The sequence below is a fragment of the Sinohyriopsis cumingii genome, chromosome 2 (assembly GCF_028554795.1).
Source record: "Sinohyriopsis cumingii isolate HCF-2022 chromosome 2, ASM2855479v2, whole genome shotgun sequence".
Classification (NCBI taxonomy): Eukaryota; Metazoa; Mollusca; class Bivalvia; order Unionida; family Unionidae; genus Sinohyriopsis; species Sinohyriopsis cumingii.
Genome location: NC_142962.1, coordinates 36,282,364 through 36,426,542, shown reverse-complemented (window position 1 = coordinate 36,426,542; position 144,179 = coordinate 36,282,364). Strand labels below are relative to the sequence as shown.

Sequence of the window (144,179 nt, the reverse complement as noted above, 5' to 3'; positions counted from 1 at the left end):
GTTGCCATTTTCTGCAGAGAATCATTAATATGTCATGTAAAAACAATCAGTTTATACAATCTGTATTAAATAAAATGTAAAATACAAAATTTGACGTAAATCACATCAGTAAATGCAGATAGGACCAGTGTTATCGACACAGAACTTAATCACATGCTCTAAGTCAGTTATCTGGGAATTTAACTTCATCATCGGAAATCAACGTAACCGTAAAGGAACCACAGTAATGAAACCCATTTTCAGCCAACCCCATTGTTATCAGAAACAATTTCAGTGTCACATATCTGCTCTTTTGTACAGTACTAAATTATTTTCTTTCCTTTTCCCTAAGACGTTTCCTCTAGTTCCTTACATTAATGTGGAAAAGTTCGGAATGTTTTAAACACATGATAATGAAAGTTACAATAAACACACGTGAATACAATGCTTCAACAGAAAACTGTAAAAGTCAAACGACCTCTTCAAGTCGTGGAAATCCGTAAAATCTGTATAAAATAGGTTAACAGAATTGTGGAAAATAAATATACCGAAAACAAAACGAGATAAACAAACTAAGGCAAAAGAGAAAAGGTAAACAAATATGAGACTTCAAATAATAACTAAGGGTCTTACCTTTAATTCTGTTACTCTTCAGCACTTTAGGATGGAAGTTTCAGAACCAATATTTATTATGATGCGTAATAGAGACAATAACTGTGCCACTTAAATTAATTCAGTTATACGCAGTTTATTATTATTATACCCATTGTTCAGACCGAAAGATAACACCACTGATAACGAAAAATTTAGACAAAGCCTTGCCTTAACATGAAATTACAGTTTTCGAACTATTATAATGAACCATTGAAAAAAGCTATTGATTTGCGCGGGTATTTCTTTGTGTCAAACAGTTTATTCATCCTTGCTTCAGGAACCTTTGCCGTTGATAGTATCAGTTTTACAGATTCTAATCAATGCATACAATAATCATCGACCTGTATTATCGGGTCAGATTTAATGTGCTCAGTATTTCGTGGCTTTACAGACAGATTTTGTTCAGGCCGCAGGAGATATCAGACATCAAGGTTCTGGGTAGCTGAATATCTTGGCACAAAATGCTGCTCTGTAATTTGCCTACCGGTACATGCATATATATGTAATGACCACAGTACTTGTTCTACCAGACCCTAAATTTAGTTGATACTCTGAGGCTTATTATATGACTTGATGTTCAGGCTGGCATATTTTATAGTTATACTGACCAGTGTCTATCTCTTTCTCTTTTTTATACAGATGTAGAAGGTTGAAGTGAAAAAGGGAGATTCATTTGTGTTTATATAACCTTTATCCACCATAATAGTTAAAAGAATGTTCTTACGGACTGGGATTGAACCGTGAACATTTTTACTCATTCCTGGTCAGTACATAGGTACTATTTATAACTATTTCAGTTAATTTTAATAAGTTTATAAAAGTTAAAATTAAATAAATGTACACTATATTTTAATTACATAGATCTCTCTCTCTCTCTCTCTCTCTCTCTCTCTCTCTCTCCACAAATACATTTAGATACTAATAATTAAGGAAAAAAGCTTGTTTTGGAGGCTAACGCTCGACTCCAGATATTTTATTAACTCTACTGGTCATAGCCCAAAAGAGCTTATGAGATGGTCCGAATCGTCCGTCCGTCCATTAGCAGATGTTTGTTGGAGGATTACTTGGATGATTGCCGTGAAACACTTTACACACACATTCATCCCATGATCTTGCTGGTCTTACGGGAAAATTGTGCCGCTCAGACATCCAATATGGCCGCCATGGTGGCTATGTTGAAAATCTTGTTATTGCTACTCATCTTCAACTGAAAGTCATATGGACATGAGGTTCTCACCAACAGACTTCTTATAATGTCTAGTTTGACCCTAAATGAAAATGATACCGTTCGGACATCCAATATGGCCACCATAGTGGACATCTTGAATTTTGTTATAACTATTTTTTCCTGAATATATGGTTATATCATCATCCGGTTTTCACTAAAGACTTGTTATGCTGTCAAGCTGGTCTTCATTGAAAATGGGACCGATTTGATTTCCAATATGGCCGTCACAGAGGCCATCTTCAAAATCTTGTAATCGCTCCTCCTCTTGAACGGAAAGTGATATTGCCATAGGGTTTTCACAGGAAGACTTAGTAGGATGTTTAGTTAATTCTAAATGAAAACGGTGTTGGTGTGGTGGCCAAACCTAATGACGGTATTTTTCCGGACTGGATGGTCAAATTAATGTGAGGTTTTTACTTAAAGACTTCTTATAATGTCAAGCTGGTCCTAAATTGAAATTGGTGCCACCCTGATATTCAATGTATCTGTCATAACGGCCATCTCGCAAATGTAAACGGTGCTGATCCGAATTCTAATATGATTGCGACAATGGCCATCTTGAAAATCTTGTTTTCACTATTATTATGATATCTAGATGGCACTAAATAGAAATGGTACCAATCTGGTATCGAATATGACCACTGTATTGCTATGGTTACTCCTCAAAAACGGAAAGTCATATGAGCTAGAAATGTCAACAAGAAGACTTCCTTTTATGCCTTGTTGGTCCTATATGAAAATGGTGCCAAGCAGATACCACATCAATTAATGTGACAATCTTCTTATTTACGCTGAAGAATATCAAAGATGGTTTCAACACTCAGCAGTAAAAAGGAAGAAACGGTCGTATAATAAATTCCTGGAAATTATTTTGAACCGGTAGAGTATCATTCCCTTCGAAGGACTTTTGTTATTTAGATTGTTTTGGAACTGAGCCACATAGTTTTTTCCAGGCCTTTGCATTGTCTATGCTTTGAAATGTACTATAGATAATTTGGACAATGAGGACTGCATCACTAGTTTACTTATATAGGCCATCTGTTCAAAACCTCAGGGTCACGAAAGGTCATCAGAAGAAATCACTTAATAAGCTTGAGGGTCGGGAGGTCCTGTTGGTGGCCAATTAAGGGTCGCAGGAACCAAAATTTTGGAAACCACTGCTTTAATCATTAGGACAATTTATTTCAACATCTGAAATTAAAGATTTAGAGCTGTCTTGATATATATACCTATTGCAACAATGGGCCATAGTCTCCAGATAAGCGACTCTGCTATCTGGCTATTTACCATACAATTTTGGATATTATATCTTCGACGACCAGCTCCGAGGACACGTCTATGTGTTAATAGTAACAAAATAGTTCCAAACACTTGGACCGACTGCTTTGTTTATTTTCATGCCTTAAAATGGAGAATGGCATATAGGGAAACTGAACATTGAGAATAGCACTCAAGGGACGTTAGGGAAAGATGATGTTAAAATGTCCATACGTTTAACATTGCATGATAGTATAGGGCGCTATGCGAATTTAATGTTAAAAACGTCAGCAATGGTGAAAGTATGGGGCCTTATGGGATTTCAACATGGCGGATGGCACTTTTGATGGCACATTGGTGAACTTAATAGGAAAGATGTCATAAAAGGTGCCACATGGGAATGTAATAAGCTTAATATTGTAGGTCATTGTGGGATATAACGTAATTAATGATAATTCAACCTGGACTTTCCCTTACTGACCAATATACATACTGACTAGCACGCTTCCTTAATAAAGAAGATCAACCTTTACGGGCAAACACCAACACCTACACGTACAAACAGAGGTTACAAGGATGGGATTATCGAAGGGAGGGAGGTTAGAGTGATGAGAACTAACATATATGGATGATATAAGGCTACAATAGCTTTAATTTACTTAGCATTGAAAATCCCCCCCCCCCATTTTTAAAATACTAGATTGCGGCCATAATGAGATAATATAGTGGAGGAAGAGTGCTTTTTGTCATTGTGCTTTCAATGTCTATTAAAAAAACGGAAAAGACGGCACATCATTTAAAGGGGCAAGGTCCAGTTTTGTAAATTGGCCCCTGACAAATTTCTTAACTTAAGGCTATAGTGTGACTTTTTCAGCTATTATTGTTTACTATTTAAAGATATGGATATATTTGTGAACTAGGTGTTTTAGGCTTGTGTTGTTCTTGAAATTGATACCAGGCGTGTACACCTTCCATAGTTACTCTGCAGTATGTTGATAGTGAAATACCAATAGTCGGCTAGCCTCCCATAGCAGTAAACACATGGAGCTGGAGCAAGTAGAATATCTCAAAACGTCTTGGACGACAACTATTTTCATTTGAATCAGCCTGTTTAGTACACACTGTTTTGCACAACTGTCATCTAGGAAAAGGGCTTGTGTTTGCACTGTGAGCATCACATTGTGTCAAAAATGACGTTCGGACATGAAAATTGCAGGTAGAAATTTGGGGGTGGGTGCATAAACTTCTTCTGCTATGAACTGCCATTGACTTCTTTGGTCAAGTGGATAATATTCGTATGCTTTGTTTTAATATAGGTATCCAAGAATATGGACCTTTTTGACCTCTCTTGTGTATTTGATTTTTTATGATTTTTTTTTACTAGGACGCTGATTGCGGCATTAAATTTGTACATAAAAACTGGCCCCTGCCCCCTTAGGATATCCAACGGACGTACATGGTCTAGACTAAAACTGACACTGAAAAGTGGAAACCGAAACTGAATTTAGCGCAGACTAAAACAAAATATTTAAAAGAATATCTAAGACAAAATGTGAAGCTAAAATTCTTCAAGTCAAATGGAAGTTAGCAAAACCTCTACTGAAACCGTGAAAGAAAGAAAAGAAATTTAATAATTAAATAAAATAAAAGATTAAGAGAAATGAAAACAAATTAACAAAATTTTAAAATATTTACATATTAGCTTTAAAAGATCATTATTTGAAAACTGTACAAGTGCATAAAGTATTTAAAAATGTTGACGAATTTTAACAACAAAGCAATAAATAAAATCAAGAACACAGTAATAAATGTTATGCAAAAGTTAAAAAGCAAAAATATTAAAAAAAAATAAATTAAAGACGCATTATCTGACTGATCTTGTAGCAGACGACATACGCGAGGAAACTACTGGTGGAGCATACCTGTAATTCAGTGGGTTATGCGTCGTGAACTCCGGGAACATTTCGTAAACTGCCCGTCTGCTATATTTTTGTCGAAAAAAACTGCGTAACGCCTTACACTCCCTTTACTTTTTAAACTTTATATGAAACATTTACGTTTTCATGAACAACATTCTTGATTTTATCTGTATATTTTTCAAACTATAAATCAGCAATATACAGAAATGGCACAAGTATTTTGTTTATCCAGGAAAAAGTTAAACGATTCCATTTGATTCTGAATGGTTAATATAGCAATGAATGGAGAAAAAATACTATTTTCTTCGGACTCGAGACTTATGGCAGATACATTAGTCATCTTACCAACCGAGCTAAATTAATTTTACTATATAAGTCTTGGTGACTTTGTTATAACTGTAAGCATTATAAGTATGAAAATTGCATTTTCGAATATATTAACATAGCATATTTTCCGTATTCAGCGGTGTTGAGTACTTTTATATTAAAATGGCAACGTTTTCTTGGTTTACGGGGGTACTCCCTTCCGCCCTAATGTAAATATCGTCTTTAAGTACTGAAAACCCTTACCAAATCACATAGCTAGACCTAATATCTCTTCTAATTCTTTAACTCAATAGTTTAATTTGGAGAATTTTCAAGAAATTTGGACTTGATTTTTGAAAAATATACTGCTTTCTTGAAATTTAGGTTTTTGGTTTTGAAACCGGCTTCTGAAGGAACCTAATTCTATCAAAATCGACCTTGTCCTTTGCTTGCATTATTTATCCTTTACACTCTGTCAGGAACATTCACAACAGTGGGGAAACAAGATACGATGATCCTCAAAATTATACTTTCGATCGATTGTTTGTACAAAAATAACCTGCGGTTGATTTTTAATTAATGTGCAAGAAAGATTGAGATAAATGAAAAGTGTGTTTTCTTGTTTAGTATCTAACAGAAACGTATATGGTAGGCTCGTCATGGAAAGGACGTTTTCTTCTTTAGTGTCTGGTGTCAGAGTACATGGCAGACTTGTCCTGGAAAGGAACATTTCGTATATAGTCAATGATGGCAGAGTACATGGTAGACTCGTCGTGGAAAGGAACGTTTTGTATTTAGACACTGATGGCAGAGTACATGGTAATCTCGTCATGGAAAGGACATTTTCTGCAACAATGAATGTTCACTGATGACCTTTGCTATGATAACATCTTTCGGATAACTTTGAATATCTTGTATTGATCCATATGGTTTCATAGCCGTCGTTATCTTCTTTCTTTTATACAGACTAAAGCGATGAGAATAAGTGTGTTGCCAATACCTATCAATACTTATATATTAGTTTTTATTCGTGTGATACTTTACTGGAATTGTCCTTGTTTTTGATTATGTCCAATAATTAGCTACAATCTTCATATTTTCTAATAGAGGCTGATGTTACTCTTGTTCTTAAAAGGGGACACAAATCTTGTTTCAAAGTACAGACCGATTTTCACTACTAACACATTAACCCCTGGAGCTTTTTGTCATTTTTGCCTGAAAATCGAGTAGGAAACACATTTTGAAAGCTATTTCTGAAGAGACTCGAAAACACCAAATCCCCGGTCATCTTTCAATAACATACTGCCTAGGTGTGTTAGAAACATTGTTTTTCGTTGGCTATTTGACACACGCATGAGCAGAAGGGTAAGTTGGACTTTTTTTATTTTTTTTTATTTTTTGCTAAACGGAGCTATTATTTTTGTATGGAGACTACTATTTATTCCAAATGCCCATCTTATCCTACTTTTTGCAAAGGTTCATCTGTCTGTTTGCAGTTCATACCGGTTTGCCTTAGATCTGAGACCAAAAAGTCTAAATATCCGAACACAAAATCGGATTCCGACCACGGGCGAATTTTGGGTTAAAAAAAGTCGGGTCCAAAAAATTAGGTTTTTCTATCTGTATTTTGTAGTGCAACTAGATATTCCAGATTATTTGGTATCATTGTAGAGCTACATCTGTCTACCTTTCTATAATGCCACCCACTTTAGTGTATCATGCATGACCATGACGCTACAGAGCTCGGCAGTAGGCTACTGCCTCCTGCCCCGTAAAGTCGTCGCTAGGGGTTAATGTAATAAGCTGCTTTGGCTAAACATTTGAAAAATGTGTCTTCCAATACTGGTACAGTTATCTTACTGCCAATAACCTAATTAGTTATCTTCAATCTGGTTTTAATTCAAAAGACTCGGCTCCTTTACAACGCTGTCATACGTACAATACTTTCTGTAAGGCGATTGACGAAGGGAAAGAAATTAGAGTATTATTTTATGATATCAGTAGGGCCTTTGGCAAAGTCTGCCACAAAGATTTAATGGCACAAATAATGGAGACAAGACTTCGATTCGGCTGTAGTTTATTATTTATTTAACGACGATCTTTTCAAAATCCATTTGTCACATAGCAATGGATGTTCATGCAGTGAACCTGGGACCGCAAAGCATTTTTTCATAATTGAAATGCTATAGTTTGTAAAGGTAATGAAGATTTTCATTGGTCAGAACGTAACCTGTGATCAAGCCAAGCTGCATTTTTTTCTGTATAAACTATACGGAGTACTATTATATACCAGCTTCTATAACTAGAATCACGTGCAATAGAAACTAATGTAAACACTGAAACAGGAAGCATACACACTGCATGCCATTAAAACGAAATAAAAAAGAACACTGAAACAGGAAGCATACACACCGCATGCCATTAAAACGAAATAAAAAAGGTGGTTGACATTTAATTTTAAATTTGAATAAAAAGACTTTTGCAGAATCAAATAACAAATCTTTGTATATTTTCTGAAAATAAATAATTCTTTCTTTGACAAGATTTGAACGGGAAAAAAAGCTGGTAAACCCAAAATGTACCAATAACATTAGAGCTAAAACGATTTCACTGCTGCTCGTTACAAATTAAGTTAAAACTAAGGGTAAATGGATGTAGAGACTGGGAGGAAGGAAGGGGTCAAAGACTGACATTATAACAATTGTACCCATAGTCATACAAAGTACATCTTCACCAACCAAGGTTCCGATATATTAACCTATCTACACTGTTGCGATTCGACCAGATATTTCTGTGAATTTTACTGAGTGCGGCGGCAGGTCACCGCATCCCATTAAAATTGTTCAAATTCGAAAACTGCTCCCATTTGATCGAGGCAAGGGGAGCATACAACTGAAATTTACCCATGAATAAGTAAATTTCCACTGCCTATCCGTGTTTGCAAAAGTACATCCTTTCCCTCAACTACACCTGTAATGGGTTCTCTGTTACTTTGTCAAACTTTCTATGTTAAACTTACAAAGTATCCTTTTGAAGTTCATTGCCTGCTCCATTCTCAGTTGATGTACAATGCGCCGCTGTTACACGCTGTGATTGGGCATTTCATTCTAAGGGAGGCAACTCATGAAATCAAAAAGATGTCGCTAGGACAAAGCACTGACATATCTGATCGATCCGCGAAGGCGTAGATAGGTTAACATATTGCAACCATGGTTAGCGAGGATGTTCAATGTAAGACACAGACCCTTATAGTTATGATGTGGGGGTGAGTGGTAGACAGATCCCATGCTTCCTCATCGTACCTGTCAGAGTCGATGTTTTGCATTGTTTGACTATTGGACCCTCATCACTATTACCGTTTACTAATAGCCTTAATTTGATTTGTAAATAGCCCGTGTAGGTAGCCTAACCTGTTCATGAACACGAAAATAGAGTTAAGAAATGAAAATTAGTTGCTAATGAGCTAATGAGTCGGTCTAGTCACAATGAGGTCATGAAAGCATCAAATCCAAGAGTCATTGGAAAATCCAACAAAACAACGCATCCTTTCGTTTGAATACTGAGCTTCTATTCAGAACACATGTGACAATTAAAAAAAATATTAAGACCATACTGTGTAATGTTCAAAACCTTAGATCGGCTCCTATTGGTGGAAATACTTGTTTGATGTTGACGTAGCGTTTTCTTTATCAGAGAATCCCTGTTCTATAAATAGCTAAGTAGCAGAAGCTCTCAACAAGAATTCATACATTTAAATAATACTCTAACACTAAAAGCAAATGAATTTTAAAAAGTAAAATTAAAAATGAAAGAATTGATGAAATCATAAAGAATTGCAATGATTGGGGTATAAACTGTCAGGTGCCTGTGTGAATCGGCAACTGACAGTGTATACCATGATAAACTCAGAAAAAAACAAAACAAGAGTAAACTCTTAATTAGGCATGTTACTCTCAAAAAGCGAGCAATAGGAACATTGCCGCAAATCACAGACACATCGTCGTTATTAACAGGCAACTCCTGCCATCGGTTGACATCAAACAAGAGATGTTCAAGGCGGTTCACAAGTACATAATTACGTCTAAAAAAAATTGCCTGATCATTATTGATGTCTTCATGTTAAGCTATAATATCTCCGGTATAAACATACACCACCCGAGCTAACCTCTCACACTCCATAAGTGGAAATGTTGTTATAATTTATTTTCTTGTTTTTCTTCTTTTTGTTGATTTGCAAGTATACAGTAACAAGTGAACACTACTTATTAGTTACTTTCTGATATTATTATAATATTGTATCTGCAATTTTGTTACTTTAATATCTCAGTAACATGTTGCAATATCTGCAATAATATGCCTTTCATTATTCAAATCATTATCACAATTAATATTACAACTAAGAAGAAGCTTGAAATACGCTTATGTTTGTTGCTCACTCCTCCATATATTTTGTTCAACATGATGTACATTCTACGATAACATTTTTGATAAATAAATAAATATCATATGAACCAAAGTACCTCACAATATCTATATATTAGTTTATACTGTGTAAAGCTGTACTGGAATTGCCATTGTGTTTGATTTGGCATCAATTACAGTGTTTTTATTTACTTGGGTCGCGGGATTAGCTATACATCCTCCATTCATTCTTTATAACATATAGATTCAAATAAGCGACAAGTCATCTGGAAGAATTACATACGTTATCTGTAGTACGAGGTCCAAAATATTTGCCATTATTCTTCATGGATTTTGTTTGCTAAAACCGTTTAGCATTTTATATTTGTAATTTGATATCCATTCTTTTATTTTGTTGCATTGTTCCGAATTTCTTAACATCCCTTAAATAAATTAAAATTAGGATTATGTCTTAACTATTTATTTATATGTCATTCTTCAACCTTTCCCGCCATTTTAGAAGTATCAATACTAATTTTGAACGTAAAATAAGACAGATCTCAGTCAATCTAGTGACAGGATAATTTTTTTCCAATTACAATATGCCCTTTACAGTCTAAACGTAGACATACATACATACATACATATATGGACGAGCGACAGAGGCGCGTGTGTGTTTGTGTGTATTAATGGCGAGAGCAAATGGAAATAATTCATAAATGTGTGTGTGTGTGTGTGTGTGTGTGTGTGTGTGCTAGAACCATTTTTAGAAGTCTTTGGTATGACTCGGCCGAGGTTCGAATCAGCGACCTGTCACATCCCAGGCGGACGTTCTAATCACTTGGGCCACCGGAGCGGTAGTCAAAAGAGTGAATCGGTTGATAAACAGCACGGTTACTAAACATATAAAAAAATGAAGGCTTGCACAGCTTAATTCCATTTTTAAAATAATTTTTCAACGTAGAAAAATGTTTGTAATATGCATTTGTAACAATAACATAAGTTCAAATTATTTTCACAGAATCATATTTACAATAATGACTGTGACAACAAAATATTCTTTTGGTAAAATAAAAACACATAGTAAAACAAAGAAAATACATACTTTATTTTAAGAAAGAAATATAGACATTAAAACAAACATTGGGAAATAAACAAGAAAAGGTTGCCAAGTCGATAAAACATCTTGCACAGCAAAAAGACCATACAGACGGAGTCCAGTAAACTAGACCAAAAATTATGGTTTGTAAGAATTTAATTACATAAAAGTTATGCCGAACTTTTTATTTTTAATTTTGCCTGAATGGTCATGGAAGCCCATCATTAATTACAGTAAGAGAACCATTACATTTACTAAATTATATAATTTGTTGGGTTTTTTTAAAGAATGTTGATAGTGATATTTACTTTGACGCTTCAGAGTCCAAATAAAACTCAACAAATGTGACAAAAGAGTTTTCCATATTGATACAAATATTGCAAAGAGATCGAATCTCAATTATCTTATAAAAAAGTTACATACGTTGCTTATAATCTTTATATTATGCATGTATTGTAATGTACGCTGTTTTGACGATGCTGCTGCTGCTGCTAATAATAATAATAATAATAAACAATATCATCATTAGAGCTAATGCAAAGATTCACGATTGCAAATTCCAAGATTTCCACTGCACATTCCATCGTTACGTACCCCCGACCCTCCCGCGACAACTGACAGTGACAGTGGGGTCATAAAGTATATTCCGTCAAGTTTTGATTGGTCTTCCTGCTATATATATATATATATATATATATATATATATATATATATATATATATATATATATATATATATATATATATATATATATATATATATATTTGGTTACTAAATATTCATATATGTCACTGTAATTACAAAGTTTGTATATTAAATCAATGACCTAATACCATGAACCCCGGAGATGGTCATATGGTCATAACAGTAGCAACATAATAACTTTCATGAAGCTTCAACCAGCGGTTTAGTAGATGTGGTAACGGACGGACGGACGAACTGATCAACGGAGAGACAGGCGGTATCACAATATCCTCAGCGCTTCTGTAAACAACAACAACAGCAGCAGCAAAAACAATACTACTACTACTACTACTACTACTGCTACTACTACTAATAATAATAATGAGGAGGAGGAAGGTGATAACAACAACAACAACAACAATAATAATAATAATAATAATAATAATAACAAAAATAGTTTAGATAATAATGAAAGCAGCAAACGAAATAAGGAAAAGAGAATGAAAGCGCCAGCTTGGGTAAGCTTATTTACATGCATGATATTACTCTGGTCACTATGTGACCAATCATAACACAAGTGTAACAGTATTAAAGAGTAATGTAAATAAGTATATAATATTTGTGCATATCTGTATAGTCAAATACCATGCAGCGGTTAAGCTTTACAGGCTGATAATTGTACTAATTTTTACGTCCAGTCCTTTAGTAAAAATGAACACGTAAACATTTGCATGCGTGATCTTCCATTATTACTTAATCCCCTAACCTGTAAAACTTAATGTGCAGATTTTCAAATCGTATACTTATTGAGATAATTATTCCGTAAACCTTTACAGCTGTTATAAATAATCCATGGTATTTTTTCACATGCAAGTCAATTAGCTCAGTTGAGTAGTTCAAGCGCATTTAATTCAAATTAGGAATTCTGTTGTGCAAAGTTTCTTTTTAGTTTATTCTGTTAGAGATTTGACACACGGGTTATTCACTCATGCAAAGACATATCTTTTATAAACGTAAACATTAGTTTAGAAACTGAACACGTGCATGAAAACATATACAGATAAGTATTTACATAAGGAAATAAGACCTAAATGATTATACATTTCCTCAAACTGTATTTAAAAATAGTTAACAATCTTCATCTTCTCGTGGATTTTTTATCTATATCCAACCATGACCCATAAGATGTCACATATTTCAATAATTAGTCTCAGTAATCTTTAGAAAAGTATCTCTTTCTAACATGAATCGAAATAAAATAGCTTAATAATCGCAATAAAAAAAAAACAATGAAAAATAGCTTACTTCGTGTTTATATCAAACTCGCGTACAAATAAGTTTTAAAAAGTTACATTTCTATTTGTACATGGATATTTGCCTGAACCTTCATATTGTTATGTGTTTATAAGCGACAACAGTTTCCCTTGGGCTAGAATAACCCAGGTCTCAACTCCAGCTTCTAACATTAGAACATATCTACTGTCAAAGATGTTTAAAATGGAAGAAGAAAAAAAAACATCTTGGAAAGAAAGAAACAATATCCATGCAAACTGATATGTAGCTATATCTGGTAGTATTTAAGTAGAAAGTACGACAAATTTCACATTAAAGAATACACGATTGTTTGAACATAGATGTCACTAAATTACTAATGTCGTGATTGGTTTGGGAAATGTTCATCTGTTCGGAAGGTACAGTCCTGGATCAAACAATCCTGTAATGAAATAAAAGCGGCTATAATTGACGTGGGTAGACATAATTGAGAATTTCATCGATAAGTGGGTACGTATTGACATCTAGATTATCACCCAAAGGGAACGTAGAATGCAACAGTAATATTTTAACAAGAAACACGATGTACTATAGCATGACTTATGAATTTGCAAAGAGGTTTATTTGTAATGTACCGAAAAATAGTCCTAAATGCTTTTGAAATTGTTAGTCAAAAGAAATTCGACATAACTAGTATGTTAACTAGAGTGCAACGCAACAAATAAAATCAATAATTCGTTTCTAACCATTGAAACAATATATGTGTTAAATATTCTACTAATCGAGCAAAAGTGTTATATATATATATATATATATATATATATATATATATATATATATATATATATATATACATTCTTTCAACTGCAGGCCTATAGACCAATGATGAATTTCTACTCATTCTTTAATCATAAATGACAAATGAAAATAACGGTAAAAAGTATTAATAGTGCTCATTTTCTAAATGAAATTAAAATGGTACACAATTTCATCGGAATATTTTCTTTCTTTTTTTTCATTCCTCTCTCCTTGTCGTGCGTAAGGGACGAAAAAAGCAAAAATCTGGAGTGAGGGAGAAAAACATATGGCGCTGGACGAAAACATTAAAACTGAACTTGTACCAAAGTAACCTACAGTAAGGGGCCATCAATTTAGTACGTACGCAAAGCTTGACCCCTACCCCCCTCCCTGTATAAAGGCGTACTTTTTTACACACCCCCAACTGCGTACGTACGCTTGACGCACGCCCCCCCCCCCCATTATATAGAATGTCCCATATTTAATCCACGCAGAAACGATCAGGGATTAATAATATTAACATGTTCAATAAAACAGACAGTCAACCAACGTTGAATGTCTGGCTGCATCAAAGAAATAAGCTGCGTAACTTTAAAAAGTTTCTCTAATGTCCGCTAAAATGTAAACGCCGACTGAATCCAGTCGAACAGGTTACGTATTAGATATATTATTATCGAGGTTTCACCCCACCCACCCCGTTTCATATGCGTACGCACATTATCAGTCTCCCCCCTCCCCCATACTACGCAAGCGTATGCATTTGGGTTACCCCTCCCCCCTCCATTGCGTACGTACTAAATGGACGGCCCTTAATCTAGTTCCTTGTAACGGTATGTTTACGCATTCCTTGGGATCTATCAACAGTGTTCATAATATCAATGATACATAGTTGCAATCGCCAGTCGACACTAGGCCAATGTGTTAAATTTGTCGGTTACGAGGCACACATACTGTAGCGTATTTAATGCTTTGTCTTTGTTTATTAAACCTATTATAATGTTCTAAAATTCAATTATTAATTATTAAATACAAAAATGTACAAATGGTCGCCCCCACTCTCTCTCTCTCTCTCTCTCTCTCTCTAGATTATCGCGGCTAGATATGGGCGAAAATTCATGAAAATACGATCGTTAGTGATTTTCGTGCTTGTGACATAAGACGATGTCTCTGGACCTATGAATGATGGTAAAGTTGAGAGAGAGAGAGAGAGAGAGAGAGAGAGAGAGAGAGAGAGAGAGAGAGTTTTTTTTATATAATCTTTAGAAATGTTAATTAAAGCAGAATGGTGACTTAGATGAACTGTCAATATATTAAAATATTTTAATTACCTCTTGTTGGTTCGTCATTTCGCTTAGTTTCTATTCCACACTAATTTCCATACGCAAGTATGTGAATGCCTGACAGTTCAGGTTCAGTGTACAAGAGGCTCACCGTGTTTGTACAATCAACTTATCAATTTGCATATGTGATTGTGAACAACAAGAAATATCGTAGAACTACATTTTGTAGCGGACACACTCGCAGGGATGTGAGGAGTTCTTTCACTCGGTCAATACACAGTTACTCGGAGCATGTCGTAACTCCATTCAAAGTGCAAATATGTGTATTTGTATGTGATATAAATAAAATATATGTATAGTACGTACGCTGCATCAAAGATATACCACTAGCTATATAAATTTTTCATTAAATGTAAACTCGGCAAGCCTCGTTTCCTTTTAATGAAAAATGTATACATCTCGTGGTATATCACTGATACAGCGTACATACTATACATATATTCTCTCTGTCTGTCTGTCTGTCTGTCTGTCTGTCTCTCTCTCTCTCTCTCTCTCTCTCTCTCTCTCTCTATATATATATATATATATATATATATATATATATATATATATATATATTGTGTTTGTGTGTGTTCATTAAAATAGTTCGTCTAACACTGAACTTTACCCTATTGGTGTTATAACTATTGAAGCCCTTAGTTAAATAACACAGTACACTATATTTATCTTTGAAAATGTATTTAAATATCGCCTTTATCTGTACAAATTCACGAAAATTCATGAACCATAAAAAATGAACATGTCTGAAGGCTTTAGTTGTCAGGCAAAAGTTATATAAATATAATAAATTTCATACAAAGCAACAAAATCATGCGGTGTCAGTCGGTCAGGAAAAATGCATGATAATTATTTTTAAAAAAGCAGAAAGACAATTTCATGCAACTAATGAAGACATTCATGGGACAGTAAACATGTGTCATGAGATACCAAAATATGCTGGCCACTTAACTAATAGTGAATCTCAATAAATGTAACTATTCAGACTGCGTCGATGAATAATTTTAATTTTAGGACATTAATAAAGAAAAAATTTCGTACAATTAATGAATATGTTTCTTACTGCTTTAAAATACATGTACGGTGTATAAAGTGGGTCACTTGGAATCAACATTAGTGCTGATGTTATACAGACGACTGAACATCAAGCAAATCAATTTTTATCGTAACCATATAAACAAAACAGTATTAATTTCTCCAACTTCTTTTACACCAACTGTATTTCTCGTCTTAGTTTTTATTTTGTGCTTTCAACTTTCTACGAGTAACTTTATATCTGCCGATAATAGAACTATTTCCATTCTTTGATCATTCACTAAATGAACCATTCAGAGGTCTAGATACTCAAAGTGGATGATCATCCTTGGGCAGGATAACACCATTTCCTCGACGCCATGTGTTGTAATAAGACTCCACGTGAAGAAACGCGTACAATTTGATAACTGCATCTCACTTAGATTGCATTTCCTGAGACCCAATATCAGCAATCGCTTCATGGTGATATTTTGTCAAATATTTAGAACTAAAAATTAGGTAATTCTTTATCAGCTTTGATGTAGCAAAGGGCAAATGATGCTACAAGGCAACACGCACCATAGGTCACAATATACTGATGACGTCACAATAAAGCGCACCAAAGCCGCTATACAAAGTCTGGTGTTTATATCCTCGTGTTTGATTGGATTTCATTCTGTGATAAGAGCTTCAAGGTGGGGCCCCAGTCAGTGACCTCGTGTAGCGATGCGCATAAATGATGTATTAAGTCTTAGATGACCTTGGAGGTCAAAAGTACCTTAAGGCAGTAACATATTTTGAAAGAGTATGAACTGACAGCAGCCTGCAGTCAATATTACTGGACGAGGTGGCTACTCGCGGTAACCATCAATATAACCATCAACATTATGATCGAGATAACTATACCTGAACAGTTTATTTTATGTTCGGAGAAGTTATTCTCGTGAAAATCATTACAATGGTTTTTCTCCGCTTCCTATACTTTATTTTTTTTTTAAATCGCTAATAACTGAGCTTAGAATCATAGTGCACGAGTTTAGATAAGGTATGAAAATAAGTAACGTTTTCACATGCGGGAAACAGGGTTCTTAACCGAGTGTTACAATTATGGATATTTCTACAAGGAAAAGTCGAACTCTCGAGACATGATCCTAAACCAATGTGCAAATAAGTCAAACCTATAGAAGTATATTGCAATTAATGCATGAATTCTGGTTACTCAGTTTCCACAAATAAAATTTAACAATAAAAAAAAAAAATACATACCAGATGAAGTTCATGAAAAATCACCAGTCGTCTGAAATAAGGACTGCAATTTAAGTTACGTTGTTTGGGCCAAAACTTCACAATATGATAGTCTGACGTGAATGTGCATGATTAACGATGAGGAATATTTATGTAAAACTGTTGGAGAAACCAATGCTGTTCTGCAAAAATGTTATGAATACAACACAACTTAACCAACTTTCCTTGACAAAGACACACTCAGTTTTCTATCTTTGAAACTGCAATATTGCGGCACAAAATATATCGTTTTCTACAAACGAAACTGCAAAAATACTGCACACAAAATATACACTAATAAAAGAAGGAAACACACTTTTTTCTTTCACCTGCGTTTTATCTATGATTGTTTGCTTTAGAAAAAGTACCCTGAAAAGTATTTTAAAAATAAGAATGTTTCAATCTTAATTATGAAGTACAACTTTATATTAAATACAGCAAAAAATACATTGAAATCTTAACATGTCTACTGTATTCAAAGCAAAAATACCTATAAAGATGTTAAGTAAATATTTTCATAACGGTTTTAACTCGCGCCTCAGTCAGATCCAACCGCACGATGTATATATCCCGAGCTGCCGTCGCATAATGCGCCGGCAGATTTGGGTATATGCAGTTTTCTTAGGTGCATTCATAAGAACAAACAGCACAGACCATGTCCTGCGGCGCATAATGCGACGGCAGTACAGGGTCTAAGTTACTTGCAGTTGAACCCAACTAATAAGCGAGTATATACGGTGTATACATCACTATTTTCAGGAAACATAAAAGGTATATCAATTCATCAGCACAGAGCAACAATCTTTATGCCCTGCATGTATCTTAATATCCATGTGTCATTGTCAGACCTGGTTCCAAACAAATACGTAAGTACAAAACTTTAAGAAGCATTAAATGTATGGCAACCAAAGAGTGATAAATGAACTTAGCATTTGGCAACGTTGAAAAATATAACCTCAAAGCAATCAACGAGGCATATCGCCTCTGCATTCGTGTCAAGACAGTGATAAAAGACATCCGTCTATTATAACAATCAGAACAGGCACCTCACATGGAGCTATGACAAATTAAATTCTACGCAGGAGTTAGTAAAACGATATCTCAAGATAACCAACCCTTTTTGCTGGAGCCTGGATTGAATTTGACAGCGGTATGGTGTGACCGTTCCATTACTCCGTTCATCCAAGGGTTTCTGGAAAGGGAAGACATGTTCTGCCGGCGTTTGCTCCTTTGTGTTCCAGTCTCGAGTTGGCGAAGCCGTTCTTCCAGTCTCCAAAGACGTTCATCGCCCTGCTTCTGTTTATCTTCCAGCTGATCTATTTGGTTCCGTTGACGGTTTCTTTCCGTCATTAGATCGCTGATCTGCTCTTGTTGAAAATCTCTTTCTATAACACCCTCTTCATAAAGGGTTTCAAGATTGCTCAGTTTTTTCCTTTGTTCAATATTCTCTTTCTCGATTTCTTTCAGTCTGGCCAATTGGGCATTTAATTCCTCTTCCTTTGCCTCTAGAACTCTTTTCTGCTCCTCTAAACGTTTCTGTAAACCCTCCAATTCTTTCGATTTTTCATCCAATTCATCCTTAGCAATCTTTTCACTATCACCGTATTGTCTTAATTTCTTATTTTCCAACTGCAGTGCAATAATTTTTTGTTGGAACGAGTTAAGCTTTTCTATTAGCGATTTGTTTGTTTTCCTCAAACGCTCATTTTCATCTTTTATTCTTCTCAGTTCCTCCTCGGTAGTTGCCGTTACATTATTGGTTTGTTTTGTAATTTTCTGGAAAAGTTCAGCAATGGTCGGAGCAATACGGACAAGTTCTTGCTCTAGAGCCTGCATATCAACCTCTCCTCCGCTTGCAACTTTGGCTCTGGCTTTTTCTAGATTCTGAGCTACGCTGGACATGCCGTTTGCTTTGGCCTTCTCAAGATTACTGGCAATGCTTAAACCATCTTCACGCACAAACTCTCCACTGCTGGATGATCTGCTGTACTGGCCGTATGTCCCCTCCGCACCGTCTGGCTGGTAGTTCTGGCGGACAGAAGTGTTGTTGTTGTTGTTGTGGCCCGTAGTTTGATTGTTATAGGTCGAATTGCAGTTGTCAGTGTAGGTGTTCCTATTGTCGCTGTTGTTGCTACTATTGTTGGTAGAGCTCACGGTGTTGCTGAATTCGGACACATCGCTAGCCGAGCTTTCTGGTCTCCATGCACGTCTTGCTGAATGCCCCACCCTAATATTCCTCTCTCCAGTCTCCCCGTCTCTGCTGGGAATACTCCTTGTACTGCTACTGGTCTGAATTTGAATGACATAAATTCATGAGAATAATGTAATAGATTAGGAGCATACATACTTGTTTCAAAAAGTTACACATTTAGATCTGACAAAAGATCCACATCTATAAACAATTTTTGCATGAAAACTAATATTAGGTTAATTCTTTCAATATTCTCTCTCTCTCTCTCTCTCTCTCTCTCTCTCTCTCTCTATATATATATATATATATATATATATGCATGTATGTATGTATGTATGTATGTGTGTGTGTGAGCGAAATGGTCGTGCATTACCAGTGCTATCAAGTGGTGCTTCAAATTACTGTTCCAGAAGGTAATAAAGTACGCAAAACAGCCCTGCGGACAGAATTCGTAACGATCCCTCAACAAATTTTCTTCTTCTTCTGCTATTATTATTATTATTATTATTAGTAGTAGTAGTAGTAGTAGTAGTAGTAGTAGTAGTAGTATTTGCAATTTTTTTCTTCTCCTTAACGACTTACGTTGGATGTATTCGAGGACGGCCTTCCCGATTCTGGTCTATTGTCTGGAATGAACAATACTTCATTTTATCTCAGTATCAACACTCAGAGAAAATCATTTCGCATCATAGCTTTTGTAAGCAATGATTCAAAAGTGCGTACAAATATTTTTGGCCAGAATATTAAAGAATGAAGCAAAGAATGCCGATATATTTTCATGTTTTTTTTTTTTTTGTTTTTTTTTTGCTTGAACCGAATGCTATAGTATACACAGTGTAAAATAAGTTCGAAAAACAACAGATGTCTCCTTGTTACTGAGACGGACATTGAAGTGATCATGACTTTGACATTTGAGAAGAGAGTATGGCTTTGAGATAAACGATTAAGGGCTTTGACATGTAAAATGAGAGTATGGCTTTGACATAAACGATCAAGGGCTTTGGCATACTAAATGAGAGTATGGCTTTGACATAAATGATCAAGGGCTTTGACATACGAAATGAGAGTATGGCTTTGACATAAAAGATCAAGGGCTTTGACATACTAAATCAGAGTATGGCTTTGACATACATGATCAAGGGCTTTGACATACGAAATGATAGTAAGCCCTTTGACATAAATGATCAAGGGCTTGACATGAAATTACTATGGCTTTGACATATGAATTGAGTATGGCTTTGGCATCAACTGACTACGACTTTGAAATATGAAATAATTATGGGTTTGACATATAAACGATTAAGGGCTTGGACATAAAATGATCATGGTTTTGACATTAAATGATTAAGGCTTTGAGATATGAAATAATTATGGCTTTGACATGAAATGATTGTGGATTTGATATATGAAATGATTATCGCTTCCACGTATGAAATGATTAACGTTTTTACGTATGAAATGATTAACGTTTTGACGTATGAAATGATTACGGTTGTGGAGTATGAAATTAACATTTTGACGTATGAAATGATTATCGCTTCCACGTATGAAATGATTAACGTTTTGACGTATGAAATGATTAACGTTTTGACGTATGAAATGATTAAGGTTGTGGAGTATGAAATTAAGGTTTTGACGTATGCAATGTTATGGTTTTGAGATACGAAATGATTATAACTTCGCCATATGACATAACTAAGGCTTTGACATATGCATGAAAAGATGAATGTTATGTCAGCTAAAAGCAAAACTTTTGTTTTGTTATATAACAAGGAGTACAAAAAGAATATTTTCCCGATTAATTATACTGTAAATGTAACATGAAAGTTTCAGGTAGTAAGCGTACTGACAAAGTTACGAATGGGAAACTAATTAATTAATTAATTAGCTTAATAAACATCAAATGATTTAAGATTTTTCATGGGATCTTCAGAGCGGTCTAATCGCTTTTATTCTGGATCGAAACTATCTTTCTGCTTTTTATTCTGAGTAACATCCTAAATGAAGCTGTGGAAAAAAAGTTCTGATGTAATTAATGTGAAGGTTTCAGAATTGGAAATTTTCAAAAAATAAAATGCGACGAGATGCATTTTCATGCATTACATGTTCAAGTACTGAATAAAAAAAAATATCATGCAGTTCCTTTTTTCCTACATAAAGAACAGAACATCACTTTCCAAATACGGTTTAAATCTGCATAGTCAAGGAAGTGAATTGCAGCAATAGCGTAGATTGTTCACAAATTTCCTTATACGGTATGAATATCAATTTATGATACACTTTAAAGGGCATACCGAACATTTACAACTTTTCAAGAATATAATATTATTGACAATTTTGCAAAGAACTTGTTTTCGCATAAATGTTAATATTAACGTGGTATATAATATACTCATTACAAATGTGCAATTTTAAAACTGGCATTATGACATCATAATGACACTATTGTCAAGAAAATGTGATTAGTAACAATATAATATCATGATCTACAGTAATCAGTTATGTGTGGAGCTGTGCGAAAAGGTGACGTTTTTCATTCTGTCAAGCAGAAAATGAATAATGTATATGCGGTAACATTAACAATTAAAGTGAAACTGAAAGAAAAATATACCCATTGTGTCATGGTTGATAATGACCGTGGTAATTCCTAGTTTATCAATGACATGGCTGTAGCGATTGTCTGTATTTTCACGAAGAATATTGCAAAGAGTCTGATATCCTCGGTCACCACATTGCACAACAGCTTCCAGAAACTTTTCCGCTTTCATCGACTGTGTTTTGGGCTGTACGTTGTTTATTTCGTCCCCTTGCTGAGGAGTGAACACACCAAGTTCCACAAAGCGGTTGACAAAATCATTGACGTTAAGCTCTTGTTTTAAAAAGCTCCAATTGCATCTTAATTTCCTATCATCTTCATCGTTCATCTTTTGAATCTCCATTTTAAATAAACAGTACACTATACTTCGAAGCTGCGAACAAGAAGTCGTCTGGCTTCCTTTGTTTAAATATGATGTATCAGGTAAAATATTTTATAAAATACAGATCCGTCTATATCTTGTTAATGTGTTTTACTAAACAATTCATGTTTTGAAAAGTAACTTTACGTTTTCTGATGGAAATACATGCCACTACTGTCAAGACGCCATTGCTCTTTGCAAATGGCTGCCTTCAACCAGTTGTATTTTTTAAGCCTATGTTGGCGACGCACACCAATGTTGCCGTAATCCAGATTCAAGTTCAAACTGTTGTCTTTTCAAGGTATGCAACGTGATATTTATTGATTGTAAATAACATATATGGTGCTATAATAATAGCCAAACTGAGCTTTTGTGTCTGAATACAAAAGAAGGTGAGGCAACGGTGGGTTGATTGGAATTTAAACTTCAATATTCCCGAGTTTCAAACCCAAACAAAGTTCTGTTTTCCTGCGTCAAGCGATTACTTTGACAAGTATGTGCTCGGTGAGTGATAATCACATGATAAAATTTAAGTTAAAGACATCTTCTTGATTCGGTCTGCATACCACACTAGAGATGTTGAGACAAAGCCGACGGTATCTGCACGGAATGAATTGAATGAAATCATGTATACAGTCTAAACCAAGTTTTGACAATTGAACATATATATACGATAAAAGATATTAAAACAAGATAACAGAGCCATCTTCGGATGATATAATCCAGCTATATTGTTCTGTCATTCCAAGATGATTTAGAAATCTGAGCATTAATATCAAAGCCATCTTACCCTAAGGTCATTACCGATTACAATATATGAATAGTTCAACACAATTATTATAGTTAGCATTTGTCGAAACAAACGATCGTACGTCATAAACGATATTTTATCCGGTACAGGTGGATTTTGGGTTTAACGCGATGTCCATTTTTCAGGCCATCTTTTTTTTTAGCATAGTAAGCTGCTTTAAGTTGTTGAAGAATCAGAGAAGGCATTCGGCAAGATGTATGCCAATTTGTTACTTTTTTAATGTCATTTTAGTAGTTAAAATAAGACCGGACTTGGGTTGGCTAAATCCCTCAATTCCTTTATTTAAACACAAAATGTTTACTTGACTAACTCTGTGGGGGAAAAAACTTTAGCATGTATACACATTTTGCTTTGAAAATAAAATAATTGGATTTTAAACTTTGACATACATACATACATACATACATACATACAATAATATATGTTGAATGTAAAAGATGCTCCATGCTATTATGGGTGCCAAAATAACTGCATGGTTCTACTCATTTCTGCATATATTATTATTATGAATTTAAAAAAATTTAATGGACAGGATGCAGACAATGTCCATACATATTTATAGTGAGAAGATGGCATTCCTTTCTCAGAATAAGGTCGAAGTGTTTTAAAATTACATCTGATGCTGACAAAGGTGAATGGTTAACCGGCATGTTTTTTTGCAAACAAAGTTAATGAATATTTGTTGTGTCATTTTGTTTGCCCCTGGCCTACATGGCTAGACTCAATAATAATTGTTGCAATCATTGTGCAACTTGCGTTCGCTTGCCACACTAACAACAATCTCAAAAGCAAATAAGCAAGTCGTAGACCATCGACAATGTTAACACTGAAGTTTATCTAAATGAGCGCAGGTGTTTCAAGTCTATAAAATCATTAATGAGAAAAACATCGACACAACGCAAGAAAAGATATGTCTTTTTGGTTCATTTTTTTTTAGATCAACTCCAGCGTTGTTAAATAATATGTGAATCCTAAATTTCTCAAGATCAAGACCTCTTAAAATAGCTGAATGATCCAATACGATCATCTTATTTACTTTTTGTCCCTCTGATTCCGCATGAGTTCGAGTCTCAGCTCCGTCAACGTATATGATGAGTAGCTTCTTGTGGGTCGATGATTCTTCCCAGGTTCTTCCACCACCAATATACTGTCCGCCATCTATGGTCTATCGTGAGCTGAATAATGGAGTCAACACTCACAAAACCATCCCCACTCCCCCACACACACGAAAATAAAAAACCTAGAGCTAATTTATATTTTTGGCAATATTTCACACACAGTGTCGAACTGGCCCATAAGGAATCTGCCTTAAGACAAATGGGCTGCGATGTTTTTAGGTCATATTATAAATGGAGAGCCGCCATGTGTTGAAGCTGCCTTAATGTATGGACAAATCCAAAAATGTTGGCCTAGTCCAACACAGCACTCGGACAGTTGATGTAACAGCAGTGATAACAATATTTTGTTTTCCCCTCCAAGTAAATAAATAAATAAATAATAAAATAAAGAAAGCAACACTTTGAAACGAAACTGGAGACGGCTTTAATCAGAAGTGGACCAATATTTTGGTGTGACACCTGCACAAACATATGGTTTGATAAGAAGATGGTGACAACTAATGTAATAAAACAAAGCGGCAGCAATTCTGCTTGACGTCAACCTCCATAGAGGAATCATACCGTTTGCTGCGTGCAAACAATTGTTTGAGCAAGAGGCAGTTCGAGTCAAAAAATAGTTTCTTTGCAACGAAACGGCATAGAGAATATATTACAAAAAGCTAGTTAAAGACAAAAAGGAAATACGTCCTCAAAAAGCACGTGCGATTCCTATGTTTGAGAACGGCTGGCGTAACAAATCACACGAATTCAAGCTTCTAAAATCAGCTCGATGATTATAGAAAAATAATTATATCGTTCATGTTGTACCAACAAAATAAATACTTGCTAGTACTTCAGTCTGACTCAGAATTTATTATGACTCTCTTCCGAAGTAAAAAAATAAATAAATCTATGACTGTATATAGACTTTGTAGAATGTGTTTGTCGTGAGCTTTGCAACTATGAACATTAAACTTGTGAGATATTGTGACAACAGAAATTCAAGCATTCTACAACTTCTGCGAATTCAGCGCATTTGGCATAAGTTCTAACCCACACAGTGTGCGTGATTAACATTCTTATCTGCATTTGCTCACTGCTGAACTCAAACGGTGTCCGGTAGCTATGGCCTCAGAAGATCCATTTGCATACAATATTTTTGTGTGTATCTAACCTAAGTCAGATACACTGATTAATCTAGAAGCAGACTTTTCGGCACGCTTTCTTAAATATGTTTTCAAAAGGTATATAAAACAAAGGAATATTTCAGAACAAGTAGGGCTGAAGCTATGTAAATAAGATCAGAAACGAAGTTTTTTTTAAATAAAAAAAACTCTGTGTGTGTGTGTGTGTATGATTTGGATTTTTAACGTAGCTTTAACAATTTTCAGTCATGTCGCTACGATGTCTGCAGTGTGGCAGTTTATAGTGATGTCTAGCACTGGAGAATCATGCCGCAGACATGTAGCATGATGTCACACCCAGTCACATTATTCTGACACCAGGCCAACCAGTCCTAACACTAACCTCTTAATGCTGTGCATCTATAAAGGCAGCTGCTGTACCAGTTTTATAAGTCTTTAATATGACTCGGCCGGGTTCGAACCCACGCTCTGACCACCACGCCACAGAAGCGGTTAAAATATAATAAAAACTATGTAAATCAGACCAGAAACGAAAACCGTATAAAGAAAGCTATGTAAATAATACCAGAAACGAAAACAGTATAAAACAAAGCTATGTAAATCAGACCAGAAAAAACAGTTTAAAGAAAGCTACATGACGTAAAGCTGTTAAGTTTGGTTGACGCTGGTCATGTACTTTTTGAGAAGTTGACAACAGTTTTTAATGAACGATGGACGACGTATGAAGAACGATACACAACGGACGCAGGTCCATACGGTGAGATCACGTGGCCTATGGCCAGGTGAGCTAAAATTTTAGTTTTAAATACTAGGAGGTGTATGACTATTTTTTAAATATATTTTTGTTACAATGAGGGATGGAAAATAGGAATTTAATAAATAAATAAGAACAAAACAAGGCATCTAAGACGACTTTAGAAACGTACTGAACCATACAAAATTACATGATCTACCCACACAGTCAAATGTGAAGGAAGGCTTTACACTAAACCATACTTTTGAAGACACAATGCTAGTCAACGAAAACTTTACAAATGTCATTAACTTGATTTGTCTCCAAAAAAATCTATTTCAGAGATACATGTATTTTGTGCCGAACACGGATGCCGTGCAGACAAATTTGACAGACAGTAATACAGAACGATGGAAAAAAGTATATGAAAAGCGGTAACTTTTATTTTTACCTTTGTACAATGCGATAGTATAATCCAGTCTATCAAAGCAATGACAAAATATAAAGCGTTGAATTTTATCTGGCTGCATTCAATGCGACGGTAGAACCGTATATATGTTGTTTTCAATTTTATGCGGTTTATAGGTGAGAAAATAATAATACAACATCTTAAATCCCCATCAACATTTGCAGATTGTAACTCTTAATGGGCACTGAATGGCCACTTTTGTACTGACATGCCGTTAAACCGCACACACACACAACCGCACGGACACGTAATACAAGTTTCGTTACGACTCGGAAAGTTTTCATCAGTGACATGGTACGATTCTAGATTCAATGTAGTGGCGGCGTTACTGGAGTATTCGAATATAATTTGCTTCATAATGCAACTGATTATCTTGCATAATCCATTTCTTTTTGACATGACTTCTGTTTCTGATCCTCAGTAAGTATGTTTTATTGAATAAAACAGTATAGACTGTTTCTTCGGAGTTAACTAAACAATTTGTTTTGAAGCAATACTTAACGGCATCCCCCTTACATTTAGCAACAAATAATTCGGCATGTTTCAGTACTCTTCAAAACGAATTTTGTACCAAACTAATAATTTATTTTTAAGAAACTTAACACCAATCTCAAAAACTACATCGACACTAAAAGAAAAGCCTGACACAAGTCAATCAAATCGATGGAAAGTAAGAAAAAATAAATTACAATCTTATTCACCTATTAAAAAGGAAAACGAAAGTATGTGTGAGATTTGGATTTTTAACGTAGCTTTAACAATTTTTCAGTCATACTGCTATGATTTCTCCAGTGTGGCAGTTTATAGTGATGTCTAGCACTGGGGCATCATGCCGCAGACATGCAGCATGATGTCCCACCCAGTCACATTATCCTGACACCAGGCCGACCAGTCCTAACACTAATCTCTCAATGCTGAGCGCCAAGCGAGGCAGCTGTTAGTACCATTTTAAAAAAAAGTCTTTGGTATGACACGTACGGGGATCGAACCCACGACCTTCCGCATCCGAGGCGGACGCTCTAACCACTATGCCACAATTAGTCTTCTTGTTTTCAGTGGCTTGCCATGAAACTGTACAGGTTATGGTCATATTCTGAAGATGCACATACAAACAACTCAAGCAACAAATAATTTTTAGAAGTACTGTAATGAGCAAAACTTGTGAACACAAGTTGTCTTGCATTGTTTTAATGGATGGCTATGAAACTTGGAACGTATTATGATGATCATCCAAACATGTGCACACTGATAAATATTTGTACTCTCAGCATTTTTTAAGAGTTACTGCTATTCTTACAGCTAGAAGCAATCTTACAGCTGGATGCATTGTATAACATAATTTTGTGAACGCAACAACTCTTGTAACTTTCAGTGGATTGATGGGAATATTAGTACTTATTATAGTCATCGTTAAAAAATATGCATATTAAGAGTCCATGTACAAACGTGTGCAGTTTTGGCTATAGACTGAATTCTATCATAAGGGAAGTGGGTAGAATGCAGTAGATGTGGAGGTATATTTACATGATGGAATTGCTCACCATTTCTCTACTTTGCCAATGAATCATCTTTTGATTTCTTTGTTAATGTCTCCACAATACATGCCTTTAATAAATCATTTGCTAGGGCGCAAAATGAATTTCTCAGAAATCCAAGATTAGCCTGTTCTTCTGTCCTTTTGTTAATTTAACCACTGAGAAGATTCTATATATCAACTTTGGTAACAAGACTATTGTCTCGTGTTTGAATTAACGTGTTCACAAGATACCTCTTTATGTGCAGTACAAAGTCATGGCCTTCTACCTTTAATCTGACATAATACACAGGAGAGATCATTTAACTTGTCTCAGATAATATTAAGACATACTTGTATGTTGAGTAATAATTATTTTTTCGAGAAAATAAGATATTTTAAAAGTGGCATCAAAACAATGTATTTTTCTGATATATCCCAAAAAAATGAGCTTGATAAAAAAAAAGTGCTCCTTAGCTACTACTGGGGAAAACCCCAAGTCCTTTGATCTTAAAATCAGTGTAAGGGGCTGACTATCAAACTGTTCACTGAAATGCAGCTATATACAAAGTTTGGTCCAAACCGATTTGAATATGTACAAGTCAACAATGACCAGTGGATAGGAAAGTGGTCAGATCTATACAATTTTCACTCAGATATAGTTAAATATTGAAAGAAATATTGTAGTGATAACCCAATGTAAATAACAACCTTTATCTAAGATGAACAGCAATAACAAAATTGTTACATAAGCCACTGTGGTGCCATGGATGACATCAGATAAAGCACTATTTTGCTTCAGAACCTGCTAAATATTGCTCTTGAGCTTTAGTTAAAATCCTGTCAATATGACCATCCATTCAGGAGAAGCAGCCTTATAAAGATTTTTAGCAAGTCCCTCAGGCTGCCATTCTGAAAGTTGGATCAGCATCATTTTAATACAGAAAGTACTATATATTGCAACAAAAAAAAAAGAAGTGGGATTCTTTTGGTTTTTATTGTTTAAAATTGTTGGCTGACCATCCCTTCAAAAGAAATAGTTTTTACAAGATTTGTAATATTTTTGGATCAGCATCATTTTGTTTAATACCAACTATATATAATGAGAAGTGTTGGGTGAACACCCCATACTGATACAGCCATCCCTTCAAAAGCAGTAATGACAACAACATGACTTTGATATTGGAGTTCATTTTTATATTGGATTTCAAAAGATGTCTTTCAGCGAGAATTGTAGGTCTATGTGACCAGCTGTTCAGAACTAGCTATAGCAAGATTTTTAAAATGGCTACCACGGTGACTCTACTGCAAGTGTAATCTGCGCCATTCTCATTTAGGATCAACTACAGATGAGAAGTTTTTTTGTGTGGAGAAAACCTCCATGTCACTACATCTATCCACTCTGCAGAAGTGGTGATAAAGTTTTGTGTGCACGTGTTTTTCTTTATATTTTTAACATAGCTTTATCAATCTGAATTATATTGCTATGATGTCTGCAGTGTGGCAGTTTATAGTGATGCCTAGCACTGGGACATCATGCTGCAGACATGTGGCATCATATCCCACCCAGTGTTATTATCCTGACAATAGGCTGACCAGTCTTAAAACTAACCTCTTAATGCTGAGCACCAAGCAAGGCAGCTGCTGGTAGCATTTTTATAAGTCTTTGGCATCATCCAGCTGGGGCTTGAACTTGCAATCTCCCACATCCATGGCAGAGGCTCTAACCACTTAAGCCACCAGAGCTGTGTAACAAAGTTTTAAAGATGGATACAACACCATTAATTTGGAGGTCTGATTAGAACTATTTTAATTTAGTAGACACAAAATATCATGAAAAGTCTTTAAGTAAATAGCTAATGTCTATATGACCATCTTTCAAAGAGAAATATCAAAAACATGAATTTCAAGATGCTACAATGATGTTAGATCCGGCACTAATTTCATTTAGTTCCTGCTACATATCCTAACAAGTACTGCAGTGAAAATCTCATGTCAATGATAACCGTACTAGATGTCAGATCAGGCACCAATTTCATTTAGGACCAGCTACTTATCCTAACAAGCACTGCAGTAAAAATCTCACGTCAATATGACTATCCATTTAACAAACACTAAATTCAAGACATCTACCATGATGGCCATGTTTGAAGTCCGATCAACACCATTTTCATAAATGATCAACTATGTATCATAAGAAATCTTTATGCAAACAACATAAGACCATATACGTCAACATACTGAACATAAGAGTGGCATGGTTTTGCTTCAGGATGAAAAAGAACTCATTAGAAGTCCTTCAATAAAATTCCATGTTGATATGATTATCCTGTTCAGGTGGAATAGTGAAAGCAAATTTTCTACATGGCTGACATGGCAACTATATTGGATGGCCAAGGGCACTAGTTTCATTTAGGACTAACTAGACATCATAATAAGTCCTTCTGGGAAAACCCCATGTCAATAAAGCTATCCATTTAGGAGTAATGATAAAAATGTTCAAGATAGTCACTGTGGCAGCCATACTGGGCACCCAAGTGGCAGCTTTTTCATTTATGAACGACTAACATCATGAAAAATCTTTTAGTGAAAACCCCCAAGTCAATATTATTAATAATAGTGGGGGGAAAAAAGTTATTTCAAGATGGCCACCATTGCAGCCACATTGGATATCAGGCTGGCACCATTTTCATTTAGGATCAACTAGGATCAACTTAACATCACAGAAAGTAACAGTGAAAATCCCACATTGATTTAATCATCAATGTTCAGGATAAGTAGCAATAAAAAATATTGCTACATTGTTGTCTGTGGGGCACCATTTTCATATTGGACAACTAGATACCATAAAAAGTACTGCATTGAAAACCTCATGGCAATATGACCATCTGTTCTGGAAGATTAGTCATAAAAAGATTTTCTATACAGCCCCATATCAGATGTCAAAGGAATGTACATCTTGTAGGATTATGACTCAGCCAGGTACCCTGAGTTTGTCTTATACAGTGCTCATGAAATACTCAATCACAATGTAAAAACAAGCAGACCAAGTGGGCCTGAAATCACTAACCTGACTGAAATCTTCAAAGGGCCAAATAAAAAACCGTTAACAACTATATCAGGATCAGTAGGATGCTTTCTGTAAATATATTCTTCCAATGCTGTTGATTGCACAATTTTTTTCTAGTAAAATGTATTTCTACAATAATACTTACCCAAACATAATACCTAAGAAGAACTACTACCTCACATATCCAGCCCTCCCAGATTAAATGTTATAGCTGGGAGGGTCTATGTGTATTATGATCAGATAAGCATTATCAAACAAAATAATTTGCTAGAAAAAAAAACGGTTTCTTCTTCCAATACATTATCCAATCATACTAACTTAGGAGAATAGGTCAGAGGTGGAGGGAGATACATCCCCTTACCCTGGAGAGACCATCTCTGGCCCCCAAAGATGAGACAGCTTCTAGATCACATGACTGCATTTGTCAGGGAGTGGCTTCTAAAAGGAAAATTTGTCCTTCCCACAAATCCAGTGGACGTCGTTAAGCCATGTTGTTATGAAGCAGTCAAATGACCTAGGAAGGAAACCTATTGTGTTATGTATATAGGTCACACTAGACTCATTTGAGCCTTTTAGGATGAAAGATCTCGGAGATCCATAGCATGGATAATAACAGAACTGTTTTGCTCATGCAATGTTTGTGGTGACTGTCCTAACTTTGTGAGCTGTGATACAAGACAAATTCATTGGTATGGGGTTATTTCTGATACACAGAATGAATAACCTACTTTATCCAGGACAAAAGTGTCTGTGTTGATATATCATGCTTTCCCTCTGTGGGGGCAAGATGAGGTGTGGTCTCCCTTGACACAATGGTGCAGTCTTCCTTAAGAACCACTTAAGAGCTAGCTAAGAAGTTAGTTACTGAGGTATGGATACCTACAGTGGTATAAAGTGCTCTTGTGTGCACCACTATGAAAATATATATTCCATTTCCTTTGCACAACTTTAAGGTGGAGAGGTCATCTGAATTGATGAACTACTTCACCACTGTGAAAACTTTGTTCTGGAAGATGTATTTTACTAAGATGCCAAAATGCAGGTCCCAAACTCTGTGCCAGGATGAAACACCTGCCATGGTTGCTTAAAGCAGATGAAGGAATATCTTAATTTCCTGGTGATTCTGCTGCAAGACTGATGAGATTGATCCAAGATTTCCCATTTAAGTGGAGTACATGTAATCAGGATAACGAGGCACTTCAATTCTTTTGCTTCTTTTATCACTTTCAAAACCTGAGGTGAAGAAGCTATGGAAAGAGTATCAATTATCCAAGGCCTTTTGCTCTGGGACTAGTGAGACAAAGTTTGGGATTTTGGTATTCCACCTTTGTTGCCAATAGGTCCATCATATGTCAATAATTTCCATCAAGCACCTGTTAGGTAAAAACCAAGAGATGAAGAGATCATTCTTTCTTCCATTACACGTAGTTAGTTTATGAGGGCCAATGAGTCTGCCAACACATCAGCCAGCCCAGGATATATCGAACTTGGATGTGCATTTATTTTTGAGGACCCCACTAGAGAATCTTTCAAGGATACAAAGGTCTGGGAACTTGGTTCCACCTTGCAATTTAAATTAAGTCACCAAAGTGGAGTTTTTGGACAGAATGAGAACATCATTTGCATGTGGGTTCTCCAGCCACCAATGAAACATTTTCAGAATGGTTTTCATCACGAGAATGTTAATAATGATTCTGAATGGGTCACACTCTACTGGCATCCCAAACTGATATACTTGCCCCCACCCCCAGTCCTGTGATTGCATCCATACGGATCATGATTGCAGGTTGTATTTGCAGAGGTATCCCTGATGCGAGTTCAGTCAGGTTTGCCTACCTTCAAGATGGAGCCTAACATTGTGCACTTTATGAAAGTTGGTTCAATGGTCAAAGGTTCAGATTCAATTTGAACTATAAAATCATTGTAATGGGGGCCCAAGAAGGTGACCTTGTTGCAAATTCTGTCAACCTGATCATTAAAGAGGTTAGATGATTGGATAGCTTGGCCTAAGAAGGTCAAGGTAGAGAGCACTGCATCTCATTCCACCTGTTTTAAGTTCATAGCTGCTGTTAATTAGGACTTGTAATTGATGATATACGCAGACCAATATGTCAGTAACTTTTCTGTCGGATTACTGAAGCAATTGAAAATAGATTCTTCCTTAGTCAATGGTACTTGATGTCAGAACTGTATAATCTAGGAAGGTCAAAATTTCTCCAATCCAAGCGTGCAAAGCGGAGTTTCACTCATCACTGTAAGATCTAATAATGATGAGTGGACTTGAAGGCCACTTTTTCATCATTTTTTTATTAAGTTAGTGAAGCTGCTGTTTCCTGTGCTGCTTGCAAAGTACCTGAAGAAGAATTTCAAAGGTGGCTGCTCAATACACTTATGAGTTAGATCCTGTTATTTCAAAGGTGTCGGTAAACAGATGCTCCCTTTAGCTGACAAAGACTCGAAGATGACTGAAGAGACAAATTTTGGAAAATGAGGTACCAAGTTGGACATCATACTTTGGAAGTGTCTAGAGGTGCTATGCAGATTAGATTGATCCATAAGAGTGCCTGATGACTGGATGTCATCTGCATGAAGTTCCTAGTAGCACTATGCAGGTCAGACTGCTGTATAACTGGGTTTATGGACTTGGTTCTTGGGTTTTGAGGCACTAAACTAGGCATCTTAAACAGGAAGTGCTTGAGGGGTCAATACAAGTGGTGGAACTGGACAAGTTCATTTTTTATGGTTATCAAGTCAAGTCCAGTAGTGAAGTAAAATTGCCATCTTGGCTGCCATGAATCCAGTTCTGAGGATGGGACAGGGTATGGGTTACTGATCTACTTAGTAGATAATTCTGATATGTGAGATGGTAACTTCAGTTGTTGTTGCTCTCTATCTCACTCCCCAGTTATCCTTTGTGTGCAAGCTCATGATGTCTTCATTCCTCAAGGTATGTTTCTGTGAATTCTCTTTACTATCCATAAAACCGCTGATCATTGACCTTTGTCCATAATATGAAGTCTGACATGTATTCATGGAATGACAACCAGAGAGAACTACACATGTAGAGTGTTTTCAGTCTGGTCTTGCCATAGTCTAAATATGTAAGACAAAATATAGCAGACAATATATACATGTGAAGTCCATGATGAGTTGACACTGACAAATACCTGTCAAAGGGTACATATGGCATGTACAAGAAGAGGAATTAGAGAATTGTTGTTAACATTTATAAAGTGGATGCTAAATAATCAACTAAAGTAACAAGTTACCTCTAGAAAGGTCAATTTTTTACTGCCCATACAGGTAAAATCACTGAAGCATCAATTACATTAACTATGAAGTGGATTCTACGAGTAAACATTTATAGAAAACTTACCTGTAAGTACTTGACGACAACAGTAATATAAATTAGTTTTCTATAGTACACATCGTACCTGTACCAAAAAAGGCATTGAAGCATCAACTGATACTTACGAAGTGGATGCTACAATATCCACTGTGTGGCAATGGTACCTGTAGGAAAGGCCCAATGACATTCAATACTGGTAGGTAAAATTAGTCAAGTGTTACACAATTAACTAAGCAGATGCTAAAACTAGGTAACATAGAAAATGTACCTGCATGTATCTGGATGCAGTGGAAATGATGCAGCAATAGTAAGACCTGGACTTATTGCTACACTTTCACAGCAATGTGAGACAATTCTGTTGCATACAGGTATGTACCACAGGCACTTATGCATGTGAAGATGGCCACTGATCATACTGAAAAGTCAGAAAATTTGTTGTTGATGAAAGAAAGAACAGAAAAGTTGGGAATATATAGAAAGAGCATACTTCCCTTCAATGATGACACTCCAGCAAAACATTTTTAAGTAGAAAATTTCCAAACTGCTTGTCTGGATTTTGTGAGATCTATCTTGCAGACAGTGTACTATCTGGCACATTTTGAAGTATTAACTGATGATTTGATGGGATTTGTCACCAATCTCGGTATCGAGGGGAGATCACTCTAACTGCCAACTAAGTGGGCAGATAATTTTTAGCTTTTTAGCTAAAACGTTTTACCCTTGGAAGGCTGGATTTGTGAGGCAGTAGTGAATCTCCAAAGGTATTATGATCCGGTAATGGTTTTTGCAAGGTTTTTTTTTTTTTAATCTTCACCCATATTTTTAAAATACATAAGCATTATTTATCCAATACTGAAATATCTTTGGTTTCTATTCAAGTTGCTCCAAAAGTTTGTTAAGCTTTTCTTGTGATAAAGCTGGTTAAATGGTTTTTTAATTTTTAGTAATGGATGATCAGCATCATTTATACAAACCTGAACACCTTCCTAACCATGATGCTTTTTAACAACTTTGGTTGAATTCAATGAAAAGTTTATGTAAAGTAACTTCAAGGTTCTTTTTGTTTCTTAGTAACACTGGCCATATTTGATGGCAAATCAGCATCACTTGTACAAACTTGATAACACTTCATGCCCAGATGCTTTCTGTCCAATACTGTTGAGCTGTTTCAGTAATGGTGGACATATTTTGATGGTAAATATTTTAAGGCCTTTATGCCAGGATTATATCCTTCAAATTTGGTCCATGAGAAGAATTTCTCCAAAGGTTTTTCTATTTTTGGTAATGGTGATCATCTTTGATGGTAAATTGACATCACCTGTACAAAATGGACTTGCCTCATGCCAGGATGCTGTCAAATATAGTCAAAATCTTTTACGAAGTCATTCTAAGAATTTATAATTTCTAGTAGTAGTGGCCATGATGCTGTCTGCCATGCTTGGTTAAAGCTGACAGTGGTTTTTATGAGGTTTGAAAATAGTAATTATTTATGGAGATAAGACAGACAAAGCACAATGGATGACAGATACTGCACTTGCTTTTCTTTATGCTGCAAACCCAGAAGCAAAATACCCAATCATAACATTTTTATTTAAATCTCTTCTTTCCTTTCCTCCTTCCTTTCTGCTTCTGTCCAAATGGGTATAATGGACACACAGACAGACAGATATCCAGGCCAGACAGACAATGGATGGATAGAAAAAACAGCAGAAATTTCTTTTCAATAAAAAATAAGAAAAACATTGTATAGAAACATTTAATTACAAATATTCTCTCTAATATTTACACTGATCAAAGCTGCATCTTCAGGTACTTCTGCTGATCCTGAAAAGTATAAAATTAAGTGATAAACACTGAATTACACATGTGGAAGAAAAAAAGAATACTGCATAAAAATTACATCTACAAACTTTACTGTAAGACATGTGCAAGTAATAATCCAAATTAACATTACAAACTTTACTGTAGACATGTGCATTTAACAGACACAAATTAAAATTACAAACTTTACTGTAGACATGTGCATGTAATGGACCAAATTAACATTACAAACTTTACTGTAAACAGGTGCATATGTACATTTAACAGATACAAATTAACATTACAAACTTTAATGTAGACATGTGCATTTAACAGACACAAATTAACATTACAAACTTTAACGTAGACATGCGCATTTAACAGACACAAATTAACATTACAAACTTTACTGTAGACATGTGCATGTAACATACAAATTAACATTACAAACTTTAATGTAGACATGTGCATTTAACAGACACAAATTAACATTACAAACTTTACTGTAGACATGTGCATGTAACAGACACAAATTAACATTACAAACTTTAATGTAGACAGGTGCATACGTGCATTTAACAGATACAAATTAACATTACAAACTTTAATGTAGACATGTGCATTTAACAGACACAAATTAACATTACAAACTTTAACATAAACATGTGCATTTAACAGACACAAATTAACATTACAAACTTTGCTGTAGACATGTGCATGTAACAGACACAAATTAACATTACAAACTTTAATGTAGACAGGTGCATGTAACAGATACAAATTAACATTACAAACTTTAATGTAGACATGTGCATTTAATAGACACAAATTAAAATTACAAACTTTACTGTGCATGTATTGGACCAAATTAACATTACAAACTTTACTGTAGACAGGTGCATATGTGCATTTAACAGATACAAATTAACATTACAAACTTTAATGTAGACATGTGCATTTAACAGACACAAATTAATATTACAAATTTTACTGTATACATGTGCATGTAACAGACACAAATTAACATTACAAACCTTAATGTACACAGGTACATATGTGCATTTAACAGATACAAATTAACATTACAAACTTTAATGTAGACATGTGCATTTAACAGACACAAATTAAAATTATAAACTTTACTGTAGACATGTGCATGTAATGGACCAAATTAACATTTTTGTTGTTGTTGTAGGGTTTAACGCCATTTTTCAGCACACGATAGGCTATACATGGCGGCCAGTATTAATGGTGGAGGACGAACCCGGGAAAACCCCGGAAAGAACCACCGACCCACGAGAAGCTACTGGCAAGCTTTCTCACATACCAACATTGGCCGAATCCGAGACTCGAACCCATGCAGACAGAGGTGAGATGGCAGTGATCCGTAATGGAGAGCCCAAATTAACATTACAAACTTTACTGTAGACATGTGCATGTAATGGACCAAATTAACAATACAAACTTTAATGTAGACATGTGCATGTAATGGACCAAATTAACATTACAAACTTTACTGTAGACATGTGCATGTAATGGACCAAATTAACATTACAAACTTTAATGTAGACATGTGCATGTAACAGACGCAAATTAACATTACAAACTTTACTGTTGACATGTGCATGTAATGGACCAAATTAACATTACAAACTTTACATTTTTGTTAACAGTATGTTACCAATGCAGTTAACGTTTTGACTGCTGAGGACAGATTTATCTGTCATATTGTACTGGTAATATTTTCTTAACATGATAAGATAAACTTAAATTTAAAATTACATAATCATACAAACCTTTTCTGAGACAGATGGTTTAATCCTGCTAAAAGCAGTATCAAAATGTTGATTTCTGACATGGATGCCCACTTTCAATGACACTAAATTGCCATGGGAAATAACTTCTTTCAATGCCAACACTGAAGCTTCTCTAACTAATGCTGCTATATCAGCACCCCTGTCAAATAAAACAAGTTATCTAGAAATGAAATATCCACTGGTTACCCAATTATGGAATGGTTCCTTCCTTAAGTATCCTACTGGAAATTAAAGTGATGAATGGATGGAGGGATGGACAAATGCACACCCTAAATCAGTGTACTTATATTCATGAAGTCTTGGAGTTGTGCTCCAGAAGGAAATGTGAGAATGATGGAAGCATGGATGGATGGATCAATGACCATAACAATGAATGCAATGTGAAAAAATACTGGAACTGAGGAACTGTGAATAGCAAAAAGCACATCAAGACCACAAATCCAATAAGTGTACCAAGTTGCACAGAGATGTCTTAAATGGGTTTGGAGTTTTGCTCTTGAAACTACAGTATGGCTAAGTAATGATGGACAAAAGAATGGACAAAAACAAAAAATATTTTAACTAACAAATAGTATTAGCAAAAACAAGGTGAATCTAGCCCACTTATCAAATGCTTGTAGCAAAGTTTATAGAGATATCTTAAACAGTTGCAGCTAAGCTGCATAAATTAATGTGAAAAATGTATGGATGGATGGAAAGAAAAATGAAAACACAGAAAAATTATTGAAACTCATAAATTGTGAAAAGGAAAAGGCATGTCTGGAAAACTTGTCTAAAACCTATCTAGTTTCACTGATACCTTGAAAAGTTTAAGAACTGGGCAATGGAAATAAAAAGGATCACAGAAAAATGGACAAAAACATAAACAAGATATCCAGGTAACCATGGTATCATTCACAGGCTTACAATACTTAAAAACTGACCAATTCATTAAGATTGCTTATAAGGTATTGTAAAATCTAGGTAAACTATCTCACAAACTTTATACCATGTTATTTTAGCCATTTTACTATATCCTGATAAAACATTTGTTCTTAAAATAATGGCACAAAGCCCATTCTCCTGTTCATGATGGGAGTCATTCCATCTGCCAAGTTTTACAGAAAATGGATGAGAAATAAAGTCTATAGTTCTGTTCAGGTAACAAGCTCAGCCAATCAGATGAAATATATCCAATTAATATAACCTAGTTTTGAAGCTTCATCAGAATCAGATAAAAAGTATGGCTCCTTGAATGGCAACAAACTCGGCCATTCCGATGAAAGATAATCTCTTTAATCAGCATGGATCATGTTTACTTTGGATATTTTTGTCTAATATCTTGATTGTGCAAGCCCTTATTCTAATTTGTATAGAAACCTGATCAGAATTGTGGCTTTTAGATGGTAATAAGACCAGATACTCAGATGCAAAATCAACTCATTAATATGCATGGATCTAGCTCATTATCAAAATTGTCCAAGAACATGGCATTAGCCCATACTGAACATATTAGCCCATATTGAACATATTAGCCCATATTGAACATGATCATATTAGCCCATATTGAACATATTAGCCCATACTGAACATGTTATTAGCCCATATTGAACATGATATTAGCCCATATTGAACATGATATTAGCCCATATTGAACATGATGATATTAGCCCATACTGAACATATTAGCCCATATTGAACATATTAGCCCATACTGAACATGATATTAACCCATATTGAACATGATGATATTAGCCCATATTGAACATGATATTAGCCCTTATTGAACATGATATTAGCCCATATTGAACATATTAGCCCATATTCAACATGATGACATTAGCCCATATTGAACATATTAGCCCATATTGAACATATTATCCCATATTGAACATGATATTAGCCCATATTGAACATGATGATATTAGCCCATACTGAACATGATATTAGCCATACTGAACATGATATTAGCCCATATTGAACATATTAGCTGATACTGAACATGATATTAGCCCATGTTGAACATGATGATATTAGCCCATACTGAACATGATATTAGCCCATATTGAACATATTAGCCCATACTGAACATGACATTAGCCCATGCTGAACATGATGATATTAGCCCATATTGAACATTAGCCCATACTGAACATGATGACATTAGCCCATACTGAACATGATATTAGCCCATATTGAACATGATATTAGCCCATACTGAACATGATATTAGCCCATACTGAACATGATATTAGCCCATATTGAACATGATATTAGCCCATATTGAACATGATGATATTAGCCCATACTGAACATGATATTAGCCCATATTGAACATGATATTAGCCCATACTGAACATGATGATATTAGCCCATATTGAACATGATATTAGCGCATATTGAACATGATATTAGCCCATACTGAACATGATATTAGCCCACACTGAACATGATGATATTAGCCCATATTGAACATGATGATATTAACCCATATTGAACATATTAGCCCATACTGAACATGATGATATTAGCCCATACTGAACATGATATTAGCCCATATTGAGCATGATATTAGCCCATGTTGAACATGATGATATTAGCCCATACTGAACATGATATTAGCCCATATTCCAAGTCTTATCAAAACGAAATCAGAAATACAACATCCAAAGTGGTCACAAACATAGTCAATCATATATGAGATTACCTCATTGTTGCAAGTTGCCCATCAAACCCAGACATTACAACTGACAACTGGCCACACATGAACAACATCTATGCTAGAAACATGAACTGTTAAAATTCTTTCATAATAGCATTTCAACACCTTCCCTTTAAGAAAATGACTACTATATTTTTCAACATGTTAAAAAATGTCTGCCTTAGGGAAACAAAGATTTAAGTCCCTTGTGCAACCTAAGTCAAGAGAGTTACTTCTTTCTACATTATTAAAATTCACTTACATCCACATAAAGTCAGGATTTATCTAGCTCCACAATGACTCAGAGTTTCACTAAATTTACTCTGATCTTTCATTGATATGAATAAAAACAACTATATAATTATATGATCAAAAACACATGAGCATGCAAACTTTCAAAGACCGCACCAAACCCTGGAGATCCGACTTTATTATTCCAAGTGAATTATATTCTTGAAAGTTGGTTTGCGTTGATGTTGTCTTTTCCCTTCTGGTAATAAATCTTAAAATTGTATGACTGGAAAGCAAGAGACCAGTGTAAAAGCCTTTAGTTTTTCCCGTGACATGCTAAAGCCATGTGAGTGGGTTGTGGTCTGTTTCTATGTTGACTGTAACTCCCTTCAAGTTGTAGGTCAGGGACTTCATAGTCCTGACCATGGAAAGACATTCTGTTTCTACAGCTGATTAAATGCATTCACTGTCGCTTGATTCCATTGCAAATTTGTTGGTCAAGCCCTTCTGACTATCTCTGTCAAATGTGCTGTTACTTCTGGAAAATTCCAGACAAATTTTCAGTCATAGCTTGTGATACCTAAAATGCTTTCACACTATTTTGCATAACTGACATTGGGAATTCTATCATTGCTTTCATTTTATTTATTTATTCAGGGTTTGATGGTATCATCTGGAATGACATGACCCAGGCAGTATACTTCATTTGCTCCAAGTTGACACTTGCTTGGTCTCACTTTTAGGTTAATCTGCTTTAGCTTCTTAAATAATGCCTCAGATGTGGTTAGAGTGTCCACCTAAGATGTGGGAGGTTGAAGGTTCAAATACAAATATAGGTTGTTTGGATTTGCACAAAAATGGAAGCAGTATACTTGCTGGTGAACACCAAACATTGATGGACACTTAACTTTGTAGTGAGTAATATTCAATTTATCCATTATATTTAAAATCCAAATAACTGTAGATACATGCATTGTGTATTGATTTTTTTTGTTGTTGTGGGGTTTAACGCCATTTTTCAGCACGATAGGCTATACATGGCGGCCAGTATTAATGGTGGAGGAAGAACCCGGAAAACCCCGGAAAGAACCACCGACCCACGAGAAGCTACTGGCAGGCTTTCTCACATGCCCACATTGGCTGAATCTTAGACTCGAACCGCCGCAGACAGAGGTGAGATGGCAGTGATCCGTAACGAAGAGCGCTTTAGACCACTCGGCCACTCGGGGCCCCCGCATTGTGTATTGAATACCATCATGAAATGGATAAATACAGTGCATACCTTATACGCATTTCTGAATGGGAATAGTGGCATAAAAATGTAGAAATATCTGAATTCACAATATTTGTGTGTACTAGAAATATCTAGTGTTTCCAACATTACCCCTAGATTTACTGAATTTTTTTGTATGTCATACTTAAAAGATGACCCCTATTCTGCAGGAATCAAATTTTCAGCTTAAATGGTTCACATATAGGTGAGTATATATGGGTATTTGCTTCCTGGTAGATTGTTGCTTTATCATTTATGAATTTGCTTCCCTGTTTTATCATTGGCAGAGGACCAACAATAGCCATCTTGCAGAATGGTACACTTACTATAGGAACAACACATGTGGGTGATTGTTCCTTTCCCGTTTTAGACACCCTCTAGCATGTGTCACAGATAAAGCAGTATTCCTTAACATTACAGAAGATACCAAGCCAATAAAATGGATCCAAGAATCTTTCCTTATTTTTGGTGTCCATCCCAAAATAACCCACTAAGGATCTGTGAGCTATTGTGATCATTGCTGTTCTCAAGCATTGTGGGAGTATCACCTGTACACCTGACCTGCTTTTCCATCAAGCATGATCCATTTACTTTGGAAAATTCTATTTTCCCAGTAGAATACATTGCCACCCTCTATTTCCTGTTCTGAAATGAAAATATTTGATGAAACATTTGATGAAACATTCTCTAGCATTAACTGAGGAAATATCTCTCAGTTTAATTACCAATTATGGATTCTAAAGTGTCATTTCCTTCCAAAACTCTGTGGTTTCACATCATAAACTTTGATATCTTTATCTCTGGATTCCTCAAATCATTCATGGTACTTTGCTGGGCTCATGTCACTGCAAAAACATTATCACAATTATAAGTAAGGATATCTATCCCTAACAACCACTGCAAAGGCTGGTACCAGTCCCACCTGAATTAAGGCTGCTGAAATAGGACATTCTAACTTCAACAACTCAAGTTCAACTTTAAATGGCTGTCCTGTGGTGGTATACAGGGTAACTTTCTGTCTCTTAAGCCTGCAGTTATTATCAACCAAGTCTGATCAAAGTCATATTTGCTACACTGCCTTTGACAAACTTTTTTTTTTTCATTTAGATTACTAACTGGCTGGTATATTGATGCCTTTACCCAAACCTATGTATCAGGACCATTCATGACTCAACAGAGCTCTTGCTTGTTGTACTACCTCTCTTGATTCTCCTGTTAGGATAGTTCTATGTTGCAGGGTTTTAACTCCTTCATCTCTACAGTCTCAAATTGAGCAAGAAATGCTAAAATATCCTCCTCTGCAAGATAATTGTGAGTCTGCGACTTGACTTTGAATGGGATGCTGTCATTCTTTGTATCTGTCTTTCTGATGTCTCACTTTTTCTATTTCTAATTCTAGTTATTTCAGTTTAAACTCTTCTCCATTTGTAGTTTCTCTCTGACAAGTTCTAAGTTTTGTCTTTAATATATCAAAATCTCTCCTTTTCTGTCATCCTCTTTGCATTTTCAGTTTGACATTGCCTTCTATTAGGAGGGGGCCATTACTTCCTCCTCTTCCTCTGGATTGACATCAACATCTGTGAATGTTATCAGATTAGCTTATAGTGCATCATCCCATTTTGGTCTCTCGTAAGCTTCTTCAAAATCAACTTCAAATTCTTCCACCATAGTCACTGCTTGCCTCAAGAAGTCACAGTTACAATTCCAACTTTACTCTAGGTCTGTCCCAATGATGATTCCACCAAAACCCATGACAAAAGTTCATAAAAACTGAAGCCATAGTTTTTAAGATCCACTAAAATTCCACCGCAAAACACAGCAATGGTACAGAAGAACTGAATTTAGTTTTTTTTTAAATAGGCTTAAAATAATGATGATATAAGAATGTGCTGCCTGGAAGGATGTGGAGGCATTCTCTCCCATCTGCTAGAGTGGTCTAGTCACCCCCCCACATCCCATCATCCCCCATCCCTGACTGGTTTTATTATCTTTGTAACTCATCAGAGGGAATTTATCTTGATTCATTTTTTCAACTGATCACCATGTATTGTCAGTGCAAAGTTTATATACCCCTAGCTGACAGTTATGATATAAACACACATTTAATGTCTTATCAAAATTTGATCTGAAATGTGGCTTCATGATGGGTAACAGTAACAAGTTCAGCCAGTCAGATGTAAGAGCACCAATTAGCATGTGTGGATCTCACTCATTACTGATCTCATCTGAGGTCTTAATTATATTGTAATAAAGTTGGAGTATGTGCATTTGGTTATAGCATCCTGTTTATAGAAATTCTTAGATTTGTGTGATTACTTGTGTGATTATCGGAATTTGGTGCATTGGAAATATCCCTAGCCTGAAATAACACTGGACAACAAATTTTTACAAAAGTCATGTTACTGAAATAAAATTAGTCAATTCTTATCAATTTTTATGTGCTGAACACGAATATGACAGTCAAATTGCAAAATTGGCTCTAGTTTTTTTGTAATCTGCAAGAAATTAATGTTTACATAACGAAATGCATTCCAATAGTAAAAGGTCAACTGTAATAGCCTACCTATAAAAAATCAAGTCATTGACTACATCTTAGATTTCTTCGCCTGTCTCTTGTACAGCTGTTCGGGAGCATCTCTGAGGAGTGTCTGGCAGTAGTCAGCCAGCATTGTAGTGGACCATTTTCCCTGGTATCTTTGTTCCATTGTTGCGATATCTTGATGAAAACGTTCGCCGTGTTCATCACTAACAATACCACAGTTGCTAGGAAAGAAATCCAAATGGGAATGAAGGAAGTGAATCTTTAGAGACATATTGCAGCCAAGTTTCTTATACTTCATCAACATGTCTTCTACTAGTTCCTTATAGTTTTCTGCCCTAACATTTCCGAGGAAGTTTGTAGAAACTAGGCGAAAAGCATTCCATGCTTGTTTCGCGTCACCTTCCAGCAAGTTGTTGAACCGGTCATCTTTGAAAAGCTCTCGAATCTGAGGACCCACAAAAACTCCCTCTTTAATCTTTGCTTCGCTGAGTCGAGGGAATTTTTCATGCAGGTATCGGAATGCTGGCAAAGTCCGGTCAATGGCTTTCACGAAGTTCTTCATCAAACCTAGTTTGATGTGAAGGGGTGGTAGCAAGATTTTCTGAGCCTCAACCAGAGCTGGGTGTTGGATATTCTTCTCTCCAATGGCTACATTCTGCCTGTGAGTCCATTCCTTCCTCATGTAGTGCATTTCCTTTGCTCGGCTATCCCACTCGCATAAGAAACACATGTATTTTGTAGATCCTTGCTGCAGTCCCATTAAAAGGGCAACTACCTTCAAATCACCACAGAGGTGCCAGCTGTACTTGTTATACTCAATGGAATTCAGTAGCTGCCTTAAGTTATCGTATGTCTCTTTCATGTGGACAGCATACGCTACTGGAATAGATGGAAGAATGTTTCCATTGTGCAAAAGCACAGCCTTGAGACTCAGTTTCGAAGAGTCCACAAATAGTCTCCATTCTTGTGGGTCATGAGTGATTTTTAAAGCATTCATGAGGCCCTCAATATCGGAACAGAATATCAGATTACTTTCCTTTCTGAAGAAAGGCTCCAATTGCTGGTGGCGCTTTCGATATGCAGTAATTGTGACATCTTCTTCTAGAAGATTCCATTGTTGGAGTCTTGATCCTAGCAATTCTGCCTTGTTCTTTGATAAGTCCAAATCACGAATCAGGTCATTTAGTTCTTCCTGTGTTATTCTGTGTGGGGTTGATGTTGCACCACAGTGAAAATCTGGATCACTGCATGCTGATGGACCAGGAGAAGAACAGGTCGACTCACCTTTGTCTTCGTCAGATGAATCAAGAGAATATTCTGCTGGAGGTTCTGGAATAGGAAGTCCCTCACCATGTGGAACTGGTTTCAATGCAGACGGAATGTTTGGGTAGACTATTCTCGACTTCTTTCGCTTCGTTATTCCGCCGGAAAGAGGAGGAACCAAGCAGAAGTAACAGTCATTTAGGTGGTTGCTTGGCTCTCTCCACACCATTGGGACTGCAAACGGCATTGATGACCTTTTGCAATTCAACCACTGTGAAAGCTGTGTTGTACATGTAGCACAGCATATATGCGGAGCCCAAGGCTTGTCTTGGTCACCAACCTTGCATCCGAAGTAAAGATGATATGCCTTCTTCACTTGAGAATTGATACTTTTCTTCTGGTTGGCAAATGTCACTTCCCCACAAATATAGCAAAAATTGTCCGCGGTATTAACACACTTTCGAGGCATTACTGTTCTTTATTGTACGTAAATGGATAAAATAATAAGTTTTATGTAACAGTAGCTTGAACTGTCTCGCACAACGTCTAAAATATTTTAAATGCTGAACCTATCTGATTGGGCTTGATATAGTACACTGCTTACGTCAGCTTCAGCAGCCGCCTGGCATTAGTATAATAGGCCTACACATGTATAGTACACTGCTGACGTCAACTTACTTCAGCAGCCGCATGGCATTAGTATTGCATTGCATCAGAAAATGATGCAATCAACTGTGGATGATGTGAGCATGATGGTATTATGCAATGTTACATCATTATTCCGGATGTTGCTGCAGTCCTACTGGAGAAATTTACACAGTGAAACATAGAAAATGAGGTATATGAATATCTTCAAAACGAGAGCCAATACAAATTTTTCACGGTTATATTCGTGTTCGGCACACCAAAATACTACAGATTAGGGCCTTTTCAAGTCAGTAATGATTTCACTGTTGACCAGTGTAATTAGCCAATTACTAGGAGCAAATGTCATGGAGTGAAGTGTTAGTGAGTTTCCATGATGCCATGGTTCACTAGTAGTGAATTCAGGTCAAAACTGAATGAATGTCTCTGGAGTAAGATAGTCCATATTAAAATCTAGTGGTGTACATTGGTAGTGTGACTGCAGTGGCAGTAATTATGGTAGGAAACTGGTAAATTACACAAAGGAATAAATAAGAAGGGACTTGGCAGATACCGTTTATGTCGCCATGGTGGCAGATGTTGTGCATTTATATTGGTAAAATGTGCCTGGGAAGCATACATTGACTGGCCTAAGGTGGCGGAGTTAAAATAGTTTGCAGTGTTAGAGGATACTCATATAGTTTCTACGGCATGAACAGTTGGCGTTATAGCAACTTGATGAAGAGAAACCATGCAGATGTGCAGTTGATAGATATTTGGCAGATTGTTTTATCTGTGGTCTTGCAATGATTAGAGTAAAATTGAAGGATAGAATGGACAAGTCGAGCTTTCTAATTTACAACTGAAGTTGTATGGAAGTCTTTGGAAAGTTGGAGTAAGCTTATAACTTCTAATGGGAATCGCGCCAGGGTTTGACAACCGCTCTGTCAAGTAAAGACCCCTGGCTTGTCACAATATAAAATTATGTTCCAAGTTTGATCACAACTGAATCACAAATACAACTTAAAGAAAGATAACAAGCTCAAATGCAAGGTCACCTCATTAGTATCCATGGATCTTGCTCATGAATCAGACACAATTTTGGCTGAAAATTTGAAAGGGAGATTTGGCGGTCCTCCCCCAATGGGGTCTTGAGGGGCAGCGCCCCTGATCTGGGAGTCCAGGGGGGGTCAAAGGCCCCCGGCCAAACATGCATTTTACAATCTTAAAAAACTGCTGCTGGTGCAACTAATGATCATAATATATAACAAAATAATCATTTGAAAAACTAATAAACTTACCAAAAATTTTCAACTTGACTTGAATAATTTCACAATATATATTATCACATGAATTTGTTCTCCAATACTATTGGTGCATAAGTTATTTCATGTGCATATCTGTGTTCACATTGTAATTAAGTCACAATAATTTCTCAATTTTTGCAGCAAAAATATTATACATCTCTCTTTTCATAAAAAATCTGTAAAATAAACACCCAAGAACATTGACTATATACAAATAATCCCATAGATTCGCTTGTCTTTTTCTCCAATGGACACAACCTGTTGATATGTCAGTCAAGCTCTTTTTGCAGCTTTGGCAAAGATTTCTTTAGCCTTTCTTTCTGACTGACTTTTTTGGCTCAATGTGCAATCGATTCTTTTCCTTCTCAAAGAGAGCCTTTTTCTTTTCAAGCTGGTGCTTGTATTGGTAACACGCAGTGCACATATTCTGATAGAGAGCTACATCTGCTCTCTCATGCAAGAAATCCTTCTTCTTATAGTAATTAACTGCACTTTTTCCCGATGCCTTCTGAGCTTGAATTTTTCTGTATGCAGGTTCTTTTGTAGATGCTGTTCCAAACACTTCCAACTGCATTTACCGTAGAACAGAGGTCTCAAAATGCCAGTCGTCTAGCGTTCAGTTTTCTTATAAACTGAGCAACTAAACTTCTGTCGACTTTTCACTGCTGCCATTCCAATTTCCACATGTTTTTTAAATCTTTATCTAAACTTCTCGTGTCATGGTCTCTCTCAACAACTCGGGATGCCATTTTTGCAAGCATGCTTCTTCTTTCCATTGCCATCAGTTTCCATTACATGAAGATTCACTGGATGAATTTAAACGTTTGACCAGTCAGAATACTCTTTACGAGAGTCATGGGCTAACTAATATATGGAATAAATATGTTACAAGATTCGTTGCGGAATGGAACCAAACAGACCGTTTTTTAAAAACCGGATTAGAGATGATAAAAAAATGGACTATATCAAGAAAAATCGAATTCAAGTCAGAAGAAAAGCTGAATTCTGCTTTAAAACACAGAAAAATCATGTCTGATGAATGAGACCAGTCCATTGGCATAAGTGACTACAGCATCTGCCTCAGATGTGGGAGGTCGTGGGTTCGAAGCCTGGCCAAATCATACCAAAGACTTATAAAACTGGTTCTAGCAGCTGCCTTGCTTGGCATTCAACATTAAGTGCTGAAATAGATGGAATGTAAATAGCAAAAGAGAATTTGAGTCACTAGTGCAATATCTGTACCAAATTTCACAGAGATATTGGGAACGCTTTGAGAGTTATGCTCTTGAAACGAAAAGTGTGGATGAATGGATAGAAAACTGGACAAAAACAAAACAAATTGAAGAGCCATGAATAAAAAAGGCATATCTGAAATTCTACTTCAATATATACCAAGTTTCAAAGAGACACCTTGAATGGTTTGAAAGTTATACACCAGAAGCAAAAATGTTTATGGACTGATAGACAGAACTGACCTATACATCTCTCCATATTATTTACTTAGGGGAAGGGGGAGGGTAAAGAAATGGAAATGAAAAAGAAAGTTCAGCTGAAAAGTTAAGCCACAAATGAATCACATGAATATTCTACATGTTCTAGTAAATGACAAAGATATGATGTGGACCTAAAATTGTGTTCACCTACAAGGTCTAAACTGGACAATGGAATATCACTATAGAACTCATCAAACTGGCTTATAAGTCCATATTAAACAGATTCTTTAAGTTCTATGATTCTAATTTTATTTGAATGAAGGTTACAGAATATCAACATTTTAAGTATATGAACAAATGCATGAAATGTATTTAAGATGTCACGTCAAATCAAAAAGATAACTGAATGTTTGCTTCACTGTCTGATGTTTTAGTCAAGTAAAAATGATTGTTTGCTTCACTGTCTGATGTTTTAATCAAGCAAAAATGATAACTAAATGTTTGCTTCACTGTCTGATGTTTTAGTCAAGTAAAAATGATAACTAAATGTTTGCTTCTCTGTCTGATGTTGTAGTCAAGTAAAAATGATAACTAAATGTTTGCTTCACTGTCTGATGTTATAGTCAAGTAAAAATGATAACTAAATGTTTGCTTCACTGTCCGACGTTTTAGTCAAGTAAAAATGATAACTGAATGTTTTCTTCACTGTCAGATGTTTTAGTCAATTGAAAATGATAACTGAATGTTTGCTTCACTGTCTGATGTTTTAGTCAATTGAAAATGATAACTGAATGTTTGCTTCACTGTCTGATGTTTTAGTCAAGTAAAAATGATAACTGAATGTTTGTTTCACTGTCAGATGTTTTAGTCAATTGAAAATGATAACTGAATGTTTGCTTCACTGTCAGATGTTTTAGTCAATTGAAAATGATAACTGAATGTTTGCTTCACTGTCTGATGTTTTAGTCAACTGAAAATGATAACTAAATGTTTGCTTCACTGTCTTATGTTTTAGTCAAGTAAAAAAGATAACTGAATGTTTGCTTGACTGTCTGATGTTTTAGTCAAGTAAAAAAGATAACTAAATGTTTGCTTCACTGTCTGATGTTTTAGTCAAGTAAAAAAGATAACTAAATGTTTGCTTCACTGTCTCATGTTTTAGTCAAGTGAAAATGACTCGAGAGAAGCTCATTCATTAAAGGTTGTTAATCTAAAATACACCAAGGTAAATCTCCTTACCTGGGATCATTCTGATTCAAAACTACCAACCCTATTTTAGTTATGTGTACTCATCACATCTCACATCATTAGCTGGGGTTTTAATTATGTGTAGCCTTTATATCTCATTTTATTAACTATGCCAGCTAGCATCACGCCGTCCAGCTGGGGTTTTACTTACGTATACCCATCACATATCTCATTATTAACTATGCCAGCTAGCATCATGCCATCTAGCTGGGGTTTTAATTATGTGTAGCCTTTATATCTCATTATTAACTATGCCAGCTAGCATCACACCATCTAGCTGGGGTTTTACTTACGTGTAGCCTTTACATCTCTCATCATTTGCTATGACAGCTAACTCCACGCCATCTAGCTGGGGTTTTGTGCCATTCTGCAAATAAAACCAATTCTTTACAATTTCCAATGTAAGTATTTATCACTCCAAGCAATATGCATTATTTTCTCAAGAAATCGGATGGAAAATAAAAATTACATAGGGGGATAGGCCAAGGAGTTGCTTTCAGCCAAATGTAATTCTAGGAAAACACGTGCATTTTGATTTTGGCACATAAGAACATGACAGATGCTGCAATGTTCACTTTTGAAAAATATGTATGAAATACATGCATAGCGATGCATAGCGATATTCTAAAAACAGGTGTTGCAAGAATACAAGGCCAGAAAAAAATAATACCCCTCTAGTATTAACCAATTAAGAAGTCAATTAAGATGTTGATCATCAAGACTGTGAGACAACTTTTGTCTGGAAAACTGAGCATCCAGATAATTGTAACAATATGCCATCTAAACTTGTAGTTGATGATTAAATTTTAAACAGCATTGATGTCCCGATTATCAATATCCGTATACTGCATGAGGTTATGTTGGTTGGTAGGTTTGTATTTCCGGTAAGCCCATGAGGTTTTTATTTTCATTGGTGGGTTTGTTTATCTTGTAAGACAATGAGGTTTTTATTTTGGTTGGTGGTTTGTATTTCCTGTAAGACCATGAGGTCTTTATTTTTGTTGGTGGGTTTGTATTTCTGTATGACCATGTGGTTTTTATTTTGGTTGGTGGGTTTGTATATCCTGTAAGACCATGAGGATTTTATTTTGGTACAGGAGCTTGTATATCCTGTAAGACCATGAGGTTTTTATTTTGGTACATGGGTTTGTATATCCTGTAAGACCATGAGGATTTTATTTTGGTTGGTGGGTTTGTATTTCCTGCAAGACCATGAGGTTTTTATTTTAGTACATGGGTTTGTATATCCTGTAAGACCATGAGGATTTTATTTTGGTACATGGGTTTGTATATCATTTAAGACCATGAGGATTTTATTTTGGTTGGTGGGTTTGTATATCCTGTAAGTCTATGTGGTTTTGATTTTGGTTAGTGGGTTTGTATTTCCTGTAAGACCATGAGGATTTTATTTCGGTACATGGGTTTGTATATCCTGTAAGATCAAGAGGTTTTTATTTTGGTTGGTGGGTTTGTATTTCCTGTAAGTCTATGTGGTTTTGATTTTGGTTGGTGGGTTTGTATTTCCTGCAAGACCATGATGTTTTTAGTTCGGTACATGGGTTTGTATATCCTGTAATACCATGAGGTTTTGATTTTGGTTGGTGGGTTTGTATTTCCTGTAAGACCATGAGGTTTTTATTTTGGTACATGGGTTTGTATATCCTGTAAGACCATGAGGATTTTATTTCGGTACATGGGGTTTGTACATCCTGTAAGACCATGATGTTTTTATTTTTGTTGGTGGGTTTGTATTTCCTGTAAGACCATGAGGTTTTTATTTTGGTACATGGGTTTGTATATCCTGTAAGACCATGAGGATTTTATTTTGGTACATGGGATTGTATATCCTGTAAAACCATGAGGATTTTATTTTGGTACATGAGTTTATATATCCTGTAAGACCATGAGGTTTTTATTTTGGTACATGGGTTTGTATTTCCTGTAAGACCATCAGAATTTTATTTTGGTACATGGGTTTGTATATCCTGTAAGACCATGAGGTTTTTATTTCAGTACATGGGTTTGTATATCCTGTAAGACCATGAGGATTTTATTTTGGTACATGGGTTTGTATATCCTGTAAGACCATGAGGATTTGATTTTGGTACATGGGTTTGTATTTCCTGTAGGACCATGCGGTTTTTATTTTGGTTGGTGGGTTTGTATATCATGTAAGTCTATCTGGTTTTCATTTTGGTTGGTGGGTTTGTATATCCTGTAAGACCATGAGGTTTTTATTTTGGTGCATGGGTTTGTATATCATTTAAGACCATGAGGTTTTTATTTTGGTACATGGGATTGTGTATCCTGCAAGACCATGAGGATTTTGTTTCAGTACATGGGTTTGTATATCCTGTAAGACCATGAGGTTTTATTTTGGTACATGGGTTTGTATATCCTGTAAGACCATGAGGTTTTTATTTTGGTACATGGTTTGTATTTCCTGTAAGTATATCTGGTTTTTATTTTGGTTGGTGGGTTTGTATTTCATGTAAGTATATGGGGTTTTTATGTTGTTGGTTGGGTTTGTATTACTGCTAACTCTAAGTCAATAAGTTCTTATTTTGGTGGATGGGGTTTTTCTTTATTGTAAGTAAGTCTATGGGGCTTTCATTTAGGTGGGTGGCTTTGTATTTCTTGTAAGTCTATAGGATTTTTATTCTGGTGGGTGGCTTTGTATTTCCTGTAAGTCTATAGGATTTTTATTCTGGTGGGTGGCTTTGTACTTATTCTAGGTCTGTATGGTGTTTATTTTGGTGGATGGGTTTTGTATTTAGTTTAGGTCACTTTGCACTTCTTTCTGAAATTCAAAAAATAATTTCTGGCATCTTACCTTGGTGATTGTTTTTAGAATGTCCAGCCTATCTTCAGCTGATGGCAGACCTACATACAGCGTCTTGTCAAGTCTGCCAGGTCTTAATACAGCAGGGTCAATAATGTCTAGACAAAAGATGTGATGTAAATAATTATTACAGAACTTGGACATCTCAAAACATGAAACAACTATACTTTCCTTTAAAAACAGGATATCAGAATCTCAGCTTTATGTGAGTTTGCCTCAAATTTGTATAAAAAGGCCACTGGTTCACAAGAAAAACAGAAGCATGAGGGAACTGATACTTTAATGCCAAAATAATATTTTCCAAGAATCCAAGATAAGACCATTTCTTCTTTTCAAATGATGAGTACAGTGCAGTAAAAAAGTTCTTTATTAGGCCCTCCACCTGTGAACCTGATTAATGATCCTCTTTTAGACAATGTTAAACCTGGTAGTGCTCTTTTGTTTTGGCATAATCTTGTTACTGATGATAATTTGTTTCTAACTGTCACAACCTGCATATGTTGAATTGTTTCATAATGCAGACATTTTTGAGCCAAATCCATATAACTGCTTCAAAACTAGTATTATTATATTCAGAATGGGGTGTTGTTGTTGTAGGGTTTAACGCCATTTTTCAGCACACGATAGGCTATGCATGGCAGCCAGTATTAATGGTGGAGGAAGAACCCGGGAAAACCCTGGAAAGAACCACCGACTCACAAGAAGCTACTGGCAAGCTTTCTCACATACCCACATTAGCCGAATCCGAGACTTGAACCCATGCAGACAGAGGTGAGATGGCAGTGATCTGTAATGGAGAGCGCTTTACACCACTCGGCCACTCGGGGCCCCCAGAATGGGGTGAAAGCTGTACAAAATTATGCATATATGCATGCTAATTGCTAACACTAAAATAATAGTGAAGTTGATGCCTGTTTATTGTTACCAGACCCAGCCCTAGGAAGTGCAGGGCCCAAGGCAGCTAGCAATGAGCACAGGGCCCCAAGAAAGAAAAAAAAGCATTGTGGAGTTGATTTCCTGAAAGCGCGGGGCTCAAGGAGGTTGCCACGTTTGTCTTGCCCAAGGGCCAGGCCTGATTGTTACCAATGCAACCAAATAAAGAGCTGCAAAAGTATTTTTAACGAAAAAAAATCAAATCTAATGTATAAATTTCCATCAAATATAGTTATTCAAAATGTTTACATAGTTAAATTTGTGTTTATATATTACTTGTATTCTCAGTTCATTAATTTATGGAATATGCTAGATAATTATAAATTTTACTTTCAAAAACATCAGCACAATACTGTATACATTTCAGTATGTTATAATATGTAGAAGATGCAATATTTCTGTAATTATTAATAACAAATGATCACCAAATAAAATATGATTCTATTCACTTATATAGTTCACAGATAAAAAAACCAGTACTAATCATACAGAAAATGATAAATATTTATAGATTTACTTTCGTTACCAGGGTTAAGATATAACCACATTATAAATTTGCTTAAATCTTGAAGCAATATTTTTTTAATGATGTTTTCTTATTGGTATCATTCAGGGTATTCTTCAGATATATCCATAACTGAGTTAATGATAAAAATTCATTCATCAGATAATCCATAACTGAGTTAATGATAAAAATTCATTCATCAGATAATCCATAACTGAGTTAATGATAAAAAATCATTCATATTTGTCTGTGTTATCATTTTTACAAGCCAGTACTACCATACAACTACATCAAGACCACTGAACTTAAAATCAGTGTTAGAGTGCTGACTATCAACTTGTTCACCAGAAAGCAACTAAATATAAATTGTGGTCAAAATGTTCTTATTATGTACAAGAATATGTGTTATAAAATGCAATGCAGCATATCAATGCAAGTGATGACCTTTGAGGAGAACCAAAAAAGACAATTAATATTCAAGACTCCATCATAAAATCTCTAGTGGCCATACTGAGTGTCTGATCAGTACCTGGATATCAATGAAAGTCTTTTAGTCAAATCATTCATCCATGAAAGAGAAGTAGCCATAACAAGATTTTCAAGGTGGCAACATGAATATCTTTAAAATGGCTACAATACTTGTGTGTCAAATCAGCATCATTGTATTTAGTAGTAGCCAGAGATAATAAGAAGTTTTGGTGAGAACTTCATACAGGTATGGCATTTAGGAAAAGTAGTGATAAAACGAATTAGTGACCATGTTGTAGGTCTGATTGGTGCCATTTTTGTTTAGTATCATGCCATACATCATAAGCCTTTAGTTAACAAACACATGTACATATGTCAGCCCATTCAGGAATAAAAGTGAAAACAATATTTTCAAGATGGCCACCATGGCAGCAATATTGGATGTCTGATCTGCACCATTTCCACTGAGGCCTAACTATGCATTGTAAAATTCTTTTAGTGAAAATCCTATATCAATTTGAATATGAATACAAGGAACTATTCAGGAGGATAGCAAGAGATTTAAGATTTTCAAGATGGCCACCATAACCATCATTTGGTTGCCATATTTGATATTGGATTGGCAACTTTTTCATATAGAAACAACTAAATATTAATTATAAGCCTCTTATTTAGTGAAAACCTGATATCAATATGATCATTTGTTCAGGAGGAGTTTTGATAACAATTGTTTTGCTGCTCCAATACTCTATATCAAATGAGCACCATTTTTATTTCAGACCATTAGACAGCATAAGAAGTATTAACCCCATCTCAATATGACCATCTATTCTATGTCTACCATGGTGTCCAAAGTGAATGTCAGAGTGGCATCATTTTCATTCAGGACCAACCAGATATCATAAGAAGTCTTTTAGTGAAAACCCCATTTCACTACAACCATATATCCAAAAGTTGAGAAAAGATTTGCCAAGTGGTCATCACAACAGCCATATTGGATGTCCGATTGGCACAATTTTCATTTATATCCATCTAGACATCATAAGAAGTCTTCTGGTGACAACCCATGTTGGTATGACCATCTGCTTAGCAGTAGTAGCTTCAACAAGATTTTCAAAACTGGCTGCCATGGTGACAATACTGGATGCCACAGGGCATGCATTTTCATTTAGGGTCAGATAGATATTGGGATGAATGGGTCTAAAGTTTAGTAGCATTCCTTCCAGTGATTTAGAAGAAGAAGTGATAACACATCTGTGTTAATAGATACCAGATGAAAGGCCATTACATAAACTCATTTAATCTATGACCATTAGAGCTTAAAACTAAGATGGATCAAGGATGTACTGCCAGAATACCTCTAAAGTGACCTAAATGCAAACCTTTGACAAGGTGTGAAAGGCGGAGGGCAGACAATGGTAATATTATATGCACTGCCACTATCATTAAGGGGCATAACAACTGAAACGTTAGTATCTTTACTCACTTAAAAGTTGAAGCCAACTAAAAACTGCAAAGACAAAGATCTTAGCACATAATGTGTCAACAGATCTGGGTCTATGCAGTTTGTTAGGAATTATCAGTAGAATAAAATGATAGACCCTGATGTACCAGCATATTATGTGATGACACATCACAGCTATTTCATTTGGATTTGCACTCAAGTTTATACAGTAACTGAAGAAAACCAGAAAATGTTATGGCCAAAGAGAAATTGGCTTGAAAAGTCCATGTGCCAAATAATCCTGACAAGTGATAGGTTGGTAAGGAAAAGAAACATTTACTAGTACGTATACAAAAATATACTGATTAATAACACATCAGCACAATACTAGCTATGATGTTTATTAAAAGGTATGTTTTAAAAAATGATAACAAAATTGCAAAGTAATTTAGGAAGATAAACCCTTCAAAATAAATATAAACATGTACTACTGCAAGATAAAAGACAAAATGTAAAAATTCTGTTAAAAATAAATGAAAGATAATGGTATGAAATATAACACTCTTAAAATAAAGGGTCAAAAAGTGTTATTTAACTGCATTCTCTCAAGAAGTCTGAATTAGTTTCTGATGATATTTCAGCATAAAAATTCTGAGTTCACATAAAAAGAATTCTAACACACAGCATGGAAGTTGAATAACTCAACATGAATGTGTTTCATTGTCAGTGGGCATTAACTGGGTATGTACCATGGTTGAGGTTCACCCTCCTGGAGGTAACGCATGAATCAGTTCTGCCTCTTCTAGTCTATCATGAAAAAAGTCAGTCAACTGTCACAGCACATCCATGAAGACCATATTAAGTACTTACTAAGAGGCAAAGCTGGCTTCAATTAAATAACCACTGATATACTAATTCTGCATTGATGTGACTGTCCCAATTCTATGTCTACTCTGCATTTTTTTCTTTATTAGGGTTGCTAATCTCCATTGATGGGTTTAATATGTGGAAGAAAAGCATGTTGTGGAGCTTTTGTTTGACATATTTACCAAGTATAGAAAACATTCAGATTTATATATCTGAATCACTTTAAGGAATCTTCCATTTAGACATGGTTAAGTTACAGGGCAGTTCTGACTGTTTTATCTTCCCTTTCATTACCCTTAATAACCTAGTGACTAAGCACCAACAGGGCAGAATACTTTTTCCACAATGTCATCAAATCATGTTTTCTTTTGTCTTATATTTTTAATTTAAAAAATTTTCAGTAAAGATCACAGGAAATTTTTTTGATCAATGTAGAAGATGGTTTAAAAAAAAATACAGGTGGTAACATGGTAAAAAATAAATACCAATAAAAAAAGTCTTATCAAGTGAAATTCATGGTTGAATTTTATTTTTCAGTCAATTTCAATGTAATCATAAATTTGATCTGCCTCTTCTATTCTATCATGAAAAAAGTTAATCAACTGTCACAGCACATCCATGAAGACCATATTAAGTACTTACTCAGAGGCAAAGCTGGCTTCAATTAAATAACCACTGAGACACTAATTCTGCATTGATGTGATAAATTAACATAATGTCTCCAGCAGGTTACGTTACACAAAAGGTGCAGACATCAAAGTAAAAGTTAAAAACACCATAGATTTTTCTTTTCACCTTTCAGCATCTCTAAAGATTCTTCTTTAAATTTTGCAGAGCATATAAAAATAACTTGCAAATTCTAATCAAAGAATATATATTGGTCTTACTCTTTCTTTTTGGTTCATATTTTTTCCAGTTCTGGATGTAGTGTTCTGGAACACTGCAAATGCTGTGTGCCAACTGAGTTTATTAGTACCAATGGCATGGTGTGTACTGGATAGCAACAATTACTGTTTTTTTTTTAAAAAGAGGGTAATTTTGAGACCTGTTTATCTAAAGGAATCTTGTTTATTGTGAAGAAAAAAAGATTACCTACTGCATGCTGAGAAATACTGAGAGTTATTAGCATGGCATGGATCCATACAGCTCACCAAACACATCCAACTTGGACTAATGGCAATTCTGAGTAACAGAATACATTTACTTACAGTAGCTGAATACAATAGGGACTAATCAGGGACAAATGCAGACTATAACATGCGTCATTGATGCTCTATCAGAATAAAACGATTTGGTTAATAATCAAGTTTATTAATTTTGGAAAATAAACATTTCTTTACTTGAAAATTTTACTAAGCTCCATCATGTGACCAAGTTTTATTTAGGATCTTGTTTTAATAAAGGGCACTGTAACAAATAAGACCTGTTTTATCTTACAACTGACACTAAAGGGCACTGTAACAAATAAGACCCGTTTTATCTTACAACTATCTGGCAATAAAGGGCACTGTAACAAATAAGACCTGTTTTATCTTACAACTATCTGACAATAAAGGAAATATAATGAAATCTATAATCCATAATACATATAAATGTGTACCAGGTCTGTTAGTGGCAGCCATGATGAAAACCTGTTTCCTCTCCTCCAAACCATCCATCTCTGTAAGTAGTTGGTTCACCACTCTAACACTGGATCCTCCCTGAACAGATAAATGTAAAATACACATCATTCATGTCTGTAGTCCCATGTGCAATTGCTTGTTCTTACATGTGCATATTGTCATCTATTCGAGGCTGGTAGTTAGTTTCCTCTCAGATCTGAAAAATTCCACTTTCATCATATGTAACATATAAAGAAATAAAACTCTTACCCCTTGCACTGCCCCTTCCCCCAAGCATGTGTATACTGGATCTTTAATAGTATAAGCTTGAGAAAAACAAACAATAGGATGCTTGCATTTGCATGGATGGGTCAGAGAACTTAACAGCAATGTGATCAGGTAAGAATTCTCAAAGAAACAAAATTTACTACAAATTTCCTTCTCCATTAAATACTTTTTAGCCAACATATTAACATTATTAAAACTGGCAAATAGAGGAGGTAAATGCAGAAGCAAGTTTACCTTCAAGAGGCAATATAAATATGCCCTCAAGAGGCAATATAAATGTGCCCTTCAAGAGGCAATATAAATGTGCCCACTCAAATGGATGAACTTTCTCCTAACATGGAGGTACCACAACCATAAAAGTATGAACTCACTTTAACATAAAAGTTAACCTCTGTGGAGTCCTGCATGATGGTGTTGGCTTAGTGAGAGAAAAAAATCCTGGACCAATCAGCAAAAACTATAAACCCAATATTGTCATGTGTGCAGACATGAATGAGGCCTGGTGATCATCTAAGGAGCCACAAAGGCCCAATAAGGTTTAACACTTGTCTTTGTGACACCATATCAGTAGACTGTGTATGCCAATCAAATGACTCCATGATGTCTAAAATGGAACCTTTGTGTTCATATGAAAGATCTGTCATAATCACTTGAATATCAATTAGCTGAGATTCTCACGAGGCATACTTATCCAATGAGAGTTCAGAATATCCCAATCAAATAACCAACTTGAACCAATAAGAGAGATTAGGTCTTACACTCCTGCCTTAACAGCCTTTTTTATGTTAATGTTTTTCAAGTCCACTCAGGAATTTTAATAACTGAGATTCCACAGTATCTTAAATATATATTGTTTCCATTATTGTAGCATCCTATCAAAATCAATCAAAATCTACAAAATCATACAAATCACCTACCTCCCCAGCATCTGACCTTCTAGGACAGAGGGCATCCAATTCATCAAAGAAAATTACACAGGGTGCAGAGTTTCTTGCTCTTTGAAAAACCTGCCTGACTGCTCGCTCACTCTCTCCTACATACTGAAAATAAAACATCTTATTTGTCAACAGTACACTGGTAAATTATTATTTTCAGGGCATCAAGCATCTTTCAATGATAAAAATAAAGGAATGGTGTTGAAAATATAGGCATTTAATCTGACAATATAGGAATAAATGGACTAGTAAATGAGAAGACAGTAAATTTACCCTTCCACCACTCATCAGCTCCATTCATTTATTAAGTATTATAAACATTTCAAAATCAACATTCAAAATTCTGCTTAATAAAAAATGAAACAGTGGCTATGACAGTAAGTAAACCAATCTGTAATTTAGATCATATTGTTGGTTTGAGGTTACTATGACCACAATGAATGCATATGGTTAAGCTGTCTAATTACAAAACAGATAGTCAACACTTGTCAACATTCATATTATTAAAGTACGACAAAAAAAAACGTCTCACCATATTCAGCAGTTCAGGGCCTTTTACAGATATAAAGTTTATCCCTGATTCATTGGCTACAGCCTGCAAAAAAAAACATTTAAAGATATAAAGTTTATCCCTGATTCATTGGCTACAGCCTGCAAAAAAAACATTTAAAGATATAAAGTTTATCCCCCATTCATTGGCTACAGCCTGCAAAAAAAACATTTAAAGATATAAAGTTTATCCCTGATTCATTGGCTACAGCCTGCAAAAAAAACATTTAAAGATATAAAGTTTATCCCTGATTCATTGGCTACAGCCTGCAAAAAAAACATTTAAAGATATAAAGTTTATCCCCGATTCATTGGCTACAGCCTGCAAAAAAAACATTTAAAGATATAAAGTTTATCCCTGATTCATTGGCTACAGCCTGCAAAAAAAACATTTAAAGATATAAAGTTTATCCCTGATTCATTGGCTACAGCCTGCAAAAAAAACATTTAAAGATATAAAGTTTATCCCTGATTCATTGGCTACAGCCTGCAAATAAACATATAAAGATAAATTAAATGCAGAACTCACAAACCTACAGGAAATCTAATTTAACATTCTGGAAAAAGATCAAATGTGTTCTACAAGTGGGAAAGATTGGTATGATTAAAAAAAAGGCAGAGCTACTTTTGTGCAATACACCTTCATCCCAAAATACTCTTAAACTGTACATAGTTATATAGCAATATGAGTTAAATCTTAAGCTGTATAGTTATATTGCAATAAGAGTGTGTGTGTGTGTGTGTGTGATCTGGATTTTGAACGTAGCTTTAACAATTTTTCAGTCATGTCTGCAGTGTGACAGTTTATAGTGATGCCTAGCACTGGGGCATCATGCCACAGTCATGTAGCATATGTCCCACCCAGTCACATTATCCTGACACTAGGCCAACCACTCCTAACACTAACTCTTAATGCTGAGCGCCAAGCGAGGCAGCTGTTAGTACCATTTTTGTAAGTCTTTGGTATGACTCAGCCAGGAATCAAACCCATGACCTCATGCATCCGAGGTGGATGCTCTAACCACTAGGTGACCGGAGCAGTATATTGCAATAAGAGTTAAAACTTAAACTGAATAGAGTTATATAACAATAAGAGTTAAAGCTTAAACTTTATATAGTTATACTGAAATAAGAGGTAAAACATAATCTGTATATAGTTATATTGCAATAAGAGTTAAATCTTAAACGGTATATAGATATATAAGCAATAAGAGTTAAAACTTATAATGTATAGTTATATAGCAATAAGAGTTAAAACTTACACTGGATATAGTTATACTGTAATAAGTTAAAACTGAAACTCTATATAGTTATATTGCAATAAGAGTTCAAACTTAAAATGTATATAGTTATATAGCAGTAAGAGTTAAAATGGACGGATGGATGCAATTCAAGCATACAGACAAAAGTGAATCTGAGGATATAAAAAAAAACTTGAGCAAAATGAAAATGTCATACAAACACAAAACACTAGTTGGATACAGGTTCAATGCAAGACTTGATTTGTGTTTTCAAATGCCCCAATGATGACTAAAGTGTTTAAGCCCAAAAAGTTTTTACAATTTAGTCAAATCTGAATGCCCACCTATTTCTAATAATCCTCTCAAAAAGTAACAGAAACTTTTGCACAGAAACTATTTGGAGAACTCCAATTATGGTTTAAAAAAACATTTTTCTTCTTTCAGTTACCTGACCTTCACCTTTGAACCCAAAATCAAAACAGTTCTTCTATAACCCAAGTGCAAGCCATGCATAAACTTTGGAAACTGTGTATGATGGAGAACTTAAGTTATTATGCTGGGAATTTTCCTTTTTAAAGTCACAGTGACATTAAACTTTGAGCTTTTAAGTCCCAAATCAACATGGTTCTTCTTGACCGCAAGGAAAAGACATCCACAAAAGTTTGTTAAATATAGATGATGGCAAAGAAAAGTTATTTGTGTGCGTGTTTGTGTGTGATTTGGATTTTTAACGTAGCTTTAACAATGTTTCAGTCATATTGCTAAGATGTCTGCAGTGTGACAGTTTATAGTGATGTCTAGCACTGTGGCATCATGACACAGTCATGTAGCATGATGTCCCACCCAGGCACATTATCCTGACACCAGGCCAACCAGTCCTAACACTAACCTCTTAATGCTGAACACCAAATAAGGCAGCTGTTAGTACCATTTTTGTAAGTCTTTGGTATGACTCAGCCACCGATTGAACCCATGACCTCCCGCATCCAAGGCAGATGCTCTAACCACTAGACTGCCAGAGCAGTCAAAAGTTATCTGTAGAAAAGAACCAAGTAACAGATATGTGGATGGGCAGATATCATAGCATAATATGTTCCACCTAATTGCAGGTGCATTAAAATTACTATAATGGCATGAAAATCTCCATACGCATACAAACATGCATACTAAATTTAATTGGTCTTCCTCGAGCTGTTTTTGCTTAATGATGCTGGAAATTTAAATAAATGTGAAAAGTAAATGAAAACTGGCTATAACGACCTAAAATCTATTCAGCTCATCTTCATTTAAATGCAAACATGCCTACTGAATTCCAATTGTTAACCACAAGTGGTTTTTGCTAAATCAGACTAACAAGGATTTTGTAAAAAGTATCCAAGTGCAGAAAGTTTTAAAAATATGTGGGAAAAAACTGAACAAGAATACCATGAACAACACATTATATGTCTGTCTTATGTTTAAAAGTCCTCAAGGCAGCACTACAAAAAGGTTATTAAGTGCCAAGGCAATCAGAGTAAGATGCCTTACCCTAGAAAACACTAAGGTAGCTGACTCAGATCATCTGATGGTAGGATTCAAACCCACCCATTTTGTGAGTCTAGCATGCTAACCACTGAACACTAGACCTCCTGTTAGGATGAAGTAGACATAATAAGAAATCTTTTAGTGAAAACCTCATGTCAATGACTTTCCACTCAGTGATAACAAAATTTTCAAGATGGTCTTTTAATTGTCATATTGGATGTCCAAGTGCCACAATTTCAGGAGCAATTAGACCATGGGATGAATATGTGCATAATGTTACATGGAACTCCTCTGAATAGTTGAGTAACAATAACAAAGGCTAAAGGACAGATGAATGACAGACAGATGGATGACAGACAGATGATGGATGAGGGACAAAAGGCTCTTCTCTTCTATGACATATAGACCAAAAATTAATGACAATATAACCACTTTGTCCTGTCTTGCACCAAACTCACTGAATTTCTTCAAAGAGGCTACGGGATGTAAAACCCTACAATGTACAAACTAAATCAAACCATACTTACTTTAGCCAGAAGTGTCTTGCCACAGCCTGGAGGGCCTGCAAGCAAAATTCCCTGAGCTCTTTGTATCCCCAGACTCTCAAACTCTTCCCTGTGTCGCACTGGGGCCTAGAAAATATGTACTTATCTGTAGAAATGACAGTGGTGTTAGCTGTAGCAATAAGAACTGTTGCATCTGTGAAATCCTTGTCATTTTTCTTTTTAAACAACAGAGCTATGAACAAGATATTAAGATAAAAAGGAACATGTAAATTTAATTGTTTTAGTTCTGTCAGAGTACATGTATGCTAGCTATAACATTAATTAATCAGAAAAATTGGCACGAATAAATAATAAACTGAAATTCTATTGCTCATTTGAATTAGCTGTGGGGTTGTGGCAGTTTTGTAAGTGCTAGAACTGGGTTGCTGAAAAGCTTCAGGTTCATCACTGAACAGTTTCAATAGTTTGTCAATGCTGTAGTTGGAGCATTTCTGTTTTGAAACTGTAACATGTCTGGTTGATTGGATATGATCTTCAAGTGCTAATGAATCACAGCTACTATGATTAATTTGCTTTGTGCAACAAATCATGTCAAGAAATGTGTCAATGAGTTTAACTGTCACAGATTTATTTTCACCAGTCTTCAACTCAAAGTAATGATCTAGCCATTTGAACAAGAATTTATTTTTCAAGGCCTTCACTCTCATTTCCTCATTTTTGGAAAAATTTACAATTTGCTCCTATGACTTTGCTTCTGTTTGTTTCCCACCATAATTTCTTTTTTACGGACAGAGCAAGTGTTTGGAAAGCATAATTTGATTGGCTCAAGCTTTACCTTCCTGCATGTTGATTGGTTAATCACACAAATGGGATAGTTCAGTCTTCTTTGCAAGGAAAAGTTTGCAGAACATGGCTAATTTATTGATGAACTTTGCCTCTCTACATAACTATCTACCTGTAAAAAGTTTCTTGTAATTACTGCTGATCTAAAAAATGACCATGGAGGCAATTAAATCAAGCATGATTATAGTTAGATGACTGCCAAAGGTGGCATACTGGATGTCAGATAATTTTTATTTAAGATCACCTAGACATCATAAGAAGTAATTTAATGAAAACCCCATGCTGATAAACCATCCATTCAGAAGGAGTAGCAATAACAAGATTTTCAAGATATCTACATACTGGATGTCATATCAGCACCATTTTCATTTAGGTCCAACTACATATAAGAAGTCATTAGTGAAAACCCTCTGTTGATATGACCATCCATTCAGGAGTAGCATTAACAAGATTTTCAAGATGGCCATATTGGATATCAGATCTGCACCATTTTCAATTAGGGCTGTTCCAGTAAAACATATATGGAATCCAAGGAAGGCACTTTTAATCTGGGGTACTCACATATTTACCCTGGCATAAATTTGCAAAAACTGCCATCCCTGGGTACCGAGTATATTTAAATGGAACAGCCCTTAGGTACATCTAGACATGAGAAGAAGGTTTATTAAAAGCCCCATGTTGGTACGACAATCAATTCAGGAGAAGTAGTGATAAAAAAATATTCAAGATGGTGACTGAGATATTAATTGCCTTAATTCTAACCAGTTCTTAAGCTATGCTGGTAAAAATGTTTTGATGTAGTAAAGATTTAATATGTGAAAAACAACTCCATTAAAACCAAAGCTAAAATGATGAAACCTTAAAAATGCATATCTAAATGTAACAGGCAAATGATCTACTGAATGACATCGTGTTAGGGTTGCAGAGATATGCTGGTTACAAAATGTGTGAATGGAAAGACTGACATACAGACAGAAAAAGTGCTTACTATATGTCTCAACCATCTCAATGCAGGGCCATAACAGTGTACTTCTAATACAAATTCATTTCTCAGAATATATAATTACCAAAATAGCAAGCTGTAGTTCCTCTCGAACATTATGCAGGGCTCCCACATCATCCCATGTGACATCAGGAATAGTAGCAAAACCTTCCCTTTTGGCTGATGGCTGGACATGTTTCAGGGCCTCCTGCATTGCAATAAATACTATATATTAATGAATTTGTATCTGAGAATTTCCTGCCAGTACAAGGTTTTAAAAAAAGACAGCAAAAAAAGCTTGTTCATAAGAAATTTGTTAATTACACTAGGACCAGGCCCTGTGTTCACAGGAAAAACCTTATTATTTGTAGCAAACCTTGAAAAGTTCAAATTTATCAAAACAAAATGTAATGGTAACTTTGGGAAATTTACTCATGAAAAGCTGAAAAATAGTTTTTCAATTGGCACAAAATTTGAGTTTTCTTTTGCTTGTGCACTCAAGTGAAGGCGATTTTGTGAATACAGGACAAGACAGTGAAGCTGACTTTAGTCTGTATGGAGAAGTACGCATTATAATGCACTGTTATCTCAAGTAAGATAACTTGGCAGGTAATCCTGTTTAAGAACAAAGCTCACTGCAGATGTTAAATAATATGCCATGTACTTGCTCTTGTTTATCTTCAGTCAGCACTAAGAACAAGAAACTGATATTCATCTCGCATTTTTCTCCCAGGCAAAGGAAGACATGATATGATAGAGCATTGGACTCAATATTCAAGGGATATGGGTTCAATACATGACCAAGCCTGGCTGGTTGACTGCCTCACTGTATCTTTGGGAAAGGCACTTAACTCCCATTTCCTTTGCATGATAGAGTCAATAATGTGTTCAAAGTACCATTAAAAGCAAAGAGTAACACAAAACAAAAAAAATATGTGGCAGGTTATGGTAACAGATCTCATTCAAACTTATGTTCTATTATTGCAACATAATTTTTTCACCAGTCAGTTTTTAGCTGTCATGAGCTAAATATAATATGGTCTCACATAAATACCTAATTTTATGTTTCATACAATATTTTGACATATGATTGTTAAAATATACCTCAGTATAAGGTGACAGCATTTACAGCAAGGGTTACTGTAATGGCTTTCATAAACAGCTTTATAATGAGGTAGCTCTGTCTTGTAGCAATCATGTACTTGTTCTTGTTGTTATTTTGGGTTTAATGCCATTTCTTGGTGCAAGACCGGCTATAAATGGCTGCCAATATAACTGGTGGAGGAAGAACCCAGGAAAACCCTAGTAAGAACAAGTGACTCACAGAAAGCTACTGGAAAGCTTTCACACATACCCACAATAAACAGGCCCAAGACTCTAATGCACACTGATAGAGGTGAGATGACAGTGATCATTAATGGCTAGCAATTTAGAACACTTGTTACCTGGGGTCACGAATCAGCTACCTGAACAAATTTGCAAGATCACTGGCCCCTTATAAAATAAGTAGTCCAAACTTTAACAAAGTGGTCAACTTAAAAGAGATTTTTCCATTGGCTAGCAAGGCCAATTCATATGAAAATCAAGTGGCCCTGTAGATAATCAGCTGATCATGTCAGTATTAACTAACCCTCCTCAAAACCCACAGACCATGGGTCAGCATCTAAATCAAGCCCTGCAAAATATTCCAGTAGAAGATAACATTACAGAAATGGCTGTACTACAGGTTTCCAATTACATGAGACATCTACATAAACGGCAATAACCTCTAATGTCTATTAAGTTTCACAATGTCCACAAGAATCTGTCAAGAAAATAAAGAAAAACTGAAATGTTGGCCAAAGACTTGCCTTAAAGTCCTCTAGAAGTATGAACAAATCCTTCAACTGATCATCTGTGAGAGGAGGTTGTTCTTTTAACCAGGTGAGAACTGAAAAGACAAATATGATGGATAAAAAAACCAAAATTTACAATTCAGGAAATATAACCCATTACAAAATGCGTAGTTTAAATAAGCAAGTACTTTGTGAAGTACTTTAGTACTTTTTCTAAATAGAAATGTCTAGTTAGTGCTGTATAATATTAGTAAATACAATCAACGTTACAAATCTATCAAAACATAAGACAGTAACACATGAAAATGATGCAATACTGTAGGCACTCAATGGTTAGTTGTTGTTGTTGTTGTTGTTGTAGGGTTTAATGCCATTTTTCGGCACAAGATAGGCTATATATGGATGTCAATATAACTGGTGGCAGAATAACCCTGGAAAACCCCGGGAAGAACCACCGACCCATGAGACACTAAACTTAAAATTAGCTGACTGTAAATTCAAGTCCCAGTTTCACTGCTCTCCTTCAATTCTTAAACAAAGCACACAGTAGGTTATGACATGTGTTTATCTCCCAACTGTCACATTTAAACATCTATGAAAATACAGTGGTCACCCTCTTATACGTTTGTACTCACCATGTGGCTACCTCATCTACACAGTTTTCTTGGAACTAACAAGTTTGTGTATAAATGTACCCTTTGTGGGCAGCTGCATCTCTTATGCAGCATGCGGCCAGCATGTTAGTCCATAATTGTCACATTTGTCCATAAATGTCACATTTACCTCTCACAAGTGACCAAATTTTATCTAATACATGTGCAAAATCAATATTTAACTCATATGGTAAGGTAAGAAATCCAATTATCTTTTGCAAGGTCTGTTTCATTTATTTGTTACTCTAATTACTGCTGGCTAAAGATTTTCCAAGACCATTTTCGCTAACATTTTGTATACAGGTTATATGAAAAAACAACGAATGCAAAATACTACAATATTGTTTAATGATGTAATTCAAACTAGAATTAATTTTCTAATATTGCTTTATAATGATCTGGAAGATAGGTTAATATTCATTGTTATTTCAGGAATATGTAAATTAGGCATCAGATTTAATACAAAATAAATTGTTTTCTTAACAGACATCAGCAATGCTTTAAATGCATTATTATAGCTGCTGTTTTTTCTCTTCAATCATTTTGGAAAGAGAAGCCACCACTATCATCTTTTCCTCTTCTCTTCGAAGAGCATTTGACTCTGTGACAAGCATAATGGTACTTTTAACGTTGCTTCTTCTGCCTTCTGAACAGGGGATGCATGTAGGCTGGCAATGTCAGCTTCAAGATGCAGCTTTTTGGATTTAAGTTCTTCCACTTCATCCATTGCTAACTCCCGTTTCTTTCCTTTTCTGATTTTCTCGTCATGCTCCTCCTCTGCTTTCTTCTTATCCAGATAGGCATGGTACTTACGTCTTGCAGAGGAGGCATATGTCATCATTTCATTGCTAATGATGATTTTCAGAGGTCCACCTGCTTTTCTCATTGTGTCAATGATTAGCCTTTGAGCTCTGAGGCTTTCTCTGCTGAGGTTCTCAACAGATACATGTTTGTTGACAGAAAATCCTCTCCAACAACAACATTTTCTGGAAACATTCAAAGTTCAAAATATTCCTTTCTTTTGGAAAGGATGGAAAAAAACACTTCATCAAGGTTGTCATCTGTTCTATTGAAGCATTTCAAGGGATGATTGTTCGATTGGATAACTTCATCCACTAACTTTCCATACTGAGTCAATATTAAATCACATCGAACTTTACTTCTCTTCCTGCCTCACACATAATTCTGAGGACTCTACAGAGTTTTGATTCTCCCTTTTCCTTATCTGACAATGTAAAAAAACGCCTTTTGTTTTGATGTTTTATCCTTTTTCAGTCATTTCTTGTATTTCTTTTGCTCAAGCCAGATACCGTTGAAAGAGCAAAGACCTGGTATTTTTAAACACAAGGTGAAACAAAACTGAAGATGTAAATCAACTGAACACATTTTGAATCCTCGAGCGTGTGTTACTTTCGCGCACTTTCTACATAGAATGAGCGCTTGTTCAATGCAACCAAAATTCAATTGGCTGAACAGTCTTGTTAAAAATAAAATGTGAATTAGTGTAATGAACATTTTGATTGGCCAAAGCTGATGGACTCGTCCAATCAAGCTGAATGATTCATCAAAAGAAAGAAGCCAGGAAAACCGACTACATCTGAATCTAACGACCTTAGGCAATTTTATTTGTGATTATAATAATAATAATAATGAGGACTTTGTATAGCTCCTAATCTTTAGAAGTTCTAAGCGCTTTACAACATTAGATAACACCTAAAAACACATATAATGATAAGATTACAAAAAACAAACACCACGAAATTAGAAAACAAAAAAAGTGCTGAAAATAGTTATGCTGCTGACTTGCTTTGATGAAGGGTGTAGCCAGCTTGCTTCGATGAAGAGCGCATGTGTTATTGAAGTCGCCGCCAAGGCCATCTTTGGATGACCAAACAAATGCTTGTTTATTGCAGTGGCAATGAAACTGAACGGGTCATCAAAAAAAGAGAAACCAGGAAAACTCGACTATAGTCTGACCATACATCCCTGTTTGTTTGTACCCCCCTACCAATTTCAATAAGGCAAATGTTTAATGTGATATAAAGTGCATAGAAATAAGTCAACTGAATCATTGATTTATAATTTATAATCTGACTGTGACCAGAATGGCACTAATACTGGCATCCCCTGCATCTTTCCATACTAACATGGTGCCATATTGTGTACACTATGGGATACTTTATTTCAATCAGACAACATAATGAAGTAGTTCATTCTATTCAGTAATTGCCGGATAATTTCGTAAATTACCATAATGTTGAGAGTTTGGAATTATATCCCTTAGCACACACGAACACAGAAATTAAACAGCTTGCTAGATCCATGTGAAAGGAAAATTTGTTGTTGTCATTCTTTTCCTTTGCTTGATTAGACACCGTAAGTTTCAAAAGCATACGACATATGTATATACATCTGTAGTTGTGCACACACCCCTTTGCTGAAAATGGACTTGCCCAGAAACTGGACACGGATCTCGAGCATGTCCATCTATTATATTGAAAACTTCCATTAGGCATGAAACACAAAGATGATGATGGTGTTAGGGCCACTCTACTCACAGTCAGGTTAGAAATGATAAATCAATGAATGAATTCACTAAGTTCCTTGCACTTTTTATCACATTAAAGGTTCTCATTATTGAAATCGGTGGGGGATATAAACAAATGGGATGGTATGGTCAGACAATACATCTGAATCTAACAACCATGGACAACTGTATTTGTGATTATGGAAAGAAATTAAAAAATTTGGGTTTATTTCAATTTTCAAGACTTTTAATGACCTCAGGGTAATCTGCTCAAGTTTCCCAAACTTTCAAGGCCTTTAAAATGCAACCTCATTTTTCCCAAACTCTCAAAGACCTTCAAAGATTGTACAAACCCTTAAGGAGAATATTTTGCAGCAGCGGGAAAATGGAGTAAATATGCAGTGAATGATTCTGAATGCCAAGTGATGTATGTTCCAAGATTTAAAAGACAAGGTTTTTGAATGGTTTCATTGCAGATAATAAAACACAAACAAAACTGGATAAATGTTTCATTTTTAAGAATTTGGAACTACTAATGTATGATGATTTGAAATAAGACTATTCTTAAAACAAGAAAAACCATTTGATAGTATGTTACTTTTAAATGAAGCTATTAAATCTTTTGAAGCAAAATGTACCTTTCTTACTTATTACACGTACATATACTTCTCACAAATACAGCCCCCCCTCTGGAAAGGCCACCCCTCTTCTAAAGCCACCTTCCTGGTGCAGAATGGTGGTCTTATAGTAGAGGAACCTATGTAAAGAGTTAAAAACTTAAACAAAAATAAATAGCCACTATTTAAATTTAAATTCATGTGAATCCTCTAGACCAACTTAAACTTAACAATACCTAACCTGATTCAAGTTCAAACTCGTCTTGGCTGAGTTTAGTCTTCTTTTCAGTTGGTTCTCTGTCCTTTGACAATTTCTCTGAATAAAATGACAAAAGTAAACAATGTGAAAATTCACTCTCTCCAGTAAAAATTGGGAGTACAATGAATTATTAATATACCCATGTATAAATTGGATCCAACTGCAATAATGCAACTGCAGATCTGGGTCTATGAAGTCTGTTAGGACTAATCAGTAGAACAAACAATACTGATCCTAATCTGCCAGCACATTATGCAACATAGATCTGGGTCTATGATGTCAGCAGGTGGACAAGAACTATACACAATTATACATGGTATTTACTAAACTAGAAATCTGGCCAAAATAAAACATTTTAAAATGCAATAGAGCAGATTTTGTACTAAATTATATTTCTCCGATATTACTTACCACATTAATATCAGACTTATCTATGAATCCAGTACTGTCTGAAAAATGCAAAATGCCTTTATGTCTATCTAGCATACAGACCAAAATGCCTTTCTGTTTATCTATCATACAGACCAAGAGAAGCAACTCTTACAGGTTAACTCTCCTTTATTCCTGCTAGGTGGCTATCACTATCCAGAATGTAACCAGTTTTAACTTTACTAAAACCTTAAACAGGATGCACTGCCAGGGAAGGGTGGAAGGGAATTTCAGTAATGTGATCAGGTACTTATTATCAAAGAAACATAATTTACAAAATAAAATTTGCTTTCTTCATCAAATATATTACCCAATCACATTAAGATTATGAGAATATGTACAAGGCAGAGGAAATGCTGAGCACCCAACCTCTGTGTCATCATGTAGGAACATTATTGTGTCATCATTTAGGAACATGATTGTGTCATCATGTAGGAACATGATTGTGTCATCATTTAGGAACATGACTGCATCATCATGTAGGAACATGATTGTGTCATCATTTAGGAACATGACTGTGTCATCATGTAGGAACATGATTGTGTCATCATGTAGGAACATGATTGTGTCATCATGTAGGAACATGATTGTGTCATCATTTAGGAACATGATTGCATCATCATGTAGGAACATGATTGTGTCATCATGTAGGAACATGATTGTGTCATCATTTAGGAACATGACTGTGTCATCATTTAGGAACATGATTGTGTCATCATGTAGGAACATGATTGTGTCATCATGTAGGAACATGACTGCATCATCATGTAGGAACATGATTGTGTCATCATTTAGGAACACAACTGTGTCATCCTTTAGGAACATGACTGTGTCATCATTTAGGAACATGATTGTGTCATCGTGTAGGAACATGAGTGTGTAATCATGTAGGAACATGATTGTGTCATCATTTAGGAACATGATTGTGTCATCAGTTAGGATGCTGAAAGGATCAACTTCTTCTGATATTAATTTAGCATAACCTACCATATAAGATATATCCCTGTGGGATCTCACATCTGATTATTATTTTACATTCTAGCATAACCTTCACATATAAGATATATCCCTGTGGGATCTCACATCTGATTATTATTTTACATTCTAACATAACCTACCATATAAGATATATCCCTGTGGGATCTCACATCTGATTATTATTTTACATTCTAGCATAACCTACACATATAAGATATATCCCTGTGGGATCTCACATCTGATTATTATTTTACATTCTAGCATAACCTACCATATAAAATATATCCCTGTGGGATCTCACATCTGATTATTATTTTACATTCTAGCATAACCTACCATATAAGATATATCCCTGTGGGATCTCACATCTGATTATTATTTTACATTCTAGCATAACCTAACATATATGATATATCCCTGTGGGATCTCACATCTGATTATTATTTTACATTCTAGCATAGCTTAACATATAAGATATATCCCTGTGGGATCTCACATCTGATTATTATTTTACATTCTAGCATAACCTACACATATAAGATATATCCCTGTGGGATCTCACATCTGATTATTATTTTACATTCAAATGTTTCCCAAGGGAATCCAGCATAAGAAGTAAGGTCTTGTCCTGGTCTAAGGTTGTGCTTTCAAGAATGTAGTGCATAATTATCATGGCAGTTACCCGACAAGATACAGCTCTCTCTTTTGCATTATCATGTCATGCTAATGGAAGATGGAGAATGTAGACTGGGTGTGTCAGTCAATTAACTGCAATTTGTCTTAAGTTAAAAGATTACATTCAAAGGCCAGACTCGTGGAAATCAACTGTATATTGTAAGCTAAAGTCCTGTGAAAATTCAGAGTATACTGATTTATTAACTCCCTATAGTCAAGCACCTGTTTATGTCTTACTTTCTTGCCTTAAACAGTTGGAATAATCTTTTATGGTTGCTGCAAATATTCTCTGCGTGTAGCTCTTTCACCTGGCTGCTAAATGTAGTTTTATCAAGATGCAAGTATTGTATGATAGCTGCTTGAGTGAGTGAAAGACAGAGGCTTGAGCTTTGACAAGTTCAGCCAAGTCAACACCCAGAAAAAGTTCCAGTTTCAGAACAAGGTGAGCGAGCTTGGTTTGGATTTGCTGAAATCGGACAACAAGTTGGAAAAGTTCTTGCTGCAGCCAATATCATCTATTCCATGATGTCTGAACATGTCAGAGATAATGGAATGGTATCCCTTCATTGTGGTACAGACTAACTTCTTGTCCTAGAAGAAAAGGAAAACAAAATTAGCTAATTGGGGTTTGGAGACTGAGTGGTATGATGTTACTGATGTGACACCAGTCATTAAAAACTTGCCATTGCCCCTTGTTCAACCTGTTGTGATCTTAAATTGACTGAAGTTCTGAACTCCTTTTCATGCAGGGCATCCCTGACAAGAGCCAGGCATAAAGAAGGAGTTCCTCTCAGCATGGAGGCAAAATCCTCCATCTCATCCACCTGGTGGCTAGGAGAACTGTTCTTCTCCTGTACACTGAGTCCTGGGATAAAAGATACCATGGGCAAATGATGTTCCCTGACAAGTATGCTATCAGTGGCAGTTGCATTATGTCGAGCACTGAACATGGTGTGCCTACGGAATGCTAGTTTGGCTAAATCAGACAACTCCAAATATAATACAGAGATCATCAGTCCAGTTTGATAGACTGCCAATCAGCCATGCAGTCTGCTAGATATTCGACACCAATGACATAATTGCTACTGAAAGACATGTTCAGATGGTTAGCTCACCAGTCTGAGATAACAGAAGAATGTTGACTAAAACTGTACGTGGATAGTCTAAACAGCTGGACTGAATGGTCAGCAGCTTCGACAGCATATGGTGGATGACAAATGACTTGCAGCCAGTCTGGTCAGCACAGTCAAATGGTCAACCTGCAAGCTCAATATTTCCAAACTGTGAAGAGGCAAAGGTCTTGTACCCAGTGGGATGCCAATTTATATATTTGCCAAATTCACTTGTCAACATCTTAGACAATAATGCCTACTGCAAAACATGAATTGTGCACAGTTTCAGTACATGACTGGAATCAGTGTGAATTGGGTCTGCAGTCACAGTCGCAGTTCCACCTGGTGCTGTATCTGATATCTTTGGTAGGGGCATGGCACAAATGGTGGCAAAAGAAGACCCTGTTGAGCTTGACTATTGGTGATGATCCCCCATACAACTTATTAAAGATTCTCAGGTGAAGGCATTCAATTTCAATGCTCCAATGATTTTAAGCCTGCTCTATATCTTAGCCCTTGAGCATCCTTTGTGATATGATGTAGCAGATGTCTTCTGTCCACAATTAATACATTACATGCGTGTTAATATGAGCACCTGGTGCAGAACAAATAGACCTCATGATTGCCCTCTATAATCTTAAATCATCTTCTGCACTTCATGCATTTTATTACCATTTTTAAATAAAAAAAGCAAAGACGTGCATAAAACAAATTGTTGAAACTAGGTGTATTCCCCTATATTTTACTGAGACAACTTGAACAGTGCAATAATTTGAAATAAAACAGCATGCAGCAATTTCACTAGTGAAATTTGCATTTTACTGATGAAAAAACAGAGAAAATAACAAACAGTAAATAAAATGCTAAAACCAAAGAAATTTATTGCAAATTATGAAAATGTTTTGTGCATAATATATGTTTTAACTTACTAAACCAATAAAAAGAAATGGTGGATGGTCAAAATCAAGTCAGTAGTAAAAAACTGAAACTTTTTTAATCTGGGATAATGGTAGTCACCTAGAAGAAATAAAGAGGTAACATTTAAGAGTTATTTCCCTTTCATCTATATCTTGTGTAGGCAGAAAGACAATTTTTTTTATCTGTCTGAGAGGATTGATTCAAAGATAGAGGAGAATCATCCTAATGTTAATGCGTATTTGACGGAGAAAGTAAAAGTTTGCAACCAACAGGTCTGAATAGATGGAACACATGATAAGAATTATTTCTAACATCAGCACATGATTCTTCAGACATTGGTTTTATTACAAAGTTTCCATGGTTACTTAAGACTTTTCATGTTTACTACAACTGTATGTTTATCCTGATTATGAAAACATTTTATCATAAAATTTCAGGTTAAATAAAGAATTCTATATTAAACAGATACGCTATATAACTATATTTCTTTCCTATGATACAAATATTGAAAAAATATATTTTTCTAGTAAAATAAGCTTCTTCAATAATACTTACCTGATCAATAATACCTTAGGAGAACTACTATTAGCTTGAAAACTGAGTCTCCCAAGCTAAAACATTTTATCTAAGAAGCTAAACATTACCTAGTTAAACAGTGATCTCCCTTCGATACAGGGATTAGAACCAAATCCCGTGAATACTTCAGTTACTACTGAAACAGAGTACATACTATCTATATGGATGTACTGGATGGTGTCTGTGACTTTGCTCTGACAAATATTATTGAAGGAACATATTTAACTAGGAAAATAATTGGTTTCTTCTTTAGATATGTTATCTGATTGTAATACTGTAGGAGAACAGATATGAGGTGGAGGGAGTTACATCCTCTTACCCCATAAAGACCATCTCTGGTCTCCTGAGGTATATCAGACAGCATCATAATGGATAACCTGGCTGAAGCATCAACTCCATATGCCCCTGGCAGTTTTGAAAGTGAAAACTTTTCCTCCCACAAACCTAGTGTAAGTCTGAACAAGCTTGGAAGGTAACCTGTTGTGCCACAGAGACAGGCCCCACCAGGTCTAGTTGAGCCTATTGGAATGCAAGAGCTATGAGGTGAAAGCTAGAGAAAGTTGACTGACTTCATCCCATGGCTTGTATAATGACAGTATGGGAACAATTTTGCTCAAATACAGTGCTTGTTTCGATGACCTAACTTAACATGAAAAGATGTGTAGCAATAGATCTTGGGTTAAATGAGATAACACAATGGTTTGCAATGGTTTAATAAAAAGGATGATGAGGTTAACTGTGACATTGAGCAAACCCAATGGACTAAGTAATTCTGAGGCTGAGACTATCCTGTGTAAGAACTTAAGTCTACAACGAACTGATTTTGATGACTGTTCCTAAAGGATACATACTCTTTTACTTGTGTTCTGAATTCCATACCTAAGTGAATAAAATGCTGAGCTCATATTTTCCCTTCTTGCCAAGGAATCCAAATCTGAGGAAGAGAGTAACAATGACTATCACATCTTGTTCCAAGACACAACTCACCAGATGTTTTTGAAAAATATCATCCAGGTAGTCAGATGTTGCAACTGTAGTGGTGGTCCTGAAATTTGCCATGACCATATCCATAAGACATGTGAAGAACCAGAGAATGATGTCAAGTCTGAAAGGGAGTGCCCTGAACCGGTAAGCCGACATCCTGAAACAGAACTGCCTGGATGATGACAAATTAAGGCATGCAGACATACATCTTGTAGTCTATACTGGTAGTGAAGTCTCCCTCCTGAACAGCATTTGAAACCCTACTTGGTGTACCATGGAGTATGAATGAAACGAATGAGGATGACTGGGTCTGTAACTGGTTGAAGAGTATTGTTGACGTTTGGAACCAGGAAAAGAGATTTTATATTGCAAACAATATCTACTGCCCTGTCTAGAGAAGGTTGTCAATTGCTTGTTACAGAACATCTGCCTTGAATGGCCATTGGGAAAGTCTGTGGCTGAAGGGATGCTGGAAAATGGAGAGGCGTGAACATGATCTGAGGCCCACTTGCCAGGTCCACTGATTATCATGGTCAATATTTTCCATTAGACAGTAAAGAATAGGAACCTTCCCCCTGACAAGGGAGGTGTGAAAATCATGTAATTTTTTTATCATATGGAAGATGGCATGGAGAGGTAATAGGGCATAAATGATAACTTTCTCTCTGCCTCTTATCCACTTTTGTTCTTGAGAACTGTGGTTTGGTATGGACAGATATTTGGTAGGACTAATTCCTTGTCTGCTGTGTCCTATGGGCATCCTTTTCATCCATTTGTTTATTTATCTGGAATCCCTCCTAGATGCCCGAGTCTGTGATTGAGGGAAAACTGTCTCTTTGGTGACTTGTTTATTTTTATATACTCAATCTGGTCATGGAAGACGAGTTTTGATGAGTATGGATGTGATTATAGCTTGACTTGTGATGGTCTTTCAGAAAAGTGGCGGTGGAGAGCATGGCATCTCTTTCTGCTACTTGTCTGTTTGTTGCTGCTGTTAAGGCACTGGCCTGGGTGTGTCAATCAACTCTATTTAGGACTCAAGCCAAGAAACATACTCCTTCCTATGTATATCTTTTGGGATTGAAACTGGGTGATGATAGTGTTTTCTGCTTGTTGACAGATCATCAATATCATGCCCAACATAGAATCCATTGCCATGACATTTGTACTAAGTAGTGTTTTGACATCCCTATGGATGCAATATCTCTGTCAACTGCAGGTATCCAAGTGAAAAAATGGAGTGTGGGTCTAACATAACCTTTGAACTAAAATTTGATGGAAGGTGTCACTGGGAAATGATGTGTTTGTTGACAGCAGGGTCTTGTAATTGTCTGTGTAAACAGACTGTGGTAGGAGTTTGAATATCATTTCAACATTACTGATTTGTAAATCAACTGATGCCAGAACTTTGGACCAGGCTGTTGATGGAAGAGGATACAACTCTAGTGGAAACAAGCAAGACATCCTTGATTGATGCTCAGAAGGCAGTCTTTTTTTTGTCATAGTGAGATTTGATTCTAAGCATCAATGAAGGAAGTCTTTTACCATGTGAGCACACTTCATCATCTCAAGGTGAATGGGACAATGCCTCCAGTAAAATATGTAGGTAAGATGATTGTCTAAAGATTGTCACAATGCTAACAGATTGTCCTGACTGGGCTACAGTTACCTCTGAACAATCACAAAGTAAGTGCTCCCTTTGAGTGGCAAAGGCATTAGGAATGCAGTAAATCCATATCCCATAGATACTGGGGCACTAAAACTGGTAAGTCAACTGGACAAAGACCTTCTGTTTTGGCATATATGGTAAGATCAACTGTGGTGATGACCAGCTGTGATCTGTGAAGTACGGCATAGTCAAGTCATGCTAGAACAGTGCCATTTTATCTTGCATGATGTTGTCCAATTCTTTGAGTTGGGCCAGCTATGGGGATATTTGATCCACAAAACTGGTCTGTAATGCAGATGTGCAAGATATCTGAGTAGGTTTGCTTTGATCAGTCAGTACAGACTAATGAATGTTGAACCCATGTGGTATCAGGTGTATTGGTTCTGCTGAAAAAGGTTTGTCAAGTTGAGGCATTGAGGATGGAGCCAGAGCTATCGCTGTCATTGACCAGCATAACTTTGACAGCTTCATGACTTTTAAGCCTTCTAGAGTGGATCACCTTTCAAAACAACAAATAATTCACCACAGTGATGTCAGCATGTATAATTGTGGCATCCTTGTCCCTCAAGAAACACTTCTGCACCTTCTCGTTATGTGCTGCCAGTACTTAAGCCCATTGACAATCAGTCAAGCAGTGCACATCTGTCACGTATTCCTAATTGGCAACCAGAACAAGGTGGACATTTAGAATGGTTGACATTTCCATGTTCACACAGCTATATTTTATCCTACCCATGGTCTAAATATGTAAGACAAAAATAGAGCAGACAATATATATATATAGGTGTAGCCAGGCATGCATACTGCTTTATGGATGTACCACACTACACACTATATGAAAATTTACCTTAAGAAGAGTTCACATTGTAGAGTTTACAGGAAAAGTATTTAAGTGTCACTATTAATACTTACAAAGCGGATACTATAATATCAATTCTAAAAAAAACTTGCCTGTAGGAAAGGCCAAGTGACTGCTTATACAGGTAAAATCATGAAAGTATTGCTTACAATAAGTACAAAGTGGATGCTATGATTGGACTATGTGCAGAAAACTTACCTGTATGTATCCAACAAAGTGTGCTTACATCTGTATGATAAATTTATCATTCTACAATGACAGAAAACTAAGTCATCAAAAGAAAAAAGCATGAAAAAAGTTCAAGTAAGTCTGAAGTGAAAGGCCTAAGGCCTCTTTTCAGAAAACTACTTGGAATGAGCAGAAGTTTTAATCAAAATATTCACGTGATTCCATGCCAATTCTTCTATCAAGGGGGTATAACTCATTCTAAATGCCACCTATGTGGGCTGGTAACAAACTTCTTAGCCAAAATGTTTTAGCCTGGAGGGTTGGATTTATAAGGTGGTAATTCTACTAAGGTTTCTACTAAGGTATTGATCAGGTAAATTAAATGTATATTTGAAAAATAAAGCTGAAAAAGAAAAATCCACACCAGTGATTTACATTCCCTATGTGACTGTTCTATGGACAATGACTAGACTCCTTCTCCAACATAAACACATATATACATATATGAAAAATCTTCTCATTTTGACTCCTTTGCAGCATAAAAGAATTCATACAGCAGTATCAATAGTACGGTCATTTCTTCAAAAAACTTCAGTCATGGCTTGCTGGTAACCTAAATATGAATCAGTTTCAGAGTGGGCATTGGTCAACTGTTTGGATTCCTATCCTGCAGTAATGCGATGTCACCATTCTGCCCAAACTGTAACCAATGTTTACACTCAGTCTGACAGAAGCATGATAGCAGACACAGAGGCACCATCATATTTGCTCATGAAGAAAAGCAAGATTATGGAGAGGAGATTGCTAAATTCCCACTCTTATTTTTACAAAAGTAAGCTTTTGGTGAACCAGCTGTAAGACAGAATCAAAACAAACAAATTTGGTCAGAGCACAATACACATCTGTGGACAAAAATCAAATGTCAGATCTGATGTCTACAGTGATGAAACTGTACTGTCACTCAGGTATGTCTTACCTATGGACATGGGACTTTGTTCTTCATTGCATGTTCTCATCTGGACTGCCTCAGGTCCTGAATTCTTCAGGTTTGTTTTAAGTTCATTGAAAACCCTTAAAAAAAGTATATACAGTCTACTCTTATTTATGACATGATGTCTTCTGCATCTAAATTTGTCTGATAATCTCAAATGTCAGACAAATAAATATAATCCAAGGATTCTCTTACTGAGATTGATGTAAAAATGTGTGTACTACTGATCTGAATAAATAAGTTTTATTGCTATCATATATGACCATACATTTTCATGATCATTGGGAATAAGATAACAAGCCATTAAGCATCATGTGTATTTCTAGCTGCTTTGCATCAAAATGTAGGTTTTAGTTCATACCATTTCATGATACATGGTTGCATAAGCACTATAGTTTAGTCAAACTAAAGTTGGATAGGTTCAGCAGACTGTACATGACACATCCGTGTGTGTGTGTGTGTGTGTGTATGCATGTATGAATGCATGCGTGCGTGCGTGCATGCGTGCGTGTGTGTGTGTGTATGTATGTATGTATGTAAGACTGCCCAGCTGGTACATCCGAATGGGATGCATTCCATTAATAACCTATTAGCACCTTCTAGAGGACATATAAATTGTATTCAGAATCTCCTAACCTGGTGGGATGTTACATATAGTCCATCTTTTTAAAATAATTTATATAGTAATTGTACATAAGCTTGCATTATGTGAATGCTTATGTTGTGTTTCACTAAGGAAACAAATATCAATGTGCATTTCTTTGTTGTCTTTATTATCACCAACTGGAAACTGTATAGTCCCAAATTAAAGGTGCACATATAAAAGCCAATATCAATCTCGGCTTGACTGCACATTGGAAAGGTGGTTTTTAGAAAACATCTTTTTTTATGTAAAGTAAATGTTTAAACACTAATGAAATTTGCAACAACTGGAATCTCTGGAACAGCAGCAGGGATTACACTTCAGTTACAAGAACTCTGCAGAATAATAAATCTTGCCTTCTTTGTCAGTGCATGATCTAAAATATGATATTTAAGCAAGAAAATTAGGTCAATGTGACCTACTTTTTGTGGGTATAAATATCAGTCCTAAAATAAATACACTTAATAAGTTATGTGACTGTAAAAGTTATGGTGTCAAAGAAAAGGAGGAAAATAATTAAACAAAATACTGCATGATCACCAGAGCAGGAAAAATAGGAGGTGGTGACCTGCATTTATTAGCAGAGAGTAGTGCTCATTTGCATGAATGCAACTATGACTTGTAATACTATAATTGAAATGTTTCAGAAAAAGGGAGATAAATGCAATAACTTAATTATGACTTCTACATAAATTATGATGAAAACACAACCTCACAATGACTGGAAAGTCACACCCATATGTCACCTATACTCTGCATGTATAATTTGCAGAATAAAACAAAACAATATTTACCTGTTGACAGCAGTCATTGCTGCTTCTCGGGCCAATGCCATTAAATCAGCTCCAACAAATCCAGGTGTGTTCTTGGCCAGGTACATGAAATCAAACTCTGCCTCCAGACGTAAGTTTCTACATAGGACCTTCAGTATCCTATCAATAGAAAATACAATTATCCCTGAAATGCTACAGGATCCTAACAAAAGCAAATACAAATATCCCTAAAATACTACAGTACCCAATCATTAGCAAATACAAATATCCCTGAAATATGACAATATCCTATCAATAGCAAATACAAATATCTCTGAAATACTACAATATCCTATCCACAGCAAATACAAATATCCCTGAAATACTACAGTATCCTATCAATAGCAACTAACACTATCCATGAAATATTACAATATCCTAACAACAGCAAATACAAATGTCCCTGAAATACTACTGTATCCTATCAATAGCAACTACAAATATCCCTGAAATACATTATCCTATCAACAGCACATACAAATATCCCTGAAATACTACAGTACCCAATCAATAGCAAACACAAATATCCCTGAAATAGTGCAGCAATGGGAAAGAAATCTACAACACAATTGGTCTAGTCTATCTTCTGTGTCAACAGGAAACATGTCGACTTTAAACAAACCAATAAAATGAGTTTCATATTATAACTGAGAACTTTATTCTCACTGTAGAGTAGTGATTGAAGTGGATAGGTGAAGTGTCTCAAGTCTAACATCCACAAATAATAAATAACTTTATTCTCACTGTAGATTAGTGACTGAAGTGGATAGGTGACGTGTCTTAAGCCTTACATCTACAAACAATAAATAACTTTATTCTTACTGTAGAATAGTGATTGAAGTGGGTAAGTGAACTGCCTCAAGTCTAACATCCACAAATAATAAATAACTTTATTCTCGCTGTGTGTGATTTGGATATTTAACATAGCTTTAACAATTTTTCATTCATATTGCTACAATGTCTGCAGTGTGGCCATTTATAGTGATGTCTAGCACTGGGGCATCATGCTGCAGACATGTAGCATGATGTCCCACCCAGTCACATTATCCTGACACCAGGCCGACCAGTCCTAACACTAACCTCTCAATGCTGAGTGCCAAGCGAGGCAGCTGTTAGTACCATTTTTTAGAAGTCTTTTGTATAATTTGGCTGGAGAATGAACTCACAACCTCTCGCATCCAAGGCAGATGCTCTAACCACTAGGCCACCGGAGTGGTCAAAAACAAAAGTAAGGAATAAGTATGTATAAAAGCAAATTTTATTTTTTTACTTCAATGTATACGGTCCACGCAGCAAGAATTTAGTGAAAGATAACATGGTTGTATGACTGTGGTTAATAATATACAGAATATTCTAGTATCAATTCAAATGGAATACTTCTACAGGTTATAAAGCCGTACACTGAGTACTGATACAGAAGCATGACCTCTAACCTTTCGTCAATAATGTCATAAGCATATCTGAATGCATACCAAGATTAAGAACTATCGCGATATCTAAATCAAAAGCATTTATTCACACAAAGTGATTCATAATCAGAAAGAGGACATAGAGTTCAAATGTTATAAATCTTTTAAATTCCAAGAGCTAAGCACCACCACCACCACCACCACCATTACCACCACCACCAACAACAACAATAACAACAACAATAATAATAATAATCATCATCAACTTAACCATGGTAACAGCAATAACTTCTTAATGCTGAGCGCCAAGCGAGACAGCTGTTAGTACCATTTTTATAAGTCTTTGGTATATCTCGGCTGGGGATCGAACCCACGACCTCCTGCATTCGAGGCAGACACTCTAACCACTAAGCCACTGGAGCAGTCTATTCTCGCTTTAGAGTAGTGATTGAAGTTGGTAAGTGAAATGCCTCAAGGCTTACATCTAAAAATAATAACTTTATTCTTACTGTAGAGTAGTGACTGAAGTGGGTAAGTGAACTGCCTCAAGTCTTACATCTACAAATAATAAATAACTATTCTCACTGTAGAGTAGTGACTGAAGTGGGTAGGTGAAGTTTCTCAAGTCTTACATCAACAAATAATAACTAACTTATTCTCACTGTAGAGTAGTGATTGATGAAAGCAAATTTTTAAGTACATTGTCTTTCTCTGACAATACTTAAACGATCACATTAACATTCAGATATAAGACTGCCACTTCCTAAATCTAGCCCTACTAAAAATATGAAATTTTTCTTTCCCATCTCACATAGACAAAGGGCAGTAGCTTGTGTCCATTACCTCCCCTTGCCACCACCAGCTGCTGCTGCTTTTTAAGCTGAGCAATATACTAACAAGGATGCTTGCATGGTGGGGTGGTCTGGAAGGTTTTTAAGTAATGTGATCATGTGATAGGAGAAACATAATTTCCTCAAAAATGTGCTTTCTCCTTCAAATACATTTCGGGATGTCTAACATCAATACAGTAGCAAGGATGGATCAGCTTGATCCATTAAAAATCACGTGCCTAAACTTGCAGGCCTGAAGGCCATGCTCGGCCATGCAGTTGGACTTACACCACCTAAAAATGAAGGTACACTCCATCACTGATCATAATTACTTGTAGAAAAATTTAAAGTTTTGTCAACATCACCCTCCTAGTCCTTCTTTGCCTTGGATGATTTTTATAAAACTGTAGTCTATACAATCTCTGACTATATGGCACACACATTACATATAACAAAATCTTTTTGCCTGGGAGGGCTGGCAAACACATTGCATATAACAAAATCTTTTTGCCTGGGAGGGCTGGCAAACACATTGCATATAACAAAATCGTTTTGCCTGGGAGGGCTGGCACACACGTTGCATATAACAAAATCTTTTTGCCTGGGAGGGCTGGCACACACATTGCATATAACAAAATCTTTTTGCCTGGGAGGGCTGAACTTGCACAGTCTGAATCATATTCCTATGGTATTATGATCAGATAATGAATCAAACAAATTAGCAATTACAGAGCAAACAAGTTGTCTGACATCTGGTAGTTTTACAGAAACTATGTTACCATTAATGTTAAAAGTATTGTAACAATTTTGCTTGTCACCCTAAACGCTTAAATTTTTTACTCTACAGTACCTTAAACTCCCTTCTTACAGGAATTCAAGTTTTCCATACAGCTTATAAAGCATTAGATTATTCTGTGCTTAAAATTTATTAGGATGCATGAACATTTTTTAAATAGATTATATGCTACTTGATACTATTAATTTTTATTATCCAATTGTAAAGCACATGCTGTATATGTATCACTGAATTGTACAGCCCATGCCATGTATGTATCACTGAATTGTAAAGCACATGCCATGTATGTATCACTGAATTGTAAAGCACATTCCATGCATGTATCACTGAACTGTAAGGAACATGCCATGTATGTATCACTGAATTGTAAAGCACATGCCATGCATGTATCACTGAACTGTAAAGCACATGCCATGCATGTATCACTGAACTGTAAAGCACATGCCATGTATGTATCACTGAATTGTAAGGAATATGCCATGTATGTATCACTGAATTGTAAAGCACATGCCATGCATGTATCACTAAACTGTAAAGCACATGCCATGCATGTATCACTGAACTGTAAGGAACATGCCATGTATGTATCACTGAATTGTAAAGCACATGCCATGCATGTATCACTGAACTGTAAAGCACATGCCATGCATGTATCACTGAACTGTAAGGAACATGCCATGTATGTATCACTGAATTGTAAAGCACATGCCATGCATGTATCACTGAACTGTAAAGCACATGCCATGCATGTATCACTGAACTGTAAAGCACATGCCATGTATGTATCACTGAATTGTAAGGAATATGCCATGTATGTATCACTGAATTGTAAAGCACATGCCATGCATGTATCACTGAACTGTAAAGCACATGCCATGCATGTATCACTGAACTGTAAGGAACATGCCATGTATGTATCACTGAATTGTAAAGCACATGCCATGCATGTATCACTGAACTGTAAAGCACATGCCATGCATGTATCACTGAACTGTAAAGCACATGCCATGCATGTATCACTGAACTGTAAAGCACATGCCATGTATGTATCACTGAATTGTAAGGAATATGACATGTATGCATCACTAAATTGTAAGGCAAATGCTATGTACGTATCACTGAGTAAGTGTCTGCTTCCATACCTCAGTCTGGCACTCTCATCTGGAATCCCCAAGGAAATCTCCCTATCAAACCTTCCTGCCCTCCTGAGTGCTGGGTCTAGAGAATCAGGGCGATTTGTTGCTCCTATCACAAGAACATGTGCACTGGCACTGGAGCTAAGATCTGAAAACATCCATAAAATACACTCCATCAAGTCGTAAGTCATGTCTGAAGCATTACACTCATACACTGAAATAACCATATATAATTTCTAGTATTCTTTTGTTGACAGACATGAAAACCCAAAAATGTGGATGTCCCAACTATAGTAAAAAATCATGTGAGTCATGTATGCACATTTACTCATTTTAAATGAAATATAAATTGTTCTTTTAAAATTTTACACTAATTTTCTTTAACCAATGTCTATTCAATCCTGATTATTGAATGCTCTGCAGCTTACATGTCATCAAGAAACTTCCAGTCGAAAATTATTGACCTCTATGGTCTTTTACAATGGTAGCCATGTACTAAACTTGTGTCAAGTAAAGAGCACATCAAATGGAATTGTCACAATATAGGATAGTATGAATTTGTTTATCAACATGCGTAGCTTTCATTGTGACATCACAGCATGCAACATTTAATCCAAATTGTACTAGATCACACCTTTAGGTTCGTTCTGTCAAAAATTGTCTACGTACTTTAACATCGATTTTGCTGTATGCATTTCTCAGGGCATCTAAATAATGACCTTCCAAGGGAATGTGGATTTATTAGAATCCAAATGAAGTGAATAGTTGCCACTTAAAGGTATGTAGAATCAAATTCTAAATATTGACGCCCATTACTGAAATAGTCAGTGTTGAATGCCTAAATGACCCATGTGACTTTTGCTATAAAATGATATGTCTGAATGGCAAATTTCTAAATCAAACAGGAGCCATAACTCCCTAAAAGTCTGCTGGAAAACAAAATCAAACATTACCTTAAAATAATAACTTATCCGAAAATAATGTTTCATTCTATATAATCATTCAAAAGTTATTGAGTGGAAATTGAAGGGCAAGGTTCTAAGTCAAACAGGGTCATAATTCTATGAAAGTTTCTCAGAAAATGGTGAAAATCTAACTTGTTCTAAGTCATCTTAATGAAAAGCTTCACATCAAATTTTATTTCAGTCTGTGAAATTCTTCAAAAGCAACTGAAAGGAAACTGATGGTCAAAGTTATGTCAAACTAAATAGTTTCAATCCATGAAGTCCTTCAAAAAGTATTCAGAAGAAACTGAAGGGCATAGTTCTACATCAAACATTTCTCCAAATAATGTTGCCAGCAAACAGTGAAAACTGAACTAGTTTTTCCTCACATAAAGCCTCATGCCAAATCGGATTCAATCACAAAATCCTTAAAAAGTAAATGAGTCAAAATGAAATTAGTGACAGACATCATAGGACAGGGCAGGATGTGATGAGATGGAATGGACATGGTTAGCACTATGTGCCCAATCCATAGATATGGTCAGGCATCAAAATTAAGTTGATGATATGCAAACAGTAATGAGTGTCATGCTCAGATATAACTCAACAGCCTGTTATTCTATGTAACTTTAATGCTGAAATGCAGTCATGATAAAATAAACATTATCATCAGTATTCAGCAATGAAAGAGACTGATTTCTTAAAACAGTTTTCAATTCTGTTAAGATATGCATGAATCACTTACAGAACTAATACAAATTCTTCTAAATTTTCTTTAAGCTACAGGCTAAAAGTTGGAAATGCCTAACTCAAATTCTTTAATTTTCTGAGTAATAAAGCAAATTTTTTTAGTAAATTATTTTTCTCTGATAATGCTTGCCTGATCATATTACATTAGAATTATATCCTTTGCTACCTCCGAATACATCCTTCCCAGAATGACAGAAAATATGTTTATATTTTATTTAGATACAGTAGATAAAGAAAAGCTGAGCATCCTACCTCTTTAAATGTCACCCTGTAAAAGCATAACTGCTCCACTAAAGAATCTCATAATGTTAGTTTAGCACAACATGAGACAATTTGTTTATTTATGTGTGTGGGAGATCTCCAGTTTTGCACTACATTATTGTCTCAATTTCAAATGTTTCCCAGGCAAATCCAGTGAAAGTGGCAAATTCATGTCAGGTTTAAATGGTGTGCAATCATGAATGGGGAGTGGTCACTGTCTGTACAGCTACCACTAACCCAATGAGATTCAGCTTTCGCTTTAGCAAGGCCATGTCATGCAAATGGAAACCAGAGAAGGCATGCCAGTCAGCTGACTCCACTATGTCCAGAACTGAGACATTATGTTGAAGGCCAAGGTGCAGAGGAAGCTGAAATCTTCATTAGATCCTTCAAGACCTCAGAGCACACTGATTTAATAACTCCCTTTAGCCATGCAGCTGTTGCAGTCTTTCAGTTGATGCACACATTATCCATGCATCTCGGGTGATATTTGAGGGTATATTCAGCGTCCTGCATCTTTACTACTCTTTACAGATCTATCAAGGAGAAGGAACAAACAGTTATTGATGGTTCACTAGTGACAGCAAGCTGTTCTCAGCAAGGGTTCAGGTTATGTCATTTGAACTCCTGAACCATCAGAATGGAACTGCATGTAGTTTGAATCTACAGATATCGTATGTAGCTCACTCACCCTTCATACTGAAGTTAACATTATCATTAACTGTAAGTCATGCATGATAGCTGCTTCAGTGTGTATGTGGGGAGATGAATGTTCAAACTTAAATGAGTTTGGCCATGTCAAGCCCCTGGGGAAATTCTGTTGCAAATAATGTGAGTGATTATGTCTGGATATGTCAGAATGGGATCATGTCTAGATATGTCAGAATGGGATCATGTCTGGATATGTCAGAATGGGATCACATGTCAGATGTGAGTGATATGTCTGGATATGTCAGAATGGGATCACAAGTCAGAGATTACCTTGTGTTATATTGACTTTTGTCAATGACATATTATTGTGGATGGAGTTTTGCATACCTGATTTTTCTCCACGATTGTTAGCTGTAAACAAATAGGCTTAATAACACATCATGTTATATGGCCATTCTTGGGATTCAGTCTAAATGGAGTCTATATCGATATAAATATTGTGCATATTTGAATTTTGAAACTGAAGTAGCATGGTACATATTTTTAAAGTTTCCATTTATTATTTATTACTGTTCTCTCTTTGACAAAAGCTTCAGCTAAATGGGCAGTAAGGTACAAAACAGCACAAAAAGGGGCATACTTTATTTTGATTATGAGGCGCAAGAAAAAAATGCAATGGAATATATACTTCTTTCTCTCTCTCTCTCTCTCTTCAAAACAAAACTGTAGAAAATGCATTTTAGCATCAGTAATGCAATTTCCTATTGCCGGCAATCTAGAATAGAATGCTGTGATAACCATTCATATTCATGAGCCCAAAAGTTACTGGTGCAAAAGATGAAGCCATGGTATTGATATGGCCTCATACTCAAAATCAACTTATATATGGATGAAGGATGGGAAATTTACAAAATTAGCAAATCAGATTTTATTTTCCGCATTGACTTAGAGGCCGGCAAATACAGTATTTATTACATACTCTTTATGCTTTTAAGATATTTATAGAGTGAATGAAATTAAAAATCATAATGGGATTTATACAAAATGCTTTTCGATCAGCTAAGAATACGTCAACATGCAGGCACATTGGAAAACACAATGTTCTAATCTAGATGTGATCTGGAAATACAGATTGAACCCAAGATCAACCATGTAAAAATTAAATGGTATGTAATAACTGTATTATATTTACCATATTTTTTGACAGAATACATGATGTTTGCTTAAAATAATTATATTGCAGATAAATTTCAAAGCTCATCACAATAAACATAAAAACAGTCATAAACAATTTTTTACCAAGTGTCTGTACAAATAAAAGATTAACTCCCTTCATCTCTGTTTGGGAATTATCCACTCTGCAGGTTCATTTTCTTTCCCAACATGGTAATGCCCAATACATACATACAAGATCAGTTTTAGTGTCTGATTTAACAAAGAAACATCAAGTGGTAGCAATATACCAGGCATATATGGTGGTAAGTTTATGAGAAAATCCTTTTCAGACAAAATTTAGCTGCCTTGTTCCTCTCATTAAGCATACACAATCGAGATGTGTGTAGTGAGAAGTGGCTATTTTTATTTATGTTTAAAACAAATAGTGGGATGTGTGCTTATTAGTGCCTACTCAAGTGTTACATCAAATATGTCATGTAACTGAAAATTGCAGACAATTAAAACAATTAAGGTGGGGGGGGATCTCAAAAGTTCCAGCATTCTAATTACATTATGTACAAAGTTGTAGAATGAGAGAATTTACACCCTTTCAACTCGAGAATGCTTTGAGGAAATGGAGCCTACATACTACAGTTGCTATCTTACCATCCATGCACGTCAGAAGTTGAGCTACTATTCTCCTTTCCATGTCTTTTGAAGCTGTCTCTCTTTTAGGGGTGATGGCATCTATTTCATCAATGAAAACAATGCAAGGAGCACAGGCCTGTAAAAACACATACACTGATCAGAATTATACGAAAAAGTTCTTAGAATTCTAACTAATTTTTTGCCAAGTGGTGTATGTATTATACTGCCATTTTCATAAAGGCAACTCAATGTTTAATCAAACAGCAAAATATAATTTTCTGTGTGGCAGAAATTGAGAATAATAATTTTTCAAGGTTTCTAGCCAGGATTTCACCAACAAAATTTATGTCTGTACTTAAACCTTAGTCTTAAATCCAGGTTTTAAATTAGTCAAGACTTGAGCTATCTGACTGGTCAGTCAAAATAATCAGATCCCAGGATTTGAGACCTGAGACATCTGATTGGTCAATTTTACATCAGACCTGGAACTGTGGATTCAAGACTTGAGACATCTAATTGGTCAATTTTATGTCAGACCTGGAACTGTGGATTCAAGATTTGAGACATCTGATTGGTCAATTTTACGTCAGACCTGGAACTGTGGATTCAAGACTTGAGACATCTAATTGGTCAATTTTATGTCAGACCTGGAACTGTGGATTCAAGACTTGAGACACCTAATTGGTCAATTTTATGTCAGACCTGGAACTGTGTATTCAAGACTTGAGACATCTAACTGGTCAGTTTTATGTCAGACCTGGAACTGTGGATTCAAGACCTGAGACATCTAACTGGTCAATTTTACGTCAGACCTGGAACTGTGGATTCAAGACTTGAGACATATAATTGGTCAATTTTACATCAGACCTGGAACTGTGGATTCAAGACTTGAGACATCTAATTGGTCAATTTTAAGTTGACTTAAAGATCCAGATCACTGGATTGAAGACTTAAATTTAAATCAAGCATGAAGTTTTGTTGCTGAAATTCAGACCATACTGGATATAGTATAAGCCTGGCTTAAGTAAAATAAACAATCAAATTTCTTATGTCAAGATTTAATCATTAAGATATGTTGTTGAAAATAGGGTTTAAACTTATTTCTGGTCTTGCCTTACTGGAAATTTTTGCCAAAAAAATACTTTAGGCCAGAATTTATTTTGATATTTCTTGTTTGAAAGAGATATGGAATATTGTTTTGTTGTCAAATGACATTTACCCTTATTAATATCATGATGTCATACAAACTGGATGTGACACTGATATCACACTTAGTCACTTCATATATAGGCAACCAGGTCATTATACAATGCACCTGGCATATGTGATAAACAGAATAACTCCTATTCACCTGATATTAAATCATGACATTCATTCAATAACACAGTATGAGACTTACGTCTATAATTTTATTCTACTCACTACAACAATTTCATTCATATCAAATTAACACTCGTGAAAGAGTCTCTGTAAATGAATTAATGTATTATATGAAAACATAACTTACCAAAGCCTTCTCAAAGAGTTCTCTGATCTTTTCCTCTGATTCCCCAGATACACCTGACACCAGTTCTGGTCCTGCCACCTTCAGAAAGGGTAAGTCAAGTTCCTGTAGTAAAATGTAATATTAATAATTACCAAGCTCAGATAACTCAAAAATCAGTTACTCAAATAGTCTACATCACCCAGGCAACTCAAATAGTCTACATCACCCAGGCAACTTAAATGGTCCTGCAATAAAGTCCTTTTTTTAGCCTGCAATTGAAAAAGCTTGAAACCATTGAAAACTTCAGAAGAATTTATGGGCTCAGCACATTCAGGGCTTTGAGATTTTCCTGAAAATTGACTTGCCCATGAACAAATAATTATTTTGCCTGTTTCACTTGTAGCCATATTAAGTAAATGGCAAAACATGTCCTATCATGATTGTGACATTCATGTTATCTCACAAAAAAGTATCTCTGCATAAAGTCACTATATATTTCATGCACTTCATGTATAATGGAAAATAAAGGATACTACCTATTTCCTGATAAAAATTCGTAAACATGGTATTTGCTTGCCCATGTGAAAATTCACTTGCCCCTGGCAAAAGGCAATGTGAATTCTAATGACCTGACATTAAATTTTAAAATTTTCTAAGGTAATTATATTCAAGTTGATATACCAATCTTCTGTAACCATGTTAATATATAATCGTTTTCCTTTGTGAAGTCAAAAATGAGGTGTGATTTCCCTTGATGCAATGGCTTGGTCTTGCTGATCCCACAGTCACAATGTTAGGAATCAACTCATGGGTTTCTGAATGGGAAAAAGAGAAGGATTTTCCTAGGAAAAACATCTGTAGATGCTTGGAACTTATAATTGACAAAGTAAGCAGACTCAAAATATTAGTAACCTGTCAGATTGTGGAAGCAATTGAAAGTAGATTCCTCCATAGACTTTGATCACCCAATGTTGGAACTGTGGACCTGCCAGGTGATATAGAAGAAAGAGGTCAGAACTGTAATGGGAGTGGGTGGAAAACTTGTCCAGTCCAAGCCTGCAAGGTGGAATTTCACTCATCATAATAAGATCTAATAACGATGAGTGGACTTGAGGACCAGTTTTCATCGTTTTTGGATTAAATTAGTGAAGCCTATGTCCTCAAGCAAATTGCGAAGTAGTTCAAGATGAATGTAGAGGCTTTAAGCTCACTACACTTCTACCACCAAGGAGTTATATCTCATTACTTCTAAGGTGTTGATAAGTAGAGTCTCAATTTGGGTTGCAGAGACCTGTGGGCAAGTGAACAGACTCTTGGACTCTGAGGTAACAAGATGGACATCATATACTTGACATTTTTCAAGGTACTATGTGGGTAAGATTGATCCATGATGTTGTTGTTGTTGTTGTGGGGTTTAACGTCATTTTTCAGCACACGATAGACTATACATGGCAGCCAGTATTAATGGTGGAGGAAGAACCTGAGAAAACCCCAGAAAGAACCACTGACCCACGAGAACCTACTGGTTGATCCATGAGGGTACCAACAAAACTGGTCATCCAGTAGAAGTGACTTGCAGCACTATGCATTTTAGACTGCTCCATGAGTTACCTGTAGAGTTTAGGCATCGTCCAGAGAAGTGCATAGCAGCAATATGTGTGTTATTCTGTTGCATAACTAATTTCATTAGGTGGGTTCTTAGGTACTGTTGCTCTCAACAATGAATTGTACACAGCAAATGTCTACCAACACTATGCAAGTCATGGAATTGGATAGGTTCATTTTCTGGTGGCTGAAACTGTATGATTGATTGTGGTTATGGACCATTATGATCAAAGTTATATGAACAAGTCCAGACATGAAGGAGTATGGCCAACAGGGTCCCAAAACATTGACCACACTATAAGAGAGGGCACGAGATACCAAGGACCTCAGAAAAATAAGAAGTTATGCTATCCCTGGTCGACAAAACCACAAGGGGTGGTGGCCAGAAACTGCATTGTTTTTATCACTGAATACTCGTTTTATAATCGCTTTCAGAATAACTGTCAATAATGCAAAGTTCATTGTTCTGTATATGTTACATTTATTTTCAGGATACTGAATATTATTCCAACTGTTTCAACAACCTTCATTTGTACACAAAATCATTTGTGCATTACATCACTGAATTTTGTTGTTGCTGATTAGTCTGGTTCCCTGCATATTATGTTATAGTGGAGTTCATAGCAGGGAGTCTGCAAAGCAGGAAAGCAGGCTACCTGTTCATACACCACAAAACAAGATTTTTTTTCAAAAACTAGTGACATTTATTTTGTGTAACAATCATTTTTATCAAAATCTGTAACAATCATCAATGTTGAAATTCAATACCTGTATATTTCAGTTAGTAAAATACTGATGACATGATTTCATTGAAAGCATAGTGAAACTTCTTTTCATCCTTGAGGTTATCTCTTAATTACCAAGAATTTTCAGAAACTCGCTTCTCTACAATGATCTATATGTGTGAAACAACGCTCTTTATTTAAAAATGCATTCATTTTGTTTGGTTGCCTTGCTATCTTTGATCACACTTATGATTCAGTAGCTTAATTTAAGGTATTCTAATTATATTAAGGATACAATAATATTTATGGGTCGGTAGTTCTTTCCTGGGTTTTCCCGGGTTCTTCCTCCGGCATTAATACTGGCCGCCATGTATAGCCTATCGTGTGCGGAAAAATGGCATTAAACCCTACAACAACAACAACAACAACATGGATTTTGTGAGGCCTCTGTCCGTGGACAGCATGCTACTCAGCACGAGCAAAGTAGTAACTAATGATTTCAAAGCATCTTGTACTATGAAGTTTAGAAAACAATTTTGCTCCTGCAAATGCAGCAGAAATAGAATAAACATTGCTGATGCTAGTGAATGACCTGGGAAGGTAGCCCATTATACCAAAATATGTGGATCTGATTGTCTCTGACCTCCATGCCACAGCTTGAGCAATGCTGGTTTAAAAACAGTTGTGCTCAATTCCTATGCTAGTGGCAACTGCTCAAAACTTGAAAATCAAAGTATTTAACAAATTCATGTGATTTTGGCTTATTTCCTTGCTGGCTGAGATGATACTGCAAAGGTACTGGACAACACCTGTAAAAACAAGCAAGAACTCTCTTCTGGTCTGCTAAGTCCATCTCAGGTACCATTTCAGTACCCTAACAAATTCATACCTCTGGAAAGAAAAGCATAAAGGCAGCAGCTTTTTCAAGGCAAACAGCTAACTGTCTATAAGTTTTAGACTATTCTTGGAAAACAAAAGCAGAGCCATCAAGTGAGAAACCAAACCATTGTGACAAAATTTGGGGTTGACAAATAAGGTGTGAATCTCAATGGCTGTGCCTGCTGAAGCTATAGTGGACTAGGAAGCAGGTCTTGCACAAGAGGAGAAAAAAAGGATGTTCTGTTCAGTTATGTCTGAATATCTTAACCCAAGGAAAATTTCATTTGGGTAAAGGGCCAAGGCTTTCCCTCAAGACAAAATGACATTGGCTAGAAGGTCTATGAAGTTCTGTTCTTGCATATTTCTTCCTTTCCATCATGTCAAATCTTGTCTGAAACATGGAATATGAATGGAGTTAACATAATGAAAAGACATAGAAGCCAAGCTAATTGTGAAATGAAAACATTTAAGGGAGAAAAACATCTCTGCTCCTATCACTGGGAGAAACTTTTCATTTCCTTTCATAGATTTTAAACATGGTGGCTTTTCTTGACCAAACATTTCTGACCACCATTTTTAGAAAAAAAAAATTTCTTTCTGTGAACTCATTTGATTTGGGCTAGATGTGCAGTTTTAATAATTCTGTTTTAAAAGAAAAGCCTGCATATGGCTGTTCTGGTTGACAAAACAAGGCAGAACTTAACTGGAAACCTCCATAGCTACAAAGAGATAATGATCCATGATTTTATTTCGTAGAGGAAAGTAAATCAGGATCAGCTGACATTTTGACTCCATTGCTTTCAACAATACTTTGGGATTTGGAGCCATAAAAGAAAAGACATGTTTATCAAGATTGTTCCGATTCAGGAAAAATGTCTGCTATCAAGATATTTCAGGCCTGTGGCTAGAGACATGAGGGTCAGGAGCTAGGCACTCGACCTCATCACAAGGAGGTCAACATGGGCCAAGTACAGAGGATACAGAACTAAATGAAGATCAAGGAGAGCACTGTGTGCAACATCTGATTCCTGTCTGAACTGCTAGATCACTAGGAACAGGCGACTGCCTGGGGTGTGAAGGACCTGAATATAGATTTGATGCTTAGGATACCACATGAGAAAATATGAGCAATGAAGAAATAACTAATGATATGCAGTGTGCATATACGGTATGACCACGCAGAAACATGATGGTTGGGGTCCGTAGAACCTGACCATTTTATGTACTGAACTTTACTATGACCAAGTCAGTTAGCTGAACAAAATGTGGCATGTACTGTCCGGTGGAGGGGTGTGTGATAAAAGCAGGTGCAAAGATTCATGCTTCATTTGGCACAGTTACCATCTTAAAGCATATTAAATGAGAAATACACATGTAGTGTGTTGACAACTTTCATTTTTTGATGATGTATAAATCGATGCCAAATAAACTGAACAAGTTCTAGTTCTGCAATTGACATTGATTATTGGCAATGTCCTTAAATTAACAGATTTATAAGTTCTGGTGAGAATCCTTTATCAACCACCATACTGCTTTGTGCTTGGTTGAGTATGCAGTTTAAAGAACAAACATATGTCAGATATTTTCTTGACATCAAGCTACAAGAAACTGGTGAAATTGTAAAATTGCCAAAATGACAATAAACATTTTACACATTATCTTTTGTACCTTTAAGAAAAATATATATTTCTCAGTATACAGGAAACAACATATGCATATATATTTTCAGGAGACATTCCACATTTATCATATTCAATCTATTCCCCAAAATGATATTAAACTTATGACACAATTTCTTTGATTCTTTAGAAGAAAAAAACTTTCGTGCACAAAAAAATACATATAAAATTTCAGAAGCCATACAAAATAATGTCTTACCAGAACCTGTGTTATAACAGAGCAGTCACACTGTACATTTCTACAAGTGGATACTGACAGCAATACATTTCTACAAGTGGATACTGACAGCAATACATTTCTACATGTGGATACTAATAGCAATACATTTCTACAAGTGGATACTGATAGCAATACATTTTTACGTGTGGATACTAATAGCAATACATTTCTACAAGTGGATACTGATAGCAATACCAGGTGTAGCACAATAGTTCTCCAACTTGTTGAGACAAACAAAAGTATGAATTAGGGCCAAGGTCTGGAAAGATGCCTGAGCCACCTTGTCAGTGGGAAGCCAAAGGGGGCAGAAAACAATCTGAATATATATATTATTGGAAGCATCTCCTGCACTTTTTTACATATATTTTTCTCCCTGGATTTTCACCAGTCTCAAAAATGGCCACGACAGCAACCAAAACAGAGGACAACATCCAACTGATGGAAAATTCTCATCCTTGATTATATTCCTGGAATTACAAGACTGGAAAACAGGGCCTGATCCAACCAATAAATGTGTTACTTGCATTAGTTTGGGATGCTGATTTTCACTTTTCATTCATTATCAAATTACTATGAAATCTAGTTAATAGTGTAAAAGATTCTTCATTATTATTAAATTAACAGGTCTGCCAACACAGATAGGCACAAAAATGAATGGATGCATACTTTTTTTCCATTCTCTTGCAGCATGGGTTAAATAACTAGGAATTGTCTAAACAAAACTTGTAGAGTCTAGATTGAGACCAAATTTTTTAAAATAAAAAAACAAACTGTCCATCACTAATAAATACTGATGTACTTACATATAATCGGATCAAGAAAAACAAACAAATGGTCATTGTTATGAAGGAAGAAGTCTCCTTTTTTCACAAAGTAATCCTATCTAACAGGGGTTTCAGAAATGAGTCATCTTTTCTACAAATGTGCCCCCTAGATTTCTGGATGAAGGCCAAAATGTTCACTTAACCTAACTCAAACATAATGATTATACTTTTTGGTGAATGAACATAAAGAATGTTGAATTTTAGATTGAATATTGTGCCAAAAGGGTTTCAATATATTGAATCCCAATGGATCTTCATTCTTTTTATATTCAAATGTAATTATCCAACAAAACACACAGACCAAATTCCAGACTTACCCCAGCTATTGCATGGGCCAGGAGTGTCTTGCCACAGCCAGGGGGTCCATGCAACAGGAAGCCTCGAGGTGGTGTTACACCTAGCTGACTGTACACTTCTGGGTGGCGAAGGTGAACCAGCAACTTGCACACCTCCTGTAATATATGCATTGATCACTAAGTAAAATCTTTATTGACTAAAAAAGCATTAAATAAATTCCTTACTGGACACCATGAAACGTTGCAAGGCATCATTATTAACATTTAATGTTACTATTACAATACATGCAAGCTTAATCAATTTCTCTTGTACATCATTTAATAAGCAATCTTTATGTGAGAACACGCTCATGGGAAATGTACCTTTCATGTAGGTCTAGCACAGATACATTAAAAGGCAATACAATTCAGATAAAAAACAGCTGACACAAAAAATTACAACTCTTTTGCTTATATTATTAAAGGAGAGACTACAGTAGACAGATTAAAAATAACTTTTAAAAATTACCTTTAGACCAACTTCATTACCCCCAAAATCAGCAAATGTAACTGTGGATTTTTGAGCTTGCACACCTGCAGAAAACAAAAATACAAAATCATTCATACATACATACATACATACATACATAGATACATACACATGCATGCACATACACACATACATATGTACATACATACACACACACACACACACACACACAGGATAATATCTTTAGCCTGAATATATGCAGAAAACAAAAACACAAAATCATACATACATAAACACAAATGTAACATGCTTCTAAACCTGAACGTCCATCCATCATTCATCTACTGGACAGTAGTCTTTACTTATGAGGTTTAGCTGTATATGTATTTAATTAGATGATTATTCAAATAAAATTCAACAAAAGTAAAATATTAGATTTTAAAGATCAGTAGAAAAACAAAACAGTATTCATTCCTTCTTCCCTGCAAAGTATTCTAATTAAGGTGATATGTAGCATAAACTATGTACATGTATTTAAGGTTTCAATCTGTTCTTGCAAATATTGTTTGTAAAGTCCAAGACAATTGTTTCCAATGGGTTTTCAAGGATTTCCAAATGTTTTCAAGAAATATTTTGTCCTGTGAAAATGTAACCTTTCCCTACATTTACTTTTGTTCACTAACAGTGTTGAGTGTTATTTTTGACACCATATTTTATCCCATTTTATTTATTTATTCATTATTTTTATGAGAATATATAAAAATATTTTAAAAAATTGATGAAATACATATTGTTTAGTTTGGACATTTTGTATTTCCTTAGATAACTTCAAGAGTGTTTTATGATATTCAAGGTCATTTCAAGAACTAAACTAACTGTTTTTGGAAATTCAATAAACTTTCAAGGCAGCCAATCAAAATCATGGATTTTTCAAGATTGTAAGAACTCTGTGCCAAGGACATGATCACCAGCTATTTCCACTTTTTCATAGGAAGATGATTCTATGAATTATGATGACAACAATTACCAGTTAGCAAATAGTAGAAAAGCATTATTTCTGAGCAAACTTTTCTAAAACAGCTTTTAAAAAATCAACATTGTTCTAAATACTTTTATTTTCAGGTTTGGCCGAGTTTTTATCTCCATCTCTCTTTGACTTTTTCCTTAGCCTTCTGTCTGACACCTGAAACAATAAAATTTAAATTCATACATACAGAATTTGAAGCAATTATACTCTATGTTCTTAATTGAGGATATTATATATATGGGGCCCAGAGAAATCATTTTCAATGTAAAGTACTTATTCATAGATACAAATGCAAATTGTATGTGATTTTCTATGAACTCTTGGAGGAATTCGAGTTCCTTGCAAAAATTTATGTAAATGTCTCTTGAGGCAACTAATAAACTCTTGGCCAAAAATAACTTCAAAAATCCAAATTAAAACTGTTTTTTGTTTTCAAAGATGTAAGATTGGCACCATAAGAACCAACCTGAAATGATAATAAGACTGGTGGCCACACAAGATATCAGATAAGTCATTTTCATTCAGAACTGCTAGACACCATATCAAGCCTTCTGGTGAAAACCCATTGTTGATATGACTGTCCATTTCGGAGAAAGTGATGATAATAAAATTCCAAATTTGGCTACTGTGGTGGCCACACTGGCTGTCAGATCAAAACCATTTTTTTGTATGACCAACTAGACATAAAAATTATCATATGATGATTTAACCATCCCTTCTGAAGAAGTAGCGATAAGATTTTCAAGATGGTTGCCTTGGTGGCCATATTAGATGTCAGATACAGCACCATTTTCACTAAGGTGCAACTAGGCAACACAGATGTCTTTTAGTGTAAACATATCCATTCAGGAAAAGTAGTAATAAGATTTCTAAAATGGTCACCATGGTAGCCACACTGGATGTCAGATTGACACCAATTTAATTTACAGCCAACAAAACATCATAAACAATCTTGAAATGAAAACTCTATGTCAATCGATTCACAAGATGATTTTCAAAATGGCTACCATCCTGGTCATGCTTAGCATCCAAGGTTCATCGATGTCACTTCCAACCAACTAGACCCTGACTTGAATGTGTTCGTAAAGTTTTAATGACAATTCTTCCAGTAGTTTTGGAAGAACAGTGATAATAAACTTATGAGAACATAGACAATGCTAGGCTCATGAACTGTGAACATTATGAACTATACTGAGTATTTAAGCATTATAGATTATCATTCAAAATTCTAATTGACTTAAAACAAGTTATTTCAGTATCTTAAGGCTCCTTAAATGTTTCTTAGACAAGGACTGTATTTCTACATGAAGAACTGTATTTATTTATTAGACAAGGACTGCATTTCTACATGAAGAACTGTATTTATTCATTAGACAAGGACTACATTTCTACATGAACTGTATTTATTCATTAGACAAGGACTGCATTTCTACATGAAGAACTGTATTCATTAGACAAGGACTGCATTTCTACATGAAGAACTGTATTTATTCATTAGACAAGGACTGCATTTCTACATGAAGAACTGTATTCATTAGACAAGGACTGCATTTCTACATGAAGAACTGTATTTATTCATTAGACAAAACTGTACTTTCTTGAAGGAATATAAATTGTTCAGCTAATCTTCCATCAAGTCACATAAGCACTTTCTTTATTTCAACACTGTCTCTCTCAAATTATGTGTGAAACATTATTTTAGGGAATTTACAATTATGGGTTTTCTGGGTCTTCATATTTTAAGGCTGGTATCTATGATGAAGTGCTTGCATGTCTATTTATACAAAAAAGATACATTTATCATGTCTGTGATAACACCATTAAACTGAAAGTTCTCAAAACTGAAAATTAAATTTGGTCCCAAAGGATTTTACTTCTGAGTGGTGGTTTCCTTGTATGTGATAAGCTCGTATGGTAAGTAAAAAAACTATGACATGAAATGCACCTGACTAAATTTCTAAATGAAATATATACAGTTTTCAAAACATTTGCTAAAAGATTGTTTCATTATCTGCATTTATCATGTAATTTTTTGTTGGTTTTCATCACAGATTTAACACATCTTTACTGATATCATGCAGAAGAAAGTGGATCTAAGTATCTTTCCCAAGGACACATTAAGGTAGCCACTCACTGCATCCAATACAAAGTGATGAAATTAAATGAATAATTTTAACCTTCAACTCAGCTTACAGGAATAATTTTGACCTTCAACTCACCGTGTAAGAATAATTTTAACCTTCAACTCGAAGTGTAAGAAAAATTTTGACCTTCAACTCACCGTGTAAGAATAATTTCAACCTTCAACTCACCATATATATTTTTAACCTTCAACTCACCTTTTATAAATAATTTTAACTTCAACTCACCTTATATGAATAATGTTAACCTAGAACTCACCTGACACTCATTTAGAATTCTCTATTATTAAAATTTTAAAAGGAATAACTAATAAGCAAAAGGCAGCTGCATGTATCAATATAAAATTGCAAAGATGTGTTCCTGCATTCTCTAAATGGATGCTTCTGAAACTTTCAGCATGATGAAATTTTTCTAAAAGAATCAAAGGTATTAAAGAAATATATCAATGTTAAAGATTAATAACATACCTGCTCTTTCTCAGCTTTTTCTAATTTATCCTTGTCCAATTTGTCTGATATATCCAATTCTAAATCTTCATCTAACTTCCTACAATTCTGATTAGAAGTCTGTGGCCGAGATTCAGCAGAGTTATCTCTCTTGGGATATCTTTGTCCTAAATGTTTCTCAGCAGGTGGAGTTTTGGGACTGTATTGAGAAGCAATATTTCCCTTATTCAGAATATCCCGTTCTCCTCCCCTATCAATGAAAAAACTGACATCACTAGACCTTATTTCACCAGACTGTTTTGGAGAAACTGAACTGAATGAAACTGTCTCCCCTGATGGTGAACTCTTTTCTGGTACAGATGACAGGTCTGGAAATTTATGCTTGTTTGTACCTCCCTCTGTGCCTGAATCTGCTTTCTGAGGTGTTTTTTTGTACAGACTGGACATCATGCTGTTCATTGTATTGGTGTCCTTCAGAGAGAAAAGGAATACAGTCTCATCGCACATATTCACTATCCATTTATGGGACTATTAACTGGCACAACACATGAGAAAAAATTAGTATTCAATATATATATATATATTAAATCAATTTCTCTTATCCTATGTCTTTTGTGTGTGTGCAAGCTTACATGTGCGAATGTGTATATGTGTGCATCTAGATAACTCTCTTGATAACGTGTACCCTGATAACTTGCGCCCCCGCTAATAACACAGGTTCATTTGTGATCCCATTTTTAAATCAGAAAATACCCCAAAACTAATCCCTATTTGTTGAACTTGAAGAAAATCGCAATCAAAATTGGTAACAGAAACTTTGATATATCGCTCATTTTATTGTTGAAAACAGTAGATAGGACCTAGAAATTTTAATCAACATTATGAAATATCAACTTTAAAAAGAAGATATAAAATTTGTTAAATTTTCTTTCCAAACAACATTCTTAGTACACCATAACTAACGATATTCAAGGAAATTTTGATCAATGAAAATGTAACTTATGCCTAGTGGAGACAGCACTTTAATAAATAAATACCAGTTAAATATATTTTATATTAACTGAAATTTGTGTTCTAGGTCTATCTTTTAGTTCTTTTTAAGTGTAATCATCATAATTGCAATGTGTCCTCTTGTAATTAAACATAAAATGTGTCAATCTACCATAACAGCGATGTCCGCAAGAGGTTCTCTGAGAACCTTAAGTGCTGACCGTGTTTTGACCTCGGACTAGCAGAAGCATTTGTTGTATTGTTAAACTAAATAAAAACAAGCCTCCTTTATGCAGCAGAGAGGGTGAAAGACCACTTGCTGGAAGATCCATATATGAAAAATAGAACTTCCTACGAAAATGAAAAATATAAGGTCAGTAACATCGAACTGAATCCTCTTACCGACTGAGAGTTTCTCTAATTGGGTCAGCTTATTTTTGTTACTTTATCTTTGTCATTTGTGTTTTTCAAAATTTTAATGCATGTTTTTGTTTACTCATTGGGACACTCATTTGTGGTCACACCATCTCTGCTGCTGTAATGTGTAATTAAATCATTATTATATCAGTCTCTCAACCAATGATTTTATCAAGACCTATACGATATCATGATCTAGGATCATGTAAATTTATCGTGATAAATCTGTGTGGGGTAGATTGTGCCTTTTAAAAGAAGTTTTTGAACTTAATTATGTTCATGTCCCCACTACACCAAGTCTGATGAATATTTTGCAGAGTATGTGTATCGACTCCATTAAACACGACTAAAATATTGCAGTTATCTCTAATTACTTTAGGTATTTGTGTATCTCACTGAGTAATATAAATCACATCTGTGTTTTTGTGACTGCCTCGAGAAAATATTCTTGCTGGATTTGACTGTTTGTCCAGCATTACATCATCATATACTACAAGATTATTAATAAATCCATCAAGGTCATCTACAGATGGGGTTTCATCAATATCGGTGATAAAATTAATAATATCACTGCCATCCTCATACAACAATTTAGCATTTTCGTTAAAATCTTTAAGCACATCATAGCATCGCTGATGGTGCAACTAAATATAATTTATCCCACTTGAGCCATCTCATTAATCAAATTAAGCAGTAAGTGTGTTTTACCAAATCCAGATGGACCTATTATTATCATTCTGATGGCATTTGGTAATGCTGAAATGTTTTACTGGTTCTTGCTTTTGTGTCACTGAGAAATCAATGACATGCATGTTGTAGAAAAGATAATAAATAATATGGATTTATATTGTGTTTGATGCAGAGCATCCACCCCCACTAGTGCATTAGCAACAATAATAACAGAAAAAAATGTGCACTTACAGGTAAATGTGTAAAATGTGGTACAAAAAATATACATTTATTTTGTCTCATATGAAAAAAGGTGGTGATGTCACTGCTTCATTAGGAAAATTACCAGAAGCTCCATGGGCTAAGTATCCACCCGGATATAATTATTGTGGTCCTGGAACTCGACTTGATATCCAATTTGACAAGCAAGATCAACCAAGATCTGGAGAGTATCCAATAAATGCGATTGATCAAGCATGTCAAGTTCATGATGTAGCTTATAAAAATCCAGATCTGCAACAATGACATATTGCAGATGTGAAGTTGATTGACTCGTTAAATTCCATAAAAAATAAATCTTTCTGAGAATCATTAGCTAACTGATTGATAAGATCTGCAATGAAAAGTAAGCTAATATTAGGGGCCTGTAATTAATCAACCGATTATTATGGAGGGTAGACCAGTGATAAGTAAACTTGCTGATGCAGCAAATGTCAAACGTTCTGTTGCTGAAAATTGGTTGGCATGACAGGCAATATGGCAAATTTATTTACCACCACCTAAATATATTCAAGATGCACATTTTGATGTCAGCACTCCTAATGAAGTTCATCAAGCAGATATTTTATTTTTACCACATGATACTATTAAAATTGGTACACGCCAATCACATACATACAAATACATGTTAACCGTCATTGACGTTGCAAGTAGATATAAAGAAGCAAAACCACTATCAACTAAAACAGCAGCTGAAGTTGTATCTGCTTTTGAATGAATTTATCAATGAGGACCCTTGTGATGGCCACATTTACTACAGGTTGATCCTGGCAAAGAAATTCTTGGTGCAGCATCACCTCTGATGAACAAAACATAACGTCAAAATCAGACAAGGACATACCGCAATTCATCGCGATCAGGCAATGGTTGAACGATTTAATTGAACACTTGCTGAGTGGTTATTTGGATATCAATATGTAAAGGAAATAATCCAGAAAGATATGAGATCTCGCAAATGGGTTGCAAGATTACCAAGTGTGATAGGTGCATTAAATAATGAAATTAATCATGCAATTTCTATGAAACCCATTAATGCAATTACAAAAAACATATACCAATACAACGACATGATTCCTTTTCAAAACAACCAGTATTAGGTAATGTGACTGTATGATATTTATATAAACCCAGTGAACTTGAAGATGGTAAAAAAAGAGCGACTGATCCTATTTGGAGTATTACAACACATAAAATTTTTTGCATGGTAAGATCCACAGGTAGACCTGCAATCTACAGACTAGATTCAACTGCTCCTCAGCATGGATTAGTACGCAAGCAATTACAAGTAATTTCTGAAGACACAAAATTACCACCGCATTCACTTTTGTAAACTAGCACTTCAATGTCGATTACATTCAAGACAGGTCAGCATCACATTTTCGTGTGTGTGACTAAAATTACTATTAACTCTATCTACGGTAAATTGTCTTGGACTATTATTTGAATAATGCCACAACATTACTGTGTTACAGCTTGCACAATGTTTTATTTGCTGTTGTTTCAGCGTCATGATAATTTCAACATCAAGATCAAAGTTATTTTTTTGTCACATTGTTTATAACCAATTTTTTTCTTACTACATCATCACTATTGTCAGCAGCAGTTTGATTATTATTTTCTGTAAAGTCTATGATAACCCTCCGGAGCTGAGATATTCTTCTGACTCAAGACACTGCAAGATAAATTAAATCTGACCATCTGATATGATCATCAACAATCCAAATATTAATATCAGAAATAGTTAATCCCTGTGAAGAATGAATCATTATAGCATATCCTAGAGTCCACAGAGTTTTGTCCATCATTAATGCGCTCTCAACAACACTGACAGGAACTAAAACATCATTTAGTACAAGATTTTGTTTTTGTGATGATCCTGGAATTTCAATTTCAGTATTTTGTTGTCAAGTATCGGCTGATCGATAACACAATGGTACAAGTATTTCTGGAAACTTTTCTTCATGTAACATAAATAATTGTTGTTGAAGTGTATCACAAACTATCTTTCTACTTCCAACTATCAAATCATCTGGTCTCGCACATTATTTCACACTGAATTTTATTTGGTTGTAGTCTGATTAATTTCTTAAACTCTCTTAATTCTGGATCAAGTGCTCTATGATCGTCATTGATTTCCCCATAATAATCAACAAAATTCTTTAACCATTCGTATGGAGACAATCCAACAAAAGGCAGTATTACAAATGCAATACTTGGAAATGGTTTAATGGATCTATGACAGAAAAAAAATAAACCAATGGGCTGAATCAGTCAAGGCTAAAGGAGTTACAATAAATGATGTTGCTGAATTAGGAAAGAAATTAAAATTCCCAATAACAGAAAGAACAATAACAGGAGAGATTTTGTTCAAATCAAAATATAAATTGAAAGGAGCTCTGATAAATAATATTGATCATAATGAACATGCATGGACATCTCAGTAACAATATTTCCATGAAATCAAACTGTTAAATTTTATAACGGTGATGTATTTGATTTTATTAATGAAATAAATAAGAATGATCCTGTATCAGTATGAGTTGAAATTTGAAATTATTCAGGGTTCTGATGATGGAAACTATGATCAGTTTGTAGGACCTAATGGAGATATTTATCATGCAGAATCTCTTCATGAAGAAATGAAAAATCTTGCACTGAAAGATATCAACAATCATGAAAAGTTGCTCAGTAATAGTTTTATTATTCCATCAGTCACTATTTCTTTTGCTGGAATTGCTGTTGAAAAGTTCATGCTGAACTCAGGATTGGTTGAGCTTGCTGATATCATCGCGGTTTTTGACGGAGTTGTATTCGCGACGATCTGTTGTAGTAACTTGTTTAGTGTTGACATTATTGTTATTTACATCAGTGTGGATTCTATCACAGTCATTACTTCTTTGTAAATCTTAATCATCTCCGTTAACTCAGTATGTAATGTTATTCCATCGCTAAGCCCTGAAGATATCAACGAAGATAATTTTGAATATGCTAAAGTCGAATTGTAATTTTATTGTATACTCAAGTAATTTTGTATTTGTGCATGTGCATATTTTTTTGGCGATTATATTAAGAATACCACCCATAACACAAACTGTTACAACTGCTGGTGATGTCATTGTTATTTTTGATAGTAATATGCAGGTTCCAGCAATAAAAGCAGAAGCTGAAGAAACAATTATGTCAACAACTACACATCTGCAATATTTTTTTACTTTTACTGTATACTTGTCAACAATATTTTTTAGTTTTGTTTGCCATTCACATGCTTGATTGTATCTGTAATGTTGAACGTTGATTGAAGAGCTCATTATATTTTAAGAAGGTGGTAGTTTAGCAACTAATTCAAGACACCAATAGTAAAACACAGGGTTGCCTTTTTCTTCGGGTTCCACCATGAATGTTCCCTTGTCGTTTTGATCCAACATAACTAAAAAATATCCAGTAAACTCGTTAATTGGATAATGCCGTGATATTGTGGTGGATATTGTGAATGTCATAGTACCAAGTACTGAGAATCTATATTGCCCAGTAACGTCAGCGAGATGTTTAATGGATTTATTAAGTGGAGACCATAATATTGATCCAGATGTTACTGCATATACTACACTGTCGGTGAATTTTTTATGTCAGAGAGCTTAATATCAACAACTGCTAGACTTACAAAAAATGCAACAATGCTGAACATGCATGGACGTCTCAGTAACAATACTTCCACGAAATCAAACTGTTAAATTTTATAACGGTGATGTATTTGATTTTATTAATAAAATAAATAAGAATGATCCTGTGTTTCGAAGAAAATTTGCAAACGCTTGTACATGAATTAGTATATTCAGATCTAAATGTGGTCATTCCATCATCGATTGTCAGTAACATGTTCATCATCGGAATGTTACTATCACTGACATATTTCTTCATTGCAGCATCATCGCTTGATTCCGGTTCTCCAAGACCATTAATATTATTATTAGTCATATTGAGAGAACCAGTCATTATATCACCTGCAGTTAGAAAACGATCATTTATCTCAGGTCTAATCATGTTGTTGTTGCTGTCTACATATCTTTTTGTTATCACATCATCATCTGATTTTGGTTCTCTCACATTAGTAATTGTATTTTTACTTATATTAATACCCCCAATTCTTCTGATGCGTTCAGCAATTTTTCCCATGACTGATAGAACTGATTCCTCTTGAGCTTTTAATTTTACCATTTTTAGTAAACAACAGTAAGTTATCTTCTGTTGCATCTGGAACCGCAGAATAATATGTCAGCGGGATATTACACGTCTTTAATCATCATTGTTTATCCTGAAAAACAACGATTTCATTTTGGTCCATATTTGCAAGACTCAAAAAATTAGCGAGTTCATCCTTGACCTTGTCAAGGGTTGCATACTTAGACAAGCTGCCTTGAGGTCTACTCTGAGTCTGACTCAGAGAAGATCTTCTGTAAATATCGACCATTATACTTTATGATCTTTTTAAAACAATGGTGCATGGTTATACCATCTGCTTGTACACTCGTGCATGACTTTATGAGGTGGTATCATTGATAATGACACAGCATCAAGTACAGCAATTACTTCACACCTGCATATGTCAGATCTGCTATTGTCTGTGGTGGTAATGTTGAATACCAGACTGGAGTTTTATTGTGTCTACTTAATTAAAAAATTCTTTTGGTGGAGCCAACCCATACAAATCAAAATAAACAATTCCAAGTGGATCAATTGCATATGCCACCCAATGAGTACCTGGATCAGAACTTTTATCAAGATCAATGATACCAGTTTCAAAATTGTTGGGTTGTTTCAGTAATTGATCACGCATAAAACACTATATTTAATGTTTTAGTTGCATTAAGTAAATCAAAATTTGACATAGGAAGAATCAGCGAAGTTTTCCTGGAAGTCTCAGACCTTTTCCATATCAATGAGGGGTTACTGACAATCTTAGACTGTTTCCCTTATTTTTAGAAGTCTTTCTTATGTGACATGTTGCTTTCTTTAATGCCATTCCAGCAGCAATTCCAACAGCACCAAGTGCAGCTGATTTTGCAACAGCTGAAGCCACATCAGCTATTAACACTGGTATAGCTGTGTGAAGTGGGAATATACCACCTGTTTTAACCACGTCTTTAATGGCATCCGCATAAAGATCAAATTTAACATGGGTATTTGATCGTTTGGCGTTACTGAAGTGCTTGAGCTGACATTCAGTCAGTGATAGTTTATTCTGACCAGCTCTGATCTGATCTTTTTTTAGTGTTATTTTTGTTCCAGAATTCAATTTTTGATACTGATTGTAGTTTTTTAATCTGACCAGGAGTCAGATTGACACTGACATGATGACATGACATTATATTATCATGAGCGATTAATTACATGATTTTTACTGGGGAATCAATAACTCTCATTTGTCCACCAACAACTTCAAGTAGCATTGTTTTATCACTGAGGTTAACAGTGATTGCTCTGTAACCACCAGCAGATAGTTGAGCTACACGAGCTCAGAAGTGTATATCAACGAGAGATTTCCTGAATAAATCCAAATGTTCTAATGAAAAGTAACAGATTTGATATAATGTTGTGAGATCCCCCTGAGATATCTGTAAACCAGAATCAACATTCTGATCAGGCCCCATAAATGTCATCAACCTATGATAAGCACGTGCAACATGATTTTGATCAAAATTTAGCAAAACTTCTTCAGAAGGTTCTTGATGTCCATCTATCCTCAAAGGAACTTCAGAAACTCCAAGTGTGTCAAATACCATTGGATTTTATTCCTGCAAATCTACTCTGGCATTTTCCTGAAATGCGAAGAATATGTTGTGGTGCTGATACCCCCTGCTGTGATGCTATATGCCATGTGAATAACCCAGCAGCATTACTTTGAACACTATCTGCAGTCACTGTCAACCATGACAATGCTGATTTAATGCCTTGACCCATGAAAGATAACAATCGTTGTTCTTCATCGATCGATGGAGTAATTACTGGCATCCAAAGTGACAGTTTTGTATTACTTTACTAGCATTGATTGCGTTGGGTCGCCAGATTGCATCACTGTCGGTGGCTTTTCTTACAAGTACCATGGTGTGTTTAGCGCCAAATATAACTTTTCTAACATTTCTAAAGAATCCAAATATATGTGATAGTGGAATCAAACACAAAAAATTTTCTTCTCCATTTAACATTTTTCTGCGTGTTGCGAATCCCAAGTTGAAATTTTCATTCACCACTGTAACTTCAGTTCCAGCTGCATTCATTATCACATTATTACTCATGAACTGATCAGTTGTATCCTTTGCAAACATGACTAACGGACCAGCTGACCTCGAGTAATCATCATTGTATCTTGCTAAACCCAATATCGTCGCAGCAATATCAACATTTTCAAGACATGATTCAATGCTTTACTAACATTTGCAGGCATAACTTCAGTGCTGGGTAATTTTAGTGGGTGAGGTGTTTGTCACATTAATTGTGCTAGTCTGTCCTTGATTGCCGAGAATGCTTTACCAGCAATATCACCAACAGCACCAATACCTTTATCATGAATAACACCAATAGCTTTCATTGATAATTGTTTTGCAATTGGTATTGCTTTTTGGGCTATCCTTCTAAACAGACCCTGAACAACATCACAGAGTCCATCTCCATAGCTAACTTTGTATGTTGGTAATCACAAATTCATCACCCTGACCATTACAGGTCAATGCTGAGCATTATGTATAATCATCTTATTTTACTGTCACTGATCTAATTGTATACCCTCAATCACTGTGATAATCATCAACGATTTCATCAATAAGGGACCAATAAACGTTAATGTCCATGATACCGCCTGTAAATAATCGTTGACAAATATCAGCTGCTTCATTAATAATTTCTGGAGAATTATTTCCAGCTCATTTTCCTCCAATCAGAATTTCTAGTCTATCTATGTCAGAAAGAACACTGTTAGGACAAGTAATAAGACTGCTCTCTGGAGTAAAAAACCCACTTCCGGTTGTTTCTTTCTTACCTGGTGAAGAATGTAATTCCCACACTTGTCTAATTCTCTCAAATTACGGGTCTTTTTCTTTTCTTTGTTCACTCTCTCTGATTCAGCTTCTTTTTCTTGTTCTCTTTTTTGTTCAGGTTCTTCATCACTTATTGTTTGAGATGGTTGCTCTTGTACTGCTAATAGTTGTAATTTTCTAATATAGTTATTTACTCCATCAATAAAATTATTATATTTTGCATCTTTTTTTCTATTGATCCTATCAGTTTTATAGTGTATTTTATAAACCCAATCATACCAGGTTTTACTTTTTACATATTTATTAGAATACTCAGGTTTTAAAAATATTTTTCTATCGTTATAACTTCTCACGGCAAATATAGGTAACTTTACCTCTTCAATATTCCTTATGTGGAGAACACTATCATCATTAAATTTATTATTTGCATAAACTTTTTTTTGTTTTGATATATCACCCTCCATTTCATCCTCCATAATATAAGCTTGTTCAATATCTTCAAGTATTTCTTCAGCTATGTCAACAGGCAGAGCAGCATCTACTTCAGCTGAAAGATCTCTTGACATCTTTTTTGTATTTTTTTAGTTCTTTCTGCTATTTTTTCAGTTGCTTTAGTAGTTTGCTCTAACGTGGGAAGACCTTTGGTAGCCTCTGTAACTCCTTTGGTAGCCTTCATAACTGGTTTAAATAATTGTTCTGCACCTTCTGAAAATTCCACCTGAGACTCCTGACGCAATTGGAATTGCTGCTTGAAAGCATCATGAACAGGGATATATTTCTTAATTGCCTCTAGTCACTCTCAAGCTAATCCAGCTGTGTGAGATTCCATTATAGATACAGTAATGATTTAATTACTCTCACACTACAGTAGCAGAAAGGGTGCAACCATAAATGAGTGTTCGAAAGGTAAACAAAAACACGCATTAAAATTTAGAAAAACACAAAGAACAAAAATGAAGTAACAAAAAACTAACACAATTAGAGAAACTCTCGGTTTTGGTTAGACATTATTAAGCTTATATTTTTCATTTTTCATAGGAAGTTTTATTTGTCATAAATGGACCTTCCAGCATGTGGTCTGTTCACCCTCTCTGCTGCTCCTTTTCTATTATCAATTTAATTATGTCTTTCGAATCAAAGGAGGTGGATTTAACAAAAAAGTTTAAAGGCATACAAATCCAACATGCTTAAGAACCAGTGGCCCTGTCGTATGACAGGTAACTCCTTTCAGTTGATTGATCGAAAACTGTTATAAATGTTATTGTGTATGTAATCTAATCAAACTACCTTAAATTAACCTAGTAAATCATAATTTATTAAAGCAAGGCAACCAAGCTAAACAAGTATTTCATAAAATAAAGAATGTTGTTTCACAGATAAGGACAATTGTGGGGAAAACAAGTTTCTGAGAATTCCTGAATTCACACATATAGATATCCTCAAGGATGATAACAAGTTTCACAGTTACCTGCAATAAAATCATGGTATCAATATCTTACTAAACAACTAAAAAATCGAGTTTTGATGTAGACGATGGTCTCACGAAATCTTGTTTGGTAGCATATCAACAGTTAGTTTGGTTTCCTGCTTGGAAGATCCCAATACCACCAATACCACTCCTGGAACAGACTAATCAACAAAACAAAAAGCTGTGACATAATACACAAATGATTTTGCGCACCGTGTTGGTTGTTGAAACCAGCTGGAATCATGTTTTCAATCTTTCAGATGTTGAACATTTTAAAAATAAATGTAAATTATACAGAATAATGAATGACTTCATCGGGAAAAGTGCTTTATTGACAATTATTCTTGATGTGATTGTACAATGAGGATTCAGTCATTAAACAGCCCCGTTTCCCTCCCCCAAACCCCGTGGTTCTCTGGATGTCTAGCGGATTTTTTTGAGGTCCCTTGGTAACTCGCGCCCTCGCTTATAGTGTGGTCTATGTTTTTGGACCCTGATGTGCACGAGTTATCATGGGAGAGGTGAATCTATGAATGGATGCATGCATGTATGCATTTATGTATGTGTAATGGTACATTTGCAAAATCACAGTTATACAGTTGATGCTCTACTTGGTGAAAGGAATTTCTAGAAGACCATTTCTTCCTTTTCTTGATAGTAACTATCCTTGGGTTGGTAGTTCTTAACAGGGCTTTCCAGGGTTCTCCTCCAACAATTATACTGGATGACATGTATAGCCTATCTTGTGCCAAGAAATAGCATTAAACCCCAAAAACAACAATTTCTTCCTTTTAAATGATGAGAGTTGAAACCATAGTTGATATTCATCAGCGATAACAAGATTCTCTAATCAGATGATGTAGTGGACATATTGGATTTCATTAATTACCAACAATTCAGCATACAAAACCCCGTGTTGAAGTGACTTTCTGTTCGGATTATTAACTATAACAAGATTTTTAAGATGGATGCCATGTTGGCCATATTTTAGCACCATTTTTACTTAGTTCCGAGGGGCCGCGAGTGGCTGAGTGGTCTAAGGTGCTCTCCGTTACAGATCATTGCCATCTCACCTCTGTCTGCGTGGGTTCAAGTCTCGAATTCAGCCAATGTGGGTATGTGAGAAAGCTTACCAGTAGCTTCTCGAGGGTTGGTGGTTCTTTCCGGGGATTTCTTGGTTTCTTCCTCCACCATTAATACTGGCCGCCATGTATAGCCTATCATGTGCTGAAAAATGGCAACAACAACTTAGTTCCGACCAGACACCACAAGAAGTCTTTTGGTGAAAACCCAATGTCAATATGACCAGCCAACTGAGAAAAGTAGTGATAAGTTTTTTAAGATAGCCATGGTGCAGTCAAGAAGTGAGATTGACACAATTTTCATTTATGACCAACTAGACACCACAGTCTTCAGTAAAAAAACCCAGGCTGATTAGACCATTCATTCAGGTGAAATAGTCTTGATAATAAGATTTTCAAGATGGCCACTGTGGCAGGCATTTTGAATGTCTGAATGACACCATTAAAACCAACTAAACATCTTAAGAAGTTGTTTGGTTATTAAAAAACCATATTAATATAACCATACATTCAGGAGTATATGAAGTGGCCATATTGGACAACTAATTCACAGCATTTTCATTTTGAACCAACTGTACATCATAGGAAGTCTTCAAGTGAAAACCTCCAACCAATATTAATTTTCATAATGGCCACCAACTAGATATATAAGAAGTCTTCTGGTGATAACCCCATGGCAACATTACTTTTTGATCCAGAGGAGCAGCATTTCAAGATTATCGATGTTGTGGCCATACTGGACATTAGCTCAAGATCACTTTCATTGAGGACCAACTAGACATCATAAGAAATCTTTTAGTGGAAACCCATGTTGATATGCATATCCATTCAGTAGGTCTAGTGATAACAAGATTTTCAAAATGGTCTCTGTGGTAGTCATAATGGATGTACGAGGGTAATCATTTTCATTTAGGACCAACTTAGACAACAAGAAGAATGTGTTGTGTGTGTAAAGTTTCATGTTAATCCTCCTAATAGTTTAGGCAGTGTGTGTGTGTGTGATTTGGGATTTTAACATAGCTTTAACAATATTTCAGTCATATCACTAGGATATCTGCAGTGGGACAGTTAATAGTGTTGTCTAGCAATGGGGCATCATGCCGAAGACATGTTGCATGATGTTCCACCCAGTCACATTATCCTGACACCGGGCCGACCAGTCCTAACACTAATCTCTTAATGTTGACCACCAAGCGAAGCAGCTGTTAGTACCATTTTTTGAAATAAGTCTTTGGTATGACTTGGCTGGGATTCGAACCCATAACCTCCCACATCTGAGGCAGACGCTCTAACCACTAGGCCACCGGGATGGTTAATAGTTTAGGTATAGTATAATGAGAAACTTGTGATAAAGGATGGATGGACAACAGACAATAAATGCAGGATGCACAACAGGCCATCCCATAACTGTCTCTGGTCTATGACCAGTAGAGCTAATAAACCACATACTTTTAAACAAGAGATTCTTTAAAGGAATATATGCTCTGCTGCTCAAAAAGAACTTCCAGGAATCCAACTTATGACAATATCTTCTATTAAGCACCTGAATGCTGAAACTGTTATTCTTCAGCAATAAGATTATCGTAAAATTAACTGTTGTGGATGTTAGATTGGCATCATTTTCATTTAGGACAAACAAGACACCATAAGAAATCTTTCGTTGTAAACTCAATGCTGATATGACTTTCAGTTTTGAAGAAGCAGCAATATGAAATTTTCCAAAATGGCTGTCATGGTAGTCCATTATTTTTAACAGACTGGTATGGCCACTTTGGAGGCCACATTAGGCTGCTGATCAAAACAATTTTCATTTACGACAGACAGATATCATAAGAATTCGTTAAAACTCCATGTCAAGCTGACTTTAAATGCAGCAAGAGTAGCAATAACAAGATTTTCAAGCTGGCTGCCACGTGGCCATACTGGGGGTCCAGGTGGCACCATTTTCCTTTAGGACCAACTGGACATCATAAGAAGTCTTTAGTGAAAACCACATGTTGATATGATCATCCCTTCAAACTGAGTAGTGATAACAAAATTTTAATAAGCTATTGTGGCCATATTGGATGTCCAGGTGGCACCATTTTCATTAAGGACCAGCTAGACATCATAAGAAGTCTTTTAATGAAAAGCCCCATTTTACATACCCTTAATTCAGGTGGAGTAGCAACACAAGATTTTCAGGATGGTCACTGTGGAAAATCCAGGTGGCACCATTTCCATTTAAAACTAACTAGACTAATCTTCAGGTAAAACTCCATGCCAATACGACTTTTAATTCAGAAGTAGAAATAATTTCCAAGACAGCTGCCATGGTGATTATACTGGATCCCAGATTGAACCATTTTTCGTTTTTGACCAACCAGACAGTATAAGAAGTCTTTTTGTGAAAAGCCCATGTTGAAATGAACATGGGTTATTTAGACCATACTCAATGTCTTTGCAGTGCCATTTTCATTTAGGACCAACTAGACCATGGAATGAATGTATAAAGTTATTTAGACCATACTCAACGTCTTTGTAGTGCCATTTTCATTTAGGACCAACTAGACCATGGAATGAATGTACATGTATAAAGTTATTTAGACCATGCTCAACGTCTTTGTAGTGCCATTTTCATTTAGGACCAACTAGACCATGGAATGAATGTACATGTATAAAGTTATTTAGCCCATACTCAACGTCTTTGCAGTGCCATTTTCATTTAGGACCAACTAGACCACGGAATGAATGTACATGTATAAAGTTACTTAGACCATACTCAACGTCTTTGCAGTGCCATTTTCATTTAGGACCAACTAGACCTTGGAACGAAGGTACATGTGTAAAGTTTCACTGCAATCCTGCAAGTAGTCTAGGAGGAGAAGCAGTAATAAACTTGTAAATAACATGGATAGATGTCAGACAACCGACAACAAGAAACTTGTGCTAATGGAAGGACTAATGCTGGACAACAGAAACCATGTCATCCCATAGGCGCTTGTGGTCTATGACAAGAAAACATAAAGATAATTCAAAAGATTCCTTCATACAAACAAATCCAAATAAGCACAGACATTAATACTCATTTTAAACATGCATGTTATGAACTGCTTTACCTCATACTGAACATATTCTGGATTCTCTGATGAAAAGCTGCTTTCTTCATCACTGATGTCTGAACTGTAATAGACATCAAAGGAACTAACTTTTACAATTAGTCATGCAGTGGTCAAATTTGTCAGGATAATTGTGACGAACAATTTATATACACTTGTTATGAATAGTTTAATTATGCTTCTTATCAGATATTTTAGCTCATTTGTTATTATACTTATCGTAATATATAAAATGCAGTCAAGAAAATTGTCTGCATGTTACATAATGAAAATTGACGACTTCAACAGAAGGTACAGATGACAACCACAAACCAAGCCATGTACAATTTTTACACATAGTTATACATCGAAAGTTATTTATGCTACTAAAAGAAATGAACTACATATATATTTTACCTGTCTGCTGTACGAGCCTGTTTTTGTTTCAGATGTTTAGCCTCAAGAGCACTAAGTTCATCTACCTCTTCATCTTCTTCCTCCTCCTCCTCCTCCGCACATATCACAGAATAAGCTTTAAAAAGGATCAAACAAGTACTTCTACAGATTATTGTTTACAATTATGATTAAATAAATTGCTATAAGATTAGCATGAGATCACACAAGTATTATCCATCTGAACTAATATGTCAGATTATGGGACATAACCTGCAGCCTACCCTAATCCCCACTAGATGATATTAAGTGAAAATAAAATTTTCAAATTCAAAAGGGAGATTATTCTAAAAGGACTAATTTAACAAGGCAAATCATATATAGGACACAACATTTTGTCATGATAAGAATGAATACCAAGTTTCATGAGATATCTCAAACATTTCAGAAAATACTGACCACAGAAGAGTGTGACTGATGGACAGAAAGACAATGTTTTAATATAAATGAGGATAACTCTTAAAATGCCAATCAGACAGACTCCATTTTCTGCAGTCAGGTCATGACACAGTTTCATGGAGAAATCTCAATGGATTCAGGGGATATTAAGCAAAGAAAAGTATTACAGCTGGAACAAGTTGGCTGCAGTGTACTGTACTCAAACTTTTCAATGGGTACAATAAACTTATAAAATCTACGTTATTCAACAAGTTTGATTTAAACTTAAAGCAGGCTGAAAAATTTCACAATATCTCCAAACCAGGTGTCAGCTTATCGCAAAATGTGTGTGTGTGTCTATATACACACACATACATTGTAGACCTTTGTATATCCAAACCTCATCCACTACAGTAAAATTCTTACATAACAAACTTCAGTCACTACAATTGAACTTCATTTATTAAAATCTTTTAACACCTTATATCCAACTTCATTCACTGCAGAGACCGCTCCAATGGCCTAGTGGTTAGAGCGTCTGCCTCTGATGTGGAAGGTTGTAGATCTGAACCCCGGCCAAGTCGTATCAAAGACTTATAAAAATGGTACTAACAGTTGCCTTGCTAGGCACTCAGCATTAAGAAGTTAGTGTTAGGACTGGTCGGCCTGGTGTCAGGATAAGGTGACTGGGTGGGACATCATGCTACATGTCTGGAGCATGATGCCCAAGTGCTACATATTACTATAAACTGTCACACTGTAGACATCATAGCGATATGACTGAAAAATTGTTAAAGCTACATTATAAATCCAAATCACACATGCACACATTCATTGCAGAACTTTTTTACATTCACTACAGCAGAACCTTATACATCCAAACCTCATTCACTAGTGCAGAAGCTCATATATCCAAACCCTCATATATCCAAACCTAATTCACTATAGAACTTCATATATCCAACCCCATCCACTACAGTAGAACCCAATATCCAAATTTCATCCACAACAGAACCTTATATATTAAAACCTAACCAACTACAGCAAAATCTCATATATTTAAACGTCATCCATTACAGCAAACTTCATACATCAAACCTTATCCACAACAGTAGCACAAATATCCAAGCCTTATTCTCTACAGCTGCAGAACATCATATATCCTCTGAGAACAGAAATATTTTCACTGTAGAAAGTGTTTATGCCTACTTTTGCTTTTATTTTCATATAAATAATATATACATTGGCAGGATAAAAGCAGTACCTATGACATTTGCTTAAAGATCACATGACTCTATATGAAGAGTTGCAACAGATTTTAGCTTTCCCAGATCAATAATCTAAAAACATCATTTAAAACCCCCAGATGTTCTGAAAAAACCCTTGAAAAATATCAAGGGTACAAAAATAAACTTGACTTGAAAAGTATGGAAACCAATGCAAGTACAAAATTAATGAGAATTTTCTTGAGTATATAACAATTTTAAAACTTTTATTCAGGAAAGCATGCTCTTCAACAAAAATGTGCCAGACAGAAAATATAAATGAATTTTATGGACTGATGGTGTACAAAAATTCAGTGGGTATGAAAAATTATGGATAATGCAGTCCCACCATCTGCTAACTTATCTTGTCATGATAATGTACAGTTACTTTAGCTAACATGCTTGACACTCCTAGTCTGCTGACTTATCTTGTCAAGATAATGTACAGTTACTTTAGTTAACATGCTTGACAGTTACACATTCTGCTGACTTATGGCTAAACCTTGTCTTGTGTACATTGTAAATGATATGCATGGCTAAACCTTGTCTTGTGTACACTGTAAATGATATGCATGGCTAAACCTTGTCTTGTGTACATTGTAAATGATATGCATGGCTAAACCTTGTCTTGTGTACACTGTAAATGACATGCATGGCTAAACCTTGTCTTGTGTACATTGTAAATGATATGCATGGCTAAACCTTGTCTTGTGTACATTGTAAATGATATGCATGGCTAAACCTTGTCTTGTGCACATTGTAAATGATATGCATGGCTAAACTTTGTCTTGTGTACACTGTAAATGACATGCATGGCTAAAACTTGTCTTGTGTACAATGTAAATGACATGCATGGCTAAAACTTGTCTTGTGTACATTTGTATCCAGATTCTTTCACTGCTCAAATGGCACATGTAATTCCAATGCATTGAAACCTTTCTAAAAACGGCACTCACAGAACCATGCTTATGTCATCTTTCTTGGCAAAGTGTCATTTATATAAATAAAAATAAATATGCAAAGGAAGCAATGAAATGGGGTTCTTCAATGGTGTACTTTTTAAGTCATTAAGCAGATGTCCTATATTTGACCACAAAGGCAGGTTTGAATTATTTGGAAAGCAGATTTGTATTTGTAAAACACGTATACCAGTACTCACACTATACCCTCCCCATGTCTAAATTCATAATTTTTTTCACAACAGCATTAAAATCTAATCATCATTGTATGCATACAAACATGCAAACCAAATTTAATTTGTCTACCTCTAGTGGTTTTTGCTTGGGTGTGCTCATACTAAAAAAAATTTTGGTCAAATAAGTCAAAACAATTAGCAAATGTGTAAAACAAATTTTTCTACAACAGCCTGAAAACCATACTTATGACCAAGTGTGTAAATGTCACTGCTGCAAGTTTCAGTTTTTGTGCTATCACACTAACACAAATCCATGTTGGATTTCCTGACTTACAGATGGACAGCAGCAAAATAGCAAGCCTCCTTAAGGAAGTTTCTGCCTCAGACTTCAAATGGCATAGATGGCAAGTACCTAAGATTCTACGATGCACAAGTTATCTTAATATGAAATTTATGCTGAAGGATTTTTTAACCACATTGAAAGAGTTGATAAAAGCCATCTAAATTTACGAGTTTTTTGAAGAAGAAAAAAAAAGCCAAATTAATAAAATTATTAAAATATATCGGACAAAGAAAAATTTCATTGATCTTCACAGTAGTTATCATGAGTCACTGTACACTGAAAAATGAGGGTACAAAGTACAGCATGATTTACACATTAGTGCAGCACACTTGTGGATTTACACATTTAATCCACACAAGAAATGCATACATTAGTGTAGCACGCTTGAGAATTTACACATTTAAATACCAATCCACACAAGAAATGCATACATTAGTGTAGCACGTTTGAGGATTTACACATTTAAATACCAATCCACACAAGAAATGCATACATTAGTGTAACACGCTTGTGAATTTACACATTTAAATACCAATCCACACAAAAAATGCATACATTAGTGTAGCACACTTGTGGATTTACAGTCCTTACCTTTCCCAACAGTTTTAGTAAATGCATTTCTCTTCTTTCTTGCATATTCCCTGAAGATAAAATATGGCATATTATTATAACCCTAGGATCAACTGGCTGTTTCAACTGGTTTCAATAGTTTTGAGTGCTATTACATACTTAGCACTCCAATAAAACTTAACTTAGATCAAATTTTGGCCTTAAAGCAAGACATGTGAGAACTATATCTCACAAATTAAGACTGAACTGCATGTTTATTTTCAAAATGACACACAAATACCAAGTAAAATACAATCTCTGTTTTGCTTGGTTTACCTTGAGGTGAAAATATACCGTATTTACCATATATATTTTAGGGCATGATAAAATAATAATTTTTTCCTGTCCCAGAATTTACAATAGATCATATGACCCATGACTTAAAAACAAAATAAATTAGTGTTGAATATGCACTCCCGCACCCCACCCTCAGCTACTGCACTCTGCAATGAAATAGATAAACAAAGTGTTTATTTGATAAAGAAAATGAAAGACAATAAACTTGAGTTGTTATAATTTATTCCTCTATGAGCATTGAAGAAAAAAAATATCTACAAACTCTGCATATGTATCATATGCATCCATACTTTAGTGTGTATTGCTTATGTCAGATTGTTGCTGTTGTAGGGTTTAATGCCATTTTTCAGCACAAAATAGGCTATACATGGCAGCCAGTATAAATGGTGGAGGAAGAAGCCCGGAAAACACTGGTAAGAACGACAACCCTCGAGAAACTACTGGCAAGCTTTCTCACACACCCACATTGTCCGAATCCGAGACTCGAACAGACAAGCTTTTCCACATACCCACATTGGCCGAATCTGAGACTCAAACCCATGCAGAGGTGAGATGGCACTGATCCACAATGGTGAGTGCTTTACACCACTTGGCCACTCAGGGCCCCCTTATGTCAGGTAACACATGACACACTGATGTGAATATAGAGAAACCAATCATGTTTGGTTGGACTCAAAGGTTTGAATATGTTATCCGACTGAAAACTGGATCCAACAAAATTGCAAATGAGAAAGAAAGAGAGAAATAGCAATCAATTGCTGGAAGGCATCTGCCATTCACATATGACATGGTGTAAGGTGCAAAATAACCAAGATTGTATTATGTCAAGGTTAACTAAGTTACAGTATCACTTAAATAAAAATCATAATTTGAAAATACATTCAATGTGAGTGCAAATGACAATCTTTTAGCTAGCATATCACGAAAGGTTATTAAAAAAGCAAGTTAACGTTGTATATACTATTTACCCTGCAAACATCAATGCCTGTTTGTTGTTGTGGAGTTTAACGCCATTTTTCAGCACATGATAGGCTATTCAAGGCGGCCAGTATTAATGGTGGAGGAAGAACCCTGGAAAAGCCCCCGGAAAGAACCAATGACCCACGAGAAGCTACTGGCAAGCTTTCTCACATACCCACATTAGCCAAATCAAGACTCAAACCGACGCAAACATAGGTGAGATGGCAGTTATCCATAACAGAGAGCGCTTAAGACCACTCGGGGCCCCCAATGCCTGTTTGTATGAATTATGACTACAGATGACAAAACAATAGAAGCCTGGGTAATGAATAAACATAACTGGCAGTGAGCAATAAACTCACCGTCTGAAGTTACCGACAGGATATCAAATACAAAGGTTATTTTATTACAAAGCAAGCCGACCCTGGAAGCTGACTTTGGATTCTTTTATGTGTGCTGATTTTTTTCTTTTAATACAAAGTCAGCTGACACAGGTAAGCCAACTTTGGTTCCTTTTTACTGGAATTCATGGGAATTTTGAAGAAAAAGAGGAAACAATGTAAATGTTTTTTAAAGCAAAATAATTTAGCACTTCATGCACAATCCATTATCTTCCAGAAGATCTGAAGGAGTAAATAAAATCATTCAATGAATTCATGATTTCGCCAACAACACGATCATTAACATGGATGAAACTCCAGTGTACTTTGATCTTATTCCTGGATGTACTGTCGATATGAAGAGGGTTAAAGGTTAGAATTTGCACAACTGAGACAACATTTTTTACTTTAGTCCATGCAGTTTCCGCTTCAGGTATGTGTTACTTCCAATGATAATTTTTCATGGCTAAAAAGATTCGTGCACCGAAAGGGTGGATCATACATGTGTAGGAGAAGGGTTGGGTTGATGAGATGATGATGCAGTGGGTTAAAGAGTTTTATCTCAAGCACACAGTTTCTGAGAAGAATTTTGTGTTAAATTGGTCAGTCTGTGTTGTGCAGTGTTGGCAGTGAAGTCTTTTAATGGTTTCTCAATTTTATTTTTAGTAATGGTGGCAATATTTAATGGTGGATCAGCTTAATTTGTATGAAACTGAAAGCCTTCTTTGCAAGAAATATTTCTGGCAGAGTGATTTTTGAGAAAGATTCAAAAAGGCTTTTCTATTTTTAACTAAGGCAACCATATTTTTGCATTATCTGAACGAATTTTAAAGACCTTCTTGCCAGGATGCTGTCAAATTTGGTCAAGCTCTGTTCAATGGTATTTGAGAAAAAGCTGTTGAAAGATTCTTTCCACTGTCAGTTAAGGTTGCCATATTGGACGATGGATCAGCATTCACCAACAAATATTGAAAGGATTTAATGCCATTAACCTTCCTGTAAAATCGACGATGGATGATGCATTATGGACAATGACGATGCAGTGTGTGTGTGTGTGTGTGTGTGTGTGTGTCCATGTGTTTTGGATTTTTAACGCAGCTTTAAAAAAAAAAATCAATCATGTCACTCCGATGTCTGCAGTGTGACGGTTTATAGGGATGTCTAGCATTGGGGCATGATGTCCCACCCAGTCAAATTATCCTCACACTAGACCAACCAATCCTAACACTAACCTCTTAATGCTGAGCGCCAAAGTGAGGTAACTTCCCGTACAATTTTTATAAGTCTTTGGTATGAATGACATACTCCATACATAAGTCAATTCAGAGAATAAAATGAAGCCCAGATTTTCTGGACAAAAAGTATCATCTTATAGGCCAGCAAATATAATACTTCCTTTGCTTGAAATCAAATCCATTTTCAACTGGACTGAGAGGACATTTGATCAGAGAGGGAGGAGGAAATCTGTAAATAATAACTGGTATTATGTAATTAAAATTAGTTTTACCACCCAAAAAATGACACTTTAATTGCAGCAAATCATTAACTGTTATTATTACATTACTGACTTTTCCAGGTGGGAGAGAATCTTATTTTTCCATGACTAGCTGTCAGAGTGAACAGACTGTCAGTAGGGTGCTCTGCTACAGACGAGGATGTCGGACAACTTGCTGGGCCTAATGCATATATGCCTTCATTCTGGTGAACATCAAATGAAGGCAGAATGAAAAAAAAAGTGGAGTAAGAGTGATACAATATGGCTTTCATGGCATTATCCAGAGAAGAATGCTTAACAAAGGCCCAAGATATAGTTTAAGTCCTAACCTCATGGATTTTGATTCTCATTAAGGACAGATCTCTTGCATTGGGAGACTAAGATGCTCTTTTGCTAGTAAGAATAATCCCCATCAAGCTGGTGTCTGCTATATTATAAAGGATTCTTTGAGAAGGGTAAAGTGATGACTGCAGCCTTTTCTGTTCCCTTTTGATTTAGAAATAGTAACCAGACTAAGTCTATCCTGATCAATAGATCCAATATTGCCTTCACTATTTTTTGTCAGATTCAAGCAATTTTCATTTAGAGCCATCTAGACATATTAAGGAGTCTTTTAATGAAAACACCATGCAGATATGACCATCCATCTACAAGAAGCAAAAACAAGATTTTCAAGATGGTTGCCAAGGTAGGCATATTAAATGTCATGTTGGCAACAATTTTGTTTAGGAGAAAGTTCTTCTCATGAAAACTCCATGTTGATATGACTATCTGTTTTAGGAAAAGCATATGACATACATACACTTTTCTGTATAGAACATTCCTATGTCAAAAACTGTTACTTCAGTTAATGTAAACAAGAAAAGGAGATGTATTATTTCCATGCATAATGATATATGCAATGCATTTATATGAGATAAAAAAATTCACAAATTGGATGGTTTGTTGCAATATTAGATCAAATTCTGCTGAATGGTTTTGGAGGTCATTTAAAGGTTTTTCTATTTTAGTAATGGTGGCCACATCTGACTGCTGCTCTGCATCATTTTAATAAGTCTGAAAGAGCTGCAAACCATGATGCTTTCTTTAAATTCAGTCACATTCTTTTAAGCAATTTTTGAGGAGAAGTTGCAAATAGGAATTTTGAAGGGCTAATGCATGATAGACAAAAACCCATAGCCTTATGGCCAGATGAGCTAAAACAAGTACAATCCATACCCATATTTCCTTTGAAGATCACTGGCCAACACTGGAATACTGATGTTCTTCTTGCTTTTGTTGTCAGCTAGGTACTGGAACAGGATGGGAAAAAATACAATCTGCATCAATAGGATAACTTTAAAAACATAAATCATAAAAACTTTGGTTTTTGTAACGGTGGTAAAGTTCTGCAGAAATAATTTTGTAGTACATTCAGTCATGGCCAGAGTGACACGTAACCATTAAGTTTGAGGTATGGGCTAGACTTGCAATAAATTGCAGACTGTGAGGGATAGAATATGCTCTGTTTGGGATACGAATTGAATTTTAATTAGAATCCCTTTGATAATTGTCCCACAGATATCAGTGTATGGTCAAATAATGGAAAATGACAGAGTTCAGACAAACCAATGCAAAAACTTGGAAAATCTTGAGCCATTTGAAACTGGTGTCATAACATATTTTCCAGAATAGTTATTAATAAAGGTGGACTAGAAATGATAATTAGAATTTAGCTCCTGGAAATAATACGTATTTCTTGTTAGACTGTCTAAAACATGTGTGTTGGAAAGTTGAGGACATGAAAGTGAGAGATTCAGCTGGATAGCAGGAGCTAGTCTCAATAAAGCACAAGGTTAGTCTCAATCAAATACAATTTGCATTGATGTAAGTTTTTAATATTTTGTTAAATGTATTTGTTTTGAATTCATAAAACAATTTTTCCATGAGTTCAGAAGTTTATGGTTTACAAGCCGTTTGTCTTGATTGTTATATCATATGACTCGTGGATTATATGAATTTGTTCAAATTACCATGATATGATGTAACAGAAAATCATGGAATTTCATGCATTACCCTGACACACATTGTGAGTATTTATTTATTTATCTTGCTTCTTCAGGCATGTTACTTCCAAAATATAAACAATGGAACTCTAGGACTTCCAAAAAGGTATGCAACCTGGGGTCAAGGTAGAGCCATTCATTATTTTTTCAAATGTTTTAGTATTTTTTTTTATTTAAGCTTCTTTCAGTTTTTGAGGCCTTTTTAAAAAAAATTAAGGTTTCTAGAGTCAAAATGAAATTTTTGGTATTTTGAGAATTTTTAGGTCTATTTCTAACCCTGAAGATAGCTGCCAAGATAGGTATACTGGATATCACATCAGCACCATTTTCATTTAGATGCAAAATATATCAAAAAAGTCTTTTTGGAAAACTCTGTGTCAATATGTTTATCCATCTAGGATGAATAGTGATATAAATATTCAAAAAATGGCCATCATTATCATGTAGGATAAACTAGACATCATCAGACATCTTTTGTTCAAAACCTAATGTAAATAAGACCATCCATTTAGAGGGAATAGCAATGAGATGATTTTCAAGATGTTTGCCAAGGTCTCCATATTTTTATTAAAGTCCAAGTAAACAACATAAAAAGAGAACTCATTGTAGATATGACCAGCCATCCAGGAGTAGCAATAACTATATTTTCGAAATGAGACACCATGACAGCCATAACTGAAAATGCCATATTGATAAGACTTTCCATTGAGGAGAAATAACAATAACAAGATCTTCATGAACTTTGCTATAACAGTCATACTGGATATCACATTAGCACAGGGGCCCCGAGTGGCCAAGTGGTCTAAAGCTCTCTCTGTTATGGTTCACTGCCATCTCGCCTCTGTCTGTGTGGGTTCAAGTCTCGGATTCGGCCTATGTGGGTATTTGAGAAAGCTTGCCAGTTGCTTCTTGTGGGTCGATGGTTCTTTCTGGGGCTTTCCCAGGTTCTTCCTCCACCATTAATACTGGCTGCCATGTATAGTCTATTGTGTGCTGAAAAATGGCATTAAACCCTATTACAACAACAACAACAACAACAACAACACATTAGCACAATTTTCATTTAGTTCCATCCAGATATCACAAGAGTCTTTTTGGAAAACCCTATGTCAACATGTCCATCCATCAAGGAGAAAGAGTGATATGTTGTTGTTGTTCTAGGGTTTAACGCCATTTTTCAGCGCAAGATAGGCTATACATGGCGGCCAGTATAACTGGTGGAGGAAGAACTCTGGAAAACCCAGGGAAGAACCACCGACCCATGAGAAGCTACTGGCAGGCTTTCCCATGTACCCATGCCAGCCGAGCCTTAGACTCAAACCCACACAGACAGAGGTGAGATGGCAGTGATCTGGAACGGTGAGCAGGAAGAGTGATATAAATATTCTAAAGATGGCCACCATGGTAGTCATACTAGATGATCAGCTCACCATTTTCATCTATGACAAACTAGACAGTAACAGATGTGCTGTTACCATTGGAACAGCCCCAGTAGTTCTTTAGATTTGTCTCCCCTTTTTAATTCTTCTTCATAAATATCAGTTTCCTATTTTCGTTTGTAATACGTTCAGGCAGGAATGTGAACGTGCCTTCACAGCTCTTTTCGTTGAATCTGAAGCCCACCACAGTGTGAGTAAATTTGTGAATTATCGTTAACGACTCATATTTAATTTCCGATATGGATGTTAATTGAAAATGACAATCAGTTCCAACATAGGGATAGTTAACTATACGCAATGCCACGTGGCTTGCGAGTGCATACGATACTCTTTATTTGTGTGAGATTCATCTCATAAATATTCCTTTTGTGTCATCATTTAAACCCTCTTAGTAACAATCTTTGTTAAGCCACGGTAGAAATATTAACGGAAATGTACCTTATTGAATTTCAAAGTATGGAAGCACATACTGGACATTATTTCATTTTTAAATTTAAAAGGATGGAAAGACATAAGGAAGCTTTTACTTTCGATATATGTTGACTGTTTCAGTACTACATATACGTTTCTTTAATTTAATGTTGATGTAGTAATTTCATATTTTGTAATGGTTGTGTTTCCATTTATTACAGCTTTTTACCCTAATTTCAAGAGAGTTCTCGCCTACGAATTAAAACAGTATTTAAACACATTGTGTTGTCTTGTGTCTTGGATACTAGAGAACTCAAGGGTTATGCTAACTGTAATTCCTCCAGGGGAAAGGCAGTATAACAGAAGTCTTCCAGTGAAAACCCCACATCAATATGACTTTCCATTCAGAAGCAGTAACAATAATAAGATTGTCAAGCTGGCTATCATGGTGGTCATACTAGATATCAGACTAGCACCAATTTTATTAAGAACCAATTAGAAGAAGTCTTTTGGTGAAAACACCATGTCAGCACGACTTTCCATTCAGATGTAGTTATAACAAAGGTTTCAAGATGGTCACCATGGCAGCCATACTGGACATCAGATTGGCATCATTTTCATTTAGGACCAACAAGACAGCATAATAAGTTGATCTGTGAAAACCCCATGTTAATATTACCATTCATTCAAGAGTAACAATAACAAGACAATCAAGATGGCAGCTGTGTTGCCCATTTTCATTTAGAACCAATTATATTTTATAAGAAGCCTTCTGGTGCAAACCTTATGTCAAAATAACCCTCAATTTACAGAGATCAATGACAACAAACTTGTGCTAATAGACAGATGGACAAAAGATCTCAATCCCAGGACATCAGGACTTCCCATAAACTCTTCTGGTGTAAGACCAGAAGAGCTAACAATGGAAATATGACAAGTACTTATTATATGTTTATACTTTGTGTAGGAATCCTTCAGTACATGAAAATGTCTTCTTCTAAATGATAAACTATAAAACTTTTATCTACCAACCTCTCTTATCCTTGGAATCAGGGATGGATCCCCAAAGTAAACAGTCTTTGACTTCTTGGCTCCATACATTGGATTATTTTTATACTCACTACCTTTTCTTTTCATCCTTCAAGAACTATAACATACAAAAATATGGAACATTTACTGACAGCTTTTTGTCAACATCATGAAGTTTGAGATTGACATGTCAAGATAATGAAATGGTAGAAATCTAACTGTGGTAATGACAAAGAAGTGTTCCAATTCCTTTGGCCAATTAGTAATCTTCCATTTTATGGCCCCCTTGTCTAGCTCTCTAGAACGAAGGTTTGACCAAAATGGACCATATTGTACAAAAGTTAGTAGACAGTTGAATTCTTTCAAATACAAGCTAATGGCATTTTTGTCTTGTGAAAAGTAACAACACATCTATCTGAATAAATGTTGGTGTCTGGATTTGGTATTAATAAAAACACAGTCTTGAAAAAAAAACTGGTGATCTGAGTCAAACATAACAATGTCTGACCTGAAGAAAAATGTTGACATTTATTGTCAATTAACTTCTCCAATATCTAGGTCCTAAAGATGTGTGACAGTTCATTGACAAGGAACTGTACGACACCCAGAATACTAAAGATTTCACTGTAAACACGAATACCACTTTAAAAATAAGTTATATAACAAAAAAAGTTTTAAACACCTCAAATATTACAAAAAATACCGTGAAACAATTAAAGAAAAGAATATTAGCATAGAGAGCAATCTTTAAAAATATTGAGGCCCAGGTGGGTCTGATTCTGCTCACCTCGATAGTTGTGAATGCAAATTCACATATGTATAATACTGAGCCTGCTATAGGGAAAGAAAATGGATCAATGCCTTATCTCCAAGCTTACATATCAAATCATACTGAAATTTTATCAGAAATGAAGCCTCAAGAGTGTACACATGGAAGTGTTGATCAACGGACAATGCACAATGGACAAAAGGACATACCATAAATTTACTAGGCATCTGACCAGGTGGATTCATATTTTTTTGAAACTGATCAGGTACCATGTGTATTGTGGTAGTTTAATCGATCTTCAGTGAGAACCAAGGAAATGTGTACGTTTTCTCCACATACAATGTATGTTGTACTTTTTTGACAGTCTTGATAGGACACAATCTTCATACAAATAATTGGTGGAAGGGAATATTTTACAGAAAAGTTAGATACACATGAATATGAAAAGTAGAATATTTGAACTGCAATCAGTAGATACTAAACTTTTTTGTAAATTATGTTCCTCCAAAAATACTTGCCCAACCACATTAACAGTAGGAAATTATTTGCTGCTACCTCTGAATCCAGCCCTCCCCCAAAAGACAAACACATCTTTCTAGGCATCATCTACACAAAGGGAAGTAACTCTTACAAATTAACTACCCTGTTTCTGCAAGATGGTCACTCATATTCCAGGTTAAGCTTGAGTGAAACCTATAACAGGATGCTGGCATTTGCAGGGAAGGGTGCATGGGATTAATAGTAATTGATCAGACACATAACCCAATCAGACATATCAGGAGGGTAAGAAGGAAATGTTTGACCATCCAACCTCTACCTCTGCTACCCTGAGGGACCATGACGACTTTTCAACTTGAAAGAATGAACTTCTCCTGACATGAAGTTAGCATAACTTAGGATTATGCAATTATACATGTGCAAGGGTGCATGCACCCAGCTACTGCCTTACATTCAAAAGTTTCCCAGATAAATCCAGCAAAAGTGTCACATCATGCCAGGACCTGATGTTGTGCTGTTATGGGGTATGGTAACCTTACCAAAATACTTGCTGATTCAGACTATGTGAAATATTATAAGAAAAACAATGAAACACACATATGGGTAACTGATGTTTTTAGCAGTTTTTACTGTTTTTGCAAATACAGAATTAGAATGCAAAAGGTTGATTTTCAGTTCTTATATTTACATTAGCTCATTTACATCAATAAATATGAGCAATTGCATTTGCCTTTTTAAAACCATAATACTCTTTTCAATGTTTACAATAAAGAAAATAAAGAATTAATATATCTGAAAAACATTTTGAAACTTTTCATCAGGCCGGTAGGGACAACTTTCAATGCTATCAAACAGTAATGCATATATAAATTTACCAATGGTTTTAAATGATTTTTCATGCAAATTGTGCTTTCCAAGCAATATATTTACCATAAAAAGAACTCTGCGTTATCATCGAGTGTTTTCTTTTGAATAAAATCTAAAACCATTTAACCAACTTATTTTCATGCTAACCTTCGAAACATCTGAAAATATTTCATTTAAAGCACATATTTGATCAAGTAAATATTGATTTCTGAATATTTCATTTTATTAATACATATATAATAACACTTTCATGTAACCAAAGATCACAAAGTTATTTCAAGTCAGTATTATATGCTGTGTTCTAGAATGGTATTTAATTCAGTAACTTGGCAAATGACATCAAAAGTGCTTCAACTACAATATTATAATTAATAGCATATAGTACAATAATACAGGATAAGATATATTCTTAATAAGTCTGTCAAAAGCATTAAAATAATTAGACCAATATCAATCACACAAAAAAAAAAATTTACTGCATGTGCACTGTTTTAATGATTTTTTTTCTCAGTGTTAATAATTTTATTATTTCTCAATAAAATAAAGTAACCTTTTTACATTTCACGTAGACAAATCAGGTACTTTGAAAATATTTCACTATTAAAATGCCAATGCAAAATAAACAGTCTTACATTATTTCATTTCATGATGCAGGGGTCATGCTACCAGGCCAGGCCAAGTGGATGACTCAGTTACCTAAAACATGTATACTTTGCCTGTTATCTGTTAGGAAAGTGAATATGACTTCACTCTGTGATTTTTTTTTCACATATGAGTTGCAGTAGGTTATACTTTTAAGATGCTCCCTCACTCTAGCCAGGCAGTTCTGACTGCTGTTGTTGCACAAGGCAAAATGCATGCATTGTTGATAACAATAGTGCCTACAAATTCTTGCACATTCACAGCTGAATGTTTTAATAGCTGAACATTAACACTTTTTTATGATTACTGCCCAATTTCTGCAAGTAACTATTTAATCATGAAAACATACCAGTGAAAGCACTGTCCAATTTACTCCCCATATAAAGATTTTAACTGCCGTGTTTGCATTATTTTCTTCTACATAAAATCAGTCTAAAATGGTAGTGAACTTATAATGGCAGACTTAGTTGTGTCTAGGAAGTAACACTTCAACAGATTGTCTGTTTTTGTAAATCACTGGGCAAACAGATTATGGAAAATATACAATTCATATGAGCAAAATGTATTTATTATGAGATATAAGATTTAGCCTAAAAATGTAATCATGTAGGTCAGAAACACTTGGGACAATGTTACATGATGGTATCTGAGAGGCTCTGTGAGGTCCAGGTTATTTTCTGACATCAATTATTTTTTTGAAAATACAATAAAAGCATTGAAGCAAATACTATATATCTAATGCATAACTTTGTTACTAGTACACAGACAAATAAGAAAACCCTACATTTGCAGTCCTATCAATGGGTTGTTGTAACAAAGACAGAAAGTGAGTGTTTATATCAAGAAAAATAGAATCACTCATGCATTATTCATGGTGCCATATTTGTTCTTGTGTCAATCCAGTTGGAAAGAAGGGTCTAGTTCATTCGTATATTGACTTCACTGTATTGTCTATGAATGGTTACAGTAATGTTTTATAGGCAACACTGAAATTAGCACAAACAATATGGTATGAAGACACTAGTGCATTTTCTCTCATGTACGTGCTACAGGGGCTGCTTCAAAACAGTTAGAAATCTTGTAGACTGCCATTTTAGAGTGAACTTTCAGGAGATAAAAATAATAAATGTTTAAATAGTAGTTTTTAATCATTATTAATAACTTGTAATTATAATCCTCCTATCAGTTATAATTAATTATAATGCATAGTTTCTGCTGTGTTCTTTTAAATTCATATGGCCAAAAATAAACTGTATGTCTAAATACAAATATACACACTTTTAAAGTCATATGGCCAAAATACACTGTATGTCTCAATACAAATATATATACACTTTTAAAGTCATATGGCCATAATACACTGTATGTCTCAATACAAATATACACACTTTTAAAGTCATATGGCCAAAATACACTGTATGTCTCAATACAAATATATACACACTTTTAAAGTCATATGGCCAAACTATACTGTATGCCTCAATACAAATATACACACTTTTAAAGTCATATGGCCAAAATACACTGTTATGTCTCAATACAAATATATACACACTTTTAAAGTCATATGGCCACAATACATTGTATTTCTCAATACAAATATACACACTTTTAAAGTCATATGGCCAAAATATACTGTATACCTCAATACAAACATACACACTTTTAAAGTCATATGGCCAAAATACACTGTATGTCTCAATACAAATATACACACTTTCAAGAATAATATAATTTTTATACACACACAAAATGTGTTCACAATAAACATTAGAAAGAATTTTCAGCTTGAAAATAAAACCACTTAAATGCAATACTGCATCATAAAAAATAGAAGACATAACTAAAATAAGAGAAAGAAAACACACACAGTGATATATATATAACATTTCTTGTTGGGCTCCCACTTCTCCCTGGTCTCTCACTTCTTCCTACTCTGTCCAAAAGATAAGCTACTTCTTCCTAAAATTCAAGTCTAGTTTTCCTCATGATAATATATAACAACTACAGTATCTCCAATAAATCATGATTTTCAGTTCATCAAATGGTGATTTGACGTGCTCAAAATAACATTGGAAATAATTAAATTTTTTAATTTTAAGCAAACTTAAATTCTACATTTAAGTCCAAGATGAAACTTAATAATATTCACATGGTCTGAATCAACCTAGCATTGGATCAAAATTAGCTGTTAATCAGGACCAAATCAGGTTGTAATTTGGACCAAACAAGCCTGGTCCAAATCAGCCATGGTCCAAATAGCAACAGGTGCTGCCGCTAGATCAAGATTAACATTGTCTCACAATGGTATCCTCATCACACCTGGTACTTTTTCTGATTTTGTATGTAAAAAGCTATATTAATATATCCAAAAATACATTCATAATTGAAAGGTCAACTGTCCATATTTTGGTGTACATGACATATGGGATTTTCCACAAGATATTATGTTGAAATAAATTATTGGGAAATGCATAACAACTCATAAATATATATGCACATCTAAGCCTACTTTTGAAAAACACTTAACTCCTTTTTTCAAGAATAATGATAAAATGTGTGCAAATAGTTGGGTAAAATGACTGAATTATGTCTTAATAAAGGTCACTAATGAAGGCAAAAACCATAACTCTTCTCAACACATGGCTACTTAATGTAAACAATGACCACAGTATGATAAAAATTTGTGCAAAACACATGAAACTTTATTTCATAAAAAGCAGACCTTTATACCAAGAAATCAGATTATACAAATGTAATGTCAGTCATTATATTAAATTTATTAAAACATTTTTAGTACAACTTTCGTCATGTAATTTGTTTTTCAAGGTTAGATTCAATACGTGACTGAAAATTGCTGGAATTCGCGGACACCATTTGTTGTCGGCATAGGGTAGCCACTTACTAGCCAGCCCAGCAAGCTTGAATGACCTCTCATCGATATATACCTGCATGAAATCAATAGGAATATGATTTATTTTATCAGAAATTGTGATCATAGCATTCGTTATGTCTTTAATCTGCTGACAGATGAGACAAAAGTACATCATTGCTGAAATCTGACCTGGATCTGGCCATTTGCATTCCTAATCACGTGACTATACAACTCCCACAGCCTATGTGTCAATGACATCAGAGGTCATACAGTCATGTGATATCAACAATAAACCATTTCTAGTGTTGATGTAGGAAAACAAATGAAACATATAAATGAAAGTCACTACATTTTTATAGAAAAATGAAAAAACAAAAACTTCTCAAATATTTATTGTGAAAACGACCGAAAATCTTTAAATGTTGCAACAATCTGAAGAAAACCAGATTCACTATGCAGAGAGCACATGTCAATGTGGTAGTCAAGTGACACCAACAAAATCATCGCTGACACACACTCCATACTTCTTGAAAATGGTTTTCTCTACCCTGCTGCGATACCAACAGGTTTCTGGTTGTTGTTCTCAGAATAAATATGTTGAGAATGAAGTGTACATTATATATGACTTCTATATAATATGTCCCAATTCTATGTACAACTTTGGAAATTTGTTTATTGTCAATATCACATGACTATATGACCTCTGATGTCACTGACATGTAAATTGTGAGATTTGTATAGTCATGTGACTCCTAATGCAAATGTCCAGACCCAGGTCAAATTTCAGCAACGACGTACTTTCGTCTTGTCTGTCAGCAGATTAAAGACATAATGAATGCTATGCTTATGATAATTGAGAAAATAAATCATATTCCTATCAATTTCATGTAGGTACATCTCACTGAAAGGTCATTCAAGTTTGCTGGGCCGACTACAGTCCTACAATGTAAGACACATCACCCAATAGTTTTGTTCTGGGGGGTGATGAGTCCTACATCCTAACTAATGGCGCTGTGTAGCATGTTTTGATTTTGACTAACAGTGTAACAAAAGTCAAATGTTCAGAAATATCACACAACTGGCAACCAATAATGATGCTTTTCCACAAAGTAGAGTTATAATGTTTTTGTCTGACTTGACTTACTCTGTCTTTTCTCTAATAGATTCAAATTCTCACAAAAGATGTGGACCTGTTTTCATGTTTCGTTGGCCTACATTTTAGTTAGCTAGAAAGCAATGAAAGCCAGGAATGCCAAAATCGGGTCAAGTTGAAATATTATTCTTTAACTAAACGAGTACAGATATATTATGCCTACTGGAACTGTTAGCAACGTTTTGTTTTGTTCAAGAGACATATCACCCACACGAACCTACTTAAACATACTTCAGTATACCTCGACTATCATCTCATTGCAACAAACTCAAATATATGTCAATGGTACATGAAAATGTGTCCACTTGCTAGTGTCATATTTTCATTCCGTCAGGATACAGACACCATAGTAAGTATATTAATTACACATAAGTTAGCGGAAGAGTGTCAATGTAGACTGCCAAGTGTGAGATATTCCTGAACGTTTGACTACTCATTCCGATGTCAATTGACATCGGAACACGCTATACAAGGTCTTTATTTGGGTAGTAAGATAGCACTAAAACAAAAACATGTGCTACGTCTTACATTGTAGCACTAGGCCAGCTAGTAAGCGGCTACCCCATGCTGATACCAAACTGTGTCAGCGAATTCCAACTTTTCGATAGGGAATGGACTCTGACACTACACCCCAACATAAATGTTCAAATATCAAAAATGGGTTGGCAAGGGTCCATGGAAACTCGGACTACGGAGACTCGTGCCAGTTCCTTCTCTCCATTTCCACGTTTGTACACTTGCCGCTAGTTTATTAACTGCATAACAATTGCTCAAAATATTAGCTGAGTTTATTTTTTGGGTCGTTAATTTGTTTTCTTATGAAGATATGAAACAACACACACACACACACACACACACACACACATACACACAAACACCCATTATATATACATATATTCTATAATCCCGAAAAGAATCATCTCAGCAAATGGCTCTACTACAGTAACCGTCTAATGCCACTTACTGTCACCATTTATTTTTAACAAAATATATATAAACAAATTACAGATAGTATAAATGAATACTCTGTAACGTGCTTCGTGAAAATACGGATATTTTTTTTTTTTAAATCTGAGGATACTTTACCTTTCCACACATGGAGCGGAAATTGGAGCAGTGGCTTCCCTTTGACGTGGCAATGAATAATATTAACTGGAAGCTTTTTGCGGCAAATATATTTGATCATTCTCGTCAATATCTGTTGATAACGTTTTACAAATGGCATTTCTGTTGGGGTATTTTATGATTTTGATAATGCGAGCAAATCGTGTTCATTATCTGACGTGGGCGTATCTGCGTATTGTAATTGACTGAATAATATAAGAAAACGCAGAACGTTGCTTCCCATCACTCAAGGTAAGATTTCTTTAACGTCGGCATGATTTCAAGCAATAACTAAACATAAGCTCCAATTATTATTTTACTGGCAATGCATACAAAAGAATAAAGACATTAAATCAGAAGTGGTTTGCAAGATAAACAGAGCATATTAAGCATTACTGCATAGATACAAAATTGGACAAGTGCACAACATAAAATAAATGAATTAAGTATTTTAGGTAAATTAAAAACCACAGGTCATTATGATTTGAAGGATAAAAATGCAACGTTGCTAAAAAAAATTAAAGGTTAAACTTGTAATTTCAATTAAACTCAGACCGTCGGGTTGGCACTAAAACCAGTTAAGATGCAGATTATGCGTAAAAACGCATCGCATTAATCTTTCGCCCTTGACTAAAAATTTCGCCTTTTACTAAAGATTATTTTCGTAAGAATGATTATTCATCTGCTAGTCTCTACAACAACTTAGTTTCACATCGTATTAATCTTTCGCCTTTTACCTTTTGGACAAATGGAGCTTATCGTGAATATTTTGTTCCCTGAACAGTACTGAATCATTGACACACACATTACCAGATACCCCAATGAATTTCCGATGGACCTATTCAAAGAGGGGATAGAAACCAGACTGGGACTCAAGACATGCAAAATCAGATGGAAGACATTGCAGGATTTTCCGACAGTGAAAACCGAAAACGAATTATCCAGATTCATGCTGCAGTGGTGGACAAAGTACCGGAATTTTTTCAAGTGTATGGTTTCGTGGTACCCAGGGTGCAACGTTACACGCGCCTGTCTCGTTTGTGGAAAAAAAAGGACCACGTCCGAAGAGAATCTCGAGAAACAAACAGACAAGCTTCATATGCGACGGCCGTGGCGACCGCTGATGACATCATCGGACAAATCTTCGACGATGATGATGACTCGGACCTTGAACCGGAACAGTAAACTGTCAACGCAAGCCAACGCCAGCCCCTAGCAACTCCAACAACAGAAGAAGAAACAATACAAAATGAAGACGAAATAGCTCAAGAAGGTAAACAGGATACTCCGCAAACCGAAACAGACAAGGAAACTGTGACCGAAACAGATTACCAAACTGTAGAACCAAACGAGGAAACTGTGACTGAAACAGATTACCAAACTGTAGAACTATGAAACAAAAGAAAGAACAGGAAAAACAAGCAATCAGAAATTAATGAAACCAAGACAAAAAGAACCATGACAAATAGCAACAAAGAGAAAAACAGCCTGATATCAGACCCCACCATAAACGTCAAAAGCATCCTCACACGAAATCAGCGTGCAACAACCAGCAAAAACCCATATGCCCGCACAAGAGCAAGAAGCAGCACTATCACCCAAACGTGGACCACAAAAAAACAAACCACCACACAAAAGCAATACCACAACTCAGAATGCAGAATAAACACTCATTAACCCTTATATACCTTCCTTATGGAAATGGAGCAAGCACTACGCATTTTATCTCTAAATTGTAACGGACTAAACCATGATAAAGCAAAATAAAAACCACAAAACAAAAAACAAAAAAACAAAAAAACAAGAAATTATCACATTATCTTATTACAGGAAATACATGACAAACATTTAAGTAATACAATACCTGGAAAACAATTTGGATGCTACACTCATAGTGCAATAAGACCTAATTAACCCAAGATCAAGGGTAGCTTTTATATTAAATAAGAACATAAAAAATAATAAATGGACAAGCTACAACATACCCGACACACTAAAAGGTAGGGTATTACACATTTTTATTAACAACATACACATAATTAACATATACGCGCCAGGAAATAAATCACATAGGAGACACTACTACAAAACCCTACAAGACTACCTAAGAGATTTCAACCTCGAACACATGTTGATAGCTGGTGACTTTATCTGCATTCTATCAGACTTAGACCGAAAGGGAGGAACGTCTGAATTTGATAAGGAACTTGCCCCCACCTTATCCAACCTGATAAAGGAGCACTCACTAACGGATACATACAGAGTCAAAAATTCAAAAGGGAATCAATTTACATATCACTACACAAACGATGGAGCCTCGAGACTAGACAGAATGTATGTAAATAATGTATGTAAATGGCAAAAACCAGGAAAATATCATAGACTCTGAAGTCCTACCTTTTAAACTAGCGGACCATAATGCTATTTCAGTGGTAATAAAAACCCGAAACCCACACAAGTGGGGAAGATGACAATGGAAATTAAACAATCAGTTACTACAATTGGAAACATATCAGCAGGAAATTGCTCATATTTTGACCAACCACGATGCAGACTACAATAATATAATAAAGGAATGGGAACACAAAAAAGCCAATGAAAAAATCTCCCAATCATATGCACTCTCCATAGCAAAAAACAAAATGTACATTGAGAAGGAATGTCATTACATTATCTACCACCCTGAATCTAGAAACGAAGATATACAAACGGCACAAAACGTCCTACAAACACTAAAAGAAAAAGAAGAAATAGGAAATAGACTCAGAGCGGGTAAATTTCACTACATTTACAAAGAAGAGAGGCACCTGTATAGAAAAGAGGAGATTAGAAAAGGGTTATAACGAAGCATCACACAAATAAAAGAAGAAAAAGTCCTAAAACAGAAATACTAGACTATATACATAAATTTTGTGCAAATCTATACCAATCACAAAAAATACCAACAACAAATATAACACATTACATGGAAAATGTAAACTTTCCTAAACTAAGTCAGAAGAATACAGACCTCTGCGAAGAACCCATCAGGAACAAGAAATAATAAATGCAATTAACCAACTAAACAAGGATAAATCCCCAGGACTAGACGGCCTAACCATTGAATTCTATAAGAACTTTCCAAAAACTACTAGCACCACCATTATGCAAGATCTTCAAGGAAATCTTCAAACAAAAAGAGATGTCCCCCATCCTGAAACAAGGACTAATTACGCTAATTTACAAAAACAAAGGGAATGCAAATGAATTAACAAATTGGCCACCAATCACTCTACTGAAAACATATTATAAAGTACTAAGTAAAATACTGGCCGATAGAACCACCACTACACTTAACAATATAATCAATATAAATCAAACATACGGAGGTGATGACAAAAATATTCTAGATAACACCTTATCAATCAAAATCATTATAGACTTTAATGAGAGCCAAAAGGACACTGGAGCGATGATTCTAATAGATCAAGAAAATACTTTCTATAGGGTTGAAAAAAATTACATAACTGAAATCCTAAAACGTTTTAATTTTGGACCAATTTATAAACAGTGGATAGAAATCCTATACAACAATATATCGGCAGCAGTACAAACTAATGGCGCGATTGCCAAAAAATTCCCGATAGAGAGATCGGTGAGACAAGGATGCCCTTTATCCATGTTACTCTATGTAATGGGCATCGAAGCGCTAAGAATCGAAATACAGAGTAATAAAAACAACATAGGGGTCCATATTCCTGACCTAAAAGAGGAAATAAAGATGCTACAGCACGCGGATGACTACCAGTTTTATAAAAGACACAACCTTTTATAAACACCTGATGCAAGAATAATATAACTATGGAAAAGCATCCTGATCCCAGATAAATGATGGGAGAACCGAAATCTTGCTAATCGGCAACTGGTGTGTATGAAGGGGCAAATTTCTGGCGATCTGTGAAGAACACATTAGTGTGAGACCAGAGAACAATTAATTAGATTTATGGGGACAGGCGCGTATCAAATCGCCATACTGCCATGATCGGTAATGTCTTTTCGAGGGGAGATATTTATTTTTAATTAAGCATTCGTTTATTTAGCCAACAGAAGACTGGTGGAGACAAAAGCTAACTTCGATTCCATAGTGTAAATATCAGAATTGAAAGATCGCAGAACAGTTACTCAAACTACCAGGTCAAGTTGACCACGACTTTGGCGCCTCTGGAAAAAGGCGGCAGATATATTTGATTCTGATTGGTTACGCTAAATAAGGGGCATGTTTCCCACCCTAAATTTCCTAGTTTTAATATCGCGACATCGAAATTTATTTTAATCAGTCTAAGCTTTTCTGCAAGAGAAAACGAGTGTAAGAAAACTCCGTGAGTAAATTTGGGAGAAATTCTCTCGTAAAACTTGTCCAAGAGGACTGTTGTCGAGGAAAACCGACGAACAAATTTGGCGGTTGAAGCGAGGAACGCTGAAAGCTCAAAGGGAGAAAATAGCTCCTGTGACGTATTAACTCTGAGACGTATCCTGTGACGTATTATCTCTGAGACGTATAGTGAGACGTATTATCCTTAGATCCAGGTATCTGTGAATCTACGTGCTACGCACAGAGTTGAGGACTGAAAGAGACAAGACAGAGGGGAGGCAAAGGAACAGCTACAGTAGAAGTGGAGCGAACCGGAGAAGCAGGTTATGCCATTGTACAAGGCACTGACTTCGATTGTTCACTCGATCCTATGATGAACTAATTCTATCAGTAAAACAGATGGACTACTTTGTTTAAACATATTTGTGTTTTGTAATTTGGTGAAAGTTTTATTTCTAGAAGCAGAGTATATTCCTGATGTAATGAATTCTCACAGTTGTTTTATGTAATTGATTAAATTGTTGTTTATATGTACGGGGGCTCGTGTTGGTCTGTTATATATCTCTGCTTAGATCTCTATGTATTCCACCTATAAGTTTCACCACTTATATTTATATTTACTCGAACCGGGCAATAACATCGAGGGTGATCAACCTCTAGATAACGAGAACCAAATTAAGCGGACACATTGAAAGAAGGTACAATCCGCCAACACACAAACCTCTTGCAAGAAGAGAGGACTTTGTGTAAGGTTTCTACAAAGTGGACCGTGGGTCGCTTACAGCGTGGAAACCATCCAGATCTACCACCTGAAAAAATAAAAAACATGTTTAAACACTTGGCATTTTTTTGTTGTTGTTAAAAACACGAAGCACTTAAATTACCTAAATGTACTAAACAAACTTTAAAAAAAAACAATTACAATTGTGGAGCTCGATATATTTCAACCTTATCGACAGAGCTCACGTCGCTAAATCATACCTTTTTAGTAACATATGGTATGAGTTAAATGTTATACACTCTGATATGCAGTACATTAGGAAATTCGAGAAGATAATATCCCAATTCATATGGAATGGAAAAATACACAAACTAAGTAAACAGACATTACAAAGGAAAACAAGAAAGGAGGGCTAAACATTCCTATTCTTGCAATTAAACAAACCGCAAACATTATTAACGGAATTAAAAGATTACAAAACCTTGACGGAAGACCATGGAAAAACATATATGTTTATTTCTTTGGATATATCCTAAATATTTTCCCAGAAA

At 35.4% G+C, this 144,179-nt stretch overlaps 3 protein-coding genes across 9 annotated transcripts in view; all 3 read right to left on the bottom strand.

Moving 5' to 3' along the window:
• Nucleotides 1-722, bottom strand: part of LOC149804633 (uncharacterized) — a 6,843-nt gene extending 6,121 nt beyond the window's left edge. Inside the window, exons 1-2 of the mRNA XM_089942742.1 lie at nt 613-722; nt 1-11 (exon numbers count right to left, since the gene is read on the bottom strand). The exon at nt 1-11 is cut by the window's left edge and continues 93 nt beyond it. Of these exons, the coding sequence (XP_089798868.1) occupies nt 1-8 (8 nt within the window). The 5' untranslated portion in view covers nt 9-11; nt 613-722. The remainder of the gene's footprint in view (nt 12-612) is intronic.
• A 10,106-nt stretch (nt 723-10,828) lies between these two features.
• On the bottom strand, nt 10,829-22,973 carry LOC149804632 (uncharacterized). Of its 3 annotated transcripts, none has more exons than XM_089942722.1 (5): nt 22,035-22,973; nt 20,006-20,049; nt 18,348-19,521; nt 17,549-17,601; nt 10,829-13,241 (listed from the first exon to the last, which is right to left on the bottom strand). In XM_089942722.1, exons 1-4 carry the CDS (start codon nt 22,360-22,362, stop codon nt 17,588-17,590), a joined length of 1,560 nt encoding a protein of 519 aa, XP_089798848.1. In that variant the 5' UTR covers nt 22,363-22,973; the 3' UTR covers nt 10,829-13,241; nt 17,549-17,587. The 3 variants fall into 3 exon arrangements, with proteins under 3 accessions (XP_089798848.1, XP_089798856.1, XP_089798838.1); XM_089942730.1 differs by lacking the exon at nt 17,549-17,601 and adding an exon at nt 17,215-17,245 and having other exon boundaries at nt 22,035-22,972; XM_089942712.1 differs by lacking the exon at nt 17,549-17,601 and having other exon boundaries at nt 22,035-22,971.
• A 13,336-nt stretch (nt 22,974-36,309) lies between these two features.
• Nucleotides 36,310-143,716, bottom strand: LOC149804631 (nuclear valosin-containing protein-like). Of its 5 annotated transcripts, none has more exons than XM_089942679.1 (26): nt 143,629-143,716; nt 130,652-130,766; nt 126,943-127,016; nt 122,575-122,624; nt 118,827-118,941; nt 118,431-118,494; nt 103,418-103,867; nt 100,892-100,964; nt 99,821-99,885; nt 99,334-99,468; nt 93,106-93,207; nt 91,617-91,734; nt 87,196-87,337; nt 83,001-83,138; nt 81,549-81,643; nt 72,187-72,261; nt 68,164-68,243; nt 66,399-66,521; nt 64,510-64,614; nt 61,201-61,263; nt 60,651-60,773; nt 59,445-59,544; nt 53,619-53,725; nt 51,079-51,152; nt 38,164-38,323; nt 36,310-36,391 (listed from the first exon to the last, which is right to left on the bottom strand). In XM_089942679.1, the coding sequence occupies exons 2-26, from the start codon at nt 130,754-130,756 to the stop codon at nt 36,359-36,361; spliced, it is 2,769 nt and encodes a 922-aa protein (XP_089798805.1). In that variant the 5' UTR covers nt 130,757-130,766; nt 143,629-143,716; the 3' UTR covers nt 36,310-36,358. The 5 variants fall into 5 exon arrangements, with proteins under 5 accessions (XP_089798805.1, XP_089798830.1, XP_089798797.1 ...); XM_089942704.1 differs by lacking the exon at nt 143,629-143,716 and adding an exon at nt 139,530-140,360; XM_089942671.1 differs by lacking the exon at nt 143,629-143,716 and adding an exon at nt 138,539-138,905.
• Between the last annotated feature and the right edge of the window lie 463 nt (nt 143,717-144,179).

Excerpts from the sequence above, each read along its gene's own strand:
- LOC149804632 (XM_089942712.1), bottom strand. The coding sequence starts at position 22,362 with ATGGAGATTCAAAAGATGAACGATGAAGATGATAGGAAATTAAGATGC. Across the intron at positions 20,050-22,034 it reads TATCAACCATGACACAATGG|ACAATAGACCAGAATCGGGA; the intron begins GTATATTTTTCT and ends TGTTCATTCCAG. Across the intron at positions 13,242-18,347 it reads TCCAGGCTCCAGCAAAAAGG|GATTGTTTGATCCAGGACTG; the intron begins GTTGGTTATCTT and ends ATTTCATTACAG.
- LOC149804631 (XM_089942679.1), bottom strand. The coding sequence starts at position 130,756 with ATGAAAAGAAAAGGTAGTGAGTATAAAAATAATCCAATGTATGGAGCC. Across the intron at positions 99,886-100,891 it reads GGCCAAACCTGAAAATAAAA|GTGTGCAAGCTCAAAAATCC; the intron begins GTATTTAGAACA and ends TGTTTTCTGCAG. Across the intron at positions 99,469-99,820 it reads GTAATGAAGTTGGTCTAAAG|GAGGTGTGCAAGTTGCTGGT; the intron begins GTAATTTTTAAA and ends CATATATTACAG.